This window comes from Lytechinus variegatus, chromosome 15 (genome assembly GCF_018143015.1).
Source record: "Lytechinus variegatus isolate NC3 chromosome 15, Lvar_3.0, whole genome shotgun sequence".
Taxonomy (NCBI): Eukaryota; Metazoa; Echinodermata; class Echinoidea; order Temnopleuroida; family Toxopneustidae; genus Lytechinus; species Lytechinus variegatus.
The window spans coordinates 23,956,043-24,073,283 of NC_054754.1; the positions used below are offsets into that span (position 1 = coordinate 23,956,043).

At 37.3% G+C, this 117,241-nt stretch overlaps 6 protein-coding genes and 1 long non-coding RNA gene across 8 annotated transcripts; 2 read left to right on the forward strand and 5 right to left on the reverse strand.

Moving 5' to 3' along the window:
- Positions 1-4,714: 4,714 nt before the first annotated feature.
- LOC121428470 lies at positions 4,715-12,767 on the reverse strand. Its single transcript, XR_005971796.1, has 2 exons — positions 12,442-12,767; positions 4,715-6,361 (listed from the first exon to the last, which is right to left on the reverse strand). It is a non-coding gene; the product is annotated as an uncharacterized LOC121428470 (long non-coding RNA).
- Positions 12,768-12,803: 36 nt separating this feature from the next.
- LOC121428469 lies at positions 12,804-34,968 on the reverse strand. The gene is made up of 3 exons (XM_041625096.1): positions 24,247-34,968; positions 16,237-16,550; positions 12,804-15,720 (listed from the first exon to the last, which is right to left on the reverse strand). Exons 1-3 carry the CDS (start codon positions 34,795-34,797, stop codon positions 15,045-15,047), a joined length of 11,541 nt encoding a protein of 3,846 aa, XP_041481030.1. The 5' UTR covers positions 34,798-34,968; the 3' UTR covers positions 12,804-15,044.
- Positions 34,969-38,106: 3,138 nt separating this feature from the next.
- LOC121428930 (heme-binding protein 2-like) lies at positions 38,107-42,987 on the reverse strand. Its single transcript, XM_041625821.1, has 5 exons — positions 42,882-42,987; positions 41,497-41,666; positions 40,884-41,013; positions 39,887-40,076; positions 38,107-38,886 (listed from the first exon to the last, which is right to left on the reverse strand). The coding sequence occupies exons 2-5, from the start codon at positions 41,653-41,655 to the stop codon at positions 38,670-38,672; spliced, it is 696 nt and encodes a 231-aa protein (XP_041481755.1). The 5' UTR covers positions 41,656-41,666; positions 42,882-42,987; the 3' UTR covers positions 38,107-38,669.
- A 5,138-nt stretch (positions 42,988-48,125) lies between these two features.
- Positions 48,126-53,919, reverse strand: LOC121429176 (14 kDa phosphohistidine phosphatase-like). Its single transcript, XM_041626111.1, has 3 exons — positions 53,204-53,919; positions 50,754-50,878; positions 48,126-49,400 (listed from the first exon to the last, which is right to left on the reverse strand). Exons 1-3 carry the CDS (start codon positions 53,340-53,342, stop codon positions 49,305-49,307), a joined length of 360 nt encoding a protein of 119 aa, XP_041482045.1. The 5' UTR covers positions 53,343-53,919; the 3' UTR covers positions 48,126-49,304.
- A 187-nt stretch (positions 53,920-54,106) lies between these two features.
- LOC121428588 (sec1 family domain-containing protein 2-like) lies at positions 54,107-76,580 on the forward strand. Of its 2 annotated transcripts, XM_041625316.1 has the most exons (14): positions 54,107-54,456; positions 54,861-55,109; positions 56,886-57,032; positions 57,565-57,642; positions 58,451-58,582; positions 59,596-59,768; positions 60,541-60,640; positions 61,297-61,427; positions 62,261-62,467; positions 63,903-64,063; positions 64,756-64,858; positions 70,857-71,012; positions 71,639-71,771; positions 74,376-76,580. In XM_041625316.1, the coding sequence occupies exons 1-14, from the start codon at positions 54,277-54,279 to the stop codon at positions 74,454-74,456; spliced, it is 2,031 nt and encodes a 676-aa protein (XP_041481250.1). In that variant the 5' UTR covers positions 54,107-54,276; the 3' UTR covers positions 74,457-76,580. The 2 variants fall into 2 exon arrangements, with proteins under 2 accessions (XP_041481250.1, XP_041481251.1); XM_041625317.1 differs by lacking the exon at positions 54,107-54,456 and having other exon boundaries at positions 56,992-57,032.
- Positions 76,581-82,133: 5,553 nt separating this feature from the next.
- On the forward strand, positions 82,134-94,410 carry LOC121429020 (probable maltase). Its single transcript, XM_041625916.1, has 10 exons — positions 82,134-82,666; positions 85,561-85,740; positions 86,153-86,328; positions 86,727-86,852; positions 88,062-88,196; positions 89,451-89,566; positions 90,378-90,576; positions 91,152-91,334; positions 92,113-92,250; positions 92,882-94,410. Exons 1-10 carry the CDS (start codon positions 82,477-82,479, stop codon positions 93,266-93,268), a joined length of 1,830 nt encoding a protein of 609 aa, XP_041481850.1. The 5' UTR covers positions 82,134-82,476; the 3' UTR covers positions 93,269-94,410.
- Positions 94,411-97,116: 2,706 nt separating this feature from the next.
- Positions 97,117-110,907, reverse strand: LOC121428341 (protein SET-like). The gene is made up of 7 exons (XM_041624916.1): positions 110,790-110,907; positions 105,147-105,343; positions 104,056-104,178; positions 103,526-103,639; positions 101,311-101,478; positions 100,359-100,544; positions 97,117-99,930 (listed from the first exon to the last, which is right to left on the reverse strand). Exons 1-7 carry the CDS (start codon positions 110,860-110,862, stop codon positions 99,841-99,843), a joined length of 951 nt encoding a protein of 316 aa, XP_041480850.1. The 5' UTR covers positions 110,863-110,907; the 3' UTR covers positions 97,117-99,840.
- Positions 110,908-117,241: the final 6,334 nt, after the last annotated feature.

The window sequence follows — 117,241 nt, forward strand, 5'->3', positions numbered from 1 at the left end:
GACTGCACACCTTACGATTGGTCTGCGACCCGATTTCAGAATGAAATGTAGTAGAATTCGATGCTAATATTGAGACTTGGAATATCTTAGTGTTTACTGTTTTAAGTCATCGTACGAATACATGTGTTCAAATCTGTGACTGTGCCATCATCCTTCTTAGAATAAAAGTGAATTTAATATCTAGTCGTAATGACGTCATAGCAGTTGTACGATTCCCTACGATTTGAAACTAATTTGGCCTTTACTCTAAAATAAAGGCTTGAATTCTTTCAAAATAGTTATATTAGTATTCTTTCAAATAATTTTAACCTCAAATAAAATGATATGTTCCATGCACTTTTTCAGAAAATGAGCAAAATGAATTTGTTCCAAAATCAGATCATGAACAGTCGTAAGGTGTATGGTGGCCATTATGTATTGCCGCGATTCATTTCCAACCTTTTGTCAAGCATTTCTTGCCATTCCTCTCTTACCATTTCCTTACTGAATTGACAGTATCCCATGTGAGTATATAATGTCGTGTCAGAGTGAGAATCTGGTTCACAGTCTTGTAAGAATAGAATTCCAATCCAAATTCCACCCAAAGGTTTTATTTGTACATAACACAACTAATATTGTATTTGTTTCAGTGCTTTGAATGAAAAAATAGTTTTGTTTGTTTTTATATGCTTACAAATTTACAGCAAAATATATCTATTCCCTCAATCAACCATGATCAGTTATTTTACCCAAGGTAGTATGTTTTCCTTCTATATTCTTTTTTCGAATTTTATATTAAAGGGGCTCAATAAGCCCCCCCCCCCCCCCAGGGGCTACATAGTGTTAAAGAGGACTGAGCTCCTAGGACCTTTAGCACACCAAGAATCTAAGAATCTCAGGCTTACGTCATAGGTCCCATGTGTGTTGATATAGCGTTTGATCCTTTCCTAACACAATGAACTGTGAATGATTGTCAAAGAATATGATAGTTTCCTTTTTGAACCTTTATTTAAAAAAAAAACCATTATAAACATTGTTTTTGTGGCAAATATTGTGGTTTGAAGTTGGAGAGAGTAGCGTAAAGGTATTTATGATTCCAGTGGGTATATATTATCAGACTAGAAGATTAAACTGTGGCAGCCTGAGTAAGGATCCATAGACTATATGATTAGTTCAGGTAATACTGTTCAAAGTGAATATGGTATGTCATTGGATTTCACTGCCTATATCTTTTCGAAAGATGGCGCTATTTTATTGTCCATTTATTTCTAAATTAACTTGCTTACTCTGAGAAGAACAAGAGATTTTTAATTTTATGAGAGGCAAATACAAAGAACGGAATCAATTCTTTTGTAGCCAGGTGATGGGATCAAGTTCAATCATGTTATACTCTACAATGATTGTTAAGAGATCCCTTGTATTTAGATATGTAAACTTTGTCAAGTACTTTATAAAGTCGCTGCTGTTTCGAAAGAGAATTTCATTTCCAAGGAAAAAAAAGACAGTGGATATATGATTTTGTGTGTGCTGCATATTGCATTTACATAATGCCTTTATTTAGATTATAAAAAGCTAGAATCAGTATTTTAATGCTTCAGATACTAAAAATTATTATATTTTTATTATAGAATATTTTGTATGTCCATGTCCTTCTTTTAATGATCCATTTTAGTGCATAATAATTTGATACAACACTTTATTGTTCTTATCAAATCTATCTATTTTGTGGATTACTAGATAGAGTAGAACATAACAAAATATTTTCTTCAATATTGTACTTTGATTTTGACCAGTACTTCCAATATCTTATCCATTTTTTTCATTAACAATTCCAATTTGTTAAGATTGTATTCTTTTAACTTGTTAATAGTGCAAAGCAAAACATTGGGGAGGAAGTTTTGTTGGGGAAATATCTGTTGAGAATGTCACTAAAATAAGGTTACATGATTAAAAGGGATTTTACATGTAATTGGAACATTTTTATCTTTCACTTTTTAAATTTGTCCCAGGAGATTCCATTTTTTTTCTTTTTTCTACTTCCTATCCTCTTTCTCCTCCTCTTCCTTCTTCTTATCCCCCCCCCCCCCACATCTTCCTCCTCCTCTAACCCCCTTCTGTCTCTTATCCGCTTTCTCCTCAGTCTTCTTCTCCTTCACCTTCCCCTCCTCATCCTCTAACCCCCTTCTTTTTCTGTCCCTTATCCCCTTTCTCTTCTCCTTGTTCTCCCTTACATTTTCTCTTTTTTTGTTCCCCTCCTTTAACCCCTTCTGTCTGTTATCCTTTTTTCCTCCCTACCTTATCCTTCTCTAACCCCCTTCTTTTTCTGTCTCTTATCATCTTTCTCCTCTTACTTCTTCTCCTTCCCCTCTTCCTCTATAATCCCCTTCAGTCTCTTATCCCCTTTTTCCAATTGTATCTTTTCTTATAATTCTCCTCTAACCCCCTCTTCTGTTTCTTATCCCCTTTTTCCTCTTCTTTCTTTTCTTCTTCTCCTTCTCCCCTCTTCCTCCTCCTCTAACCCCCTTCTGTCTCTTTTCCCTTTCTCCTCTTCTCATTGTCCTCCTCCCACTGCTTCCTACTCTAACCCCCTTCTTCTAGTCTGTCTCTTATCATATATATTTTTCTTTCACTACTTCTTCACCTCCCTTTCTCTTGTCCAACACCATCTACCTATTTCGTAATTTAAACAAACCACTTCCAGGAAAGCTTGGGGCATATTTCTGATTAATTCCAATCTTTGTCACGTTCGTGTTTTAATCACCTATTCTCCAATTAGAATACAATAATCTGAGCTATTATACAGGCAAGTGAGAAAATTACAAATATATTAATACACAAAAGAAGTGATGAACTGAGTTATACAAAATAAAAACAACCATGTCTATTGCAGTTTAGAACTAAGTAACCTCTGTTTTCTCTATTTCGTTTTTACAAAAATATAGACAATTAAATGATTGAAAGAAAGTGAAATCGTGGAAAGTGCACGAGGTGAGTGGAATTTGATTACATTGTAATTATGTACACCATTCAACATAAATCATTACCTTCAAAATCAATAATTAACAAAATATCTTATAATACATTGTAAGCAATTATTTAAAGTTCATGTTCACGTTATAAATCTTTGTTTTATTTTTATCTATAATGTAAATTACAATACACTATCTTGACACTATGTTGCCGAAAATGTACTTAGGCGTGTAAGATACATGATGTATATGAATTTATCTTTTTGACATTAAAGAAAGTTACCTATAATGTACATGAAAAGCTGCGTATGTAGCAAATCTTATTTTGAATTTTGTGTGAATACAAGTATACTGCCCTCATAGTTCATTCAGAAAATATTGATACATTCAACGGTCCAGGCTGGAAATGTTTATATCAATAGATTGAAAGTGCTGAAATATTTACATCTCAATCAATAGAGTAAAAATGCTGAAAATTTGATCAAAATTGGATAACAAATAACAAAGTAATGAATTTTAGATATTTGCATTATTCCGGTGAAACAGATCTAGTCTTGTCTTTATGAATATTCATTAGGTGGGCTCCTGATGTCACATCCTCACTTGTTCTTTTGTATTTTGTTATAGGAAATTAGGTTTATTCAAAATTTTCTACCAAGAGCTAAAACAATTGGATTGACAAATAATTAAGTGCATTAGTTATTTATTTCATCATGATGGAGACACATCAATCACACATGTATAAAAAGAAATGAAACATTAATGATTTCATGTAATAACATAAGAAAAGGCAAAGTAAGATGTGACATCATCAGCCCACCTAATGAATATGCATAACGATATGCATATAACTGTTCTTACAAAATATTGATAAACTTTAAAATTCAATAACTTCGTTATGTGTTATCCGATTTTGATGAAATTTTCAACATTTTGCTCTGTGAATTTTACTCTATTTATTTAGATAAAATATTTTCAGCCCGGACCACCCCTTTAACGGCACGACTCCAAACCGATTGGCAGTGGGTCAATGGAAATCGGTTTCGTTGGTATGACTAAAGCAAACAAACCATCTCCCTCATAACATGCTCTTTGCTCTGAAGATTGGACACAGTGATTTTAGTCATACCTAGCTCCCACTGTCAAGATTCGCGCTACGATTCAAACGGCGTACTTAAACGTGGAGTAATTGTAGTGATCTTTTCAGGTCGTATCGTATCACATCAGTCGTGGCGATCGTATTGATCGTAGAAAATTTTGAATGGTTCATTTTTTTTCGCGATCAGCTACGAAGTCAATCGTGGATTTCAATAACATAACGGATCGCAGAACAGAAGGAACGGTGCATCACGTAAACAAATTTACAACCGTGGAATTGTTCAAGAGAATACAATCCACAATGCTCGCATGGTAATAGAATGGGAAATCTAGCTAAGGTTTTTTTTTATTACGCTGCTCGTGGTGCAAACTCTGATACGTTTGCCATCATTGTATTATATCAAACTCATCCCATCATAAACCTTCGATGGGCCTATATTATAGTACAAATGAAAGAAAATGTTTTTTGATCCTTTTCAATGAAATAATAGCTTGTATTATTGACAAATGCTCTTTTTTATTTGAATTTGCATTCCCTTTGCGGGAATACCAAAAACCGGGAGAGAATCAGTTAACTTTTAAGACTATGGAGGATTTTCCTCAAACCTTTACTAATATTTATTCTTTTTTTCTGCTATTTAGTTTTAGAATAAACATTTTTGTCAGGGTGAACTTCCCCTTTGAGTTTAACAATGAAATATAAATGTTACAGATTTGAATAACGGACACGTTCTCATTGAATGATATCGAACTCAAAATATTGTACCCCGAACATGATGAAAAGCATAATAATTTCGGCGTAGTTTCAACAAAATGACACGATCAAATTCCAATGTATTTACGTTATATTTCCCATTAGCTGCAGGCATGATCAATTCCTATACCTGCAAATCAATTATTCCTATCGGAATTCAATTACCCCCTCATGGGGTAATCATTGTGAACTATGAATATCATTCACTTTCGCCAATCATGAATTAATCACGTGTTCAATTCATATCACTGATCCCCGTTTGGATCATTACTCATTTATTGTAGATTGTTTTATAAGCAATTCCCCATTATCATAATGGGACGTGTATCAAAGTAATTACCAAAATAACATGAACATGTATGTGAAATCACCTTGACAGACAAATTTTAAAATACCAAATCACAGAGGACTGGGCCGGTATATAGCAGACACATCGTATAATAACGAGTATGGATGAGAACGAGTTTATGTTGATGTGATAACCGTGTATAATCATGATAGAAACGAAGTGGGTTTTAAGCTACGTCACCAACATCAATGGTCACAATATTCAGGAGCTATCAAAATGCATCATGGTCAACGCTGGATACATCCTGGGGGTGGGGATGTATGCTGATAGAACAAGCGTCATACATGCTTTTGGGAGATACGTCAATTGTCTTGATATACATGGACATGCATGCAGCCTCCAAACAGTAAACTACAATGCATATATGTTGACCACAATCACTACTCAATTCAGTAATAATTCATTATTCCACTAGGGGGTATAAGACATCTCATCACCGTCTGTGCGAGAAAGGTATCTCCCACAGCGAGGTTGGTGTACATCAGGGATGCACGTTACCATACCAACCACTAGCTTAGGCTCTAACATCCCTTCCCATCCTTCTTAAAAGATGAATCCTAGATCTGAAGTTGCTTTATAAAGCATATTTAACACTGGTGCATATAACCTAACTCATATTTTCAACAACTGAATGATAAATTGACTCGTTTTCTGAACGACTGAATGTCGGATTTGTGCAAGCGATGCATACAGGCATAAATATTGTGTTATCTTTCTCCATCCATGATCCATTCGGTACGAGTACAATTTTGCTCTTTGGTACCGGACGTTCATAGCAAGCTAATAACAAACTTTGATGGGAGAAATTTCCTACTTCTAGCACAATACAACCCTACTTTCTCAGCATAGAGCACATCAATTATATCCAATCTTGCCGTTCTATTTAAAACTCGTAATTTCTCTTTAAGGATTTATGGAGGCGTTGGGTGTCTTATTACAATAATGACTCATGATATGACACTGAATAGGCTCTAATGAATATACGCAGGATCGATGGATAATGGGTGACTTAAAAGCATATTCCCCGTTTCTTCGCATAATTTCTCTGCTAATTTTGAGTTCATTGTGCCTATGCGCACAAAGCCCTGTGAAGATATCGCATCAGATGATTCAAAATGGCGTCGGTAATGCTTCAGGTCATGAGGATCCTTATTGTTTGACTCGATTACATCTGCTGGGTGATAGGATGAGTAGGATAACATCGCAGGAAATCTGGGTTTAAAATAATAATATAAAAGAAGAGGTGAAAATTAGTTTACAAATATTATTTATACAAGAATTCAACATTATTACGCGGCTATGCAGGGGAGGGTGAAGCGAATGGGATGGGCTTCACACTTCTTTCAATAAACGTGGTCAAAAATCATGAAAATCACCATCTGGTTGTTGTTGATGTTGTTGTTGTTGTTGTTTTGGAGACAACGGTTGTGATGGAGGTGGTGATGGTGCTGATGATGATGATGACGATGATGATGTTAATGATGATGATATGAGGATGGTGATGATGATGATGACGATGATGATGCTGCTGTTGCTGCTGATGATGATGAGGATGACGATGATGATATGATATGCTATGATGCTGGTGGTGATGCTGTATATTCCTGATGGAATAGGTAGTGATATTTGTTTTGGTATAGTGATAAGGATAGTGATGACAACGGCGATTATGGTGGCTGGTGGTCCACAGAGGTGAAAGAATGATTCGAAGCCTATGCAATGAACAGCTCGCAATTCAACAAACCACGGTCAATTTCCAATGCTAATAAAGTAATTACAATAGGCCTTTTCGTTTACGGGAGTCCCCACAAAATTAGATTTTTCAACCAATATTTACCACCGCTATTTTGGGCTAATTTGCATCGTAATCAGAACTATTTAATATCCATGGTGACGGCCTAATAGTGGTCAATATTCACACTATTTGTCAACCTTCTCGTAGGACGGATCTAGTGGGTTTGGTAAACTTCACCTAGCCTCTGTTTAAATAAGTCTTTTAGCATTACAGGAATGACATTTGCACACAAAGCGATGCTCACGGTAATCAAGATCATGGACCCCACATGCCGTGCCGTGCATGGTACAATGTATATCAGATTGGCAGTCTATTTATTGAATAATCGTGATTTAAATTTCGACCTCTCAACTCATTTAATCGTTTGCTTCTGTTAGATAATTGAGACAATTATTGATGTATAATAGTTTTCATCGTAGAGAAAATGCTAGCATACAAGGTAAACTAAGAATAAGATGTAGGCCTAATTTGGGAAGCGTTTCATCAACATTTTTGTCAAGATGTCAGATCTAACAATTTTCCTTGATGTTGATGGGCTAAGAAGCAGTGTTTCATTGGTAACTGTCGGATAAAATGGGACTTGGCGGATAAAACTCCTTTCATGAAACGCTCCCCTGATTTCATTTGTCTGGAAATAGCCTCGTCCGACCAAAGAATGCGGAAGGCTACATCTCAAATAGGATGTAGACTTTACGATCATAGTATATACATATAACTAGACCTGCGGTATTTCTTTGATGGGGTGTTCGTGGGTGGAAACAAAGAAACTGGAACATTGGAGGAGCGTAATACAAAAAATAAGACAAAACGGACAGAAGTTATTCGAGAGAGTGACGAGATGTGAAGCGAGAGAACGAGAGAGAGGGTACACTGTAAAAACTGTGGTGTTGAAACTGACACCAATTGGTGTTAATAGAGGACCACACCCTGAGGTGTTAAAATAACACCCTAGAGATTGAACATAACACCAAAGAGTGAAAATGTAACAACCATAGGTGTTGTAATAACACCTATAGGTGTAAAACTAACACCACCGATTTAACACCGGTGTGAAATAACTGGTGTGGCCCTCTATGTACACCGGTTAACACCACAGTTTTTGCTGTGTATAGTGGCGAAATGATTACAAAAATGTGGGGCAAAATACTACGGGGGATTTATTTATTAAAGTCTCGAATAGCAAAAAATATATATATTTTAAAAAGAAAATCTAACTTCTGTGAGGGATTTCAACATAATAACCAGAAAATGATTTGACATTGTACATTTTACCTTCAATATCCCATCTTTTTCTTCTTCATTTTTTTCTCTCTTTCTAAGTCGTTGATCTTTGGAGTGGGTCAACGATCCCAAGCCTATACAAAATACGCGCAACCAATCCTTTTCTTTAGGAAGAAATATGAATAAGCTATGGAAATGATCCTATCAACGCAACCACAAATATACCAGCGTGATATACCGCTGCCATATCAAAACATAATAAAACAGCTGCCATAATCCTGCACTCGGTGCCGATATAGAAATTGATATGATTCAGAAAATAGCTTGTGGAAGGGTGTCGTACTTTGCTTCAATATTTCAGGGCATTTTTGTTCGCGACAAGAAATCAAATCAGTGTAAGAGTACTGGGAGACTTTTACGTGTTGGCCTAGACAGGTTGAAGTCAGTCGACCCGTTTGACATGTGAACAGAATGGCATTATGAACAATCACATATAATTCGTAAACTAAGATGTAAAATGCAGAGCCTGCATGGATGTTAACAAGTTGAGCTTTTGTATGCTTTCCAGTTTCCATTGAAAAATATCACTCAATGATTTGCACAATGAATTTGTGTGGTATGTTTAATTTTCTTATCGCAGCGGATCTTCAGATTCCTTCTAAAGTTTGAATATGGTAAAAATTGGAAGCACAGGCGCATAAATAGGGGAGGGGGGGGGGCTTGTGTGCCAAAGACTCCCCACGAGTTTTCAAAGAAAGGAGAAAGAGCATGAAGAGAGAAATGGTAAAATGCGATATTATTTTTGTAAACTATGCTAAAATCTATCATAAAATCAGATTTTGGTTATTGAAATATAAGCACATGCTGCTTTTCAAAGGTCCTGGCTCATCTATGTGTGTATGTTTTTTATTTTTTTTTGGGGGGTGAAATGTTTGCTCGCTTGCTTCGCTCGCAACCTTTTAGAAATCTTGCCCAATACTCCATATCTGACCCCATCGAAATTCTTTGTCTTATTACTCCACTGATCGGAAGATGTTGACGATCAAAATGTTACATGCTTCTCTTGGCCTTTGTCCCGGTGGCCAGGTTCTGATCATGTTTTCTTGTATTAAAGAAAAATCCACAGTTCATTTTTGATGTGACCAAATTGAAGACAATATCGCCTCAACTATCATACTATGTGTTTGAGAAGCCGGTTGAAACCGCCAGCCAGGGTACGCTTACTGAATACTTCAGATTAATTATTAACCAGACGGATGAGATAGGTAAATATGAAAATGAATTCTTTATTTGTTTAAAATCGTTCAAAATGCCATCTCAATTACAACCCACAATGAAACGTGTTTCCATACAATCTACATACATGTATATGAATCACTGGCGGATCAAGGGGGGGGGGGGAGACACAACCAGCCCGTGCCCTCCTTTTGAGAGCCATAATCAAATTGTGTAATGTAAATATACCGTTATTACGCAAGTGTGCTCCCCTCCCTCTTGAAAGTGAGGACCTTTGTTTTCTTGCTTGTCAAACTTTTCGCGCAAGAAATGACCTTAAATTTTAGGTGAAAACCTTTTTTGGGGGGAGAAGGCATACTTTTTCGCGGACGAAATGATCCTAGATTTGATGTGAAAACCAATATTTAATCAAAGTTAGGGAGGTGTTTTATAAGCTCAAGTTCTTAACACATTACCAAGATTAATGTTATTCAATAAACGTTCATGTGTAAACAAGGAGTTAGACCAAAAGAGTCCCGTTTCAGACTGGGAAGAAGCATATAGTAAAACGTTAGATCAAAGGTCAAAACAAAATAAATCAATTGGATTGTGATAATTTATGAGTCATGTCACCCATCAAAGGTGATTATGAAACATGGCAAATACGTATGGAATGCACATCTATCCATGTAAATTGCACGTAGCCATTGACACACCATAAGTCTGTATACTCAGGCCTATATAGAACTCAATTATTAATACCAATGTCCAAATAATTGTTGAATGATTGACTTTTTTATTGTACAGTCAGATGTTTTGAACAATTTTCATTTCAAAGTTGCCCTCTTTAGGGCCCATGTCAAATCCTTGTTATTTTTATCTTATTTTATGATCAACCTGTTTTTGATTGTCCGATTTTGGGACGTCAGTTCAAAGTTAATTGCCCTCTTAGGGGTGATATTTTGGGGGCTTCGCTTTTGATTGCGTTGTTATTTGAGTCCCCTTATTTTTGATACCCTACGCCCATGCACCCCTGGTGATACGATATACAGGTACCACAGAAGCTATATGCTATCTCTCAAATTTTGAATTCTTACACTTACAGTAACTTCAACAATCGTACTGCAGCATCAACTTTGCAAAGGCATATATTCAACCATACACAGTCAGATCAGAAACTCGTATACCCAAAAAGGATTGATTAATTATTGATAAATATCAGGGTCCCCATTCAATAAACCTCAACTCTTTGGTAATCCGTCATTGTCACTAAATTTTTTCGACAGGAAATTTGCACAATGTCCTTTGTAAACAAAGAGAAGCACCGAGAATTTTCAAGAAAACAATGAATGCATGAATATGTATACATCATAGAAAATATTTTGAACAAGCATGCATAATAGATGTTACCGTTGCTGGTTTCCCATAGTTGTGGTTGATCTATTGGATCAATCATAACTCTTTGTAAGACAGGGACCATAGTGTACTTCAAGGTACACACTTCCCCCACACCAGCTAGGTCAAAATACGAGAGCACCAGAGTTATGTTACAAAATACCATCCCCGAACATTCGTGTTGTTTTGAACATCACATCCCTTAATTGGCTTAGAGAACGAAAATCCTTCACGTCTGACGATATTTCTTGCCCCCCACAAAATCTGTCACATTTTGACTCCTATCCTAACCTTTCGATATGAACACATAATCTTTTCTCTCAGATATCGAGGCCTAAACATTTGTAACTCATATTGAAAATAATCATATTTCTGAAAGTGGCGCAATGAGCAAAAAATAGTTTGAGGGGGATTGAAATGGCGTATCGCCTTAAAGTCATAAAAGAAGCAAGCGAGCAACAACAAAAAAATCGAAATTTTTCTCACAAAAATCAAATTTGCTATAGATTTCGACATAATATCCAGAAATGATACCATTTTACCATTTATTCTTTTTCTTTCTTTCTCTTTTTTTGTATTTTTTTTGGGGGGGCAAGAGCCTCCCCAAGCTCCCCCCCCCCCATCTGTACTTCACTGATTTCTGATCTGAATATAAAGAGGCAGGAATTCGCCCTTTCATAGAGTAACAGCAAAAAACCTGGACAACTGAATTGCATCACTCGTCATATACCACGTATACTGTAAATACGACCTTCCCAAATGAAAACAACACCGTCTGTCTCTACATCATTTTCCAAAAACCGTAAGGAGCAAAGGACAAGCCCTCTGGAGGACAAGTTGGCACAAACAGAGTTACATTGTAGGAGAATGCCATTTTAGTTTTGAATGTGCATATAACATGTTACTATTCAGTAGGGGGTGGTGAAGACTTTATTTTGTATGCAAACATTGAATTGATACAGAATATAGATACAGACCTGTGTAACCCCACTTCCTGATTGAAGGTGTAATATGTTTAAGAATATAACATAACCAAGGAATATCAAGAATCAGAATGTTAATTAGTTGCCTAAATTTAAGGTACACCAGTAGGTTTGTGCATGCTTGCCATTTTTGGTAGTGGTAGTCGGACAGTATGATCATTAATTCATTATTACTATAAATATTATTATTATTTGTTGTAGTAGTAGTAGTAGTAGCAGCAGTAGTAGTGGTAGTATTAGCATTAGTAGTAGTAGTAGTAGTAGTAGTAGTAGTAGTAGTAGTAGTAGTAGTAGTAGTAGTAGTAGTAGTGGGCCTAGAAGTTTCCCTAGTAGAAGAATACGTAGTAATAGTAGTAGTAGTAGTAGCACTTAGTAATTTTGACACATATTATACAGTAATAAACAAACTAATGCTTTGTTTTTGTTTGCTAACCTTCATTTTTCATCTGTCTTAATAAGTTGTAAGTATTGTAATTTTACCTTGATTGTGCCTTTATTAATTAATAAAACATACAAATAAAACATACATATATATATATACTTTGTTGACAAGAATGACATAAAAAGCAGGTACAGGGTTTCAAAACGTCATTGCCATTTGCATGAAATATCTTTTAAGAATGCGAGATAATTTCAATTAAAAAAATTACTTTGATTTCATAAACAAAAATATTTACACTAACCTCGTAATGTCAAATAAAGTGGACATTCATGCTGAAAAGGACACCCTCAAAGCAAACAGCAGCAGCAGCAGCGTCTTATCATCAGCATCTCATCTGCAATCTCACCGATGGGGATGACGGTCACCATGGCAACAGTGGAGGTGGCATCATCTATGCATCGTCATGATCTCGTATCATCTGGAGCACCGAGTAGAGGGAATGAACTCGACCACATGCTGTGCGTCGATGATGGCGGACAGGGGATGATGACGTATGGCCCAGCAAAGCCATCTCATGGAAAATGCAGATTCTTCATTTATCAAACTCGTACATGAAATAGGGACCGAAGTACAGTGTATAAGACTTGTTTTCGTTGATATGAAGGAATGTTATTCCATGATTGAAATGAAAATAACTTGTTTTCCAGACAGAGGAAGAGGTATGGTAAAATGCAATTAATGTGTTTGTCCAATAAACTTCATTCACCGTTCCGCTATAGATTGTCTCATTCCAAATGTCGTTTTCGTTGTTGTTTTCTTTAAATCGGGTCTCAAGATATTTACGTAGACGGGATTATTCTTTTCGAATATACATGTATTTCTGCAGACTTAATCGTGGAGTTTATTCAAATTCTATTTAACCTGTATCGATGTTACTTTTGGGAAAGGTTATTTCAAAACAAAACTGTCATTTTCTTTTCAAAAATTTCATAATAAAACTTGGTATCCTTTAGACTCAACGACCAGAGGTTTTATTGATTTTATCCCTAATACTGTAAGAAGCTTATCGTCACTTGATCACCACGATTTTTTCCCTCTACTCGAGTAGAATATCCTCTCTGTGGATGTTGGACGACATGTTGTGTGACAACTCTAATGCAAGAACGCATAAAAAGAGACCACTCTATTGTACGACATCATCATACTGAGATTCAAAGTTCAGTCATTCATGACAATAAGAATAAGTACAAATGCGATTGCTCACTCACAATGGCAAATAGGTGAAGGTAGGAACGCTATTCAGCGATGACGATTCTCAAAATTTCCTTTATGACGAGTGAGAATTATAGAATAGCTATGTGAGTTCACAATTCTGTTGAGAGCCAAGTACCTCCTTTCGAAGTATTTGTCGTTCACTCTCTATTCATACAGCGTGGGAAAATATGAATAATTTCGTGATAAAATAGCGAATACACAGTGATCCAAACTGAAGAGGTTTCGCCTTTTTTGTTGACAGTCGAAAAGAAATGGGAATGTTTCCAAATATATGGGGTCTATCTATTCCAGCAGAGCTTAACTACTTTCATCTTATACACGGCAATGTAGTTCCAGGGCATGATGGTTGACTATTGATGACCGATCCAATCAATGTTTCGATAGAGAAAAAAAAACCTATGTATTTCGCGCGTTCCAATGGTCTCGCGAAGTCAGTTTGATGTTTTCATCCAATTTATAAAATTACATCGTGGGCAATAAAGTAGACGCCGCTGGCCGTCAATTGCTTTCCACAATAATACAAATGACTGCATGGTGAAAGTTGATATTTAGAACTGAATATAGAAGTGACGAAAGCGACGTATAATCATCCATGGATCCAATTCACCGAATATACATTTATTCCTAGAGAGGCGTGACACCGGCGTGAAAGAATTAAAAATTATTTCCGCCTTGGTTTGACATTTGAAGAAGAACACTGCATGCCTACATTAATATTCCTGATCGTTGAAATTTTGGTTCACATGACTTCATAGTTTCAATTGATACATCGGCAATAATCATCTAATTTCACACTGTCTAACTGTGCTTGTATTCAACAGGTAACAATAAACTGTAACTGTCGTTCGGGTAGAACATCCTAGGCACATTTATAGGTATCAAAAGGCATGAAGGTCGCACATGAATTCACATCATAACTAATTGCTCCGGGAAAATATATCAAACTTCCCATATATGAACTACGGATGATGCACGCTATATGATAGTAATGGCTTGGCTGTGAAGAAGTATTTACAATCCTATGCCATGCAGATTTATATATACAGAGCCATGCAGAAGTGAAAGACGTAAACACAGAAGCGATCCCGGTGAAAATATCAAATTTTTTCAAGATATACAGTTTGCAAATACAAAATAGAAAACAAAAATATTCATGAATTTGTTCGGTCGAGCTTCAGATTCCAAGAGATACAGCAATATAATTTCCAACTGTGCCATTTTCGAAGATTTCATCAACAGATAACAAACGCATGTCAGTGATGGACCAAACAAAACGTTCATATTATTTTTGATCCAATGTACATGATGTAGTAAGCGTAAACATGATGTAGTAAACGAATTTTGTTGTAAATACCACTGCTTCACACTATTCCATACAAGAAAATCCCCAGTACTTTTTTAGTATTATCCAATATCCATGAAGGAATCAATAGTACTGTTTTAGAAACATCACCTTTCATAAGTCAGTCCAAGGTGTCCTCTGCGTTGACGGATTTATTTCTCTCCTAGAATACTTCGGGTTTGAGGTATACTGATTTATACTTATACAAATGCTCCTTTCAAGACATTTCAGTCGGTTGGATTTCAAGAAAGAACTGTGTGGACATGCAGAGACTAACACGCGTGGGTTCACACTGTCATCTGCAACAACGCGACATTGCTCACGGCTCTTTCGACTTTCTCCATCTCTGCGTCGAGGTCGACGGTCTCGACAGAGTCCATGGTCTCGAGTATCTCGGGGTTTTGAACCCATTCGATGGTGTCCTGATCGGTGTCAGGGACGATGAGACACATGAAGGTCTTCCCTGTGTTTCCATCGCGAGGGTAGATAGTCACCGGCGTGATGTGATGATTCTGCTCCACCCATCTGCACAATTTCTCATAAACGACTGGGAACTGATGCCGAAGACTAACACCCCGTTGACGTAACTGACGCTGGATATGCACGAAGCAAACCTGCCTAGCCTTCATGTCCAGTCCCCCTTCCGACGTCACGCCGGGTGGAGCGGTCAAAATCAACGTCTCTCGGTCGGCGCCGGGGCCGCTGACCCCTCGCCCGAGTCCCTCGTGCAGGCGAACTTTGGCACATTTTCGAAGGATGAGATCAGGTCTCCTTGGCAACGGCTTTGTGGGAGTGTCTTGACTGGCCATGATGGACACATTAAGAACAAACTTGACCTCTGGATCGTATTGGTAGCAGGTCTGCTGGAGGGAGTTGAAACGACCTTCTCCGCATTCATCTACCTCGCGAGCCGAGAGAAATACAGGCGCTGTACTCAGTTGGTCAAGGCCTTTTGTGATGTACCTGACGGCATGTAAACAAAACGAGCTCTTATTAGATATTTTGTTTCTTTATTGGTGTGATACACTGACCCACATCCCCAACAGCGTTGTTATTCAGTTTTATTAACCCATTTTGATTTGCAATATATTCAAACTGAAAGTTCTGGAGTTTGATCTTCATCCATTCACGTTTTAAACGTTATACTCCTATTCTTATATCTCACTTATTTGACACCCCACCCCCCCCTCTCCCTCACTGTCACTCACTTTCTCACAAACCCAATGCCTACCATCTATTAACCATGCCTAATATAATCCTGTTGCCTCTTTCTCCCCCCCCCCCCCCTCCCCTCTCTCTCTCTCTCTATTGGCTTATAACTACCTGCCAATATCCTCAGGTAGATTTTTTCTAAATCCCACTCCTTCAACTGATGTCAATATTTTTCTTACACTTCCTCAGTCTAATTCATCTTAATCACAAGCAATCGCTCTAAATTCCTTTCAACGTGATATCTGAAACAAACAGGTCAACACTCACCTATACGCCTCTTCCACACTGGTGAAAGCAAGCAGCACTGCACCCCTCCCGTGTGCTAGGTAGCCATTCCTGGCAATCTTGGACAACCCTTCTTGTAAGGTCTCGTTGTACCGGCTGTGATAAATGACATGTTTGCAGAGACTGTTGACGCGTCCGTAGAGGCACTTCTTCTTGTGGCGACCCCAGTGAGCCTTCCGGCAGTCCCGTGAGCAGTAGTAGGTGTAGCAGTTGTGACAGGTCTTGTAGGTCTTCCTGGCTTCCCGAAGATCCCTGATCTTGCTGCATCTCTTGTAGCTGCACTTTACCATTATTACCTACACAGGAAAGGGAGATGCAAAATCATAATCGAGTCATCAATTCTTAAGATATTCTTTTGATTCATCATCGTTCCTATATTGGTATTGTTTGGACATCAATAAAGTCCTGCAAAAGCTTCGGGGAGTTTTCTTAGGTCGTTATTTTTCTTTGAAAACTACGTTGTTTTCTTCCTTAGATCCAACGAATGACACGTACTTACATGTCTGCAGAACAATCATTATAAAAATTCGCGAGGTCGTAAAAGTCATATTCGAATCAACATTTTATGTGTTTACTGTCTACTTATATTCTCTCTAGCTTTCAGTCCCAGGTGATGTTCGAAAATTCAATATCGAAGGGGCTAATTAAATTACCCTCGGGTTAATTTCGTGACAACCTATGTGATTGAGATTTCATAAATCATTTGAAATGAGTACATGTGACTTATGAATTTAGTCATAACAAATGTCATTTCACGGCATTCATTCGTCACGTGAGATGATTATGAAACTGCCACGGTAAGTTCTGTGAAAAAATATATTGGTTGATAAAAACATTTGAAAGACGTAATAGTGACATGGCAAAAGGTGAATGTCATTTGAAAGATTTTTTCATTATTATATTTGGAGATTTAAGTTCTGAAAATTATACGTAAATAGTTTAAATTTAAGCATATACTTAATTGAATAATAAAGTTAAAAGCCTGGCAATTGTACAGGTTATATGACGGAGCTTGACATAAATGTTGTCAACGGTCAATGTACTATCAATATTCGAATCATTCATATTACTAGTTATTTATGGCGGGTACAGTCCCATCAATTTTGATGACGAAATGTTTTATCTTCAATTGTTATATTCAGATAATTAATGGTGACTATTTGAATGAAATAAAGCTCCGCTTTTTAGCAGCCTCCTCCATTTCCAATCTGATTTGTAATAATCTTGAATATAATTTTCTGTACAGGAATATTTGAAATATGTTTTGTTATTTATATATGTCAACATGTACAGAAGAAACTGTAATTGTTGAAAATGGAAATAAACGATTGAAATGAAATGAAATTATGGAATTTGATGCAGATGAAAGTGATTTGGCAAAAAAGTGCACTTTCAAATATTCGAATATCAACATGATGCATGTAAGGTGTAATCATTATTCCCTGCTGAATAGAACAGTGTGTGATGTGTTCATAGTGTGGAACACAGTGTGAAATCACATTCACACTGTAAGGCTTAAGTATATTAACACTGTAATTAAATCATAGTTTTTGCATCGTCCACTATGTGAACACACTCTGAACAATCGCAACATAGATGTGTCCAGTGTGAAGTCATCTCCTTGTTTTAGAGTGAGCATTTTCACAGTGTGAATCGCACGTTCACGCGGTCCGCTACGTGAACACACTCGGGATACTCACACTGTCCACAGTGGGAAACTATTTCAGTATTTTCACAGTGTGAATCACATGTTCATATAGTCTATTGTGTGAACACACTGCAAACATTCACACCAAAAAAGATTCCACAGTGTGTCATTGCCTCTGAACTGTCAAATTGAGCATTTCCACAGTTCGAATCACATGTTCACATAGTCCAGTACGTGTCCACACTGTGAACACATTATATGAAACTGTTTTCTTCAGCAGGGTCGTTGCATACAAGTGGTATGGTATACATATTATGCGAATATAAATGAGAAAGTAGACAACATCGTGATCATACAACTGATAGCACGGGACAGTAGAGAAAATCGAAAAATGTGAAATATTTGAAGACATCGAAAGGACATATACAATCGAAATGATTACCATTTATACATTTAGAAAATACAGCCTTACAGCCAGATGAGTTCGAAAGGAGTATCGTACATGTAATTCGAAAAGAAGCGCATAAGAAATGTAATACCGCCTTATATTTTTTTCGAAAGAATGAATAAAGCAAGAAGTTAAAGGGACGTCCACCTTGACATACAGTTGGTTTAAACAAAGGTAGGTACGTTTTTGTTCTTTGATAGACTCTTGTCAAACATCAACTTTATAAGTTTCTATATTTTTTTTATTACCGAACTTTATTGACACCAGTGTGGTCGTCTCCTACAGACATGATAGATAGAGCTGTGGAGTTGATATATTTCCATGTAAGTTTATTCTGGAATCATTTAAAAACAGCAAAATTGTAGCAGAGTGGTGCTCTGTAATGACTGAAATACTGAGGTCAAGTTGTGAACTTGCAAAAAGTATGTATGTAGGGTGCGAGATGCATTGAATACGTGAGAGAAAGGTATGGAAATTCATGTAGTGTGTCCTACCATAAAGTTCTACCATGGACCTACTACTCTGACAGGTAAGTAGGTCCATGGTCCTACATACTTTCTTGTTATTTCTGCAATCTCCATTATTTTGTTAGAATCATGAATGTGATGTTGAAACAATTTTGATCATCATACTAGAGTAGATCATTAATCTTGTGCATTCTCCATACAGTTATATCTGTATATCGTTGAATAGTATGTATTATTACCCGGAGATATCACTAACTCTACAATGGGATAGCAGATACTATTCAAATGATTCATACACAATAGGGTATGTTGTACCAAAGCTCATCATTCCCTTGAAATAGTTTGACAAGACAATGTATTGGTGAGTGGTGGCCCTGAAGAACGAATCACAATAGAAAACATACAAATAAAGAACAAAAGGGCGACATGCATAATTCTATAGCCGGAGTTATATAGGCTCCCAGACGCTATAAAAATATTGAGGAATAGAGTAATAATATACTGGTGCAGAAACTAAGCCAGAGACCAAATATGAATATGGGACTGTACTGCGGTATTTCAATTTCGATATATGGCAAGTAAGAGGAAGTGATGCAAATTAAAAAAAAAATTTGTTCTCTATTTGTCTCCTCTTACTTTTTTAAACTATCAATCTTAAAAATTTACGTCAGAATTAACCTAGAAATGATATCCTTAGGATTCTAAAAAATGAATGTAATATTCGGCTGGTCACTATTTGCAATTGCTCTGGATCGTTGGTTTACCACGACATTGGATTGATTTCGACAAAACGTGTAAAATTCAAAAAAAAAACGGTAAAAGTGTTTGATATTGGGAATCGGGAAACTTTAAGTGAATATGTTATTGTGTAGAATTTGTTTGTTTAGTGGTTGGCCGTGCTTTACCTTTTCGTAGGTGTAAGTGTATTCTGTTTATGGAAATGTCCACCTTTAAGGAGTGAAGAAGGCAGTAATTAGAATTGATATTGTAATTTGGAATAAATTGAATTTTAGAATTCCAAATATCTCGCTACCTTCACTCGAGTACATTTCACAATGCACATGTCTGATTTACAATGATATTGAACGAATAATTACACCAACATCCGACAAGGAACTGAAATATAAATGGAACAAGATAGTTTGAATATTGTGATATGTATAGCAAGTATTGAATGAAAGATGAAAATGTACAAGGCCAAGTCAATAATAATAATAATAATAATTTCACTTTTAGAATGCAAAGAGAGCACAAACATGAGACCAGATTGCCAGAAGATCAGAACAACTAGTTATGGTGTGAATTATTTATAGAGCTGTCATCCACACCTGGTCGTCATTAATTCAACTTGCGTCTGCCAATCTTATCAGGAATCACCATTTTGTAAACAAAAACAAAATAGTTTATTGATACCATGGAATGAGTTCTCTTTCATTTCGTGAATTGGGTTTATATTTTTATATAGGCCCTATCAAGGCTAAAACGACCAGGCGGTGACAGCCCCTACAGAAAGAGAAAATCAAGCGTACCATGGACAAAATGAAACATCGATAGAAAACATCCCAAATGTAAAAACAGAGAGCCGAAATCCACGGACAACCACAAGGGTGTTTAACGACTCAATGTCAAAATGACGATTAAAAACCCTTGTGGATATCAGCAGACGGTGTTTTATGACTGAGGACAAATATTTGACCACGACATCACGTACACAAGGTTTCGTTGCCATGGTAACTTACTCGACCTCGGAGGAACTAAGATTATTGACATCCTAGGAAAGGTCACGTGGCATGCGTGAATATTGTAATGAAAGGTTTATTATTTTATATCATAATATTGTCATAAAACAGAGTAATGTTATCTTAATGTTGTAATGTAGTGTACCGCTTGTTATGAGCTCAGACAAATTACGCTTTGCACATAAACATGCCCCTTAACAAAAGGTGTTAGAATATAAGTTTCACAAAAAATACTGTATACATTATGTAAAATGGTACCATGCACGTATCAAAAATGTTAGGAGATTATTGTACAATAATTGTACAATGAATAAGGGGGCAATGTATGTAAATTCTTAAAATGTAAATAAATTCGATCATTCTATGCGATTTGAATGTTCTTCATATAAATCTTGAGCAAATAAGAATATCTTTCTTGGATAATTGGAGATGGGATGATGAAAGACTTTGTTCTCAATGAGTCATTATTTGAATTGAGAATTAGATTATACACCTCCGCAAATATTTCAGGTTTATCCCTAAAATACAGGAGCTATAAAAAACGCAATATGTGGCTATGGTATTGATTTTTTACACTGCAGAAGACTTATACACACAAGTAGGGAATACCATAGAAAATAAATAGGCCGAGTCATATAGTAAACTATTTCTTAGCATACGCCTACTCTCTGTATTTTGTAGGTAAGGTATCCTGTACAAAAATATGCACCTGTATTCTTTTGTGTGTAGGCCTATATATAATAACATGTGATGAATCTCACTTTTAAGACAAACAGAAATACTGGTCTACAATGAGTAATATCGAGTCATCCATCACAGACGATGGAAAATCAGTAATTCTATGAATATATGATTCAAACATCAATATTTCAGTACTATCCAACAAGTTTACGAAAGCAAATATATATCATGGCATAAATATGTAAAATGTCCAGACATAGTATGCATTGGGAACTTTTTTGTGGGGGGAGTATTTTTTGTATACAAGTATTCAAAATCGTTGCCAATCATCTAATCAACCATACATGTAGGCCTCGGCATTGCGCTTAATTTGACTTAATAATCATGAATTTCATATGGACATATTGCATTAATTTGTTTACTTATACGGAGTAAAATATTTATGCATATTTGCACTGATTGGCAAATTCATGTAAATGGCCTTCTGAATATATTCTACTTTGTCCGGTGTGTTTGCGGCTTGAGTTGAACAACAAAAGAAATTTTCTCCCAGACTAACTGTTAACAATAGATTTGCTTAATCGCATTTGATGCATTAGAATCAAACGAAGGGAATTAGATTTATTGCTGGTGGGGAGCATATTCGAATCTACCGTTAGTTTGCTTTGTGAACTGGACTATATACACTGTGTGTACAAACAAAATGCGGTGCATGTTCAGAAATAAGCAATTTTAGGCGATGTGATGTGATTGAAAAATAACGAAGCTACTTAATTTTAACGTTAGGAAGTGTTATGAAAAATTGGGGATTTGCATATTATCGTCATGAAAGTTATAAGTACGCTCATGATGTCATGTGACCAATTTCATTTTCCTTATTTGATACATAAAATCATAATAACGTCAGATTTCCATGCATTTTAGTGTCAAACTTGTTGCTTGAAACAAATCAACTTACAAACAAGCCCGCAATCGAGTTCAGCATGATTACCTTACACATTGAATTAGTAAGTAACACTATTTTGTATTATTTAGGAGAAATTGTAAATTAACATTTAACATCATGAAATTTAAATAAAAAATATGTGAAAACATAACATCATTAACTCACTAATGGCATAATCCTGCAGGGTCCTTGCATGCCTGCAACGTTTTACTGAAGGAACGCAAAATGTCACAAATTTGTTGTTCCTCGTCTGATTTTTATGAAATTTACAGCACAGAATACCTCAGTTTTTCTTTTTCTGTTTTATGTCCTTAAGTTAAAATTAATGTATCAAATAAATGTAATTAAGGGCGGATCTAGGATTTTCATAAGGGAGGCACATTTTCCTGATGAAATTTTGATAAGCGAAAAAAAAAAGGGTCCCCACTTTCAAAATGGGGAGGGGGCACACTTGTGTAAAAAAGGTATACTTACATTACAAATTTTGATTATGGTTCTTAAAAGGGGGACACGAGCCAGCTGTGCCCCCACCCCGGATCCGCCACTGAATAACGGAACAAGTCCATCTCTTGGCCAAATTGATGCTTATACAAAAGCCCATCTTGTGCGTGATGTTTTACTGAATCTATCAAAACATTGCCCCAAAATGAATGAAATACTGAGGAAAATCTTCATTTGATTGGGCATTAAAATTCCGTTTTCCTTCAATTTAATTGAAATGAGCCATAGTGGACTTGGGTCGTTCTTATGTTCATATTATAGGCCTAGTCATTTTTGTTGGGCTATTCCAGGCTGAAAAATATGATTCGAACATGCGGAAAAAGAAATAACACTAAAACCATGCATATAACAATTTTCACAAAATATTGCTGAAATTTGAAATTCAGTATCTTCATTATTTGTTGTCAAATTTTCAGGAAATTTTCAGCGTTTTGCTCTGTGAATTTTACTCCTTTTGTTCAGATATATTTTCAGCCCGGAGAAACCCATTAAAATAATCCCCCACCTTGTTCCTCGTTTTAGTAACATATATGCATGCCTTGCATATATGTATGAGTGTGTAAGAAGAAATGGAACTGTATATTAGATTCGTCGATCCATTGTAAGCATGTAATACGTGTACGATATTATCCCCCACTTTGATAATTGCATTACCCGCCATGCAATCGATTATTTAATGACTCAGCAAATAAATTGGTAGGGTGTACGAGTATTCATACATCATACATGTACATGCATACAATAAGTTAAGCGTAATCCTGTTTTTTTTTTTAAGTTTCATTTAAGGAACCTGACGGGAAAAATGACGGAAAGACAAAAATACTTGTAAATACTAGGGCGTATTTGATAAAACTTGTTGCCATAATTTGCAATAACAATTCGGAGCTCCTGGAATTATTCAATGTGATTGGCTGATAATAAACTTGTTATAGATATTGTTGTGCATTTATTATTAGAACAAAATTCTATGATACAGGACCAAGTAATCTCGATTTGCTTCGATTCTATGCAATTATGCGAATGCATGTATGTTCGTGGGAAAAAACAATGTGTATTGATAAAGCGATGTACATTATGTCTATCACGTCATGAACCGTTAGTGAATTGAAAGTATCATATTTTGTTTAATCTATGTAATGTCTAGAATTATGAAAGCATGAGAATCATTCATGGAAATCGATTGCGCTGTGTTATAGGCCCTATGATGAGACAGGATAATTAACGAAAATGTCATTAATGATAATGATATAAGAATTTATCAAGTTAAATACAGTGAAATAAGATGGTGTCTGCGGTTATATTGTAAGAATTACCAGTGCAAAAAATGCAACCATCGTAATGCAATGAAGACAATATTTCCAGAGAGTATTAGTCAATAAGAATTTACTTTGTGAAATATTACAAAGAAATATCTGATTCAGACCTTTTGTATTTTTCCGTGAAATTTTCGAAGATATGCTCAAACATGTAAAATACATTTATAATGTTATTTCACTGTCAACATGATTTTATAAAATGATAAAAGTTAAGAATAACAGAAAGGAAATTGCTTGTGGACTCACCTCCTCCGATATATCTGATAGTCCTCCTCTGCTCCTTGTTATGTTCCTTGCCTCATCATCCTGGCCATCATTGATCACGATGGATTTCAGTACCCTCTTTCCTCCCGAGGTCACCCTCTGATTGGCCACCTTCTGTTCCCTCGCCTCGACATCGTCCTGCGAAATCACCGTCTCCAGCGAGCTGTCACTTTCACTCACTGACTGATCCGGTGTGGTGGTCATCGACATCGAGGAGGCGTCCATGTAGGAGGAGTATTCCGTGAATGAATTGCTGGGAGAACGACTGGTGGATAAACCTAGCAGACTATCCACTATCTCTTCCATGGTCACAGAAGGAGGTTGGACGCCCCCGTCGTAGCGGGCATCGTGTAGGCTCCGGAAGCTCGACGACGTCGGACGTTGATCCCATGAAGTGTTAAAGGCCGCATCGTCTAGGTCAACACTGGTATCGGTGACAGCAATGTGGGGTTGGTTGACGAGTGATGCGGTGATTTGGGGGTTCGAACTCCTGATCATCGCCGCGGGCGATGAAGCGAGGTACCGTTCACGATTTGTTGGCGAGTGAGAGATAGGCATATCTCGACTCGAATATTGCAACGTTTGGTTCCATTCATTATTATTGCCATTGTTATTGTAGTAGGAACTGGTGTTTATATTCCTGGGTAAAGTAGATTCATCATCTCCATGGTAACCAGAATAATCATAATGTTGACGACGAGAATTATCAGAGTCTACTGGTCTTTGGTCATGATGATCGGTGGGGGAACTTGCAGAACTTGAAGAGGTAACGGGGTGTGGAGAGCTCCCCCTGATGCATTCTTCGGGGTGGGGAGGTGGTGGAAGGGGAGAGTTGTCTCTGCTGCTATAGAACCCTTCAGGTGGGGGTGGGGGTGGCAGAGGTGAGGTTGGGGCAGCTGAACTGTAGTATTCTTGTGGTGGTGCGGGTGGTGGAGGAGGAGATGGCAGAGGTGGAGAAACACATGCCTCTTGTTGAGTGTTAACTGCGGATATGTAGAACAACGCGGATCCCCCAATTCGCTCATCCCTTTTCACAGCATATTCATACGGATCCTCCTCATCTCCAACTGATCTACTCCTTTCTCTTTTGGTTTCTTCTCTATCAGTAGGTACAGGAAGAATGCTCTCCTCCTTAATTTCCTTCTGAGACTCTTCTACTGGGTCCTCTGCAGAACGAATAGTCTCATCGGGCGAAGCTCGTCTATACATATCTGGGTTCATTGGCAGTGCAAACTCACTTGTCCTAACATCTTTGTGAATTTCGTCACCAATGCTGAAAGATAGATCGTGTCGAAGTGGCTCACTAAAAGCTGCCGAAATCGGCTGGAATCCCGGCGTCGGCTCCGTGGTTTCCAAAGACAATTCAGAAAATGAAAATGATGAGTGTACTGGGGCTGTTGGGGAGACACTGGGGGCAGGTGAGAAACCGGTTCGAAGTCGGGCCTCTCGCGTAAAGGACATCCTTGTCGAGACCGTTGCTTTAGAATAAAAACGATGTCCCGTTGGCGTAGGAGGTCCACTCATAATCTGACGGGGCTTGTGGTTTCGATAAGCTGGTAGACTTCGAATATCTCCACTCATAATTTGCTTGAAATGCGATGATTTCCTGTACCATGTAGGCAGTTCCATGGATTTCAAAGTTTCCCTCATACGAGCGAGTTGCTGGGCTATCACACCGCCAGAGCTTTCTCGCCAATCAGACTGAGATTTCCCAATCTCCTCATCACACTCGATATTTGGTCCTGGAGTGAGAGAGCGTTTTCCCTTTCGTCTTGTTATGTCAAATGGTACAGTAAGTTCTGTTGTTATACTGTCCGTATCAGAATCATGAGCTGTTGTTGAATGTCTAAAATCAGGGCTTCTATTTGTAACCTCCTCTAAAGATCGTGCAACTTTATGATCCTTGGTATTACCGGATGTCTCCTCGTCACCCGGCTCCCCTTGAGAAGTTGCTTGTTTATGTAAACTATCACCAGATCTGCCAGCTATAATATCAGCAATTACATCGAGATTGTCTTTAGCACTAACAGAAAGCCGCAAATTAGGAATAGGAGCTACACGGGAGTCTCTTTTCACTGAAATCGCTTGTTCTGCTGAGCAAACTGACTCTTGTTTATTTTTCTCCTCATTGAATACCTCGGGAGTTAAGTTCTTTTTGTCAGGTTGTTTTGCAAACTGATCACTTCTTTGTTTCGGTCGAATAGTTTGCTCGCTTATAATTTCCTCAGTCTCGACGACGACAAGTGATCTTTCTGACCTCCAATCTTCCAGCGAGGCTTCAATGAACACGTCATCGCTATCCCCTGCTGACCATCGGCGACCTCGAGCACCCACATCAACTGGAGCTTTCACACTAGCCTCCTCACCAGACAATGGATTATCTCTTAGTTGTTGATTCTGCCCTTGTTTGACATCTTCATTATCTTTAGAGCAAGGTTCACTGACGATTAATTTAGGAACCACATCGGTTGGAGACGGCGCATGCGTAGTGGACGTTGAGCTAGTAGAGCTGGGTGTTTTAGTGTCAGAGGGGGACAATGGCATAACCTGGCTGTTCGAAACACGTAATGAAATCTTTGATGAATAACTGGATTTGTTTGGTTTTGGTGGCACAGGCGGGGGTCCGCCACCACTTGAAAATTTCGAGAATTTTGGTTTAGTTGGTGATAATTCCTCACTCTTTTTCCTATCTCTCACAAACTGCTGGTACGAGTTCATGAAGTCTATAGGATCGGGAGATATATCGTGTCCCGAGGACGACGATGATGGTGACGTCGCTGCGTGTTGTACAATTTTCTCCCCGTCATCGTCCAATAGTTCGTCATCACTTTGGACAATTCTAGCTTTCTTGACAAAGCTCTGCTCTCTCTTCAATGGCGAAATAACTTTTTCATCTTCATCTTCGTCGTTAACATCTTCGTCATCATCGTCCTCATCTATTATTTCCCCTTCTTTATCCTCTTCCTCCTCATCCTCGTCACTATCCACCTCACTACTACTGGAAGAATCGTCACTCTCAGACGAAGTGAAATGTTGTTCTATGTCATCAATATCTGGAGGTATATTGGGTTCAAAGTCCAGGTTTGCTCCTAGATTAGGTTCCGGTGTTTGTATTGGCATACTCGTATCAATAATTGGCCTATCCTCAAGACTCTGAAACAAGCTGATATTTTTCTTCACTGGTTCAATATGCTCTGCAACCACTTCTCCGACTTCCTGATTCACTTCTGGGCTTTGGGACGGTGTCGATTTGTACTCTCGTTTCGTCCAATCAAAGGGCGGCTCATTGTCAAATGTGTATGTTGGTTCTTCTTTGTCGGTGACCAAATTATGTGGTTGGTTTTTATGAGAAAGCGTTGCTTGTGGCACAAAGCCTCTGGACTGGATCTGAGAGTTTGGTGTGGTTTGCTGCTCAAAATTTCGGGTGTAATCCTGCTGATATGGCATCGTTTGTTGCTCAAAGTTTTGGGAATAAAATTGGTGATGCCCTTCTGTCCTTTGCTCTGAATCTGAGGTATGATCCTGGCTATACGGTGGTACATCTTGATCAAAATCTTTTAGTTGATCTTGGTTGTATGGCATTACCTGTTCCTCAAAGGTCTGGGTTTTTTCTTGATATGGAGTTTCACGATCCTCAAAATGCTGAGTTTGCTCTTCAAGATTTGACGTCACCTGGTGCCCAATATTTTGCGATGGGTCTTGATAATTTATCGATGGCTGATGCTCAAACTGTTGGGTATTGTTTTGATATAGTGTCTCATGGTGTTGAGACAGATCGTCATTCTGGGATCCGAATGAAGCTGGTTGATGCTCAAAATATTGGCTCTTCTCTGGATAAGAAACCGCGTCATGTTGAGGAATACTTCGAATATGGCCCCTGCGTGACATCGCCTGGTGCTCATATTGCTGAGGGTTGTCTTGATAATAAGATGTACCGTGTTGTGGAATAGTTTGCAAATGCCCTTGCTGTGGATTTGTTTGTAACCGACCTTGATATAAAGTTCCCTGTTGCTCAAACTGTTGAGGCTCATCTTGGTAATATGCTTTCTCCCCTCTTTGAATATTCTCCGACTGGTCTTGCTTATAGGGTTGAACTTGATTCCAATGCACATACTCGTGTTGAGCAGTTGATTGTTGGTGGAGATATTCGTCTTCGATTTTCCTTTGTGAGTCACTAACGGGTTGGCAATCAATGACTTTAACCGGTTCGTTGTCCACTGAAGATACCGGTTCTGAAACTTGTTCCGATTCAAAACCGGATTCCGGTTCAATATTTAACTCCGGCTCCGGCAGGGGGTCATGGTCATCATGTTGGTACACTACAGGGGCGGGATTTGCTTGACGCCCCCAAAGTCCGATTACGAAAGCCCCTCCAGCTGTTCTTGTGACGACGGGAGCATTTTCATCAACTGTAGCAGTATTATCTTCTTCACTTTCAACCTCGTTTTCTTCTCTTTCAATGTAATTGTGCTTTGTAAGCTCATAGAAAGGATCTTCCTTCTTCGCCCGTTCATCTTCACTTCGATTATTTGCGTGAAATTCCTTTGTGTCAACAATTTCGGGCTGTAGACGAGGTACAGAATTCTTTCCATGCATTTCAATTCGACTAGGATTAGGAACATAATTCCTCGTTGATGGCAGCTCAAGTAAATATTCTTTCTCAAAGTGAAGTGGGATGTCCATTTCGTTTGAATACTTGTTAGATATGACGGTTTCGTCGCTACTTCTGACGTCATCGCTTGAAAATTCAGATCGTTCATGATCGCTTCGACTTTGTCCCCAAGTCCTTGGTTCCTGCTCAAGATCAACTATTTCGACCATATTGGTATCATCCTTATCTGACCCTCTGTTCCATATAGTTGACTGGTCATGTTTATCCTCTTCTATCGTAAACGTTCTATCAGCAGGTTCGACTTCTTGATCAGGGTCATACCTGTCATCAATGAGGGTTTCCTTCTTCACTTGGACATTCTCTGTGAAGGCATCCCCACCGGGCCACTGTGCACCAGTCGACATCGTCCTGGACGATGACGTGGGTGTTATAGTATTGCTATAAAACTGCCTGTCGTCAATCGATGATGCTGGTGTTTCACGTTGAGATGGGAAGGTCATATCCTTGAGTTGAGCTTCATGGATGGGTGTGCCAATGTAAGGCATCTCAACAACTTGCACAGCAGGGCTGGTACCAACTTTACTCCCATCCTCAGGTTCTAGTGTTACGTCACTGCTCACATCTTCAAATGATGATGAATTACTGGGGACATAAACACGCACTGCATCTCCTCTATAAGGGTGGATTGAAGAATATGAAGGCATCACATGTATCGTTTCATTATCATCCTCGTTTTCTAACGTTCTTTCTGTTTCAACATCTTCATCATCACTTTCAGTACTATCATCATCGTCATCATCGCTGTCCTCATGTTGGTCTGTAAGACCCCTCTGGTAGTCCTCCCCGTCACTTGTATAAGACAATGTTCCAGTAATAAGACTATGTTCCCTGGAGTAGCCTGCTTCAGATTCCTCCGGAATCGTTTCGAGTGTCGGATAAACCGGAAGTTCATCATCTTCTCTGTAAAAGCCAACATCCAGAGGTTCAGGCATAGCTTGCATCAGCATCACTTCAGGCGGTAGAGGGAACTCTTTGTTATCCATTGGTGCCTTAGCAGGTTCTTCCTCATCCGAATATGATGCAGATTCACTGGCATATTGGGTTTGTGTCTGTGATTGGATGTTCTGGTCGTGTAAATTATACCCATGTATTTCAGTAGGGGACTGGTGGTACACTTCCTCCTCTTTCATTTCATAAGTTGGTGAATTGTAATCCTGGAAAGGATTGTCCGGTCCTGCAGGTTCAGCATCAAAATGAACTCTTGGGCGAGCCATTCCCATGTCAACAAATTTAGCTGTGATCCCTCCAAACCCTATTGTTTGATCATCAAGAGGTATATCAGAAGTCTGGCACTCCGCAGATTCAGTGACAACCTTACGAGGCTCGGGAATCGGTTCCTTCTCAATATCGCCGATTAGATCTTCGGTTTGTATTTCCATTTCCGTGGTTTCAGTTTTTGCTTTTACTGGTTCCACTTCGGATTGGATGGTTTGAATTTCGCTGTCCACAGTCTGGATTTCGGTTTTCATGGCCTGGGTAGGGGGAGGACCAATAATAGCATCGGTCGGTTGTGGGTCATGCAATTCTTCATTTGATGTCTGAATTGAAATAGAGTTTGGTTTAGGTCCTAATGACGTTTCATATAAGATTTGATCAAGATCAACCTGTGAGCTGAAGTCGTGATTCGGTCGAGTTTGAACTGCAGTTGACATCACCTTAGCTGGGAAGTCTTCATAGGTAATTTGGACAGCCAAATTTGATTCGGATTTGGTGTGACTGGTCTGAGCTGTTGATGAAGACAATGGAGGAGGAGAAAGTTCGTCCCTCGGGGAAGGTTGAAAGCTTGAAGTAGATTGTGAGATTTTTCGTGAAAGGTCAGATTCAGATTTTGACTGCGCGACAGTTCGGCAGGTATTGGAGTGATAAAATACTCTGCCAAGTTGTGCATGTTTGGTGAATGCGTCGGCGCTAACTCTTGGTTCTCTTCCAGAAAGGCTCAAATCTGACATCGTGTAAGACACTGCTGGTGACAAGGCAGGCGGGTATTTGATAACTTTAAAGGATGGCTCAGCGAGGGGCAAGGGGTCCTCTTCTTCTACTTCTTCTTCTGAGGAAGGAGTTCGCACTTGCGACCTCCTATTTGTTTGGTTTTGTGTCGGGTCACTGTCTGATTCTGGATCACTTGATTGGAATTCAGATTCGGTTTCATTCGGTTCAGTGTCCGGTTCCGCACCAAAAACAGTCTCCTTGCCGGTTAAATATGCTCTCTTGGTAACCGGCACTTTGACTTGCTGATCTACATGTATCACAATATCAGATGTGCTTTCATTATGACTTCCTCTCGCTGTTCGTACTCGCGGTTCTTTGTCCAAAGCAATGATGGATAACATGCTATTGTCGTCATCAGAATCACGGAAAAAGCTATCATCATCTTCATTTGGTATAGGTGATGGCTCAGCCAAGCTACTAACACTGACCCTCCCAGTCAGGGAGAAGTATGCATGCTGTGGCGGGGGCCTATGACTCTCTTCCTGAACGGTTTGATTTTGAACTTCACGTTGCTGCTCTTGCGGTACTTCTGGAGTTTGATGCTGCTGACTTACTTGTGTTAGTTGCACTTGTTGTTGAAGTTGGGGATCTTGATAGCCTTCTGTTAGCTGAGTCTGTAAGCGCCTTCTCACATTTGGAGCCGGAATGATTTGAAAGGTGTCTACTTCAGGCCTTATCATTTCGATTCTTGGATGTTGATCTTCTTGCCGTGCTACTCCTGGGTCTTGCCTCGCAGGTTCGGGCTGTGGCCTGGTGGGTTCACGCTCCGGCCTTTCCGATTCAGTCTGAGGTCTTCGTCCCAGAGGGGTTTCCTTCAAATCTTTTCGCGGCTGTGGCTTAGGCTGGGGTTGTATGTTTTCTGCTCCTTGTAATTGAATTTTCCCATCATTTGCTAACCTCTGAGCTCTCCGCCCTTTTAGCTTCTTTTCTTTAGCTTCAGTAGCTATTTTTGCTGATTCTTGCCTGATAAATTTTTTGTCACGTTCACGTAGAAGTTCATCAGTCGGTTCCCAATAGAAACATGTTTCCTTCAATTTCATTGGAGGCGGGATGTGACCACTGTCACTGCTTTTAGAGGAGACTGAAACATCCGCGTCTGATTTGTTGTCTACACCAAGAGAGGTACGTTTAGCTGGAATCGGCGGTTGTAGCAACTTTTGGAAAAGTTCTTTTTGTGTTGGTTGTATCTCTTCCACCATTTGTTGAGACTGGTAATTTGGTGGAGTTTGCCTCCCAGATGCCATATTCGGCAAACTATTTGTTTTAGACTCCTGATTCTGAGGACCGGGTGTAGGAGCAACTTCTTGCTGCACTTGACGTTGTAACTGAATCATTTTTTCTTGTTGATTTTTACGGGGTAACATTGGTTGCTTAGCTTCCTTGTGCTGTTGATTATGTTGCTGCTGTTTTTGTTGACTGGGTGGTGGTTGCTGTTGTTGTTGTTGTTGTTGTTCTAGCCTTGGAGGATATGGATGTTGCTGCTTGGTAGGGTGACGGGGCAGTTGGTGTTGCTGGTTTTGGTGATGTTGGATTTGTTGCTGCCTCTGTTGATGCTGTTGAGAAGGAGCAACGTGAGGTTGCTGTCTGTTTGGTTGATGCTCTTTCACATTTCCTACAGCATAGTGTGACTCAAATTGTGAGGGCATGTGACTTTTCTCTGGATTGGTGTGAACCCTCATTCTCCTCCCTCTATGGTCGCGTTCAGGTAAAGGAGGGGGAATGGTGTCTCCAGTCATTAATCTTGCATGTTGTTGAGGATGTTGTTGACGTTGTGGACTCCCAGGGTGTTGTCGCTGCTGATGGCGTCCTGGGGGAACTCCTCTTCCTGGTCCTTGTTGTGGATGTTGTGGGGGACCTTGTATGTGTTTATCTCGCTGCCCTCGTTTATTGTCCATCTGGTGTTTCTGAGGGGCAGCTAAGGTATTCTGTCTCATTTCCCGAGGAATTGTTCCTTCGCGAGGAATTGTTCCTCCTCGAGGAATTGTTCCTTCTCTAGGGAGAGTTCCTTCTCTAGGGAGACTTCCTTCTCTAGGAAGGGTTATTCCTCTAGGAAGGGTAGATGGAGGAGTTCCTTTGGGATTTTCCTTAGGATTACGCATCTGGTGAAGAATGGGGCGATGAGGGACACGAGGAGGTACTTCATTTTGACTATGAAGCGTTGACGTAGATAAAATCGACTGTCCACTTGCAGCAGCATTCATTCCAGGGGGATATAACAGAGGGGGTCCACCTTGCCCCCGTTCCCCTTGTTGCAGGACACCTCTTTCTTCGCGGAGGTTGTAAATCAACTGCTGTTCCTCTGGTGTTAAACCTTGCACTGAAGGTGCTTGTATTGACACTGTGGATGCCAAACTTTGTTGAGATCCAGCAGGGGAGGGGCCATGATGCATCCTTTGTTGATGATGACCGGGATGCAGCCCGCCCCCATTTGGTTGACCCCCTGGATGATGCACGTCAGCATGCCCGACATATTTCCTTGGGTGTTTATAATGCATCTCTTCCTCAATTCCATTTCTATCTCTATACGGATGTTTAACCCCATGTTGTATTTCAGAATAATGGATAGGTGACGGATACCTGGCTTCCACCTCAGTAGTGTTTCCATTATCATAATTCCTCCGAAGCGTTCCTCCTCTACTCACATTAGCATAAATCGGTTGCATACCAGCATTTCCATGGTCACGCATAAAATTAGCATTTTCTTCGAGGGGATATCTGTTGTTTTGATTGTAAAATAATTTATCAATCCTCTCCAAAGATTCTTGTTTTGAAGCAGCTTGTTTACTTTTGTCAGATTTTATGTTTTTCAGAATGCTTTTAGGCACAGGGGCGTTAGGATCATCTTCTACGACGGCAATTTTAACCGCCTTTTTTCTTCTCTTCGTGTCCTTACCTTCCCTTCTTCTTGCATCTGCTTGATCATGTTTTTTCTGTGCCTCAGTTGAGCGAACAATCACCACCCGTTTCTGGGGCTTTGGCCCGAAGAACGTCGACATTCCGCCGGTAGTATTATCACTGCTATTTCCAAAATTTTCCTCACAGGCTATTTCATGTTCCGCTTCACTTAAAATATTCTCCTCCTTCTGATCACAAGAAAAATCCCCAATATATCCATATGGATCCGAGTCAGGCGTTATCACTTCTCGCTCCTCTGTCGAATCATACGAAACATGGCCGTTAATATTCTCAAATGTTATAACGTTCGGTATTGCATCTCTATTGACACAGTTTGTATGAAGCGAATTCGCCTGGCGTGTACTTTGCCCCGTACGACTCAACGACTGTACGGGGTTATTGTTATTGACGGCCGTCACATTGGGCTCGCCTATTGTCAAGGGGGCAGGCAGGCATGACGGCTTCCCAGACGCGATCGCAGGCGTTTCTATATTGTTGTTATCACAATAAATGTACGAGTTATTAGTCACTGGCAAGATTTGGGCGACACCAGGCGGTTCCTTGATCACGATGGAGTACCTTCCGTTTCTTCCTAAAATTGCGAAATACCGGGCGTTGGTGATGATGTGGCTTCGACGCGGCTTCGTCGCACCAGAGATGCTATCATCATCGACAACTAGGTCATCGACAGGAGATGTCGGCTGATGGGGAGGAGGGTGTGAAGGAGGACTTACAGGTTGCAGTCGATGTCGTGTTGAGATGAGAGGTGATGCCTCCCTGCTAGTCGTCAACGGCTCCACCTCCTCGGTGATGCTCTCGAGAAAGAACGGCCATAGTCGAGCTCGTTTCCCGACTCCCACCAACCCTGGAATCGACTTCCCACCCAGTTGCTTGAACAAGTCATCGTCACTGTTTGCACACAGATCCTGATAGTCTTCATGCTCGAGTATTGCGCGATATTCCTTCAAAGCATGCATGCTACAGCTCCTAATTCAGCCATACACCTCATCCCATCGTCACTTCACTCTCTAAATCAAGTGTTGTATTTATGACAACCATTTATGATAAATAATCATATTTGTTTATTACTGTGTAATGGCCACACGCTTGATGCACTATCATCTATGAGTTATTACTACGCCTCGGTTGCAGACTTGCAGATTAAAGCTTTCCATGACCGCCATCTGCCTTGATGGTCGCTCCTGATTGGCCGACAAAAATCTAACTCTCATCATCGATTTCTCCCCATCTCATTAACATAATGGAGCTCATCAATGTGAAAACGGATTCAACGCCTGCAACGGTGGTTGTGATTCCAACATGCTTTCCATTATAACATCACACTTTCTTGCAGGGTTTATTCATGAATATATTCAAGGTTCCATGAGAAATTTAAAAAAAAAACACTCATGCAAACATACCCGGATTATTCTTCGGTATTCGTAGCATATCTTGCGCGGATTAATTGTTTTTACTTCATAATGGCATTGGGTGTAATTAGATAAAATGCATATTGAAAACAACCGTTAGGTGTTAAAAGTGATATTAGATTCAGATTTAGATTTTATTAATTTTCCGTTCACAAAGCACAACAAAATCAAGCAATACATAGTAAAATTTAAAGTACAACATCAATCGAAATAATGTATAAACAATGAGAATTAATGCAAACTAAAGTAACTTTCATTATATTGCTAAGGATGATGTCTGAATTTAGATAACGGCGTAATTCAATGTGCTGCCATGAATAATTGTGTGTCGATTTATTTCAATTTTCCCTAGGGTAAATGAATTACCGTACGGTTGTAGATATCTAACTGACAACCTTATGGATTATGTTTTTCCTCGATATCACTAGGTAAATTATGTTGTTTGTCACTTTGACGTATGTTGTTTTTCATGAGCAGTGGCGGAACCAGGGTGATTTAATAGAGGCAAAACGATATATTTTAATTTCTAAATCGAGTTAAATGAGTATATCGAGTTACACCATACACGACCTCTCTTTGTCCACGCTTTTCTTTTTTTTTCACTCTCCTTTTCCTTTTCTTCCACTCGTCCTTTTATCTCCCTTTATTTCTTTTTTTACTACTTGAAAAAAATCAGAGGCGGTGGTCACCCCTGCCAGCCGCCCCCACCCGTATTGTCATCACCGTTCACGAGGAAAGGGGTATGATTCACAATATAAAAAAAATGAAATACATGTTCTTATAGATGATCAGAATCGTAAAAGGCATGCATGTATACATGTATGGTAGCACAAGATGATTTAAAGTTCCTCTTTTAAACTCAAATTTTGCCCCCCCCCCCCCTTTGTCAACTAAACATGGATATTTATTTTGATGTTTAGAACTCCTTGAATTTCATATAGCGCATAATAGTAAAAAAGAAAAACCGTCTATGCCCTTTACAAAATATATTTAATTACTAAATTATACATAAAACCGTATCTAAATTTTACAATAAACCTAAACCTTAAATATTGAATACAAGTTAGAACAAATTAAATCAATACATAAAAGTTGCATAACTAATAAAATGAAAACTTACTATATTTCACAACATAATATTCATGATATATTGAACATTATAATTCAATTCAATTCAAGGTTTATTAAAAACATGAGTCGCAGCCAAATGGCTGAATTGTTCATGTATACAAAGTAAAAACAATTAAAAGATTCATTACATATTTCAAACATTAAAAAACAGTAACCTTTGTAAATATTATAAATATTATTTTGAGAATAAGTGAGTTTCCAGCATTGATTTAGATATGAGGAAGGATGGTACAGGGGCATATAAAGAAAGTGCTCTCGCCAACTGATAGGGGATTGGATCTATTAAATAACAACAATATGGCATGATGTTCAGATTATCACTCATTGGATAATATTCAAGAGATGGCGCTCGACTGAATTCATTGACGTTGCAGATTGCACAAGCCTGTTCAGACACTTAAAAAAATCCTACCCAATTGTCTACCTAAAACAAACATTTTCCGTTTTATTAGTTTGCAAAAGAAATATTTGTTTATTCATCCTGCCTTTACCTTCTTAAAATACTCCCGTTCTGGTCGTCTCTCTCATTCATAAAATCATTCTTTATATCCGATGAGGCCTATTATGTAGTCTTGTTCCTATTGTGGTTTATATATTTAAACATTTTTATCCCTGCATTTTGTCTACCCTCACCTTTGTCGTTTATGCTTCATCCTCCTCATTCTTACCCCCCCCCCAAGTGGCGTACCTGGGATTTTCCACAGGGGGGCAAAACCGGTCGAAAAGATTGAAAAGCAAAAAAAGGTCTTCAATCAAAAGGCTCTTCAATCGTACCAGAAAAAAATTTGACCAGCAAAAAAACAAAAACAAAAAAACCCCTCTGCCCCCGTAGGTACGCTAGTGCCCCCCCCCCCCATATTCGCATTTTCTTTTACCCATCTCGTTTCTGTATTCCTAATCTTACACCCCCCCTCCACACACACACACACTTATATTTGCATTTTTCCCCCTTTTTCTCATTTCGTTGCTGTATTCATAAATTACTAATCTCTCACAATTTTTTTTAACAATATATAATCTTGAAAGAGACTGTATCTTTAATTCACTTTTATTTTTGGCACCTGGCCTTTCTCAAGTTTATTGCTTTATCATACAAAATGTAAATGGAACAAATAATAAATGGTTGCAAACTTTATCAAACTACTGTAAAGATTTTTTCAAAAGCAAACAAGCAAATGTAGAAAACAAGGTGAAATAAAGTTTTACCTACACAACAGAAAAAGCTTTAAACACGCTTTACGTTTGGTTATTACTTGGATTAATTCAAGCATATATATATATATATATATATATATACATATATATATATATATATATATACATGAATATTCACCCTCTTTTAACCGAAACCGAAAGCGCGGGGTTGAATAAACATTATACATTTCCAATTGTTTGATTTTACTGCAGATATGATATGCGTTTGGAAAACAAATATTGGTAAGATGAAAGAATATATACAGAATTTTCTTATCCAAGTATGGTTGTCAAAATCTAGGTTTTGCACGCGACATTCACTGATCGAATCAAAACTCCTAGCGACGTGCACAGGGAATATCTGGAACTCGAGCTGTTCAGATGTTTTGTATAGATAATCTGCGGAAAAGAGTGTAGATGTAGATAAATGTTTCTTCTTTTTTTCTTTTTATTTTCTTTTTTTTCAAGTCAAGTACACGATCAATTAAAGGGTGATATATCATCTACGATTACTCTGACTGCGTTTGAATATTGATTTTATTCAGTTTATTGCGCATTTAACTTTCATAATAATTAGTGACCATTTGATTGTGCAATTGTAATCACTTCATGGTTATACCAGGGAATTCTCTCACTATAACAATTATCGCCTGGGTAGACATTGGTCTACATATTTACGACATACAATCTATCCACACTGCCATAACTAAATACACAGCAAAAACTGTGGTGTTTAATAACCGGTGTACATAGAGGCCCACACCAGTTATTTTACACCGGTGTTAAATCCGTGGTGTTAGTTTTACACCTATAGGTGTTATTACAAAACCTATGGTTGTTACATTTACACTCTTTGGTGTTGTGTTCAATCTCTAGGGTGTTATTTTAACACCTCAGTGTGTGGTCCTCTATTAACACCAATTGGTGTCAATTTTAACACCACAGTTTTTACAGTGTACGTTCGTATTCTATTTTCCTTCCAAGTTGTGACCAAACGATGTCCACTTCATGCAGCAAGTTGTATCGGTGACTGTATAGTGTTACGTCACGAATACGTCATCAATAAATAACTAATGTTTTTTTTTATTGAGTTCTTACAAAGGCTCTATTACATTCGCATCTCCTGCGTCTTCCGCGTCTTTTGCGAGAAGCCAGACCTCATTATGCCTGTCCCATAATCTGAACGGGCTGTCATAGCCGGCTGTGTAGTACATTGACTCTTCAAAGGTTATTCCCAGTTCGGTCAAGATGTTTCCCAGTTTTGTTTCATTCTCAATCCAGTCGTCGTCCTCGGCCCTTCCTCCAAATTTTCTGCATGAAAACAAAAGTAAAATTACACAACTGCGTTTAAAATATCACTCTAAAATTGTGTATCTGTTGTTGATTCTATCGGGGTATAAATATGGCTTTTCCTTTTAATAATACTTAAGTTAGAAAATTTGCTTTTTCTCAAATTCATTAATGAATTATAATTATTTTTTAATCAATAAACGAGCCTATGTCTTAAGTGCTAATGCCATATATATTTTATTGAAGTTAACTGAGAAAAAACACGATGCTATCAGCCAATCGAAATGACTGGTTTGAGCAGCAAATAAAAGTAGAGTCATTTCTCGGTGATATTAAACGCTGAATATGTATACATATTCTAAGATTCTATTAGGAACTCAATTTCCTTCCTACTGACAAAGAATTTAAAGGGATGTTCCGGGCTGAAAATTTCATCAAAATCGGATAAAAAATAATAAAGTTATTGAAGTTTAAATTTTAGCAATATTTTGTGAAAATAGTTGTCATGAATATTCATAAGGTGAGCTGAAGATGTCACAACTCCACTTTCCGTTATCTTATGTTATTAAAATCATAATTATTTCATTATTTCATACTTGTGTGAATAATATGTCTCCCTTATAATGAAATAAGTTGCAGCAATAAATATCTAATGCACTAAATCAGTTGTCAATCCAATTTTTCTAGTTCTTGGAGGAAAAAATTTGAATAAAACTAATTTCATGTAATAAAATACAAAAGAACAGGTGGGGATGTGACTTCATCAGACCACCTAATGAATATTAATGACAATTGTTCACATAATATTGCTTAACTTTATTAATAACTTTGTTATTTATAATCCAATTTTGATGAAATTTTCGGCATTTGCTCAGTGAATTCTACTCTATTTATTAAGCTATAAATACTTTCAGCCCGGACCATCCCCTCAATACCAAGGCACAATCTCTGCCAGTACTAGCTATACTGTTCATCTATTCACTTATTAGAAATACGCAAATTGGATGCAGAATGTACTTACCCAACATAAACCGTCAATTCTGGGAAGTCAACAATGCTCACATCAGGATTGCTTGGGTTAGGGGGTGGATTGGCGGCTTCTTGGTACTCAAAGGGAACGAAGAAATAGATGGTGAAATTGGTCTCACAAGCTGGACCTTGTCCAGGGATGACCCTTACCGCAACGGGAGCGGTCATCTCAACCTTCTTTTCTGGAAGAAAAAGAAAAGAAATTGAAATGAATAACTTCATTGCTCGTTAACAACTATTTTAGTGCATGCAGGTAACTATTCTAATTCCCGGAAATGATGTGTATTATTTATAATTATGGTGTACGAGATTGTGATGTGCATCCTAGTTTTATCATAATTCATTTTTATCTCAAAACTATGGCTGGCCAAAGGAACTATGGACCTATGATGGAACTATGATAATCATCATTATTAGTCGTTAGAAAAAACTGAAATAAATAACCAGAGATGTGATCAGCCAATCATTTTGATTAAGATAGCACCATTTTAATATGATGCAGACTAATAAATCTGTGGTTTATCACATTCTTGGTAAATAGGAACAAATAAGATTCCAATTCTAGGAAATGTTGCACTACGATTTACCGTTACAGTTACAATTACTTTATCTTCCAATGTTTGACAAGGTATAATAATGGCAAATTTTCCCGTTTTATTTGTAGTTTTTTTTATGAAGCGAGCCCCTATAGTAGGGGTGGCGCCAAAGGGGGCAGCTGTTGACTGCCCCCATGACTTTTTGCTTAGTCATGTAAAGGGAGAAACGAGGAGAAAAGTGATCAAGGAAAGACGAAGGGTATAAAAAGGAGACGTCTTGGTCGTTTATACACACAATACATCTGTATAATTCTGTTTAGAAAAATATGACGTCAACCTTAGGTCGTCTAGCCCCCTGCCCCCTCCCCCACTCCTATCAAATTGTCCTGACGCCAGCCTTGCCCAGGGGTAAAAAGTGTTGTGTACACCGGCATTGCAATATGAAAGACTTACTTTCGTCATTTTCACCCTGTATGTAGTCGAACAGTCTCATGAATCCAGTACCTGTAGCTTCATCATGAGTAAGACCCATTACTGTGGTAGATACCCACTTGGCGGGCTCATAAACTCGCTTCTCGTATTTCTACAAATAGGAGAAAATATATCAGATATTGAATAAATAGCCATTCGTAATTATGACAATATCCAAAGAAGATTTGTAAGAAACTATACGTAGCCCTACAAACTTTCTAAGTGCTGCATATTACCCCGGTTTTATCATAACTGCATATAAGGGGCTTTAAGCATTTCGATGACTACATTCCTACCGCGTATATTAGGCCTCACCTGGGTCGAGTGTGGCAAATTTAGATCAGCACCTTGCCAAAGGACGTTAGTACCGCGGCGGGAATCGCACCCTGAACGTTTTGATCAAAATAAAGTCCGGAGACATAACCGCTATATTATATCCTACTTCTACCTACCTTATCCTAAGTTAAAATCTAAGAGTGATTTCTGATATCTTTGTGTCATGTCATTACATTATGAAAATTATATACAAAAAATGAAATGAATAATGATATTTGACAACAAAAAGCACAGCTGCTCTTACAAGGGAGATTCTTACCTTGGGAACCTCGGTGACGATTCTGTATCTTGGGCACTGCAAACCATGACATTGATCAGGTCCATCGTAGGTAGCACCTCCTCCTAAACTCCTTACACATGCCAGAGTCGCAGGAACAAGCAGCATAAGTAGAAGTATATTCTGGCTTAGATGAGCCATGGTTATACTACCTGAAATGGAAGAAAGATGGTGGGGTTCGAGCGTTGAGTACCTAAATAAATTTAATATTTATAGAATTCCTATATTATCTAGTGTTGCTACTTTATAGAATAGTATATGGGATTTTCCCAATCTGGCTCATTTTCGCATGTACACTTGTAACATTAACAGTGTAGGCCTCGACTATACCCGTTTGCTAAAAGTAATGATACGGTGGTTTGCTATAAACAAAAGTGCCTTTGAAAAATAGCAATTAAAATTTTTGGGCGAGCACATTTTCATCGACTGTCACATGACTGTGACACGCAGTGGCGTAATGAGCCAAAATTATGACGTGATGGCGCATCGGGCAAATTTATATAAAAAAAGTATATGATAATAATAATATCTTATTCTGATATAGCGCTTTTCATGAGATCCATATTAAAAACCGCGAGCAAGTGAAGTGAGTGAGCAAGAATTTCGACATTTTTATATTATTACAAGAATCCAATTTTGTGATGGATTATGACATATATAATATTCAGAAAATGATATACGCTCCTCTCTTTAGTTTTATTTCCTTTAATCTTTTTTTTCATGGTCGCGAAATTTCTTTGGGGGTGAGAAAGCGCCCCATCTGACTGAAAACTAATGTACTCGAAACACTGCTATACTGGTCGAATTCTTTGTTGCAGAACGTCCATGGCCACACGTCTGCAATGCCATATACGCGAAAGCTCAGGCTTATAGGGCACTGCACCCCCCCCCCCCCCCCTCAAGCATCACTATACGTATCGGTACACCTAAACAAAATGTCATAATTTTGCTCGCTCGCTCACGACTTTGCGGGCATAATTATTATGATCCCGGTGCAACGGCATGCCAGGCAGAAATTTTCTGTATACCCCTCTCCTTAAAAACTTCTCATAATCATATCATTTTGGCAGTCATTTTTGTATCCACTTCAGATTTTTCGCTTAAAACTATCGTAGAATATAGACGTGTAAAAGCATAGACGATTTTTTTTTTGTTCAGTATCTGTATCATTCCGTTCACAGATCGATCGGGGTCTCGGTTATAGCTGTTATAGGATCCTGGTTGCCTGAAGATCATTACTAAGATTGGGCGACCAATATTAGATTAACTGTCAACGGTCTTGGTTTATAAAGTAAAACTTTTATTTACTTCAAGATATCACTTAAACTGATAGAAGAACTGCAATGTCTTATATACCCACAACTTACCAGATTTACTTCGGGGAAAATCCGTTATCCGCTCCAGGTACACTCCAAGAAGACCTCTTGCTCAGTGATTCACAACAAAGGAGAGACATGGCCTTTTTATAAGTTTATGTCACGTTTACAGGCACGCATTGAAAACTTGCATAAGCGGTGAAAACAAAGGAAAGAATCAGTGTTTACTTGGCACTTCACCAATGGAATACAAAAAGCAAGTGTTCTCTTGATAAAGTACGTCGGCCTAAATGAATGTTATCAAAACAGTTTAAAATAAAACGGTGTATGAAAAGGCTTGACATCATCAACAATAGTCGAGTTATACAACCTGAGCAAGTACGAATAAAGGTCGTTTGATTGAACCAAAATTTAAAACCCTGAAACTCTGAAAGGATTCCCTCGATCCAGGCGCGTACGCAGGGGGAGGGGGTTATACGGGTTCACCCCCCCCCCCCGCCGCTTTATTTTAAAACTTTATTTTTTGGCTTATCAATTTGTTTTGTTATGAAAAGACCAGATTTTTCTCTCTTTTTGTGGTGGAAACCTTTTTTTATAACTTTTTTTTTGCTTGTCAAATTAATCATTCAAATGAAACCCCACCCCCTTTCAAAAATCCTGCGTACGCTACTGATTACCAATCATAATATAGCAACACTTAAAATAATTCGTTTTTATGTGCTCGTAACTGCAAGGAGCATGCATAAATTGGAATGCCCTATACTAGAAGTATCAGTGTGCATTCCATGGAAGCTTGTATTAACTTTCCCAAAGAGAATTAAAAGACGGACACACCTCTGTTTGAGAGTTCGATCTAATAAAAGACTTCTCCTTGTTTTCAATTATCATGATGTGCGAATATTTAGAGGTCATTTGGATCATTGAGTAGACTGATCTATTGTAGCCTCTGACTGAAGATCTACCGGTATTATTATGCAAGACTATAGAGGAGGGGGCGGGGGTAGGAGTACGTGATAGCCAGTCTGAAACCCGACATATCCTTATAATTTATACTCTATTTTTTTAAATCAAATTTCAATTCCATGCAAGAAGAACACAATTAAAATGTCGCAATCTATGGTGTTATGCAGAATATCCTGTTATCCTCGAGTCATTTGCCTTAATCCGGTTGATTAACTCCTAATCACTGGTAATAATAACGAGATCAACTCAAGGGCGGTGGGTTCGGGGGCATGAGGCACTTCCCCCCCCCCCCACCACCACGGAGAAAAAAATGCCCGTATATAGGGGAAAATACCCTTTTTTCAAAATGAAATATGCTTTCTTTCAAAATGAAATACATTTTAAGTTAGAAAATCACAAATCTTTGGGCTATCGCTTTGCGCTCGCATCAATTATTGTCTCGTAAGTATTCATCCTGTTCAGGGTTACAAAAATGTTTAGAATGTGTAGTTTTCAAGTTGGAATGTCATAAAATTTTGTCTCGCCTTTCGCGCTCTAATCAATTATTGTTTAGTAAGGTAGGCTCATTCTGTTCCTATAAATGCTTAGAACATCAAATTGTCAGGTTTGAATATCACAAATTTTCAGCCCGCGCTTCGCGCTCGCAATATTCGATTGGTGCATGAGATTTGTGTCCTATTCATGAGTCACTAAATTCAGGTTCCCCGTCTTACAAAGAGTTGCGATTGATCCGATGAACCACAACTATGGAATGCTATAGTAATGTCAACATCTAAAACACATATATGTTTGTTTCTAGATATGGGTATGTGTGTATATATCGGATCACTCGTAATTCTTTGTAATGGCATGGTGACACCGCCCAAGCGTTGTTGGAACGGTCGTGGAGTGGAGAGAAAAAAAATCATCACCGCTCGCTACCGTTTACCATTTCCGATTTCGATTGTCGTTTTTTGTTTTCGATTTTTTTCCCCTCTTTCCCTACCGCTCCACGACCGCTCCAACAACGCTCGGGGGGGGGGGGGGGGGGGGGGTGTGACCAGGCCTTAAGACGGGGCCCTGGAGTCCAGTCACTTGCAGTGAGCGTCATCACACCCCTTTCATAAGATCAATCTTGATAGACAGGTAACTTTCGACCAATCAGAATATGTTTCAAAATTAGTCTGCATGCAGGCACATATCCTTGGTTTTCGCATAGAGAGCGTCTGAAACGGTAGACTAGATTCCCTCATGTATCATGTCTACTTGTTTGACAAAGAGGGTTTATCAACTCTGTATGAATTGATCAATGAAACTTTGAGCATTTTTATCTTCTCCAACTATATTTGAAGTGTTAATATGGAAACTTCGCTGAATATATAATGCTTCATGATCGAATCATAAACAAAACTCTCATTTTTTTTCATGTTTACACTTCTCATCTTAATTTTGATCCGTCCCGACATGTTGACTGTAAATTTTGATTTAGTGCAAAAGAAGTCCTATGTATACCACAGCTAGACGTTGGTCCGTGGGGGACAAACCCTTTATCCCCCCTCCCCCCTCTATCTTTCTTCAATATGATAAAGTTTTGTGTTGACATTGCCTTTGTCACGTGTTGTACTTCACTTTAAATTTACCTTTTTTGAAAAAAAAAATCATATGTATTACAAGAAGCGACCCCCTATGAATTTTAAGCATTGAAATTAGAAAAGGGAGCATGGGAGTAAAAAAGGAAGAAAGAAAAGCATAAAGGGAGAGATCTAGGCCAATATTGATATTCTTTTAATTAGATCAATGAAAAATATGACATTAATCTTAGGTCGTTTTGTTCCTCCCCCCCCCCCCCCCCCCTCCTCCCATTGAAATATCCTGGCGCTGCCCCTACGCTTATGTCATTAATAATTCTAATCAATTCTGCCGTAAACTGTCATGTTATTTTCAATCAAAACCACTCACTTCCTCTCTCTTTCTATCACTTTACCCCCCTCCCCCTCTCTCTCTCTCTCTCCCTCTCTCTCATCTTATCCCTCCTGTCAAAGCTTTCATATCTCCTTCAGATTGAGATCTCTCACTTTCCCTTCCGGTGGTGGAGATTCCTGTGTAACCCGCAATCACACAACACTTGGTCTAAACCTGCTTCTTTTACAAACCATTTGGTCTATTGCCATTTTGCCTAATTTCTAGTGACTGAGGATATATCCAATTCGTCTAAAACTATTTAGTGCGTATGAATCAATTTTATTTTTAAAGTAGACAAAAATGCACATTAGACTATCTGGGCATTTGATTCAGTGGGTATTAGACCAAGTGTCATGTAGACCAAACAACAAATTAGATAATAGACCAAATGGGCTTTTCCCATGTGGTACTACACTACATGTACCTGAGATGTAGGCATAGAGTTCAATGGATGTAGGCCAACTGCATACACCAAGTGAAAAAAAACACACACCCTCACAGAACCATTCAAACTGTGTTAATTAACCTGTTGGAAAGAGCAGTGTCTCACAGTGTGTTCAGTATACAACACATTGGGTGATTTCAAGTTCAGTGTTTACACGATTATAACACCAAACATAAACTGAAGATGGTCCCGAAAAGTCACTCACTAGTTGTTGAGATGTCAATAATGTATTCTGGATCAGTTTGACAAACTCTGAATAAGTTTAGGAGCAAGGGGAAGCAATCCAAATTTCAACATCAACACCAAGGCCAATACCAGACTTGAAATCACCCATTGTGAATACTCACTGTGGAGGTGTCCACAGTGGGAAATTAGTTTCACATTATTACATTTAAGAATTTTAACTTTGTGAATCACATAGTCAGAGTGCACTATGTGAACACACCAGTGAAGTATGTGAACACACCAGTGAAGTCTGAACACTCACTGCAGATGTCTCCACAGTGTGAAATTATTTTCACACTGTTACATCGGAGCATTTCAACTGATGTGTGAACCTCACAGTGGCATAGTTCATTTCTATTATGAACACACTGAAAACTCACACTGTGGAAGTGTCCACAGTGTGAAATTCACATTGTTACATTTAAGCATTTTAAATTGGGACTATCACTCACAGAGTGCACTGTGAACGCACTGGCTGGATATGTTCACGGTTTGAAATTATTTTCACAATGTTACATCAGAGCATTTCAGCTTTGCAAATCACATATTCACATCATCCACTATGTGAACACACTGTGAACTATGAACACTCACTGTGGAGGTGTCCACAGTGTTAAATTATTCCCAGATTGTAACCTTACAGCATTTTAACTTTGAGAATCTAATAGTCAGAGCAGTGGTGGACCGTGATCCGGAGGAGACAAAGCATTGGAGGGGCACAGCATTGTTCACAAACAATACAGTGCCCCTCCAATGATTTGTCTCCTCCGGGTTACAGTCCGCTACTGAGTCAGAGTATCACTACATGAACACACAGTGTTCACTCACACTACCAAGGTGTCCACAGTGTGATATTATTCTCACATTGTTAAATTTGAGTATTTTGATATTGTGAATCATATGTTCACAAAGTCCGAGTCCACTTTGTGAACAAACTGTGCAAACACTGCGTAACACTGATCTTTCCAACAGGGACATGATCTGGGGCCCCGTTTCAGATAGAGTTGCGATCAAACGCAACTCAAAAAATCTTGCGCAACTCAAAAAATCTTGCGCAACTTGATTTTCAGCCAATGAAATACCCGTATTTGAGACTTGCTTTTGATATTTTGACTTAAGTTTAAACGCAACTCTTTCTGCAAAAGGCCCCTGGACAAATATATACTGCCATCAACGAGCCAATAAAACATCACAACACTACTTCTTATAAATCATAATTATATCTTCAAGTTAAACAGAAAATACATGTAGGTCGGATATAGCACTCTTAACAGTGCATTAGTTAACACTCAAACACAAATTTGCTCATAACTCACAATAAAAATAACATTTCAGGGGTAGAATGACAATAGAGGTTAAAGATTAAAGTTTCTTACAGATCTGGTTGTGTGTTTCAGTTGTCAAGGGAACTGTTTCACAGTGATTGGGAAAGGTCATTTTGTATTATGTACAGCACCAAGAAATGATGCATGATGTAATATTGGGATCACCAAAAGCTTCACCCAATCCTGTAGGGGGCAATGCAATGAGATAATGTTATGGGACCAAGATTTTGAAAGAAAAATATGCAACACTCCATGAGGCAATAGCAGGGTGCTACATAACTTTTTAAAAGCACTTTCCCTGTCGGCCAAGTAAATTTTTAAATAGTTGAAATATACTTGCCCAATACTCTATTTCCCTTGCAAATTTTGTGAATTTTGCTTGGCCAATTCGGGCAAGTAGTTTTGGTCTTTACTTCAAAACACTTGCCCTACTCTAACTTTTACTTGCCCCAGGCAATCGGGCAAGTGCTTTTGTAGCACCCTGGGCAATAGAGCCAAGTGCGCGGTCACCACCTTTACTCGCATGTGAATGATGCATGGCACAATATTAAACCAAAAGACCACTAGTAAGATGACTACCCATCTTGTTGGCATTGTACTCATAATCCATGCTCCCACCAAATATACACTCTAGCAAAACCATCACACACTAGCCCAGCTAGTTATAACATTCCTGTATACACTGATTCATGCACCAGTGATCATGCAAATACTGAGAACACTGAAGTAGATTTTTTGTTTCAAATTCGACTATCTCATTGTTTTCATGTGCAAAATTGGAAAGCACAATAAATCCCCCCACCCCCATAAAAAAATATTAAAAATTGGCCAAAAGAGCAACAAAGGATGGATTCATGTGAAATTTTAAGAAAATCCAGATTAAACTTTATTTCTAGATGATGCCTCTTGATAAGGGATACCTGGTCAACTACTGATGTCACTATCAGCATTTACTAGTCCTCTTGTTATCATTTAATAGAGAGGTGTTTAATAGAAGAGGTATTGCGGTTCAGTGGATAAGTCTCTGGACTTTGAACCACAAAGTCTGGGGTTCAAATTCCACTGCAGCACTTGTGTGTCACTTTAACTAGGTGTTTATCCATATTTGCCACTCTCCACCCAAGTGTTGTAAATGGTTACCCAGAAGGAAGAAATTGCTTACATACTCAAGCACCTAATAAGAGGAGCTGTAATGACGGGGTAATAGTATACAGTGCTTAGAAACCAGAAACATTGTAGTGAGGCAATAAAAATTTTGCATATTATCATTACTATTTAATGTTGATTCATAACCATCATTGATTTTTGCATGTATTTGTAGGTTAATATTTATTGCCAAAAACTCATGTCAAATCTTTCTCTCCTGGCAAATAGTCAGATGAACTACACAAATATCTTGAGTTTAGACCTGCCCTAGTTCATCATTATGACTTAATATGCATAGACCTCCTAAAAGTTACGCAAAATCATTCCTTTCCAGTACATGGTAAGATGAAATTGACAATGGATATCTTTAGTCCAAATTGGCAGTGTTCACCAAATGTGAATGCAACCATCTTGAACCTTATTTATACATCAATAGCCCTCGTTGTTGAATGTAATACTGGTATAGCTTGGGTACTTCTTCTTCAGGATCTTCACTGCTATGCTGTGGTCAGCCTGTCCAAACCCCTGTACAGAAAATGAATAAAAAAAATCAGAAGGGGGATGGAGGGAGAAAGTACAAGAAAGAAATGATTATATACAAGGGAGAGGAAAAGATTATGGTGAGAAACTTGAATTTCAGGTTGGGAGAAAATCTTATCAAAACTTTAGCTTAAGTTAATCTCAAATAAATCTAGGCAAAATATTGAAACAATTGATCAGACAACTATATATAATGATAAAATATATAATATAAATATGATATCACAGAACTCAAACCACTTACAAAATAAAAAGCAAGCACATACATAATTACAAACTACAAAGTATGAAAGAGATTATGAAAACAAAGAAAAATTCTTATCAAGAAATAGATTTTTGGGGGCTACTTTTCATAACTTCTTCAACATTGGATAAGCTTTAACATTGCAATGAATGGGGATTTTCCAGGGCTCTTTTGTGCATTTTTTTTTTTGGGGGGTAATCTCCCCCAGTCCCCGTGTAATTTTTTCCCTGGTTTTTAAGAATTTCTTGAATTGATCTCTAGAGTTTGGTAATTTAAAAAAAGCCGGGATTATGTTCCCTTCTTTGGATGCGGTTATAGTTAAAGTGTGATCACCAATATACAGTGCGTACAAATCTTTGGAAGTGCGAGATAAATGGGCCTATGAATATAACACTGCACTAAGTTATACAAAAGAAATAATATCGAATTTCATCGGTAATATAGAATTTTGTGTAATTAATTTGCCTTTGACATTGTATGACTCTGCATAAATTATCACCCACTCTCCACTTAGGTGTAAATAGGTTCCAGCATTAAAGGTAAATGCTAGTTTTGGTAACGATATCAAAATGAGTTCATACAGAATCCAATGGAATGACCACCAAAGTGTCTGTTTGTATAAATAAAACGTATGTGCCAAAGGATTCTGGAAGAAATTGTGTAATTGCTGAGAAATCAGCAAATAAGCACAGGATTCGGGTAGAGCGTCGGGCCCGACATTCGAAGCAATAATAATACACTGTCCCACGCCACGTGCACTTATCTGTGTTGGGTATCTTCAGTCTGAAGATTTTCAGCGTAGATTTCAAGATTTCACAAATTCAGTTTATGTAACTGTACCAGATCTAGATCCTCAATGATATACTGACAATTAAGCCTTGTTTTACAGACTTTCTCATGAAATCAGTGTTTACTGAGACTACTGGAATTTCTCTTTAAAGCTAAACTAATCTATTTGCAGTAAACACTAACTTCATGAGAGTCACAAAGTTTAATTGTCACCATATCTTCATGGATCTCCATTACCAACAATTTTGAAATCATGAAATTTAACTTCTGAAGCTCATTCAATGACACTGACTTTTATCACTTACCATGGAGTATCCATATACCAGAATTGTCTTGGCATTCTTGTCATGCTCGATTCTTCCCCCTCCTGGACAGTCACATTGAATACCTTGCTTCTCAAGCGCAGGAGTTACCTCGTCATAGATATCCGCTGCAGGGTTTATACAACACAAACATGATGCTTAAATAAATGTACAAACAAAAATACAATTTTTATATCAAATCATTATTCTGATTCGGAAACTATAAATCATTTTGCAAATACTTAGGCTTAATGAGTGATAAAAATATATAAAATGAAATATTGTCTATTTATATTCTATTAATTTACAATTACAAAACAAGAAATGAATACATATTTTATATCAATAAGTAGCCTACTTGTAAATTCTGCCTCCACCATCATCCCTCCCCCAACTGAAAAGGTCTTTAGGTCCTCAATATCAGCAACAAAAGCTCCCATATTACTCTGTCCTTTTTGCATTTATCAGTAAGTCAATTGCACAAGAGAGATTTAAACGCAGAGGCCCCGTATTCTTAAGTCGGGTTTAACTTAGACCACAGTCTAACTCTTTGCTAAAGTTATGGGGAGCCAAAAGTTCAACAAGTGGAATGCCTCTGGCCGTCTCACCTGCATCACGCGGTTCAATATAGCAGCAGTGCTGACTTTGCATACTACTCTAACTCGCACAAGATGTTCAGTGATACATAGTTACTCTTATGTCCTCTTTTTAAGAACTAGACCAATAAACTTACAGAGATATGATGGTTATTCAACAAAAAACCCCAACATGGCCAAAGTTCATTGACCTTACATGACCTTTGACCTTGATCATGTGACCTGAAACTGGAACAGGATGTTCAGTGATACTTGATTACTCTTATGTACAAGTTTCATGAATCAGATCCATACACTTTCAAAGTTATAATGGTAATTCAACAGATACACCCAATTCGGCTAAAGTTCATTGACCTTTGACCTTGGACATGTGACCTGAAACACGCACAGGATGTTCAGTGATACTTGGTTACTCTAATGTCCAAGTTTAACGAACTAGACCAATAAACTTTCAAAGTTATGATGGTAATTCAACAGATACCCCCGATTCGGCCAAAGTTCATTGACCCTAAATGACCTTTGACCTTAATCATGAGACCTGAAACTTGCACAAAATGTTCAGTGATGCTTGATTACTATTATGTCCAAGTTTCATGAATCAGATCCATAAACTTTCAAAGTTATGATGGGAATTCAACAGATATCCCCAATTCGGCCAAAGTTCATTGACCCTAAATGACCTTTGACCTTGATCATGTGACCTGAAACTTGCACAAAATGTTCAGTGATGCTTGATTACTATTATGTCCAAGTTTCATGAATCAGATCCATAAACTTTCAAAGTTATGATGGGAATTCAACAGATATCCCCAATTCGTCCAAAGTTCATTGACCCTAAATGACCTTTGACCTTGGTCATGTGACGTGAAACTCATGCAGGATGTTCATTGATACTTGATTAACCTTATGTCCAAGTTTCATGAACTAGGCCCATATATTTTCTAAGTTATGATGACATTTCAAAAACTTAACCTCAGGTTAAGATTTCGATGTTGATTCCTCCAACATGGTCTAAGTTCAATGACCCTAAATGACCTTTGACCTTGGTCATGTGACATGAAACTCTAATAGGATGTTCAGTAATACTTGATTAACCTTATGGCCAAGTTTTATTAACTAGGTCAATATACTTTCTAAGTTATGATGTCATTTCAAAAACTTAACCTCAGGTTAAGATTTGATGTTGACGCCGCCGCCGCCGTCGCCGTCGCCGTCGGAAAAGCGGCGCCTATAGTCTCACTTTGCTTCGCAGGTGAGACAAAAATTATGTTTATATTGTATATTTCTTATGTTTACCATTTTGTTTCATTTTGCTTTCATAATGAGGAATAATACTTCAAAATACTTCAGTTATCATTCCAGAAATGAGTTAATGAATTGGATGTGTATTGTTATGGATCTGTGCCCCAATTAGCTATCCATAGTTAAACCACAACTTTAAACCAGGGTTTAGTTTTAACCAGAGTTCAGAATACGGGGCTGAATAAATAACAAGAAAAGTGTCATCAATTTCAGCAGTGACACATGAACATAAGAAAAGTTTGAGTTGAGGGAATACATTGTAAAATTCAAAGCAAGATTATTGAAATTGTAAGTTTTTAATTTTTCCTGTTCATAACAGCCTTGAAATGTAGTATCAGGTATCTTTTTATTTTTGCTGTTTTGCTTATAACTTCGCTATTAAAGGGCCTAGTTATTTTCTGCAATAATAGAAGTGTGCATTGTTCACATCACAGCAATTGCATATGATTTGTCTGTATTCTGTAAAAAGGGAGACAAAAAACCTCTGAATATTAGGCCCAATACTATTAAATGACACTGTGAAAGAGAAATTTCCATGTTTAGAATGATTTTTACCGTGATATCCACACCGCCTGTAACCTCTGACAATATACTTTGATTGGTCTCCAACTGATAGTTTAATCAGTATATACTTGAATCGCCCTGATCCATCAATGTCCACTTCATCAACTCTTTGCAAGGCTTCCAATGCCATCGTTCACTTCAAGTTGCCTCGATCTCAAAGAGTTTAAACTGGTGGTACTGGTACTACTGGTATAGATCTTGACTTGATAGGAATTGACTTGTACTTGTGACTTGTCAGAGGCTGATCACAGCAATATTTGAGTCAAGTTCTCTGCAACCAATCACATTCACAGCAGTAGTGAGTTGGCCTGGTCTAAATTTTCTTTTGGTTGAACAATTTATTTACGATAACTTAAAGCATCCCATTCATCCTCTTACAAAAGGCCTCAATATGTACAGTTCTCCCCCTCCAAACCAGGCTCCAGCCAAAATTTAAAATATGATCGTCCCAAGACTTGAGAGTAACTTCTGCTCAGCTCTGCACTGCACTACCGTACGCACTTTCTGCAGTGACAATGAATCTATGACTATGTCTATGATTGACGATTCACACACTGACTTTCAGATTCTATTTTGGAAAAAAAAATAAACCAAGAACTTGAAGAAGTAGATGCAAACGAGGTCCTGACTCTGTTCCTAATCCTGATCCTGGCCTGCCTGGTCCAGTGAGCTGTGAGCTGTGTAAGATAGAACTTTCCAATTTTCGTGTACAGCGATGATGTATTACGTAATCGACACTACTGGCCTCTCATCTCATCAAACAATGCTAGGCAATATATATGTTTTTAGATCAATTTACCCGTATTTGATGTTTAAAAACTACATATCACTTTATAAGAATATTTCCGTAAATTAAAAATTTATTTAAAGTCAATTTTTACAAGTTAATTTTCAAAAATAAAAGAATACTTTAGAAAAGCTTGATAATTTTCCAAGATGTCAGCCCCCTGTTCTCAATTTTGTCTACGTGGTTGAGATTATTTACTTTGCATTCCCCATTATATCGAGTCGTAAATACACAATATTTGACCTCATATTTATTGGAAAATAACAATAAAATCACAATGTCGAGTAAGAATTTTGTGAAAAGTTGTCAGGACAACTGGAGAACAGTCATTCCATATGTTCCGCGGTCTGTGGTTTTCCTGGACGGTCCCGCCGCCGAAGCGCTCCACTGGACCTCCGGAGTCGCGACGTTGTTTCAAGCAGGCTGTCAGAACGTGAAAGAATTCTCATCGTTCGAGGTATCTAGGCCCTAGGTGTTTTTAAACTATAACGGTTGGAATTCTATTATTCGGCTGGGTCAGGGGAAATAAGCCATTACCATAATAAACTTGAATTGATTAAGGGAAAATTCACCATGAGAAGAATAATTAGGCTGAGTGCCCTGAGACTGTCTTATTAATCTTTTTAAATAAAATATATTTATTTTCTACTATTTTCACCAAAAATGCTGAAGAAAAGTTTGTTGTAAAAATAGCAGAAAAATATTGTTTAACTAAGCCTAGATCTAGGCCTAGAGGAAGTTCACACTGACAAATGTAAAAATTGCACTGACTTAGCAGAAAAAAAATGATTAATAGGGCCTAAAATAATAATTGTTGTTATTCATAACGAGACCCAATCTGTCACCCTTTCTTTCTTCTAGAGTTGTTCCGAAGATGAAGTGAAGGCAGTATTCATCATCAGTGACCAGATCACTACCACCACACAAGAGATCCTAGAGGACATCATATGTGCCAGTCACTTCCAGTACTGTGTCCTGATCTCAACTCTGCCAGAATCCCTGCACCAGCATCTATCAGGCAGTGCACAGTCAGGTGGTGGAGAAGGGAGTGGTCACAAGTCTCTCTTTCAAGAGCTGGAGGAGAAAATGAGGGGATGGATGAGACACAAAGTAATATTTTATTATTATTTGTATTATTTTTCTTCCTCCAATTTTCTCTTCTTCATCATCTACAGGAGGAGATGATGAAGAAGACATCTTGCACTTGTTTTATTTCTCCTCTTTATCTATCTCCATTATATCCCCATCCTTCATTTTCTTCCTCCTATTCATTAAAGGACAAGTCCACCCCAACAAAAACTTGATTTGAATAAAAAGAGAAAAATTCAACAAGCATAACAATGAAAATTTCATCAAAATGGGATGTAAAATAACAAATTAAGTTAAGGTATAAATTTCGCTTATTTTCAACAAAATAGTTATATAAACGAGCCAGTTACATCCAAATGAGAGAGTTGATGACATCACTCACTCACTATTTCTTTTGTATTTTATTATATGAAATATGAAATATTCTTATTTTCTCGTCATTGTCATGTGAAATGAAGTTTCATTCCTCCCTGAACACGTGGAATTCCATTATTTTAACATTTTGTGCTTCAGGCAATGAGGTCCTAATCATCAAATTCGTAAAAATTGAAATATTGTATAATTCGAACAATAAAAAACAAAAGAAATAGTGAGTGAGTGACGTCATCGACTCTCTCATTTGGATGTAACTGGCTCGTTCATAGAACTATTTTGTTGAAAATAAGCGAAACTTTGAAATGTCATAACTTTCTTATTTTACATCCGATTTTGATGAAATTTTCAGCATTGTGCTTGTCTGATTTTTCTCTATTGATTTAAATCAACATTTTTCTGAGGTGGACTTGACCTTTAAGTAGGCCTATACCTGTAGTTTTTAAATGCCATAGCATCTCTCATTACTGAATACAATATTTTGTCAGTTGATTAAATTAATGATGTAAAGGTTTTCAAATTTTCAAATATTCATTTCTTGTCTACCAATTGATCAGTCTTAAAATGAAATGCTTGTTTCGATTTTGATGTAATGCCATGAGCCTTATTTCATGAACTACCATATATGTAACAAAAGAAAAGAGAAGTGTGTGTGGCAGTTTTGTTTATTGTCCTGGAAAGTGACATAGCTTGTTGAAAGCAGTTCCTAAATCTATATGATGGTGGGCCCCAAGTCTGCGCACCTAACAATTTGAGTTAAGATTTAACATGAATTTCTTCTTATTTCACGAAATCTTTCAGTTAATAATGTTCCTTATATTATTATGAGTAAGTGTACCAAATTTCTCATTAAAAAATGAAAGAAAATGTAGGATTTTCTTGAAAAAGCCTCGGGCAGTCATTTTCAGATTGAAAAAAAATTGGTACCCCATGTCTGCGCACTCATTCACTTTGCACACGATTCGGGGATTTTGTTGAGAAAGGCCGCATTTTGAGGCCGTCACATGAAATGCCCTGAATTCATTATTTTTCCATCATTTTGAGTCGGATTTTTTTATGAATACCTGTCTTTGTATTGCATGGTAAAGTTCGTGCTTGTTGCGTATCTTCTTTTACTAGAATCGCGCAGATACGCGGGTGCGCAGACTTGGGAGACCGCGCAGACATGGGGGAACTGACCATACTTTACTATTACTTCCAAACTTAAAGAGAGTTACTTTCCATTGAAGGATTAACTCATAATTTTAATGCTTAGTTTGTAGATTTCATTTTTTCAATTACATTCATTGTTTTATAGCAATCCTTGTAGATTATATGATGATATTTTATTCATTTTTTGGAAATTTGCTTGTAAACTTTATTAAATATTGGGATGAATATCATACCAATGCATTGATATTCACTTATCTCTTTTTTTTTTGTCAGACGACAGTATATGAAGCTGATGTGGTACACATTCCCCTTTCAGTGGCTTGTGTGTCATCAAACTTGTTCTTCTTGCCATCACTCACCAGTTTCTTTCCTCTCTTAGACATTGATCTGGTACCCATAAGGAATTACATGCAAGCCAATGTGAGTTTAATGAGTATTTACTCTTCAAATAGGCAACCTTTATTTCATTTTTTTTATTTTTTAACTATTGAAAATTTTGCAGATTCTTTCATTTATCATTTTTCTTAAAAGGATTGACTATAGACCTACATAAATGTTGTGATTGAACGTGAAGTTTGAAATTCCTGTTTTGATTTTGTTGAAAAGACAATACTTTAATTTAAAATTTTCAACTGAGGTTATGAATAAATCATCACAGTCCTGTTATCATCTGATGCACATGTAATTGATTGTAATAGGTAGAATGTGTTTTCTGATGTAGAATAGTTCATTATTGTTATCAGACCTTTTTTCTTTGACCCCCCCCTAAATTGATCATCTTCCCATTTTGTTTTATAGTTATCCGTGTGTTGATTGACTAAAACGTAAGAAGAAAATACTAGATTTTATTTCTTGTTAAAAGCAGTTACTTTTCATATCAAGGGGTTTGTATCATGTTTGGTATCTTCATTTTTATAACTCACTTTATTATTTGTTTATACTTGACTGAAAGGTTGAGAGGAAGCCTCCTGAGAGCCTATCTGATGTTGATATCAGTATGCTACCTGATGAATTACAACATGACATCAAGGCAAGTAAAAGAGCTGTCACAACTGGGACATGACTCACAAAACTTGTTATAATAACTAATTTGCAATAACACTTATAGCTACTGAAATCATTTAATTTGACTGGCTGGTAGTAAACTTGTTATAGATATTGTGCATTTGTTCAAATATAAAGTCTTTCTTAATGTGACCCTGGACCTTAGGCAACATATACTTAAGGCAATCTATTTTATTAATTAATCTTTTTTTTGTGGTATCAAGATTTCAATTTTCAGTATGAAAATAGATTTTTTTGCCAATAGATGGGACTAAATGTAAAACAGCTTGGTATACTTTGACATATACGCTGGCTAAAATATGCAGGTGTGAAAGTTCAAGAGCAAATCATTCCCTTTGTATTTCAAAATTCAAATACTTGGGTTGCTAAACATAATTGAAGGGGTATCATACTGTCCATTTGTTGATTCAAGGTTTATAATAAATTCAGTAATTAAAAACTTGTTATGAAACCACATTGTATTATCTTTGAATAATATGTATATTTTCTACATGTAGTGATATTGAAATGTTCCAATTCAATTTTCCACTTTTCATAAAAATCTCAAATATATTGAAATAAACATAATCATACATAAAGACTATGATGACAATAATATCAATACACGTTGTACAAAACAACAAAAAACATACCAAAACAAATAAGTATTGCAAAATTTGTTATGTGGCAGACATGATGCACAGACAGAAAGCCATTGACCTATGAAGGTCTGTCCCTCCAAATTTGTAAATGAAAAAAATATCATATCAAGGAGTATGTTGTTGACATTCCAGATGGTTGTGTCCACCCTGAGTTGCCTATGTGAGACTCTTGATGTGAATGAGGATATCTATTGTCTGGGACCAACTAGTCAACTGATTGCAGGAGAGTTAGCTCAGCTTATTTCCGCCAGAGCCAGAAGAAAAGTAAGAATCTGGAAGAGAGATTTGTTGTGCATGCACCATTTCTTTCTTTATTTGTAATTTAAGAACCAAGAGTATTTGATTTCATCCTGACCCAGAAGTTGAGATTCTGATGTATATTTAAGTGGTATTCATAAAAAGAAAATTGCATGTCACCTGAAACAGCTGAATCCATACTTATCTTGAATTATACTCTTATACTGAGGATTATTTGCATAATACCATTTATAAGGCCTACCTCTTTCATTTAATGCTATTCACTATTCATAGTAAAAGTGGAGGAAACAGATTTGATTTTGTTTTAATGTATTGAATTGTATGAAAATGTTTATTGGGTTCAAGAAGGGATGAATCAGGCAATTTGTTGTCCCAAGTGTCTTGTATATACTGATCAGAGCTGCCAAGTAGTACTGATTTTCAGTATTTAGTACTGAAAAATGAGAAGAATCCCGATGGTTTCATGCAAAATACTGATTTCTGAAGTTCCAGTTTTATGTAGTGTTCTATGGTATTTCTCGAAAAATACTGATTTCCTCACCAAAATACTGATTATCAGCTTTTATGATACTGAAATGATCATATTCAGGTTGGCAGCTCTGACTGATTACCTACTGAGCTCTATTCATTTTTGTGCAGTTGTGGATGATTCAGAGCTACCAAGTCTCACGCATTGTACGTCAGACTCAAGCATTTTGGACTCTTGTTCATCCCCTCAAATCTCTGTCTTATGCAACTATCACAGCCTATCCCCATATACATTGTACACAATGTCTATGATCTCACTCAGATTCACAGAAAATCTCACGCATAGCTGGTCTTTGAACTTGGCATCTCTGATGATAACATGTACATGATGACAATCAGCATTTGTCAGCTTTTGACCTCATTATATATTTTTAAGTCTTGACTTCCTGTATCTGTATTTTCTGTATCCTCTGTCTCGAAAAACAATAAATTTTTGATCATTTGAGATTCATAAAAATTTTATTGCAAATCATATATTCTTTTATCACTAGGCAGCAAAGAGTCGAGCCAGTATTCTCTTTGTCGACAGAACACTAGACATGGTAGCACCCTCAACACATGGCAGAGATTCCTTCGCTGATAGGATCATGTCTGCTCTGACCCCTCTTGAAGGCCATTCTTGTGACGTCGCTGTGGACATGTCTGCCCTGTGCTCTGCTGGAAGGTAGAATATTAGTGTATATTCAGTAAATGCTAGGGATTAAAGTACAATTGATAATGATGTGGTTGTAGGCCAGTGGATAATATAAGTTCCATAATGCAGGTCAAGATACAGGGTTCAAATCCCACCAGAGCAAGTTATTTCAAATTGGTGTTGGACACAGCACCAACCTTGAATAAAAGACTGATGCTGGATCTGACATTAGGTATTCATCTATCAGTTATGTGATTGGAATCATATGTAAGATAAATGCTCAAAAATTACCTTTTGAAAGGAAATAAAATTTGCTGTGAGAAGTTGCTTATAATATCTAGAAAATGACCTTTCAAAATTTTACAAAGAATCGATGGTTCTATGAGTTTGGCAAGTAAGAGGATACTTGGGTATATTCTGCAATAGTGACCCTTTACCAAAGCTTTATAGAGAGTTTTCGCAATTGCAATGGGGGCAGATTCTACAGCAGATCAAATCTATTGAAAATCCCAGTCAAATCACAATGAACAGCTGAGAGGTCTTTGTCGAAAATTGGTAAACCGGGACAGTAGATCGTCCTAAGTTTCAGAGCTGACAAAAAATTTCAAATTTGTTGTTTGTCTAGAGCCACAGACTAGACTTCTGTTTTGATATACCAATTCGTGACAAAGACTGCTTGTTCATGAATGGCTTTTAACAATAGATTCTCTATGTTCCAGGAAGTGTCTGGGTATTGGTTTTGAAAACTCGCTAATGAAGGCTACAAGGTTCCTTATTGATTTGTTTTCATCTCTCTCTGTAGTCAATACAATCCTAGCGTTCTGCTGCCTGGTTGCTTGGCACACCCAGCCGATCAACAGTCACAGGATCTACTCCAGACTCTCATCACATCAAAACAAAAGGTCATTATTTTTAAAAACTTTGTTCTGCACTTTTTTGGGGATTTGAGGGTTTGTTAAGTGACCCACTATCACACTATTATCAGTACCCATGTTATGGTGTGTAGTTGAAAATTCAGTAATAAATAATAGTTCATGTGAGACCGATGAAACAAACAAAGTGCTAACAGAATTCCATTACAAGGGTGGGTACTTCACCCTTAATTGCAATTTGTATAATGTATTATGGTTTTATTGGTTTTATTGCTGTTTAAATATGAAAGTAGTATGCAAATGATGCACAGCTGTAAGTGCTAGTCTCTAACCACTGTTAGATACATATAGTAAACTACACCTTAATGTAGGTCTTCTTACAGTTCCAAAATGTAAAACAAAGTGGTGGGAAAGGGCATTCATCTATGTGGGTCCCTTGCTATGGAATTCCCACCCACGAGAGATCTAGGATAGCAAGTGTGTCTAAACATTTAAGATTAAGCTAAAAACTGACCTCTATAACTCATTTTAGCAATGATTTTTAGCTATTTGTTTAATTTGTTATTTTATTTCCTTAATTTCTCCCCCTTCACTTGTGCGCTTTGAGCATCTCTTACGAGATGGATATGGCGCCAAATAAATTGGATTTACTATCATTATTATTATCATGTGTTTATTTTATGTAGGAGGGTCTGATGGATGTGAATCGACGAGTCGTAGAGACGATAACGAGAGAGAAGCTTCCCTTTGATCCCTCAGCTGCCAAGATTGGACGCATCAATGCTGATTCACTCCAATCTCATCTCAATCATTTCAAGTATGGACAACTATAGCAAATAGGAACATAATAAATCTTAGCAGTGCTTCCTTTTTCATTGTCAGTTTTTGTCTTTATCTGAGATCCGTCTGCTTGAAAAGAAACATGAGAACTTTCAAGTTAAAAAGATGAAAAATAGCACTTTGTTGAAGCAATTTGGATGAAGTATTATTAATAGTTGAATGACAAGTTGTTATTTCAATGTGAAGTGGATATCACCTGCTATTTTGCACTACGTTTTCAAACAGTGATATTCAGTCATCCATTGGTATGCACACACAATCAAGATATTCATTCAAATGTCAATTATTTTTTCTTTTAAGATAAATATTCTGATGTCAATGGTTTGATGTTGTTGTTTTCTAATATATATGAAATTTACTTTTATTTTGTGCCCTGTATAAATGACCATCATAATTTTCATTAAACACCCTGTAGAAATGACTATTATTGTTATTATTACCACTATTATTATTATTATTATTAATCATCATCATCATCATTATTATTATTATAATTATTATCTTCATCATCATCATCACTATAGTTATTTTTATTAGTCGTAGTAGTAGTAGTCATCGTAGTGGTGGTAGTGTTAGTTGTAATGTAGTTGCAGTAGTAGTAGTAGTAGCAGCAGCAGCAGCAGCAGTAGTAGAAGTAGTAGTAGTAGTAGTAGTAGTAGTAGTAGTAGTAGTTGTAGTAGTAGTAGCAGTAGTAGTAGTAGTAGTAGTAGTAGTAGTAGTAGTAGTAATAGTAGCAGTAGTAGTAGTAGTGACACTATGTCAAAATGACCATTATCATTATTATGATTATCATTATTACACTCACTACAGGAACAATCCCACAGCCTTCCGCAATGCTTGCCCTCTGCTTCAAGTAGCCTCTGCCTGTGTACAAACACTCACCAGTCCGATCCTTTCTCATTGGGATGATTTACAAACTGCAGAGAAAATGCTCTTACAGAATGCTGGAGAAGGGAACGGCCCTTCAGTCACCAGTCTTATCTTGGATCTTTTACAGAACCAAGTGAAACAGGGCAGGTAAATCGAAATTCTTTATAACATTGTAAAATAGTAGAGGGCATACTTTTCATGTAGCAAGTGCACTTTGGCTGCTTCTTCTTTCATATTAGGCCTATTGTTTTTGTTTTGTTGTTGTTTTGTGTGTTTTATATATAAAATTTATTCAGATTGCTGTATTCTTTATTTTCTAAGAACAAACATAGAAATTTTATTTTTTTTGTAGTCATACCGTCTAACAAACATGACATGTGAAGATTTTTTTTTAAACAATGGTATAACCTTCTCTCTACATCTCTCTGTTAAAAAGAATTATTTCATAAATCAATTTTTATTATCAGTTTGAAACTTAAAAAAAAGGTCTTGTTTTGGAATGGTTTACATCATATAGTAAAATACGAGTGAATGTAACTGCTTTGGGTTATGATTATTTTTTGTTCGAAACATTATGTCACAATGTATATTATATTCTTTTATTACATGGCTGTATACTTCATTTTGTAAAAGTACTTAGTTACTATGTATGAGAAAATGTAATATTATATCAATATAGGCTAAAAAGCTTTGAAAAAAAAACTTCTATGAGGATGGGAAGACAATCTTCTTTGTTCTTTTGAGAATGTCCACCCTGATTACCTTTGGAGCATTTCATGTAACAATTAGTGATTTCACTGACTGTTTGTTAAAAGCTACTGAAATCCTTCCATACAATTGGCTCAGATAAAAATTAATCAGTTGAGATGATCAACTATTTCTTTCATATACTCCCTAGATCCCACATTTGATTTAAAATATCAGTATTCCTAAGTTCTTATAATTTAAGCAATCCATATTTACAAATATTTAAATCTTTGTCTAAATGGCTTAACTATGGGTGGCCAAAGTATGATGTCATCTATTCAGACTGCTGTTATATTTTCTGTCATATTACTGCTGTTTTTTTATTACTGGAATTTAGATTCCATGCTATATTTTTCAAAATTATCTAGGATTGCTTAAACAACATGTATGTTAGATTTTCTTACGATGATATGATAATCATCTTTATTGTAAAAGGATTTTTTTTCCTGAAATCATTGCTCACTGCGACTTCTTGAAGTGGGCTTAAGCTGTGTGAAACTTTCCCCGGGATGTTTTACTAATAGTTTTATCTGACTTAAAGCTATGCTTAAGGGCCCAAACGAGACATGTCATTCTACATGAAATCTCATTTGTATGCTTAAGCTCTGTGAAACTTTCCCCAGGGGATGTTTTACAAATAGTTTTGTCTGACTGAAAGCTATGCTTAAGGGCCCTAATGAGACATGTTATTCTACATGAAATCTCATTTATATGCAGTAGAGCATGCCTCATGTACTTGGTCTGCATAATGCAGTGATAGATTATATACCACGATGGAATAGAAATTTAAGTGTAATTTTCAGTCATTCTTTAGTATTTGTGAAACACTCCCCAGGTCTTACTCACTGGAAGAAGTTGTGAAATTGATGGTGTATGGCTACTCACTGATGGGGGACGAAGCAGGGGCAAGCTTTGATGAAGAGCGCCAGCTACAGAAACATATCAGTCAACTCATAACGCAAGCACCATCTGATTCACAAGTTGTGAGGTTATTGGGTAAGCTATGTCATTACTATAAAATAATTTCTGAGAGTAGAGTAAATCGCATGCTACCTCTGCAAATTATGGGGTACCAACTTTTGTCCCCAATTAGCTGACATCAAGATGATATCAGTACAATCATTTTCCTCTCCTAATTCATTGTAATTATAAATATTTGATGCATGCCTGCTCCCCCCCCACCTCACCTTGGAAACTTTTTGTATACTGCAGTGTATTACTAATGAGAATTTTTAGAAGAAGTTCATAGTTTATATTATCTTTAGTGACTATTTGATCAATTTCTGGAGGATACTTTCTTACATCAATTATGGGCTTGTTACAGAGCAGGCTATCTGGCTTCTAATCCCTTCTTGCAGAACTGCACAAAGTCTTGCGTGATAATGATCATAAAAATCATTTAAGGTATGCCTTCTGTCTTCTTACCTGTCCAGAGGCACAAAGGGGCCAAAGTATAATTTGAAACATAACAAGAACAAATGTATTTTGAAAATGGACTTGAATAAATCTGCGGAAACGGAAGGCTTTTTTCCAAAACAGTGTACAAAAACGTAAAAATGACCATTTGATTATGATTTTTTTGCATGGTCAGCCCCCCCCCCCCACCACCACCACTTTCGAAACCGTTCTGCGGCCCCTGTTAATGGTATTTTGCATAAAAATTTTACCTTTCTTCTTGTGTTTGATAGTAAAAGATGAGAGATCTGAAGCAACAGCACAAAATGTAGCCAAGGAGATAATGTCTAGAGTAAAGTCCATAGCGAGATCAAGGAATTCACTACAAAGATTCATGTGAGTATCAAATAGATTTCTTAGAAGCAATGTCATGATTTGAAAAAACTCTGGGCAGCTGTGCTATTTGACCTGAGGTAAAGGGGTCATGTATGTGCGATACACTTTTATTTTGGGGGCATCATGGTCTAGTGGTACTGACCCTCATCTTTTAATTTAGAGGGTCAAAGGTTCAAATCATACCCATGACTTGTTTTCCTTCAGCAAGAAATTTGCTTACACTGTGCTGCACTCAACCCAGGTGAAGTGAATGGGTACCCAACAAGATTAATTTCTTGAATGCACAATGCTGAAAATGGCAGCTCGAGCTAAATCTGGCCTAATAATGACAGTGCGCCTCTGATAGATAATTTTTTTTTTTCTTTTAAACTTTTTATTGATCAAACAATCGGTATGTACAACAATAATCATGATATCAATCATATTTACAATGGTATAGGATTATACACTCACAAACAAAACGATACAAAAACATACATCACAGTTGTACATGAAAAGTGGGTAACAAATAACATTATCTGTATATCAATGGTATAATCAAAAGATTTTTTCAACAGGGGTCCATTTTTTATAGTGCAATCCTTCAATATGCCTCTGTTTTGCAATGTTAAGTTCAATCAGTTTAATATTAGAAATAAAAGATATTAGCCCTCTTATACATGGTTGTGTGTTTTTACACTTTTCTACATATACATATCTTTTGAACATTAGTACCAAATGGTTTAGTAGCATTTTGTGGGGGCCTTTCCAGTCCATAATGAATCCAAATATCATTCTTTTCTTAGTAAAATCTTCAAACTTAGTATTAAAGCTCTTGCCAATCTTATAGATAAATTCCCGTCGAAGATTATAAATAACATCACAGTCATAAAACAAATGAACAGGTGTCTCTAAATTTGAGTGACAGAACGTGCAAGTTTCTGAGTCGACCACTTTCATCTTAAACAATCTATGATTAGTATACAGTATATTATGAATTAATTTGAATTGAAAAACTCTCATTTTTGCTTCTATTGTGCACTTGAACGGAAGGGTGTAGATTTGAGACCAGTCATCATCTTGAATATTAAAGGTTGTAGAAAATAATTGTTCACTAACTGGTCTGGTTATCAACCCAGATAAAAGGTTCTTGTAGATTGCTTTGGATTTCACATTACATAATGCAGAAGTCACTTTTTCTTGTTGTAACTGATATTCATTATTTTTATCCCAAAACATTTGTAATATTAGGGGATGGAATTCACATTTCCATTCTTTCTTCACTGACTCGATAATTGCCATGTATTGTAGAAAATAATTATTTTTAACACCTTTTCCATTCCAATACTCAAAATGTAAAAAATTTCCATCACTGTTAAATAATTGATAAATATTAGATAGCCCTGCTTCATGAAGGGCACTGCAGTACATTGACTTGTTATTTATCAATATGCATTTGTTATTCCATACACCTTGTCTCAGTATGCTAACCTGGCTTGTATCATTAGTAACCAAGTCCAAATAGATATCCGTCTTTAACCACGCTTTTAATAAAGCAATATAAAATGGAGGGATATCCTTAGTTTTTGGTAGTTTCTCCATTGCATAATTACTGACAAATATAAATTTTCCACCATATGACTTTACAAAATATTCACACAAGGTTATCCAACTATGATTTGATCTAAAGAAATATCGCTGGACCCATTTCACTAGCTGAGTGTTGATCATACATTGAATGTTTGGGAATTTTAGTCCCCCTTCTGCATAATCAGCAAACATAGTAGTACGTGCGATTTTATCTGGGCCATTCCACAAAAATGAAAACATGAGCTTCTCAACTTCTTTAACAAAAGCAATGGGTAATGAGATGTTGGATAATAAATAAATTACTTTGGACATTATAAAAGTTTTCAATATCTGTGTTTTGCCAATCAAGGTAAGTCCTCTGTTTTTCCATTTATTTAGTACAATTCTCATCTCTTTAACTCTGGTTTCAAAATTCCTTTTCCTTGCTTCTTCTGTATCATATGAAAAGAAGATGCCTAAAACTTTAATTCCTTTCTCTGGCCATAAGATAACACTGTCCTTTTCACCTAGATGACGATTCTTACCAATCCACATGCCTTCAGTTTTTGATTTATTGATACATAAACCAGATATTTTAGAAAATTCCTCAAACTCTAAAAATACATGTTGTAGGGAGTGACGGTCTTTACAGAAACATGTTATGTCATCTGCATAAGCAGTATATTTTATTACCGTTCCTTCCACTTCAAAACCCTTTATACTGTCATTATTTCTAACTCTATTCAAATAAACCTCTAATCCCAAAATAAATAATAAGGGCGCAAGAGGGTCCCCTTGTCTTACTCCTCTACTTACTTTGAAATAGCCTGTAGTAAATCCATTTACGAGAACAGAGCTATTGATATCATTATAAACAGTTTTTACCCATTGGATAATCGAAGGCCCAAAATTATAAGCTTCCAGACATTGAAAAATAAATGAGTGGCTTAATGAGTCAAATGCCTTGGTAAGATCTAACGCCATAATTATGCCTTGAAAGTCTTCATTTTCTGCATAAAACATTAAGTCTGATATTAATCGAATTCCTTCACCAATGTTTCTACCTTTTATAAATGCTGTCTGTTGACAGTTAATCAGGTTTCCTATTACTTTAGAAATTCTTTTGGCTAAGCATTTGGAAAGGATTTTTGCATCAACATTTATCAAAGTAATTGGTCTCCAGTTACTCAATAAGGATCTTTCTTTATTGGGCTTTGGGATCAATTTTATCACCCTTGTCTTTGTGAAACTGACATAGACTGGTCTTTGTAAGCTGCATTGAAAGAGTCTATCATATATTTTGAGACCAGGGGCCAGAATGTTTCATAAAACTCCACTGTTAGGCCATCATTTCCCGGTGTTTTATTTTTAGCCATTTTAACCAGTTCTTCTTTTGCTTCATTACATGAGATTAAACCTTCACATGAAACCTTTTCTGATTCTGTTATTTTCTCCAGATTACTATGACAAATATAATTGTTAGAGATCTCTTCATCTACTATATCTCTGTTTTTAAAAAAATCAGTGAAATATTCCTTGATAAATCTTTGAATGTCTGGTTGTTTTCTGAAAGTCCCTTCATTCGTATCTAATACATCAATAGATGTATTTTCAGCCTGGCTTTTCTCCAATGAAAGAAAATATTTGTTGCTTTTTTCCCCCTTCTCATACCAATTGCATCTCGATCTCAAAATTGCCCCTTCTGCAAAATAATCATACAATTTATGTAATTCCTCTTCAATGTATTTCTTTCTATCTACAACTTCTTCATCTAAGCCATTTCCTTCCATTTCAATACTTTCACATATATTTTTTCAATTCCTCCTCTAGTTCTTGTCTTTGTTTTTCCTTTTCACCTTTTTTCTTCTTTGAGTATGGGATGGTAAATTTTCTAATTCTGTATTTCAGCCAATCCCACAACATTTTCTTATCATGTTTTTGTTCACATTCATCAACCCAAGATGGGAGGCTGTCACTGAGCGCTGTAACAAATTCCTCATTCCTTAGTAAGCTGTTGTTAAATTTCCAATATGAGGGTCCCATTTTTTGTTTTTCAATATGGAGTTGCAAGGTTACATAATCATGATCAGATAAGACACATGGGTACATATCATTTTCTACGACAACAGACCGCAGAGCGTCTGTGACCAACCAGAAGTCCAGTCTTGACTGAATATATGGATTAAGTCTCCTCCATGTAAACCTCTTTGTTGTTTGGTTTCTTGTTCTCCAAATATCAATAAGACAAAAGCATTCTTTCAGTTTTTCTATTGTTGTACATGAACGTTTCCACACTGTTCTCATACTACCACCTTCTCTATCCATATCCAAGTCCTGTATAAAGTTAAAGTCTCCTCCTATTATGCATTTGTGTCCTTCATCATTAAATTCTTGTAATTTCAAATAAAAATCAGTAAAATATTCCACATGTTCCTTTTCATTATTGGGTGCATATACATTAACAATGATATATATTTCCTTTCGTACTTCAACTTTGATGCATAAAAAGCGACCTACTTTATCTTTAATCGAGTCGAGAAGTTTAATATCAGGTGTTCTCCTCAAAATCATACAAACTCCTCTGCTCATTGATGTACCATGACTAAATAATATGTCTGATCTAATTTGATTCCTCCACCATATCTCATCCTTTTCTGTGGAATGTGTTTCTTGTAGCAAAATTATGTCCTTTTTTAATTTCGATAAGAAATTGTTGAAGTATCGTTTTCTAGTCTTGAAATCCCCTAATCCATTTACATTATGCGTCATTAATTTTAAATCCATTGTTTGAAAAAATCAGACGATGGTCCCACTAAAAAACACAAACAATTACAATATAACGGCAAACAAAAAAACAGAATGATTGCGGCTTTCCCAACCACTTGCTTCATGCTTGGAGTGACTCTTTGCGTGGTGAACAAAATGATCTTATAAGCCTTGTTTATACTCTTCTTCCTTCTGTGTTTGTTTGTCCCGATAAAACAGCCTAGCCGGATACTTGAAGTAGGCCTTTCCATGCTCTTTCTTCAGCTTCTGTCGGGTATGCGACATCTTCTTTCGCTGGTCTCTTATCTCCTTCGGCAGCATTTCATCAATGAATATGGGGTTCCCCTTCCCCTCGTAGACGAATGGCTTGTCTTTTAGTAGTTTTCGAGCACTTGCAAGTACAGAGCTTCTTGTGGTATACCTATTGAATGCCACCATAATCGGGCGGGGTGCCCCTCTTTCAGATCGCTGACCTGAACGGTGTGCCCTCTCTATGCATAAATCCTGCCCTCGTAGATCCAAATGAGACTCTCCAAAGGCCTGAATCAGCTTCTCACAATTGCCTTTCTCACAGCCTTCAGGAAAGCCAAAGAATACAGCAGTGCATCTCATTTCTCTGGCTGCAAGATCAACAAATTGACCCTTCATTCTTGCATTCTCTTTCTCAAGCTCTCTAACTCTGTCCTTCATTTCCTTCAGCTCAAAATCAGTGTGTTGTTCCTTTTCTTTCAGTTTGTCAATGTCTTTTCTATTTTCATTAATTTTCTGAAGGGCCAGATCTAAGTTCACATTCATCTTGTCAACTTTATTATTGGTACAATCTACTTTGGTGATGATCGTAAGAAGCATTTCTTTCATATCAATCGGGTTACCTGCCTCGCTGTCATGCCCGTTCGTTCGACGTTTTTTCTCAACATGTCCATCCTCCGGCGGAGCGCCGGACTCTCTCCCCGGTCCGCGCCTCAGGCTCGGCTCCTCGCGGGTGTCTAGTTCTTCAGCACGCGACCCGGCATGGTCGACAACGGGCTCTGTTTCCATATTTTGTTGTCCTTCTTTGTTTTTTACTTCTTTTATGGCTTCTGATTCATCTTCAATCTTTTCCAGATACTTATATATATTTTGATTTTTTAAGATCCTCTTCATCTCGTTAAAATTCCTCGGTCTTTTTCACCAGTTGCAAATTACGTTATGTGCTTCACAGCGCCATCTTCCGTCCTCCCTCTGATAGATAATTTCTAGATAGATAGTATTATAATTATGATTGTTGGTATGGTTGTGTGGGCTCATGGCTGTTTAATTGATGTGGCTTGTGCTTTTTCTCCCAAGCTGGAAACAGATTGAAGTTCAAATGCATTTCAAAGCAGCTTTGCATTTATCTGTCGTCCAAGCACATTTCTGGCTAAAGTGATTTTTGTACCAAAAAATGTGCCCTGAAACGCAATTTGAAGCTTTACTTCTACCCAGAAAAGAGATGATATACTCACCCCAAGTCCTTGATAGCACCTTTTACAAAGCAGGTGATTTTCACTAATTTGCTTTCAGCCAATCGGATGCAAGGATTTTCAATAGCTTGTAACAGTTTCAGTGATGATCACAGACAAATATCTTCATGAAATGTTGTCCAATGTCATGTTAGACCTGAAATGATAACCTTCCGATTTGATTTTTTTTCTACTTTCTGCAGGGATATATTCACTCATGGTACTGCTACGCATCCGTCGAGCTACTCGCCTCTCGTCAAACAAATCATGAAGAGTGTGTTCGATTCCTCCAAACCTGACCTGGTTGATATTGAATACAAGTCAAGTGGATTCAGAGACCTCCTCAAAACAGGATTTAGGTAAAACTTTTGTTTCTAGATTACTCCAATTTAATAGGATTATTGGGATTGTTCTGAATTATGTAAGTTTAAGCCCCTTTCACAATTGGTGATGCGACTGCTTACAACCGTTGTGATTCTGTGCAACATATATTGTGACCAAGTGGTCGCAAACAGTTGCACAAGCAATTGTGAAAGCCCTCTTAGATAAAGGATTCTTATCATGGTTTGATTTGATAGAAAAAAATATATACTCATGCTGATTGATTATGCAGTGTTTGTGTATTATACTTCTGATATCAAATATTGTAATATCCAAAGGATGCTTAAGTAAGGTCGGTATTGATGGATGAAATCTTGGATGAAGGAAGGTGACATGTTTGTTGGATTGATGATGGTGTAGCTCTTTAGTTATGTTTTACCCATCATGCAATTAAATGCTAGAAATATGTCAAGGTATCATTTGAACATAGTCATCATGTTGGGAGAGATCACATATTTTCTCATATTGTGTATTATCGTGTATTCTATTTTTGTTTCCAGATTGTTAATGAATGTTGGTAAACCCCACTCTAGCAATTTCCAATCATCCTTGGGTTACATTTAAATGTTTTGTAATCATGTTCATATCTCTGTCTTGTTTTCAGATTATTTATGAATGTTGGTAAGCCCCGCCCTAGCGACCATCCTCTCTTCATCGTCTTCATGGTGGGAGGGGTCACATGTTCAGAGGTCAAACACATCAAAGAGACGGTAGCATCCTTGTCACCAAACACTCAGGTAAGAAATGATTATGTTCGATGTTAAATTTCAAGCGCTTGTTTATGAAAGCTTATCAAGGGCTTCCTTATACAATGGTTTCATCTTGAGTCCACAGTGCTGATGTCAAGTATGGTATATAGGACATTGATATTATTCTCACTTAAATGAAATTGCTCCCCCAAAAATATGATGAAGATGAAGATTGATATGTTGAAGTTTAGAGGGGCGGTTTAGGATAAAGTCAAACTTACATTAGGAGTGGGCTATACATGGGTCAAAAATACTTTTTTTGGAATTTCAATATGAGAACAGTTTTTTTTAATTCCTTGTAATGTATCTCAACATGAAATGACAATATTTCTTGTCTCGGGTCCGAGAAAAAAGTGTGCCGGACCAAAATCCAAAATGGCCGCCAAAACCCCCCAAAATCACAGTTTTGGCCACAACTTCTTTATTTGGTGGTCTTTTTCTTTGGTTTTGGTATCTATTCATATGTGTTTGTGGGCAGACAATGTGTTTTTCCTATTTTTAGTACTTTTAAACCATTATTTGTAGAGTTAAAAGGTAATTATACCTAAATTCTCAAATTTTTATAGCCTTTTTTCAGCCAAAATGTAGGTTTTTTCCTCCCGGGATTCTTGGATATTAGATGATATGAGGTCAACAATAGCAAGCAGCTTCATAGCGATATATTGCTTTTATTCCTCTACTATGGGTTTTACGGATATTTGTGAAATATATCTTATAAGAACAATAAAATATGTTAATTATCCATAGAGTATATACAGTATACAATGTACATACTGTTACTGTACATACTGCGCTGCATTAATGCATTGGCCACCATGACAAGGCCTGTATAAACTATAGTGTTATACATGTAGAAATGAGCTGTTAGGTTTAGAATTAGATGCCCAGAAATCGAAGATATGTTTTGTCTCAGACACTGAGGACATGTTTTGTCAATGCTACATGTAATTCAGGGGGACTCGAGGAGAAAGGTAATTAACCCCACATCATGGCATTTACACTGTAGCTTATTATGGGCCCTGTTGCGTAAAATTTACCATTATGTTAACTTAACTTAATGGTAACTTGCATGGAATCCTTGGTTCTGATTGGCTGTTGATCAACGTTATCATGATAGTTACCTGACCCCACAAACATAGGACAGTTACTTAGACACCACAACCAGGTAAAAAAAATCCAAATGAAGAAGATATGGCTACATGTATATATGTGATGTACGTATATGATATGTGATATTTTTATGAGCAATTTACGTTGCTGGTTTAATCATGTACATCAGCTGACAAGCAATCAAATTCAAAATTCACAATCTAATTTTAAACCTTAGGAGCTTATTTCTATTACACTATAGTTTATATACAGGCCTTGTCATACATGTATGTCATGGTGGTCAATGCATGGATATATGCAGTGTAGTACTAGTATGTACAGTAATAGTACATTGTATACTGTATAGCCCGTATGGAAAATTAACATTTTTTTATTCAATAAGATATATTTCACAAATATCCATAAAACCCATAGTAGAGGAATAAAAGCAATATAGCTCTACGAAGCTGCTTGCTATTGTGACTTTGAACCATGTAATATCCAAGAACCCCAGGACGATAAAACCTACTTTTTGGCTGAAAAAAGGCTATAAAAATTGGAAAATTTAGGTATAATTACCTTTTAACTCTACAAATAATGGTTTAAAAGTACTAATTATAGGAAAAACAAATTGCCTGCCCCAAAACACATATGAATAGACACCAAAACCAAAGAAAAAGACCACCAAATAAAGAAGTTGTGGCCAAAACTGTGATTTTGGGGGGTTTTGGCGGCCATTTTGGATTTTGGCCCGGCACACTTTTTTCTCGGACCTGAGACAAAAAATATTGTCATTTCATGTTGAGATAAGGTAAAAGGAACACAAAAAAACTGTTCCCACAGTAAAACCAAAAATCACCCATTTATAGCCCACTCCTACTTTAATATATGAAAATCTTCATAGTTTATATTTTTCCGTATATTGTGTTTATATTTACGTGATCTACAAGCAGTTGGTCTTCTCAAATTATCTAATACAATGTATATATATATATATATATATATATATATATATATATATGCTAAACCCATTGTAACTACTATTAATTAGGTCTCATTATTGTTAAATCAACACTCGGATACCCACTGTCATTTAGTTTTTAATAATGCACAGTTGGTCTTATTTCCACTATATCTAGTAATTATTTTGCAAATAAAAATTTGATTCATCTGCAATTTGTCTCGTCGAATGGACTAATTGATGTTAACCAAGTGGATTTTAGGGGCATAGCATAGCAAGGAGATCAGTGATAATAACTTGAAACAACACAACATGGTTAATGAGCTTAATGGCAATTAGACAAAATGGTCAGTAGACGGATTGGTTATAGACGAACTAGACTAAATCATAATAGAGCCGGGTTATTTATTCAAAGCCAAATTCCAACTCCACCACCGGCATTTTAGTCTTGAACCATGTGGTATGAGTCTAATCAGAAAGAAGACTAAATGAGAATTTACCATCATTCATACTGAATCCCTATAATTTCATCTCTCTTTCAGGTGGTTGTTGGGTCGACAAGGATATTACGAGAGTCTGATGTTTTGGACCATGTCTTTGGACAGAAGCCACTTTCGTACTGAAACGGCCAAAGATGCAGAGGGTTTGGCTCAACTTAGAATCATGAAAATCAGTGCACGTATATGAGACTGCACCATTGGATTATGTCACTGGTACCTGTGAACCATATCATCCTGTCTGTTCAGGATCCCGTTGCAGAAAGATTTGCATTCGTAGAGTGTTGTGGCCCTGTGGATTAATCTTTGAGATAACTGAATAATAATTCCCATTACAGTGAAGAATTGATCAGAAGATCTAGAATGAGATGCTAGGAGAACTGCAACGTTTGAATGAGGTATCTAATCACTTTGGTTTCTCTATGAAGTAATAACATGGTGATAAATGCATGGTGGTTCTCAAACTGTTGTCGACCAATATCTCAGTATTCAACATCGAGTGACTTCACAAAATAGGATGCATTGTTCTATGAAATGAATGAGTTCCAAACCTGTTTTATTTTGAGTGTCATAAGGCATCTGGATCATGATGAATCCCCAGTGCCATTAGATGAATTAAGATAGATGGGTCAAATCAAAGAGTTTTGATGAGACGGAGTAACATAAGACACATTCACTTTGAAGCCACTACATTTGATGCCGCAGTGAAAAGATATGTCAGACATATTCTTCATTGAATTTTTCTTGCCGATTGTAGACAAAAGATTCCTACCTGACTATAAACCTAGTGGCCAGTTCCAAAGGCAAATATATGCTTTTGTAATAATAATTACTCTTTGCTACCTCTAATTGGAGAATGTGAGCAGACACACTGGGTATTTTTAAAGGGCAAGCAAAAATAAATGTGGCATTATTCCTTGAGGTATGATTTAAAATTACTTATAACAGCTGTAAGCTCTGACACAAATATTCCAACAACTTCATTTTCAATTATATATGTTGGAGTGCTGTGTAAGTCTGAAATTATTAAATTCAAATTTTCAAGCCATGCGCACTCTACACGATCCATTGCGACACGATTTTCAAAGAAATTGTAATAGCATGTGATATGAACATGCCAATCTATAACATCTTAGCCATCAAGTTCCAAATAGTTGAATAAAATACTGAAATCGAAATTCCAGTCTGCATGTACTTCAAGCCACCCTGCAGAAATAAAAGCAAATTCGATTCCAAATCGTAATAATGTCATCTTCAAGATAGGCTGCAGAGCCCTTTGAAGATTACAGCAGATAATGATGATGATGTCGCCTTGTGCTGCGACTCTAAGCTGATTTTGACTTTAATACGGACACAAGGTTTGCAGCAAAGAAGAATTCTGATTTTAGTATTCAATGCATTGTGCTGAACTTCAAATGACGCAGTTTTACCTCTTGGAACTTATTTTAATTCAAAATGCAATTTGTTCAGAAATGGTGTTATATCAGATTGAGAAGTGTGCAGAGGGCTTTAAGGTCTTTTCTAACAGTAAATCTGATTCAGGTCACCATGTCCCAATTAATGTACATGTATATTAAAACTGTTTTGTTTAGAATTTGGATTTCCATTTTTTAACCTAGACATATGGAAGTTGTTTGGTATTAACAGTCCTTTTACAATTTAAAAAACAAACAATTTACTATACCCCTGCCATACAAAGTTTTAATGTGGCTGGGTGTGTACTGTGTAGGAATTTTGTATGGTTGGATGGATAGTTGAGCAGTCCAGCGGGATGATCAGTTGCAAATATTCAGGACCAAACTACTTCCTCAAGTTTTGCCCAATGCTTGTGAGATGATACATATATTTCGTTGCCAAATCCACGAAGTGGATAGACCATGACCAGAGAATACTAAAACTGAAAGAAACTAAAAATTGACTTTTCACATTATTTTGGGACGTTGTGCCACTTCATGGATTCAGCGACGATTTGTCAAGGAGTAAAGGCTTGCAAGACACATTATTGAATGTGTCAAAACTGTGTTGAAATGGTAATGGTATGTAATGGCAATAAGGCTGTTTTCATGGGGTGGGGTACATGCTAGTATGAGAAATTAATCACCTTCAGGCTTCAGTAATATTTCTAGCTCCCTCTCTTTTTTTATCAATCATGTAAGGAAATGATCCTTTTCTGTGGTCCAGGGGCCCATTGCAGAAAGAGTTGCAATCAAACGCAACTTTAAAAATCATGCGCAACTTGATTTTCAACCAATCAACAGCGCGCATTTGGGATTTGCGATTGATATTTTGACTTGGGGTTAAACGCAACTCTTTCTGCAGCAGACCCCAGATGATGTTCAGTGCAGGGGCCGCGGGGTAGGGGGGGCTGGGGGCTTCAGCTCCCCCTCCCCACTTTTTTTCAAAACTGTACGATTTCGTAAAAATGACATTATGTTTGTGATTTTTTGCATGGTCAGCCCCCCCCCCACTTTTGACTCAGCCCCCCAACTTTGAAAACTGTTCCGCGGTCCCTGCAGTGTGTATGGGCCTTGGGTTATCAGTATTGATTTATGCCATTGCTAAGGGCATTGTATGACTAGGATGGGTAACAACATATTGTGAATGAATTATGTTGTACAAAAATAATATATTGTGTGCATATGATGTGAATAAATGACAAAATGAATATATAGTAATGGCACTTGATCTTTCCTGGTTATTATTACAGGTATCATGGTTAGCATGCACAGTAAGTTTTGACTGATGTTTTGGAGTTGATGCAAATTTTGTGCTCATGTGAAGGCAAGCAAACTTTACAAACTATTGTCTTTGTCTTGCCTGCATTGCACAAGCGAGACATGGTCACTGCATTTCTGATGGTGGGCATGTCAACATCAAATGTAACCAAGCTTAGGATTTTGAACTGTCTTAACTTTGAAAGTATGAGAACCTATTTCATGGAACTTAAGCATAAGGGTATTCATGTTTCACTGATCATTTGCCTTGGATTTTAGGTCACATGACTAAGGTCAAAGATCATTTTGGAGTCAATGATTTTAAGCCATGTAATGGTACCATATCTCTATTAAAAACTTAACCAAACATGAATAATTCTAATTTTAAAGGTAACCTTGAATATAGAAATTCCTTTTCAGAAAACTTAGGTATGTGAAGTAACTTCAGGTCAACAGCCCAAGGTCAAAGGTCATTAAGGGTTAATAAACTTTGTTGTTGCTGTAGTATTAACATAACAGAACTATCTAGAAGTTTGTTTTGCAGCAACAATGCATCTATTCTAGAGATCATTATGTCTAATTATTACTTCTCCAATACCCCCTCCCCCTTTACACCTATTGTAACATTTTTTTTATTAATGACCTGTTACAGAAGATACAACAAATTTGTTATATTAAAGGAAACCAAAATACATGAAGAGAATCAAGCTTATCAGAAAGAATAATATGAGAGGTCCAACCTAAAACTTGTTTCATCAAAATTAGTAATAAAATAAGTGACTTATGAGAGTTTGAAAAGTCTTGTATTTTCTATTGGGATCCTCGAATGAGCAAACATGTTTCAAAATGGCTGAGACAACTCTCCAATTGTTTTGTACACAAATTTTCGAATTTTCCCTTTTATTTTACATATTTCACATTATCCCCTCCTGACAATTGTCATATGTGGTGTGAAGGATATTTTCCCATGATATATATTCTGCTCATCAGAAGGAAAGATGCAATTTGAAAGATAATAGGGAAAATTGAATTTGTGTCCAAAACAAATGGAGAGTTGGAGAGTTGTCCACAAAATCTGCTATTCTGAAGCTGTTGGCCAATTTTAGGAACCCCATATGAAGAAGCAGACTTTTTAAACGACTCAGTCACTGCATTACGTAAAATGGCCATTATACATTGATCAATCATGACAAGTGGGTAATTGTCCCAGTAATGATGAGGGCAAATACAAATTAGACCAAATATCCCATATTCAAAAGTCTGGTTTAATTCAAGTCATGGTCTAATTCTGTGCATTAAACCAGAAATGAGAATTTTTGTTTACATGTACATGTCCATTGGACGTTCTTATTATGCTGTGATGAGGAAAAATACATCTTAGTTAGATCTATTAGTCCCGGAAAGTTATTGATATCTAGATCGTCAAATATGCTGAAATTTGAATCTGCACCTTGACTGGGCTATTTCAGACCAGGACTTTGCTGTGTGCCTGCCCGCCCCTTCGGTTGCCGATCACGTGATTTTGGACTGACATGTTGTAACGGTCTGTCCGATTTTCGTAAATGGTCCGAAAAAATGCTGCAAGAATTGAAGATAAAACGTCTGCAAGTAGGGCAGTCAAAAAAAATTGCCGCGGCGGGGTCACAAAAGTTGTCAGCAATGAGTTAAGGTTTATTGTAACTGGACTTTTTCAAACCACATACCCCATTTGATTTAGGCTCTATCTAGAATAAAAAAAAACCTTGGTTCAGAATATGGGCTAATTTGCAAAAGTGGTATCGGACAATCTCTACTTTAATAAAACATTAATTTCTTATACTTTTCATGATTCATCTGAATATTTTTGTTACATCTTTTGTGCTTTCCATCACCCCCTCCCCCATTTTCCCTCTCTCTCTCTCTATCTTTTCTTCTCTTTATGTCATCTTTCCTTATTTTATCCTCATATCATCCTGCTTGTCTCGTCTCATTATATCTCCTCTATTTTGTCCATTTAGTTCTGTCACCTCATTTTTTTCTCGGCTTGATCAAATGGTATCAAATATTTACGAGTGTATTACTCAATGGATATGTGTCGCATGCTTTGGTTTCTTGGTGTCAAAGTTCCAAAGCATGCAATATTTCAAAGACAAATGATGAATTTATAATGTGCCCGATGTGAGCAGGATTAATAATTGATAATGGATCATTACGGTTGGCAATATCAACAGATGTTGGACCTCTAGGAAGAACAGAACCATTATACCAATGGCTCTGAATAGAGTGACCAAACCGAATATCTTTTTAAGTGTTTATATATTTATTCACGATATTTTGTACAATGTATATTGTTGTGATTTTTATACAGTAAATAGTACCAGACCAAAAATAAAATCATCCTTGTAATTACGGGCGATAAACTCAGTTGTTGACATTGTGTCTGTCTGAGCTATTGTCTTTCCAAGATAAAAAAAAAAGAAAATAGATAAATAAAAGGAGGGCCGAAGAATAAATATTGGACCTGCTGCTTGTATGTATGAAATACATCGGATAGTGGAAATACTACTTAATTTACCTATCACTGAGATTGAGGAGTGTAAAGTGTACAATTCGCTTTTTGATGACACGATGAATTTGCTATTACCTTAAAAATATCGAATTCTTCACAAATTTTCAGAGACAAAAATCCATTATCGAGACCGAGACCGAGTTTTGTCTGCATTCTACATTCATTTTGACCATTGTTTCTGCCTTCTTTTTTCTGGAGGATGGGTTTGCTTGTTTTTCTTTTCCACGGTGCAGTTATATTCAGATCGATTCTACTGAAATTCACATCGAGTAATTTTCTTTTTGTGTTAATTATCTCCTCTTTTCCATGGTGTTCTCTGTGTCTCTTTTTTTCATCTTCTCTTTTCTTCTCTCTTTGCCTTCTGTCCCGTAATTTTTTTTTACCGTTATTCTTCACAATTTCACCCTCTTTTCTTCTTGTTCGTCTTCTTCTTCTTTTCTTCCTCTTTTTTTTCTTCTTCACCATCTTCCTCTTCACCTTCTTCTTTTCTTCTTTTTTTCTTCTCCATCTTCGTCTTCCTCTTCTTCTACTTCTTCTTCTCTTTCCCTGGAAATTTGAAATTCCTAGGAAAATTCATGATTGTTACAAGATTTCCGCCAGTGAATTCAATATCTTCATGGATTATGTGTTATTTGTGTTATTGAAGTGTAGTGTATCTAGAAAGATGTATTCATATTTTATCAGCCTGAGCAGCATGCGTTATTCAAATTGAATCTGAAGATTTAAAACAAACAAAGATCATATAAATATTGTTTCAAGCGATTGCGAACTACAGTCCGGTCTATTTACTTATGACACTGCAGGATAACCTGGGGGAAAACGAGAAGTAAGAGGAAAAATAGAAGGATGTCGGGGAGGAGGAAGGAGATGAAGAAAGAAGGAAAGAAAGAAAGAAAGAAAAAGAACGAAGAAATTAAGAAGAAGAAGGAGAGGAGAAGGAAGAAGGGAAGAAGAAGAATAAATGTACCCGGTCCTTGGTCTAATCCTTTCTTTTCACTACACGGGTCCTTTCTAAATCGTTGAAAAAGTATAGGAATTATTCAAGGCCACTCTTATCAATACTCTCCTTGTCTCGGGCCTCCCCTGATATAATTAACTTATGTAAAAACTTCATCTGCCCCTTGAGAGGGCGTTCGATCGGCCAGCCAACCCACCTCACCCCCCCTCCCCTCCTCCTCCCCGTGGCGTGACTGTAGATCACGATCAATGATCATGCACCATCAAGAGCAGCAGTGAACCTGCTTGTGCAAAGGTGACGCGTAATGTATTATCTTCCCGACCTGACTAACTAGTATCAGGAGATAGGTCAATGGCGTAGCATTTGGAAATATTAAGGGGCGTCTACCCTCCTTACGATTTTTAGGGGTGAGGAAAGTCCATGGCAATTATGTAGCTTTTCGGTTGAGCACAACAATGCTAGCTACTTGATTAATTGTTAGCTTGAAAATAATTCGTGTCTGGATGCACTATTACATATCATTCCGTTTGTTGACTATGCCACTTTTTGAATGAATGAATGAATGAATGAATGGATGGATGGATGGATGGATGGATGGATGAATGAATGGATGGATGGATGGATGGATGGATGGATGGATGAATGGATGGATGGATGGATGGTTGGATGAATGAATGAATGAATAAAAATGAATGAAATTAATTAATTGAATTCCATTTCTTTCAGTATAAAATAATATTTGAAAACATTTTCATCAACTGGACTGATTCATGTATCTGTGCCATCCCTGTTAAATAGCAAATACTTCGTTCTCACACCATTATCATATTCAAAACCAAGCAAATTTTATCAATTTTAATTAGCCGATCTGAAAAGTAAATCTTTATTGTTAGACATGATATCTTATTCGTTCATGATAATAGAGAAGTCATAAGATACATAAATCATCACCTCCTGCCCCTCATCAATCTGCAAGTCAGTCCTTTCATCAAGGTGATGATCATTTTTTCAGAAAATTCAAAGGGGTACTCTGGGCTGAAAATATTTATATCTCAATAAAATATAGTAAAATTCACAAAGCAAAATGCTAAAAATTTCATCAAAATCGGACAACAAATAACAAAGTTATTGAATTTTTCATTTTAGCAATATTTTGTGAAAAGTGAAAACAGTTATAAACACGTCGTCATGAATAGGCTTTTGATGTCATGTCAACACTTTCGTTTTGCTTGTCAGTGTCAGAACTCCTCTGCCTCAGCGGGAGGGTGCACGTGCACCCCTCCCAGCCTACGCCCTTGTATAGAAGAGTGAGAAGTGGTATTATTTTCTGAATATTAATTTAAATCTATCACAAAATTTGATTTTTGTAATTAAAATGTCGACATTTTTGTTCGTACGCCATATGTAGCCCCCGCAAACTTTCTTGCTCATTACGCCACTGCAATATCATATTTCGCCCAGGGGCCAAAATGTTTTTAACACACCCGGCTGGATCCTCGCCTGACCCCTTTTGGTCCTCAACCAACTTACCATTTCGATTTTCCCAATGAACAATAAACACGCAATTTTCTTTTGAATGTGTGTTCATATTCCAAGTCACGCATCGTAAGCCCGGTGAATTAATATTTGACAACTGGGTAAATGTTTGAAGATTTCGAACCAACTATTGTTCGCAACCCTCGATACATGAAGCAAGGCATCGAGCCAATACACGTTCGCTCATTCCCGTCACGCCGTGAAGGGTTTCAGTCCGAATTCATGTAGTGAAGTTAGAAAAAAGATTGTACCATATTGTGTGAACATTTTGTCTATATATACACCTGATAGCCAACAGTGTTCGAGGTACACTTCTCATATGGCCCTGACCATAATACCACTACCAATATAGGCCCACATTATTTTGAACGTATCATAACTTTTTGAGAAATGGCGCGAAATTTCCTCCTGGTTGTCGTCTGCTTGCTCGCTGTTGGCGATCTCCGTACGAGTAACATTGGGATGATGTCGGAAGCTCGTCAGTTCGGCTGGAAGGAATGGTGGAAGAACACGATTATTTATCAGATCTACCCAAGATCTTTCATGGACTCCGATGGCGATGGTGTTGGTGACCTTAAAGGTTCGTTTCAATATTCGTATACCTACTATTTGCTGTTTTGTGAAACCTATCTGTGTTTCCGTCATACACTGCTAAAAACAGAAGATTTTACGATAAACAAAGAAAATAGAAGATTTACAGATACAAATAATAGAATCATTCTTTAAAATGTTATATTAGTACATTTTCTGCAATTTATCAGGAAGAAGGGAATTAAACGTTTATTACATGAAAATTGTAAGGTGAATTCACTACCACGTGTTTGAAAGTTTACAAAATGTATGTAAGATTTCCCAGTACGGAAAGATTACGGGTGTTCTTGAGACTCTGCTGCAGGAAAAATAGTAAGATACACATATCATGCATATTAACTATACCCTAAAGTGAATGTACATTACACTACATGAAACTCGTATTACTCTAATCATGATCAATGTATTCATTTATCAACTACTGGTGTCATTGTAATCACAATAATCATCGCCACCACCCGACAATTACAAATATCGTCATCATTACATCATCTTAGTTATCATCGTCATCATCGTCGTCATCATCTTTATAGTCGCCGGCTTCCATCATAAACAGAACTTATGAACTAAAATACTTAGCTGCACGTGTTACAGAAGAGCTACACGTATATAGTATCGCCCTTTATGCTTGTAGATCTTTGATCCCACTAAAACTTTATCACCCTAATTGTTTTATTCAGCGTTATTACAAAGTATTCTTAGATGAATTTCTTGCAGCACTCGTGCCTGACCAGTAATAGGCAATCAAGGATCGTAGATTGTTTGTCAAATGTTTCTCGAATTCGAATTTTCAACAATGAGTTGGACTTTGCACATCGAGCCTCATTATGACCCAATGGCGGATCTAGGGGTAGGGTGCATGTTTGACCCCCCCCCCCGGTTTGGCTGCCAAAATAATAATGTCCTACATCGGGGCAGCCCCAAATTACCTTCGTTTAAGAGTGAACCCTTTTATTTTTCTTTTTTTTAGCTTGTCAAATTTCTCGGTCAAACCCCTCCTTGGAAAAAAAAGAAGAAGCTAGATCCGCCCCTGTGACTGAATGTTTCGATGTCAGAACTACAATTTCGTCTACTGCCATTTTGTCTAAAAATCATTGGTCTAATTGCCATTCAGCTCATTTACTATTTTGTGTAAATTCCATTTAGGCTACATCCATTTCGTCTAATATCCACTTGGTCTAGCACCACTATAGACGAACTGCTTCATGTAGTTCCGAATGTTTTATGAATCAAATTTTCTGTTGACAAAGTACAGAATAATGAGACGAAGTGCAAGTTGCATATTACACAGACTAAACTTCATACCGAGTGGATATTAGTGTCAGGCGCGTACGCAAGGGGGGGGGTTAGGGGGTTCCCCCCCCCCCCTTTTTTTTTTTTTTTTTTGCTTGTCTCCCCAGAGGTCGGTCTGGTCAAGGAGTTATCGGGCAAGCGCCTGATAACTCCTTGGTCTGGTTACGGACAGTTCCCCTACCCAATAATGTATATGACAGCAATAATGAACAGAATCTCATGTTTCCGACGAAAAACACAGAAAAAATTTCCGCTCGCTTCGCTCGCTCCATTTTATTATATCTTTTATTTCCGCATGTCGCCGACATGATCACGGTATCGCCATTAACAAGGCCATACATGATTATCATGATGTATACTTATGAATACAAGTGAACCAAGACAAAGACATACGTTTTCTTACAAAATATGTTTTACCAATATGAAAACAAAAATGACGGAAAACGCTAAAATGTCGGTTAGCTCGCTCCGCTCGCTCGTAATAATTTATGAAATTCCATAAGTATCTAGTCTCCTGTTCAAGGCCGTATTATGAGTGTTACGAATAGAAGGACATGTAGCATCGACTAATACTTGATTTACTAACAAACTATCGACAATAAATGTATGTTTTGACGAGAAAACGCGAAAATTTCGGCTCGCTAACTCCGCTCGCTCGTAATCATTCATGAAATTTCTTAAGTTTCTAGTCTCTTGATCAAGGCCATATCATGAGACTTACGAGCAGAAGGACATGTATCATCAACTAATATGTAATCATTACCAACAAGCTATTGAGAAGAATTGTATGTTTTGACGGAAAAACGCAAACAATTCGGCTCGCTCGCTCCGCTCGCTCGTAATTATTCATGACATTTCTCAAGTTTCTAGTGTTCTGATCAAGGCCATATCATGAGTGCTACGATCCGAAGGACATGTAGCATCGACTATGATACCAACAAACTATTGACAAAAAGGTTATGTTTTCAACGCAAAAACGAGAACATTTCTGCTCGCTCGCGGGTCATGACCGCACTGTTACATACCCCATCCCCACTTAAATGTTATTGTCTTATTTGCAGCGCTGAAAAAAAAAGAAAAAAAAATCATCACCTCCCCCCCCCCCCCCCCCCCGCTCATCACTTTTTAGAGACTGGGCGGGAGATTTAACAAAAAAAAAATCAGCTCGAAACCCCCCCCCCCCTTTCAAAAATCCTGCGTACGCGCCTGATTAGTGTAGCATACAATTAGACTAAAATGATAGTAGATAGTCGGTAGAAAAATGGTTTGGCCCATGTGATACCAGACAGACTTAGTAAAATAGACCAATGCATATAGACCAAGTAAAATTAAACCAATATAACTCACCGATGTCATGAAAAGTATATTTCAAATGTAGAATCTCGATTGCTATTATGTTTACAAATTATGATATTCGCTCGGAAAAAAAATACTCATTAATGTGACTGAAGTCTACTCATTTGTACAAATTATACTATATTGTCTCCCCACCCCTCTCTCCCCTCTCTCTCTCTCCCCCTCTACCCCCCCCCCCCCCCCCCCTTCTCACTTCCCCTCTCTCCTTCTCCGTCTCTTTCTCTCTAAATACAGGAATAACAAGCCGCCTCCAATATTTCGTCGACATCGATGTAGGAGCGATATGGATCAGTCCCTTCTTCCGGTCCCCTTTCGCCGACTTCGGATATGATATATCCGATTTCAAGGACATCGATCCGGTCTTTGGAACCCTCGATGACTACGACGAATTGATTAAGGAAGCACATCGATTAGGTGAATTCCTATCACTTAACAGACACATATTATTTTGTCATCTCTATCTTTATTTGCGACCAATTTTATTGTTTTACCGGAATTAATGTATTTTCTCACCTTTTTCAATTTCTATTTTTCATTCTGTTTCTCCGATTGTTGTTTTCATTTTTCTTTGTCTTTTTCTATGTCTATTTTACCCTGTCTCACATGGAAAACTGGTACATTTATAAGCATTAATACCACAAGTTAAGTTGTAGTCTGAAATCTGAAAATTTGTGTTGTCTTTGTCTTTTTTGTTCTTAAGGCCTTTGTACTTGTATTAAATTGAACCATTTGGGTTATCAAGCCGTCTATTTATTGACGCCCAAGTCCTTATAAAAAAAGTAATCGATTTTCTTTTGTCCTGATTCTAACACATCTGGCTTCACAGGAATCAAAGTGATCTTGGATTTCGTACCAAACCACTCGAGCGACCAGCATCCTTGGTTTCTAGAAAGCAGAAAGAGTCGGGACTACCGGAACCCATATCGGGACTACTACATTTGGAAAGACCCGAAGGCTGGTTGTACTTCTGATGACCCTCGGGAATGTTTGCCTAACAACTGGGTAAGTCAACCTGATATCCATCTCTACTGGCATAGTGGGATGGAGGCACCCCCCAACAAGAAAAAAAGGGAGAGAGAGAAAGAAAGAAAGAAAGAAAGAAAGAAGGAAGGAAGGAAGGAAAAAAGAAAGAAAGAAAGAAAGAAAGGAAGGAAGGAAGGAAGGAAAGAAAGTGGGAAACATTATTTCATTACAATTTTTTCTATTCAGTTTCCTTAAACAAGTTTGAACAGGATTTTATTTTTTATGCATTATAAATACTGTTTTATTTCTCTTAATGTGTTCCAATTAGTAGTTAGTTACACACGTAAGAGAGAGAGAGGGGAAATTGGGATTGGTGATCTTAGAAAATATTTTCATATGCATGTAATTCAACTGTGTTTTTTTTTCAATGAATTTAGGTCAGTGTTTTCGGAGGCTCAGTATGGGAGTGGGTTGAGGAAAGACAACAATTTTATATGCATGCCTTCCTGAAAGAACAACCTGATCTAAACTATATTGATGGTGTGGTCAGAGATGAAATGAAGGTAATTTGATATGATGTTTGAATTGGAAAAAAAAGTGTTATTTAAGGAAAACGAAACCCTTAGAACAATTAGCTTGAATGAAAACGGAAAATTAAAGAAGAAGATCAATTACAATTTTCTTGATAAAAACTGGGAAAAAAGGAAACGGTTATTAGCATTTGAATGTCTAGATCATGGTGTGGAAGTGCTTCCCATGCAAGATGTGTGGTGTAACGCATTTTGAACTCTCCCTTTGGCTCTGATGAGCATAAAATACCACTAAACATCTTACTTTCATCATTCTAATGATATACATTATCTTCGTTCACCATTTCGTACAACATGTATTATCTAAAGCATTGCTTGTTTACTTATAACAGCAGATTACTTAGTGTTGCTTTGTCCTTTCATTTAAAAAAGAACGCCTGATCTCAGTACCGGCAAATTTGAAAAAATGAAGCAGTTCAAAGCGCCCAAAGTATCCATATCTCTTGATAAACCATACCCCTTTATAGTAGCATTAAAAGAAGTAGCAGCCATATAGTGCCTCAAACATGTCAAATTTGATTGAAGGACAAATCCATCCCAAAAAGAAGTTGATTTGAATCAAAATAGAAAAATCCAACAAACAAAACACTGAAAATTTCATCAAAATCGGATGTGAAATCAGAAAGTTATGACATTGTAAAGAGTTGCTTAATTCACAAAACAGTTATATGCACATCCTGGTGTGTATGCAAATGAGGAGACTGATGACGTCATCCACTCACTATTTCTTTTGTATTTTATCATTATGAGATAGGGAATATTCTATTTTTCTCCTCATTGTCAAGCGAAACAACAATTAATTCCTCCCTGAACATGTGGAATGAGCATTGTTTAATACTATGTGATTCAGTCAAGTTGGTCCCTATTTTCAAATCTATCAAAAGAAATATTGTATAATTCAAACAATAAAAATCAAAAGTAATAGTGAGGGACATCATCAACCTTTTCATTTGAGTTGTGCTTATCACTGTTTTGTGAAAACTAAGCAAAACTTTAAAGTGTCATAACGTCCTTATTTTACATCCGATTTTGATGAAATTTTCAGCATTCTGCTAGTTTGATTTTTCTCTATTTATTCAAATCGACATTTTTCTGGGGTGGACTTGACCTTTAAACCCGCATTAATATAGCACATTATAGTAATATATATATATAGCACATTCATCAATTTGGATATTAAAGGATGTAGTTCGTTTCTGGATGGAGAGAGGTGCAGACGGTCTCCGAGTCGATGCTGTAGCCCAACTCATTGAAGATCATTACAATAGGGATGAACCGCCTAATCCAGCATATGAACCAACTGGCAAAGAAACCAGGGTAAGAATTAGTGTTGAAGGAATCAGTAATGAATACTCTACCTGGCTAATAAGCCAGTTCGTAGTTCCTTTCTGCATGCGCATGGTCAAAAGATTCTACGCATGATCAGAGGAAGGTTATTTTTGTACTAAACTGACATGGTGGTTTAAAATCTAATGAGATAAGCACCAACTTTGATGTCTTGATTATTCATATATTCTTTTGAACTGTGGTTTTCATTTACATCCACAAAAACAACAATGCGTCCACGATGACCGTATTTCACAGTTTGCCAAGTACATTATGCAACATGCTATGATATGCATTCAAAGTAGAAATGCAACAAATACCTTCATAAAGTGTTCATTGGTGTGTTATTATAGTCACCTCGTCTATTAAATTTCTTCATCCTGCTATGTAAGGCAAGCTTACGTAATATCTTGCTTTGAAATCTGCCTATCATAATGAAAGAAATGAAAGGTCATTTGACCAAATTTGTCCATGAAGTAACTACGAACTGGTCTATTTTCTCGACGTAAAATACAGCCTAATGTATGGAGGCGCGATAGCTCAGTCGGTAGAGCGGGGGATTCGTATTCCGGTGACCCGGGTTCGATTCCCACTTGGTGCTCTAGTGCCCTTTGGTAAGGCATTAATCCTCAGTACCAGGTCCTTCGGAGGGGACCTTAAGCCGTCGGTCCTCTGGTTGCTTGCTTACAAGCATTCATGCTTTCTTAGCAATCAGGTAATAAATCACCAATCATGTATGACATCTGGGGCCCGTAACACAATGCTTAGCTCAATGATCGTTGAACATATATGATTGATTCCATTGACTAGAGTGTACAATCAAATAAAGCGTACGATTAATCTTTAACCTTTGTGTTACGGGACCAGGTCTATATTCCATTCAAAATCTTGCCTTACAGCGAAACCGAATATTCACAAAAAATAATTTATGAAAGATGTAATGAACTGCCAAAATACCACTATTTCGTCACCTTGTCACATATCTGATAAACGCTTTTTAAAATTTATTTAGGTGTACCCCCCCTCCCCCGCCCCCTTCTTCGTTGCAATCACCAATGTCAGGCATGCATAGTAGTTAAACGTAAAATTTATACACATAGCTTTGTTCCTTGTATAGTGCCCTTAAATTATAACTCCAAAATCTAAAAACAAATTACTTTTAAAAGATAGCATGTTAAGTAAACAATTTTAATGGATCTTTTTCCTGAATTCTCAATTTATAATGGTGATCATTTCACCGAATAGCCTCAATGGGATAGCCTCCTACACAACTACACGTTTAATCACCCCGAGCACCACATCGCTATCAAGTCCTGGAGATCTGACGTCATGGATAAATACAGCACCGAACCTAATTACAGGTATTATATGCAACCACCAATAGGTGTACAACGCTTATACCGTATTACAGTCACACCAACGAAACCAAATCCAAAGCGATCGATCGTATGTCATTGGGAATAACGTAATAGCTTTGATCGGTCTTGGCTCAGTTTAGAGGGTGTGACTGTAGCCGATAATCAATAGGGAGTTTTCGCACCGCGACGCAGAACGGAATCAAAAACATAGAAAATATATTGTCAATTGTCCGTCATGACAAAGGACAACCAAGAAGTCTTTGTATAAAACTGTTGAATCAAATTAAAAGAGCAGTTTCGCCCTGGGCAAACGACATTTATTTGCAATTTTCGTCAGCTTCGATACCCTGGATGAAACTGCTGTTTCGGTTCACTAATTTTCGACCTCCCAGCTGTTCTCCCAACTAATTGTTAGAACTATAGATTATATGTAAAACGTATCACTTTTTAATCACCTAACTGTTGACAAATTTGATGAAATTATGATTTTTTCTTTACTGTTTTCAATTGTTAGTCAGGCTATTGCCATACTAGGAAACACATACACATTCATTTTATCCCTATCTTTAAAAATCAAACTTATTAAGAACTAACACAAGGAACAAGACAGATTAGTTCGATCGTAGGTATATTTGCCTCATAATTACACTACCCGTCAGATCAGGTATATATAGGGGAACATAATTATCAAAACTATCCGTAGGCCGTAGTTCGGCGTATTCAAAACAAATGGTTAAAGGAATTTGTGAGTTTTGATTAATTTGAAAACAATCTTCTGTAATTAACCTTATCTTTGGGTTTTTTTCTCAATAAGATTCATGATGACCGAAACTTACGATGACCCTGCTAACCTTCTCGACTACTACGGCACCGAGGACGAACCGGAGGCCGACTTCCCTTTCAACTTCCAGCTGATCAGTCTGAACGCAGACAACCTCTCAGGAAACAAGGTCTTTCAGCTGGTATATGACTGGATGAAGGTCACCACTGGGGACAAGTGGCCCAACTGGGTGGTAGGTGTCCATGGGATTTTCATTCAAACTGGGAGGTTTCCATTGAGAAAGTGGGACAACTGGATGGTAGGTCCTATGGGATTTCTATTCAAACTGAGTTCCCAGTAGACATGTGGATAATTAAGTAGCCCAACTGTATGGTAGGTATCATTTGGGATTTCTACTGAAACTGGGAAGTTCAGTGCCGAAAAGGGACAAGTGGCCAAACTGGGTGTTAGGTGTCCATGCATGGGATTTATATTCAAAGTGGGTAGTTCCCAGTGAACAAGTAGGACGAAAGATAAGTGACCCAATTGGATGGTGTCTTTAAGTTTCAGATCTGTGTGACACTCAATTTAAAAAAGAATTATCAACCTCGCACAGCTACAGGGAAAATAGGTGAAATAAAAGTCTTTAGGGAGGTATTAGTTTTACCACGAATGGTATCATTCTATGATATCCGCGTCCGATTGGGATTCCTGTGATTTCTTTATGTGAACTATTTTATGCATCTGCAAAGGCATTAGCTACATTCTAACCAGACCAACTAATTAGTAACATATTTGCCTTCATGAATATTCTTAATATACCACCAGATCGGCAACCACGATAATTTCCGAGCAGGGCACCGACTGGGCAAGCAGTTCGCCCGTGCTGCCAATGTACTGAACCTTCTGCTACCAGGTACACCAACCTCTTACTACGGTGAGGAGCTGGGTATGGAACACATCAGTGTCACCTTCGAAGAGACACAGGATCCTTGGGGCAAAAACAACCCGGTAAGACGCAAGATCCCTTCTTGGTTTTATTTTTTTTAATGAATGAATACGAAAATCCGCTTGGACATGTTATGGTGAGCCGTCGGGAACACGGGGATCGTTTCGTCAACATTTTTGGTCTGACAAGTTGTCAGCCCTGACAAATTTTCCTGGATTTTGGTTGGCTGAGAAGCACAACTCCTCTGACAACCGTTGGATACGACGCATTAAAATTTCCGACAGAAAAAAATTCCGACAGATTAAATTTCCAACAAGACGACTCTTTCATGAAACGCGCCCCAGATTTCCATCCGTGATTCTGTACAAATTCAGCAAACATCGTATGCGTGAAGGGAAGAGTGTATAAGACTGCCCCCACCCCTACAAGCGGAATGACGAAATGAGTAGAAGAATGGATTGATCGTAAAAATGGGGGGGGGGGGTCTCCCGCCTCCACGACTCTTTACACAGTTACGACAATGGCGGACTTTGGTGGTGTAATTCCTATATTTCTCTATGTTTCAGTACTCAATTCTTGACAGGTATCCATCCTTTGTTTATTTCCACGGTATTTCAAGAGGATCGCATTTCTCAAGACGTTGTCGAGATCGAACCATCACTCTTCAACTCATCAATGAAAATAATGTTGAACTAAACCATTTTAGAACTTAATAGGGTTTCTTGCATGCAGAATGCAGAAGTAAAATGCCAAATAGAATATCCGCTCCTTCGCTAAAATGTTCACTTCTGGCAAGTATTTATAGAACCCTAACAAAACATCAATGATAATTATTTACAGTGTTGCTGGGAGACCTACTCACGTGACCCTGAGCGTTCGCCTATGCAGTGGAATACGGAGAAGAATGCTGGTTTCAGTATTGCAGAGAAGACTTGGCTGCCGGTCCATCAAAATTACTTGACTGGAATGAACGTAGAGGTATTAGGCCGAAATATTATTTGACTTAATTCTTAGTTGATAGGTTTGATGTTTTGTGTTTTCTTTTTTGTTGTTGGTTCGTAAATAGTTTCGTGTTTTCCGTTTTGATTGATCGCTTGATTGATGGGTGGATTACTCGTTTGTTGCTTCGGTATAGGTGGGTAAAAAGTTGAATATCGATATAGTATATATTTGCAAGGGCGCGTCGTGAGGGCAATGTGGTATGTGTCTGTAGCGCAATTTTTAGACCTTTTTAGGGGGTGCAAAATGGGGAAAAATAAGCGGAGAAGGGAAAGAAACAAACTATGAAATTTAAATCTGATGAACTACTGACTCAAATGAGTACCGACCCTCCGCCGTTTGACGGCGGGGCTCATATGAGTTAATGAACTACCAAATAAGTCGATACTAAATATTGGAGGACTGCGATTTCAGTAGCCCCCCCCCCCCCCCCCGTGTTACATGTGACCCCGGGGATGTGACCATGGGCGAACGGTTAGTGCTAGCCCTTGGTGCCAATTTTTTGACTAGGATAGTAAGGTAAGGCAGGCCTACAGGTATTTTGTAGGTTGGTTGCATGATATTTTGTGTTATTGTACCGTTTTTATCTCTAATTGCTTTTCAACAATAGTCGCAACTCAAGGACCCGAAATCGATGCTAAATCTCTACAAGACCCTCGCGAAAATCCGCAAGGTCCGCCCAGCCTTCCACACCAACACTCTCCAGTATTCCGTTGTCAACGAGAACATCTTCTCTTTCCTGCGGGCACCAGCCGCCGACGAATCGCAGTACCCGTCTTATCTGGTGGCCATAAACTTCGGCAAGAGCGGCCCCGTGATTGGTGATTACGCTGGAGCACTTCGGACCAATGGCGTGACGCTAGCGGCCAATGTGGGCGTGGTGGAAATAAGCTCGAACGTGGATAGGGATGGAGATAAAGTGTTATTGAACTCTATTGAGCTTCGATCTGGTGAAGCACTGGTTGTTCGTATTGGAGAAGAAAGGGATGAATTATAAAATACACGTCGATTCTCATCAACTAAATGAAATTATTGAAAACAAATGAAATGTGCCAGGTGCAAAAAGAAATATGTATATATAGGTTTTATGTAAATGAAGCATTGATATTATATTCTGCTTACAAATTCAGTTACATGTATATGAATTTTAACAGCGGACTGGGGCTGGTAAAGGTTTCAAGAAGAATGAAAACCTCGGGGGAAAACTAGATTTCAATGAAAAGAATGAATAGAGAAAATCAATATACAGTAGTACCATCAAAATAAAGGTTGAAAGTGTAAAGTCATTGTCTATGGCGACCTTCAAATTGGCAAATTTACTTCAAAATGACAGGTTTAGTGTATGTTTTTTTTTAAACACAAATTCCTTATTTCCTCTATTATTAATCAAGGTGCAGCTTGTATCCTTCGTAACTAAAAGACAGTGGACAATCTTTATAGAAAGCATCTGATTTTATGTACACGCCATCATTGCAAATTGTATCACTTGTTGGAACATTGCCAATTTGAGGATCAGCATAGTATGACTGAAGATTTTTCATACTTTAATTTCTGTTCTCAAATGATGATACTGAAAATTTATCTTTTATTATTTTTTTTTGCAAAGCATTTTTTTAGGGGGAGGGTGGTTTGTTTTCGCTCTCTCTCTCTCTCTCTCTTCATCAATATCGATATTTTCCAAATGCCACATTCTTATCTGAGGCACACATATGATTTGATGATTAGCGTAATCCTATTCTTGATTTACCATGGAGAAATTTGATGAAAAAAAATATATTAGGATAGGTATACAGGTACTTCAAGATTAACTTTTATCTAGCGCCATCTTGTGATCATGATATACAAGGAAATACACCGTATTTTGATTCCATTTCAATTTCTGAAATATCTTTTATTTTTTATTGATATATTGCACTAAACTATAAGCCTATCTATGCAGGTGATCTTTAATATTAAAAATGAAGTTGTGCAATGTTTAGAAATCGATTTGACTGTGAAACTTCTTAATTTATTGTGTCCAGTCTTTGTCACAAAATTTGATGACGTTTTATTTGATACGTTTCCATGGACGCTGGGGCATTCCATTGTTTTTTTTTGCCGTGCATGTTCCTCTTTTTAAAGCAACGGGGGGTGGGGGGGTTGTGGTCACCACTGACATTCTGGCCCTCCAAAACTATATCAACCGAGCATCTGAAACATATTAGCAACATCAGGAGCACAATTGGTTGAATATTCACTTAGTCTACTTCTCGCGACCACATTGGCTCCACCCGTTTAATTGCCGTTCACTGATCTGTATACGGATCAGTGTCTGCACTGCACTTCATCAAGGCCCACTTCATCCAAATCAATTAACGTGATGCCCGGATAGTTGAATTCCCACTTTATAGTAAATTTTGCACTTTGGTGAAAGAGGATTTTATTCGACAATATTTCACCAAATCATTTACACTGAGTGATGTTCGACCAGATGAAATGGGTATAGTTAGCCTAACTGGAAATTAGACAAAATGGACTTACTGGCAATTACACCAGTTGATTAGAAAATGAAAAAGTTGCAGATGAACTACGATCAGATCATGGAGCTACTGTTAGTAGCTCCATGATCCGACTATATTGGATGAGTCTCATGAGACCAAATGGAAAGTAGACAGAGTGTAGACCGAGTGGCGATTTCCTGCTCAATTTTTTTATTTCTCTCTCTCCATCTTCCTGGGATACGTTTCATAAAACTCGTTATACCGAAATAATAAATTTGCAATAACAGTTAAAAGCTACTGAAATTCTTCAAACTGATTGGCTGATAGTAATGTTTTTATAACAAGTCTTTATAAATCGGGACCAAGGTCTACAGCACTGCTAGATCAAATGCCAAATTTAATGGTCAAATTGCCAGGTTTGCAATACTGGATAAGCTTTCTTAATCTGTTTTCCCGCTGAAGCCAGCCTCAAGGTCACATTGACGTCCTTGAACCTATGTCTTAATCCAAGTCGGGTGTCCATGACATGGGGCCCCTAACACACAGCTTAGCAATGATCGTACATTTTCTACGATTGATTGCATTGAATACAATGTACAACCAATCATGAAAATTGAGCGCATGATTAATCGCCAACCTTTGTGTTACGGGACCCTGGTGACTCGGAACTCCGTCTTTGATCCATCCTTACCATCAACCCCCTCCTCTTTCCTCTCACGTCTTCTCAAAGTATCCTCTCTATCTTCTCTGTTGCATGCACTTGAGCAACAGATGACAAGACATTTGCTCTGGTGGCAATTGTTTTTGGCTTTATAGGGTCAGGGTTAGGTTTGCAATAGGGTTTTATGTCAGGGTCGGACAGAGTATAGTGTTATATCCAGGGTTGAAGTTGGTCATTCCATGTAATTTTTCTCTTATTTCCTTTTCGCAGCGCCTTAAGCACATAATCAATGTGGATTTGGCGCTTTAGAAATACTCTATATTATTATTTTTATTATTCCATTAGTGTGTTGAATTTAGAGTGGAGCAATCGTCGCCGGAGCAAATGTCGTGGAACCGAGCTAGCACCCTTGTGCTAGAAAGACAAAGACGTCATCACTTGGATAATCTAACTCCAAGTAAAAATCCCCACCTCATTCAGTCATACACTCTGGAAAACAATGCATCACAGTATGAAGACATAGGTCCATATTCTGAAGTCAGGTTTAAAGTTGTAGTTTTAGTATGGGAAGCCAAAAGTACAAAAAAATTTATCAAGTTGTAGGTAACTTGTGTTTGTGCTCTTTCATGATTCATCGATGGTGAAGACAATCATCTATTTATACTTCCTAGATAATCATGAATGATTTGAAAGCCAAGTGAGCTGAAGTATGATATTTCTACTGTTAGTGATTTATGTAACAATTGGCTATCCATACTTAAACCACAACGTTAAAACTGAGTGTAAGATAACACTAAAAAGACTGGGGGGTGATTTAGCCCCCCCCCCTCGGCATTTTTCGCGAGAAGTCCGCCGCACGAAATTTTTTGACCGCGTCGCTCGCTGACTTTTTACTTTCAAATCTCGCGCAACTTTTGAGACCAAAATTGTGACCCCAGGTACGCGGTTCCAAAATTACGCAACATTTTGTAAGTGCATGCAGACCCAAAATTACTCAAAAACTTGAATTTGTGTACAAATCCAATGCAAATAGTGTTTTTAGCCAAAATTCATAAATGTATAATTTTTCCTTTTACTGCTTAAAATCAATTAATTTTATCTTTTTTATGGTCAAAATGAAGTCCCCAACAATTTCCATTGAAAAAACAATAAAAAACAAAAAGTCGAAAAACAAAGAAATACATAAGAAATTTAGAAAACAATGATACATACGAAAATAAATGTGATGTTGAAATTTTTTTAAATAAATTTGATCAGATGCCTATATAGAGTATGTGAAACAAAAATTAGCATTTCAGGGGCATTATTTTATTAATCAGAGGAAACTATGACTTTACGCATAAATTAGCATAATTAATGAGATTTTTTGCAGAATTTGATGTTATAGTTTTGTAGATAATGCCATGGGTAACGCGTTGCCAATTTTCATCGCAATCGCGCCATTGATGGCCAAGATCATAAGGGGGGGGGCTGATTCAGCCCCCCCAGTCTTCTTAGGCGTCGAAATAGCCCAGTCTATTTAGGGTTAAACCTGCTATCAGAATACGGGCAATAGTCACAATGTAAAATACTCTAATCTAACAAAGCAACTGTGTTTAGTTCATACCATCTAACACTGTGTTAAATCCACTAGGGATATGAATATTGTCCAATAAGTATGCAAAGAGACAAGAATAACAAACTACAATCAGTGAATACCCTGCATTGTTGGATGGAATCTAAGTGAAGTTTTAATTTTGAAACAATCAAGATTTGTGGGGGGGTTAAATTGTCCAAAGTGAACTCTTCACATCTGTATCCTCTGAAACCAAACATTACCCTTCTGACAAGATGTAGAGTAATGCACACAATCATGTCGTTTTACAGAATTTTGTACACGATTTCTTCCCATTAAATAAGAAACATTATGTGCATGTGTGTTTTTGTCATTTTCACAGAACAGCTGCGGTATTTTTAAATATGCAGAAGCGATAAAAACAAATTCAACGGGTAATCTAAAAAAAAACAGTTGTAAATGACACAAGATCCTTACACTTAAGACAATTCAAAATTTTCCGGGCTAACCAACAAAAATTCATTTTCATTCCTATATTATCCTAACATAGGTTTATCCTTTTTTTCTGCTGATTGATTTATATATTTACAATCCTCTTCATTGTACAGCGCACAGCTACAAAGCAAGACAAGCTCAAAAAGCACACTCTAAGAAAGGCCAACAGCGAAGCTTGACCTTTCTCATAACATGCTTTCCTCTATAAAAAAATCTGAAATCGTGAATTCTCATACAAATACATGTACATTGAAAAAGTGATAGTTGAGACATGTAGTTCAAATATCTTGAAGTCTTGTAAATCCCAAATTTTTCATCTCTTATCCAACTACTTTTTACACATTTTGAGTCTGTACAATTTTTTTTCAGCTATGAGGGAAAGAGATAAACTATGAATACCGAACCAACTATTCAACAAATATTATCACAATTTACTCAAGTGCATCTGAACAATAAATTTAATCTTACATGTGGTCCATTTGCAACAAATTCCGATTCATATCAGGGTATTCTCATTTGTCTCTTCCGTAAGAGAAAATTGATTGAACAGAAATCATTAATATACAGGACTTATAATAGGTAGCATATATGGAGATTAAAAAAGCAACACAATTAAAATAACAGTACAAAAAAGAACTATATTAGGCTATCTGTACGCTCGTATTACTATCATACAAGAATTTCTTTTGTACTTCCACAGAAATTCTGAACAACACATTACGGTGCAAGATTTGTACAAATGTTTACTCTGTTTTCTTCTTTCTTTCAAGACTGAAGAGAAAATGTCACCGACAACATAACGGAAATGAGGAAATAAAAAATATTGGATATGCATAATAGATTCTTGGCACGGCAATGCACGATGAGAAAGTATTTTAATCAAGTTAGGTTATTTTCAACGCCTTATGTCGAGGGACAAGCACCAAATTTATTCACTCCCTTTTTAAACACCCTTCAACAAATGTACATCTCCTCAAACTGGGTTCAAAATCTTGTAGCATCCTTTGTAGCCGCTACACTGAATTGGGATATATGTGACTGAAGCTCCCAGAAAATCCCACTGCATCTTGTGATCAACTGATATTTCCAAACTACATATTGCATCCGTCCATTTTTTTGTTTGTTTTTCTAGAAAAAAAATTGTCTCTCAGATTTACCAAATAAAAAAAAAACGTTCTGTTCTACCCATTGACAATTCTTCAAACGCAGCTACAAAAACAATCTATACAATGAAACATGTGGTACTCGAAATACTTAAATATCACATTATTTTGTCATAATAAAACAGTTTTCATGATGGTTCCCCCCCCTAACATTGGTTAACCTGAATTTCAGAACACAACGATAGTTGAATTGATATGGTAGTCCTAATCTTTCACATACGCTTTATAGTCCTGATCCACTCAAACTTATGCTACAGTTATATACCAACAAATAGACTCAGAACTGACCAATGGCAAGTTATCTCAAATAACCTACTAGATTTGGTCGGTATCGAGTCGACTTCGTTGTTGGTGACTGTGGCATAAATGCAGGAGTATACTAACCATTATTTAAACGGATTGGTATAAAATCCTTGCAAAACAAATTGTTGTGTCGGTGCAAGAACGCCCTTAACACCACACCTTCGTGCACCACTTGCGCACAAAAACGCCCTTGGCAGCATGCACAAGTGCAGTGCTTAAGGGAATTTTGCAAAAATGTTTTGCTGAGGGCGCTCTTGCACTGACACAATGAAATGTGCTATATATACCGCATGTGCAGCTCGAAAACTACATCAAAGAACACAACACGCTATATGCATATACATGTATTAGAACTGCATATGCTAGTGAAGGTTAATTGCCTCAAAAGCGGCCTGGATCGTTTGTCCTGCAACTGAAGCACCTGGTCAACTGAAAAACAAAAATTTGTTGCAAACATCGCAAATTGCCAAGGTATACCAAAACATCGCACAACGCAAAAACATCATGAAGAATTCAATAAATTCACAAAGAGATGGCAGACATCTAACTTCGGAAAGTCCCTTCTTGCAAAAAATTTGGTTTTTCAATAGTCAGATACTCGCCACACTGAAAGTAAGACCAGACTTGAATAAAATTATGCTATTTTCAATTTACAGGGAATGATTGAATGGCAGCATATGAAATGCTACATAAATCATTTTTTTTTCTTCCTCATATCATATTCTAAGAACGCTGCACAAAGTCCAGACTTTGCCCACTGAATATATATATTAAAAAGAAAAAAAATAGGAAATAATAAACAGGACGCATGAAGACCAAATGCATGGAAACATGTAGAGAAAATCTTTATACAATACAGTTCTTGTGTAGCATGAACTATGAACAGAGTTTGTTTGTTTTTTGACAAAAGCATTAGTCCCCACCATCATCGCCTCCATCATCGTCCTCACCCTCTACCTCCTCAACGATGTCACCTTCGCCATCATCATCATCATCTTCATCCTGCAAAACAGATAGGATTAAATGCACTATTTAGCTTATACTGTAATATAGTATTTGGCATCAAGGAACTCACTGTCTTCATACTGAAAACAACCAAAATTAAAATTGAAAATAAGTAGAAAATAATCCTTAAAAATACTGTCAATTCAGTCAGGATTATAATGTGTGGGTTTAAAAGAAGTCAACATCTTAACAAGCCAATTCAAAAGGACTAATGTACAAAAAAAATATATATGACAGCATAACACAGTCAAAAATATACTTATTTCAATAGAAAATCATTCAAAATGTTTGCTTTATCTTTTTTTCCCATTTGGTACATGTCACTTTCACACAATGCCAAAAATATTTAGTACATGGCAATTGCATGAATGAATCATAGTTAAGGAGGGTTATGGATATCCAACATAAATATAAGCACAACTTACGTCCTCATCATCCTCCTCTCCTTCGATGTCATCGTCTTCACCCCCGCTACCATCTAAGTCATCTTCTCCATCAAGGTCATCATCATCGAGGTCATCGTCATCCTCTCCCTCGTCGTACTCATCCAGGGCTTCCAGCTCTCCGCTGTCCATGATGTCACTCGTTCCCTCATCCTCAGCAGGAGGCACCTATAAGTTGGAGACGATCATTTATTTAACACACGCATACCCACAAAGAACATAAGGCCCATATTACACAATGAATATCAAATCTATTGACAGACCCCCCCCCTCCATCCTGACCACACTGCCATTACCTAGTCTGCTGGGCAAACCCTTTGCTCGAGTTAAGGGTCTGAATGTGCAGCCTACTGATGCCTTGTGTACTGAAGGCTCTCTTGCGAATTGGAACAGCAAGTTTTGTATGTGCTAGTCATTGCGTGGAGGCACACTTGTTGATCAAAGTTCCAATGAGGGTCTGTGCCTGCAGACAAGTCATTATCATTCCACGATCATCACAATACTACCACCATAATAATAATAATAATAATGATAATAATAGTCATTTCTATAGCGCCATCTATCTAGAAATATTATATTCCGAGGCGTGTTGTTATTATCATTACCCCGGCTTGCCCGAGCTGCCTTTCAGCGCTCATGCATTCAAGGAATTAATGCTGCCGGGTACCCATTCACCTTGCCTGGATCGAGTGCAGCACAATGTAGATAAATTTCTTGCTGAAGGAAATTACGCCATGGCTCCCATCACTATCCCCCCACCCTTTAGTATCACCATACACCATCACCACCACCACCTGTCATCTCCACTCCACGACCAACCCATTACCACATCCCACTTCAGGAACACCAAACCTGCCACTATCCACTACTACCACCCTTACCCTACTATCACTGTTATCTCTACCATTACTACAGCTAAATCACGTTTGCTCACCAAGAAGAATTGTAATGGGTTGGGCCAGATGTCGTCTTTGAGCACCTCTCCGAGCTCGTCTGCCCCTGCTTCTGATTGCTCTGTGAACCAACAGAAGAAGCTTTCATTGTCTGTGTGTGTCCTCTTGCGACCATCCTTGAGGGTACCCAGATTTCTCTTTGTCAGATCCTGCAAAAAGACAGATATTATTTTATAAGATGATAATCAACAAGTAGGAACTCGATGCAATCCAACCAGAAGTAGTCTTCAGAATTGGGCAGAATTAGAATTTGCTCCCAACTGTCACTAACAAAGTTGATTTCCAAAGTATAATAAGAAATCCAAAGTGCCCTTGCAACCTGCTACGCTACAGCAAAAACAAATGTGCATCAAGAAAAGGACCACCACTCATCCCGTCAAAGAAATCCAGAAATATGACATGCAAATCATGCTTCCATATTTACATGTTATTGATATAAAGTTTTGATTTGAATGTCAATATTGTGAAAAGACAAGATAAACTGAATACAAAATATTTTTTCTCTGTTAGAAATATGAATAATGCTACTGTCACTTGTTTCATCAGGATACTGGAATAAGGAAAATGTTACATGAATGTGATCACATCAGATATATTCCAGTATTACTACAAAGACCTATGAATATCTTCAAAGGCCCAAGCAAATCATTCAAGCACACTGGAATCTGTCTAACACGATCAGACTCCAACAACACTTTTCCCCACTCTAGAGTTCCAACAACAAATGCCAGACGAACAATCAATGCAAATGAATTTCTGAGAAAATATCCAAGTATTCTTTTTTTATTTTAACCATTTCACAATGATTTAAAGGATTGGAATGTCGTATTTCTTCAGTTTTCTTGTCCAGGTTCCATGATTATGGTAATGACCAATTCAATGATGCCAATCAGTTCAGCCCAGCAGACCAAAGCAATCTCCATGTCCTTGATTGTGATGCGACATGCACATTTGAAACTGCAAACTGCCCAGAGGTGATAAGTGCATGATATAGTAAAATTCCTTGCAGAAGTTGTATAATATATCAGCAAGTGCACCGGAAGCAGACCTGGATATGGGGAGGCAAAGATCCAAGGGACCAAACCTTTTTCTTGGGGGGGGGGGCTCCGTCAAAATTTTCAACGGTTATTAGTTCCGTATTGGTAAATTTTCCAGATGGTGTAGGAAATGCACAAATTTGGTCAAAACAACCTTGAAAGCAAGAAAGCGACATGATCAAGCTTTTTATTGAGGGTACTTTCGCATCTTCGATGGTGAAATTGAAGGATTTGGTACACAAGATTGATGAATTCAAAACTTCTAGAAAAAATTGTCACAACTCTTTTTTTTTAGGTGGGGCTGGAAAGGGAAATTACCGCCTGCCCCATCAATGCTGAGTATGGCCATAGAGGTGACCCATATATTACATGCATTTTTTTCAAATACATACCCAATTTTGTAGAATTCCCTCCCCCCTCCCCAACTGAGATTCAAGTTGTTGTTTTTTCTGGAGTAAGCGCCCCTCAAATTGCAAGCGGCTATGCTATGAACTTACAAGCAAAAGTAAGGCTTAGGAGCTGCAACTCTGCAGAGCGCTGCATGCGGAATACCTATATACCAGTTTTTTTCCTCCTCCTCATCTTTCTTTTCCTTCTAATCCTCCTCTTCCCCATCTTCCTCTTCATCCTCGTCCTCCTCCTTGAAAAAACAGATAAATTAAGCGCTATATACCATAGTTTCTTCCAGAATCTCACTTTTTTCAGAGAGAGAAGGGGTAGGCTTGGTAGCAAATGACTTTCTACCGATGTGAAAGACAGGATGAGTGACATGCTAATTCAGATGAAGATTATGTTGATGGGGATCAACAATGTTCAATACATGTGATACAAAGACATCTAGCTGTTGGGAACTTGAACCAAGTATGGCAACCCCATAAAATGAAGGAATAGGGGATTTTGGATGTAAAAATAGTATTTTTCACATTTCTCTCAAAGACATGTGTATAATACAATTTTATAAAAAAAGCTGCAATAGTTTTACATAAAAAAAAGGATTAAAAAAAATGAAAAAGAGGAAGCATTTGCATCTCTGATAAGCAAACATGATTTTTTTTAATTATCATTATTTCAAGATCCCAACATCCATTAACTGGAATGCCAAATTCCATCTGCTGGCATGACTCAGGCCTAAACTCCATCTTGTTTTGAAAGGACTTACCTTGTTTGGTTTCCACCTGATGGGCGTTGCCTTTGATTTGGGATCTCCTGTCTCATTTAAGTGGAACTCTTTGCTTATAACATCATTCTCAAAGTAAGGGTTGGGTGTGAAGAACTGTGGAAAAGGGTAGAAAAAGAAAAGAAAAAAAAAGAAAATTGATAGAGGGTACACACATTGTACAGTATGTACGTATTTTCAAATTCCCCTATCGCTCTCAATGGCAGAAAAATACTTTTATGGCCAATTGACATTGAATAAAGGGCTTACACACAAAAATTACAGCTTAATCATCATCAAATTGAAAAGATGTCAAACATTATAGTCAAAATTCCATGACTTTTCAAGAAGATTTCAAAAACTTCTTGACATTTCTTGAGTTTCTGCTTCGGAAAGAATTTCACTTTCCAGAATGGATAAAATAAACAGTAACAAATGTCAGCATACGGGATACTATTCAATCAAAATTGTAAATGTCTTATTATTTGTGATACTCTCCTTATAAATGAAGCAAGTTAAATGGCCATACTTACAAAATTAATTCTGTAACCTGATTTGATGTCGTCAAATTCTTTGACCTCGACCTTTGAAAGGTACTGTAGTGCATCTTCGTCTCCTTCGTCTAACAACATTGATAATTGAGGGTGATGTGTGAACTGAGGTAAAATGATAGGTTAAGGAGAATTCACGGAAGATGCAAAAAAATCCATTTTAATTTACATACAGCAACATTTCCGGTCTACACCAATAAAATATTATATCTAATCAGAAATCTTGTTAGAGGTTCATAGTATACATACATGCAAAAGCTCAGTGAAAGAACTCCCTGTGGCAAAGGGGCACAAAATATGCAAAGCTGTCATGGAGTTCTTGATATTGCACTTAAGTTTTTCATAACCCAAAAATACCAGATCAGGGGTTTATGAATGAGCTAATAATAAAATTTTGTCAAATTATGTTGCCTTATTCATCTAACCTGTTGCCATCATGTTTTCAATTATGGTAACATTGATTATCAACTGTCATAAAAACATTGACTTTCTTTGGGTCCTATAACCATAATGGGAATGTCACCTTTAAAGAAACATGCCTCCAAAGAAAAATTCTCCAGACATGTGTTTGATTGGCAAAAGTAGCAGTAATTTGGTCTGTTTATCATCTCATTGAGGTATTAAAAAAAACTTTAAAGAAATAACCTAACATGAAGCAAGACAAACTCTGTGCTGCAAACAAGTTAAAATGCTACTGACCGAGTACCGACCTTGTTTTACCTGTGGAGCATAATTGTTGCTAAAAGATTTTTGATGGCACCACAAGTTATTAGCATGTAGCGCATGAAGAGCGTAATAAAGATAGATGCCACCCAAGGTATAAAAAAATATCTAACACAAGTTACATGTACATGAATCATAGCACTTTCCAGAATACCTATAAACTAAAACAGCTTTACAACCACAGCAAAGGTAAAACACACTCGGAATACTAACCCCAAATGACTTTACCCCTGGCCGCCAAAATTTTGTCTGTTACCAATTATTACTCATTTACACATCTAAGTAGTATGGAATATTTACAATTTGAACTTCATTATCATCCTATCACGCTCAGATATCAGAAAGGATACAGTGGTAGCCCAGAAGTGAGGTATCTTGTCGATAAGTTTTGCTCTGTTCTCGAAGTACGGTTGCCTCAGTGCATTGTACTTCTGTTCCACCTTCAAGATCTCCTCACTCGCCATCTCATTCAGGTTATCAATTTCATTCTGGACATTGTCGATCTCTTCGATCGCCTGCTGGTGCTCTTTGTCTGGATATAAATCACCTGAAAAACAAAATTCAGTTAAAGTTATGAACGTACATGTATGGTCATAAATGAACTTGTTTACATTACATGTACATGCATTATAGAAGCAGCTTACAGTTCAACATGTGGTTAGTCCTGAAGAGGATAATCCTGACTTTTCGCATTTACTATAGGGAAATTATCTACAACGCACCAATTCCTTAAAAAATGCAAGTTGAATCATGATGGAGAGCTGAGAGGCTTTTGTCGATAGTTGGTGGAACGGGACAGTATCGGAATCACTTGACTCTGATCAACGAAATACTTGCACTTGTTCGTCCAGTGCAAAACTTCAGATGATCTGCTGTCCCAGTCCATTAACTTTCGACAAAGGCCTCTCAGCTCTCCACTGTGATATTTATAACGTTTTCAAAGGAATTGACGCATTGTAGGGAGTTTTCCCGTAGAAAATGCGAAAACTCTCTATAAGTGGATTGAGAGGGGTCAAAATTTAGAAGAGGAAAAGAGAAAGATGAGAGTGAGAACTATCTTTGTAAGATAAGTTGAATCCTTACAAAAACTGTAAAGCAGATGAGATACGATAACAGAATATCTCTCTCATCTTCATCTTTCTTGACTTTAAATTTCCATTTCTTCCATTCCACCATCCATCTATAGAACAGTGATCTTCCGCGATCGCGGAAAACGGACAGAATTCCTGAAAAAGGGCCTTTTGAAACGGAAAGTGGCATTTCAAACGGAAAATCATGGAAAACATATTTTTCCTCAAAATACACAGAACAGCAACAGAAATTACTCCAAAATCTCAACAAAATATGAATATTAGATGGCCACAAACCCCCAGAAAACACGATCTCACTTCGCTACAATCATGACAATTCACACATCGTGACTGCATTCGACTTCATCACACTCGACCCCTCACCCTTACTGCATAGATCCGATTACACGTAGAACGGATTCTATTGCGTTGTTGGTAGGCCTACAGTGGTAGAGACAAATTTTGACCAGCGTGAGTGTTGTGATATTGCTCTTCGATGGGTCAATAGAATTGTCACATTTTCATGTACACAAAGTCTATGGGGAAACAGATTTTCAGTTTTCTGACAGGCTGAAATGGAATTTAAGATTTTCTGAAACTAAAAAGGCTATTTTTTTAAACGGAAAATCATTGTCCCTACATCTATTATTTTAACAACTAACAATATGGTGAACAGTATGCCTCTCATTTGTTCCACTGTGCAAACTTTAAAAAGATGTTTCTACTGGCATAGACACAGGCAGTATGCCTCATGTTCCATTGCAGGACAGAATGCTCAGGTCAAGGAATGTCTCTGATCATGGAATGTGCCTCCTTTATAGTTATTTCGACTTCAATCTTTATTTCATCATTCAAACAGGAACAGTGATTATCCGTGATCGTGGAATACAGACAGAATTCACGGAATCGGCCTTTTGAAACAGAAATTGGCTTCCCAAATGGAAAACATATTTTTCCTCCAATTGCAGATAGGGACAGTGATTTTTGTGACAATTCTGTTTATCCATTGAATAGCAATATAACACTCGCGCTGGTCAAAATTTGTATCTACCACTGTACCAACAATGCAATAGAATCCGTTCTAATCGGATCTATGCGGGTACACAAAATATTTTGACAACCACACTTCACATGAATATATCCTCACCTTTCACATTATATGCATTATTTCACGGTTAAATAAAATTTCATCCATAATTTGGGGGGGGTTTATATCGTTATCCGCAGTCAACGACTTTCGCCATTCCGCCAGTTTGAATTTTAAGACCTTGATATGTTGTTGTTGTTGTTGAATATGATGGCGCTCTTCAATCTCTCCAGATTATACGCGCCAGTCGCTTTCGTAAGTAGGACGTCGTCGGCAAAGGCGATCCATACGGCGTCAAACCATTGGTGACGATTATATCACATATTAATATAGATTAGTCACCCTTCCACCTATTATATTAGTAAGTCCTACCAAATTAAACTTCTTCGAGGAATAAACATTTTAATACAAATAGAGAAATTAAATATCGCGCGTGCTAAATGATTGTTTGTGAAAAAGGGCACAACAGCTAACCATGCTGTTACATCTTCGAACATAGAGGGCAGCAACACAAGACCATATTGTTCTAAGGATGTGTGCATATAGCCCAACCCGGCATCTGCCCGGCCGGCCAGATACTGGAGCGGGGTACGATTGAGTGTGGTGATATCGAGTGCAGTCACGATGTGTGCATTGTCATGATTATAGTGAAGTGAGATCGTTTTCTGGGGTTTTGTGGCCATTTAATATTCATATTTTGTTGAGATTTTGGAGTAATTTCTGTTCCTGTTATGTGTATTTTTTTAGAAAAATGTTTTCCGTGACTTTCCGTTTGAAATGCCACTTTCCGTTTAAAAAAGCCATTTCCGTGAATTCCGTCTGTTTTCCGCGATCGTGGAAAATCACTGTCCCTACACAGAATAGCAACAGAAATTAGTCCAATATCCTCAACAAAATACAAATTATCAACTGGCCAAACAACACGCTCTCACTTCGCTACAATTAAGCATGATAATCCACACATCATGACTGCACTCAAGCATATAAAGGCAGAAACACAGCTGTGTATTGCTGCATTCGGTCATAACATCATGATCGCGGTACTCCTCGCATCCAAAATGGCGGATAGGGTAAAGTCATCGACTGCTCAAAACGATGTCCAAAAAGTCCCCAAATTATCGATAAAATCTTATTCAACCCCAAAATAATGCTAATAATGTGAAAGGTGAGGATGTATTCAAGTTTATTATGTTTCTTTAAAGGTCAAGTCTACCCCAGAAAAATATAGATTTGAATCAATACAAAAAAATCAAACAAGCATAGTGCTGACAATTTCACTGAAATCTGATGTAAAATAAAGTTATATTTTAAAATTTCACTTATTTTTCACAAAACAGTTATATGCACAACTCAGTGACATGCAAATGAGAGAGTCGATGAAGTCCATCACTCACTATTTCTTTGTTTTTTTTAATGTTTGAATTATACAATATTAACTGAACCATAAAATGTTGTAACAATGGTAATACCACATGTTCAGGGAGAAAAATAACTTCGGGGGTTCCCCATGCCAGGAAATTTGACACCTTTCCAAATATCACTTGTTCACTGTAGGCCCGGTTTGAAAGTCCATTTTTGATGCACGTGTACACGGCGTGTTTTTCGATCGTGTACACGTGTACACGTTGTAAACACTGAGTGAGAGTGAGTTACGGTATTTTTTCAGTGTTTCCTACATGTAGCCTAAGTCACGGTTTTAAAGCTTACCTGAGAAGTTAGAAGTATCAATCCACAAAAATTGGTGCAATTAAAAAGTTTACTCAGCTTAGCAGCGCATTAAATTAATAAAGAATGCAAAAGTAAATCAGTGCAGGGCCCTAGTTAGCGCCGACGCTCGTTGGATGCGCATTTTGCATACTGTACCGTACATGCATGCACAGATCACTGCAGAATTAAGTGTAACTGAAGTTATCGATTGATTTTCATTATTTTATTGCCAATTTGAGGAGCGTGTGTTTGTAGGCTTGTAGCACATGTTTATGAGCGTATAACACGTAACTGGAGCAATGATCGGTGTCGCAATTGGTGATTCTCAGATTGACCCTAAAAGTGATTGAAATTGTGCATGCATGTACGGTACAGTATGCAAAATGCGCATCCAACGAACGTCGGCGCTAACTAGGGCCCTGCACTGACCGGAGCATACCCATTTCGTGTGGTACAAAAACTTGAGTTTCCAGAATATATGTGGATTAAATCGGCGATTTTGGAAGTAAACTCACTCTAGGTTAATTGAAATATATTGACATATTAGTGATTAAAACATGTGCAGTGTCTGAGAACTAAGAATTAATGTGAGGCTGTGAGCTTGTTCACTGACTTTACAGTCCCACGCAAGCTTTATGCAGATGCTACCGTGTACACGGTGATGGAATTTAGTACACGTGCACTGACTTGACCGTGCGTGTACACGTGTACCCGTGTACCCGAAACGGGCCTACTTCACTGCTACCAACCTGCCTGTGGTGAATCTACAGGTAGGACTATGGTATGCCGATGTTGTACAGAGCACACACTTTAAAAAATCATTAAAATATCACTTTTGTGACCAAAATTACTAATTTCCATACAGTTGCAATTTATTTTTCAATAGTAACTTGGGAATAATTTTTGTATTCACCAGAGTGCTCAAAAACTTGAATTTTAGGCATATTTTTGTGTACGCCCTCTATTGGTGGAAAGTAATATGGCAAGAAAAATTTTCATTTTTTGATCTCTATTTTTAATTAAGAAAAAAATGATTTAAAGAATCAAATTTAAATAAGAGCCAAGTTGTATGAATAATAGGTGTAATGGAAACTGTCAGTGTAAAAAAATCAAGCATTTACCCCAAAGAAAAAGAGAAAATAAGCCAAACATTGCCACCCTTATTTTGCAACACATGGATATATAACTGAGAACAAGGTTATATCATAACCTTGTTCATTGAATGAGTGCCAAATATGGCACTCTTCCAAACATCGAACATAGAGGCCGATTGAATTGGAAATGTACATTGTATGCTGTTGACGCACGCTTGTTTTCAGGGAGAAGTCGCACACAGCTGAGCAAAGACATCCGATGTTGCAAGCTGAAAGAGGTCGGTTTGGTAAGTAAATTATTATTTACCGATTTCTGTATCAAAATCATTGATAGTAATAAAAATCGCCATTTGCGCAGCAGTTATTTTCTCAACAATCAAGCAATAATTTTGGTGTTTTGAGCGCGATTTAAATCACCAAAACAATTTTCTTTTTTAATATACCAACCATATTTTTTTTCAATTCTAGTCCATTTTTTAAATTTATGACATTAATATTCAACATTTGTACTATGGATACACATATGATTTTTATTTGATTCAATGATTGTATTTTCGTTTGGTCCAATTGTGCTTAAAGTGTCCAATAGGCAATAATATTTTGGGCACATTCTACTCAATAAATTTGATATCAAAATATCATTCATAAACAGTCTGAAATGTCTTTGGTCTTTGCCTTTGGAGAAAATAATGGTTTGACTTAATAAGCAGAGTGTTTTCATAGCTTAATTTACTCATTCAGAAACGTTATTCACAGCACAGGCGACCCACTCTACACAGCCACAACCATCGACACCTTATATACGCACATAACTCCATACAGACTGCAATACAGACGCCCGCCATAGACCCACGTACACATCATACGTACAAACGCCATAACACATGCATCAGTGTGCACAACAATAGGGAACCATGCTTCGAGGACGACATGAGAACGGATCAAGGTGTCCCCTAACTTATCAAGATGGCCAAAACATTTTTCAACGGTCATAGTGATTGATAGAAGTGTAAAGAATCATGTGGTTATACTCACTTTCTGATTCCTGGGCATTTTGCCCATTTTTCGTGACTTCTTCTTTCCTAACTTTAGCTGGTGGAGACGACATTTTGTCTTCACGAGGTTACGCTCAAGGGTGAATGCGCATGCGTAATCGGCTCGCAAGACGGCAAAATTATTTGCTGGGACAAGGGATGGCAAATTTCGACTTCGAATTTGATGGGTTGAAAACTGAATGGAGAGGCAGCGAAAACGCTGAACTACATTTTGCATGCACCGCGTGCAAATGATGATATACTGACAAAGACATCTCATTGAACATACGCGGGAATTATAGCGTTATTTCAGTCATTTACATTTAATTATTAGATTTATTTGAAAAAAATCAGTACATAATTGATTGAGTTACATAAACAGCATATTTAAATCCCTACTGAAACAAATTGAATTCCCAAAAGTACTCAGGTAATTCATTTTGCTATTTTAAGAAACATTTATCACGAGCAAAACATATTTTAAAGACTAACTATCAGGGTTCACGATTTTCGCAGTCTTGCGTAGGTCCTCAGAGTTGGGTTCAAAATTAATGTAACCTAGAAAAACGCATTTTGCCTCTACGAATCATTCAAAGATTGATTCAAATGCTCCTGATTCATTCAAGTACATATGATTGTTTAATGAATCAATGCCGAGTTACATCAAGTGAGTGGAGGAGCCTGCATATGCCCCCCCGGGCCGCCCTAGCTCCCCGATTTTCGCAGGGAATTCAGGGGTAAGAGATCATTATGAAGCTCCGTCGCAAAAACATTTTCCGGTGATTAATATGTTAGGGTAAACTGTTTCCATATTCATTTTCATTATAGCGGCCCAATTAATATCTACCACCCCAGAAAATGTTGATTTTGAATCAATAGAGAAAAATCAAAGTAGCATAACGCTGAAAATTTCATCAAAATCGAAAGTAAGATAGAATTAAAGTTACATGACATTTACAAATTTTGCTTAATTTCGCAAAATAGTTATATGCACAACTCAGCGATATGTGAATGAGAGTTGATGATGTTGAGTCACTATTTCTTTTACTTTTATTGAAGTTTTTTTTATCATACAATATTCATATTCTACAGATTTGACAATCGTGACTTGACCGAAGAACAGAACCACAAAATGTTAAAACAATGGTAGGCCTACATCCGGGGCCTACATGTTCAGGGAGGAGTAAATCTTTGTTTCTAATGAGGCGAAAATTCATATGAAATACAAAATAGTGAGTGCATGGGTGACGTCATGCACTCCCATCATTTGCATACCAACCAAGATATGCAAACCACTGTTTTGTGAAATTAACGAAACTTTCAAATGTCATAACTTTTATTTTGCATCTGATTATGATGAAATTTTCAGTTTTATACTTGTTGGATTTTTTTCTTGTTATTTAAATCAACATTTTCCGGGGTGGACTTGCCCTTTTTAGGGAATTTATTTGCAATTTATTTGCAATTATTGTCATTATATTTTAGCCCCTAAAAATAATGTTGTAACTCAGGGGCGGGTCCGGAATTTTTCAAAAAGGGGGGGGGCACATTTTCCCGAGGAAAATTAGACAAGCCAGAAAAATAAGTTTTTCACCAAAAGTTTTTCACCAAAGGTCATTTCATCCACGTAAAATTTGACAAGCAAAACAGAAAGAGAAAAAGTTGAGTACAAACGACATATTTCCATTCCAGGTATATGCTGTGACTTTCAAAGGGGGGCACACTAACCATGCTAACGGCATATTCACATTAACAATTTTTTATCATGGCTCTCAAGGGGCAGGGGGCACAGGCAGGCCGGCCGGACGTGACTGCGGGATATGTGCCCCCTGGCAGATAATAGTAAACCTAATTCTAATTATCATGATACCCCCCCCCTCTCTCTCTCTCTCTCTCTCTCTCTCAACTCATGTTGGATTTTGTTTTTGTATTTTTTGTAAAAATTACCAAATGTTAATAAAAAAATAAAAAAAATTATATTCTCTCTTTCTTCATTTTCTTCGCATTCTCGTCTCTCCCTTTTTTTATACTTACTGTAGATTATGTTTTGGGCAGCTCTTCTTGAGTTAGAGTGGGACTCCTTTTGAAATAATTGTGTCTACAATAATAGGGGCGAACAGGACACAGAAAAATATAGCGATTTGGTTTTAATACCGTCGAACTGTGTTACCCCCCCCCCCCCCCTCTCTCTCTCTCTCTCTCCGGCTCTCTGCCAAGCGCAAAAATATTGTGAAAACGGAATCCCATAATTATTCGTGGGATTTTTAAAAACATATTTTACTGCATTGCCGTTACTTTCTAAAAAAAAAAACAATAATATGGGGTGTATTCATTTTTCACAAAAATTTGTATGGATATCAAGTCCGACTCACAGAAATACAATTCGTTGGTCCGACTGAATAAAAGTTTACGCAAAGAGTGCCCTCACTTGGTAGAAATCAGGTAGCTTCAAGCAGTTTTTTCTATCAACTGCAATTTTGCAAGCAATGGCAGAGAAATTCTCTCCTTATAGAGTTTATCCTGCCTTGGAGTCTGTTTGTGAAGGACTACCCCCCCCCCTTCCACTCATCGATGCTACAAATGGAGAATATGCCCCTTATATTGAGAGCAAATACATTACGTCCACATTGACTGAGTTAATAGGACACATTAAGGATAAGGATTATGACACCCCCCTCCCCTTCCCACCCACCATACACACAAAATACACAAACCCACAAACATACTTTTTGCTCCAAAAGCTGACATTTGAATGTCTTCATCCCACCGCTTCCACAGGGGGGGGGGTATGTAGGGGCAACCTGTCACATTTATGATTTTTTTTCAAGTGAAAAAGGGAAAAGAGGGGGGGGGGTGAGGGAGAAAAGGGAAGAAAAAGAATTCAAGATTAAAAAATGATATACAGTTAGGGTATAGGTCTGGACAATGTAACATCCTTATAACTTAACTGAGAAACAATATAACATATAGGCCTACCTTTAGGTTGTCTTGCCTGCTTACACCACCCCCCCCCCAAAAAAAAAAGAATATCCTTTCCCTGCCCCTGCATGTATTTTTATCATAAACTGTGATCACACAAAACGAAATGAAAGTCTTGTTACAATGGTACAAGCTCTCGCAGTCATTATACCTATCAAAATGTTTAAAAAATGAAGTTATTTTAATGATTAAGGATTAATTATGATAACCATGGTTTAGTATGAACTGTTCAAAGACAAAGGTGGTTGGGTCTGGTCATTTCTATACATGTACTCACTTCTGAAGATACTCATGACTATCTCTATATTTTGTTGAATTTTCAATTGCTTAACACATCGTGATCTTTTGTTCATAGACCATCATCTTTATATACAGTGCGTCCCAAAAAAACTATACACTTTTGAAATGGCTGCCAAAATAAAAAATGTAGCACTTTGGGGGAAAAGACTAATAGATATGGAAAGCCTATAAAGTAAACTTTCAAATGACACCAAAACGTTGGAAAACTATTCATGCTTGAGCGAGCACTGCCCACTCAATCAAAGGGTATGAAAATTAGGGTGGGCCGGAAATAGCCTTCCAATTTCTTTCAAGTTTTTTTGTTTGGTATTTGCAAAGTTGAGGGTTTTTTGTGAATTAAAGATCAGATGTGATCAGTTTGTTGTTTGTGAAAATTTAATGCGTTATTAAATTGAAATTTAATGCACGAGTGACCGTGAATAGCAATTTTTAGTGCAGCATTTTGTCTTCATTTATCATGTGGATCTCAACAATGTGTTCATGAAAGTCAGGAGAAGAAGGGGGTAATATGACTTTATAGGTAGGTGAAGTACGTTCATAGGATAAAGGTCAATAGAACATTTAGCAACCCCTCCCTCCATCTCTGCCCCCCTCCCCCACTTTTCTCCTCCTGAGAGACTAAGCTTGGCTAGGCTGGACAGGAATTACCCTTACAGTGTTTAAATTTAGAGGTAAGTCCTTTGGAACTTGCAAAGCTAAGGGTGTTATGCTATTTATGAGTGAGATAAGTTATGGTTCCTTAGGAAAATTTCATGAGTTATTAAATTGAACAGGAATACTAATTTCAGTGTAGCATATTCATCTTGTGGACCTCAGAAGTGTGTTCGTGCAAGGAGCTTGTTGGAAGCTCCTTGGTTTGTGAGAGTCAGAGTAATGTGATGGTACCTGTTACAAGCAAGAGGGCGAGATATACTAAGACTTGGTTAAAAGGGCATTCCCTTTCTTTTTGTCCTTATACAAATTAAAAGTCATGTACCCTCCCCTCTCCACCTCCATTTCCCAGCCCCCTCTCTCTATCCGTCTCACTTCCTGGATTGTAGCCTATTCAAAACTTAAATGCCAAGCGACCGGTGGCTGATGGTCATTTTTTTTATTCAATGATTACCAAGAGATTTAATGATTATGATGATTAATGAAGTAATTTATTGAATAGAAAATGAATGTTTGATTGATCACATTGCACATTGAATTAGTTGATGATTGATAGTATAGTTAATGCCCAAATTCAAAATTAATCATTAAATCAACATTCTGCCCTGGACTTCACGCGTACATGACAATAGTCATCAGTTTCTTAACAGGAGGGGAGGGCGGGAAAGAGGGAGGGCCGGGGCGGGGGTTGAATGTTCTGTTGACCCTTATTCCATCAACCTACTTCTCCCACTTAAGTCCTATCTCACCCCCTATTCTCTCGAATCCCATGAACACATTGCTGAGATCCACATGATAAAGTTTAAATGCCTCCCAAAAAGAGATCCAAATTATAAAGTTGAAATGCTGCCCAAAAGTGTAATTTATGTTCACTCATGCGTTTAAGTTCAATTCAATAATTAAAAAAAAATGTTTAAGCAACCAAAACTGGTCACGGTTGATCACTGATTTATCACAATGCCCTTAACTTTGCAAGTTCGACTTTGCCTCTCAAAAACTGACATAAATTGTAAGGCTAATTCCAGCCCACCCTAATTTTCATACCCTTTGTTTCAGTGGGCAGTGCTCGCTCAAGCATGAATAGTTTTCTAACTTTTGGATGTCATTTAAAAGTTGACTTTATTGGCTTTTCATATATGTAAGTATTTTTCCCCGAAGGGCTACATTTTTTTATTTGGCAGCCATTTCAAAAGTGTATAGTTTTTTGGGGCCGCACTGTACATAGTGAAGTCTTGACTCTAAATTCTCTGTGTGTGAAACAGCCACTGTACATGGGCGAATCTAGGCTATTTCAGACACTGTGCAGGAAGTGAAAACCAAGTGCATGTGCCAGTAGACTAGGTAAGCATTGCGAAATTTTTTTGCTAAATATCTGGTTTAAAAAGAGTTTTAGTCACATATTCTCAACTCCAGATCGGAGGGTCTGAAGTTGTGGCATAGATATGCCAATAGCAAAGCCACTTTATAAACAGCGCCATCTCGAGACCAAACTACCTCATAACAAACTTACATCCTTATTCAGATTTCAGGATCGAAGTGTTTCCACAGATCATTAACAAATTTCCCGAAACTGAATCTCAAATTTCCCTAAATTCATATACATTTCCAGGAATTACCAAGCTTGATTTTTAACAAAAATCTGTAAATAATACAGCAAGCCTAAATTTGGTCCAAGTGACCAAAATCAAGAATTTAACATTTTTTGAGTTCACGCAATTTTAAAAAATATTATAGAAATTATGAAATGCGAGCGCGAACAGAAAATTGTTTTTTATCGAGGAAACAATTCTTTAAATATAACATGAATATTAAAAGTTGCTACTTTAATTGTGTTAATTGTAATTCTCTAATTTCCTGGATTTTTTTTCATTACCCGAAAACTACCTAAAAATGATTTGGATTTCCCGGAATTGGGGTAATTTCCTTCAAAGTGGAAACACTGGGATCCAAGATTGTGATAACAATATTGAATAATAAGTATGCTTCCTGTTAGATAATCTTTTGAAACAAAAATGTTGCCATAGATTTCCATTTGTTTGATGAAAGAGTATGTCTCAATAGTTTCATAATGTACATCCATGTACAAGGAGTACAAATGACAAAGATCTGTTCTGTTAAGCAATACTTTATTGAAATTCACATCCAGCATAATTGTACACTATAAAACCAGCAAATATACATCAAATTCATTTCTATGATTTAAGCTTTAATCCCACCACCACAATACCATCATAAAATTGTGATTTGCAACAGAAGTGAATACAAATGAAAAATCTATATCTATGTACAAAATGTAACTGAAAAACTGACATTGTGCAAAAAATAGCTTTCTCTTTCTCTCTCTCTCTCCACAATATTTGGTCAACAAAAAAGACCAACTTTCCTTATACAATAAAGCAAGATAACTAGGTATAACATAATACTAGTAATTTTCGAATACATTTCTCATTATTTCCCATTTTATCAACCATCATGTTATCAATAGGAGGGATTCATTTTGCTTGGGTGTTTCACAACTATTTA

What these genes read in the sequence shown, in the direction of transcription:
- LOC121428469 (XM_041625096.1), bottom strand. Translation starts at nt 34,797, where the DNA reads ATGCATGCTTTGAAGGAATATCGCGCAATACTCGAGCATGAAGACTAT. An exon ending in TATCAGATATATCGGAGGAG is followed by an intron (nt 16,551 to 24,246) that starts GTGAGTCCACAA and finishes TTTCCTGTGTAG; the next exon opens with GTAATAATGGTAAAGTGCAG. An exon ending in AGTGTGGAAGAGGCGTATAG is followed by an intron (nt 15,721 to 16,236) that starts GTGAGTGTTGAC and finishes ACATGCCGTCAG; the next exon opens with GTACATCACAAAAGGCCTTG.
- LOC121428930 (XM_041625821.1), bottom strand. Translation starts at nt 41,655, where the DNA reads ATGGCTCATCTAAGCCAGAATATACTTCTACTTATGCTGCTTGTTCCT. An exon ending in TCGTCACCGAGGTTCCCAAG is followed by an intron (nt 41,014 to 41,496) that starts GTAAGAATCTCC and finishes TCCTATTTGTAG; the next exon opens with AAATACGAGAAGCGAGTTTA. An exon ending in ACAGGGTGAAAATGACGAAA is followed by an intron (nt 40,077 to 40,883) that starts GTAAGTCTTTCA and finishes TTTTTCTTCCAG; the next exon opens with AAAAGAAGGTTGAGATGACC.
- LOC121429176 (XM_041626111.1), bottom strand. Translation starts at nt 53,342, where the DNA reads ATGGCATTGGAAGCCTTGCAAAGAGTTGATGAAGTGGACATTGATGGA. An exon ending in CAGGCGGTGTGGATATCACG is followed by an intron (nt 50,879 to 53,203) that starts GTAAAAATCATT and finishes TAAACCCTGCAG; the next exon opens with CGGATATCTATGACGAGGTA. An exon ending in TGGTATATGGATACTCCATG is followed by an intron (nt 49,401 to 50,753) that starts GTAAGTGATAAA and finishes TTTTCTGTACAG; the next exon opens with GGGTTTGGACAGGCTGACCA.
- LOC121428588 (XM_041625316.1), top strand. Translation starts at nt 54,277, where the DNA reads ATGTCGAGTAAGAATTTTGTGAAAAGTTGTCAGGACAACTGGAGAACA. An exon ending in GGAATTACATGCAAGCCAAT is followed by an intron (nt 57,033 to 57,564) that starts GTGAGTTTAATG and finishes CTTGACTGAAAG; the next exon opens with GTTGAGAGGAAGCCTCCTGA. An exon ending in CTCCTCAAAACAGGATTTAG is followed by an intron (nt 71,013 to 71,638) that starts GTAAAACTTTTG and finishes TCTTGTTTTCAG; the next exon opens with ATTATTTATGAATGTTGGTA.
- LOC121429020 (XM_041625916.1), top strand. Translation starts at nt 82,477, where the DNA reads ATGGCGCGAAATTTCCTCCTGGTTGTCGTCTGCTTGCTCGCTGTTGGC. An exon ending in TGGTCAGAGATGAAATGAAG is followed by an intron (nt 86,853 to 88,061) that starts GTAATTTGATAT and finishes TGGATATTAAAG; the next exon opens with GATGTAGTTCGTTTCTGGAT. An exon ending in ACAAGTGGCCCAACTGGGTG is followed by an intron (nt 90,577 to 91,151) that starts GTAGGTGTCCAT and finishes ATATACCACCAG; the next exon opens with ATCGGCAACCACGATAATTT.
- LOC121428341 (XM_041624916.1), bottom strand. Translation starts at nt 110,862, where the DNA reads ATGTCGTCTCCACCAGCTAAAGTTAGGAAAGAAGAAGTCACGAAAAAT. An exon ending in CTCACTTCTGGGCTACCACT is followed by an intron (nt 104,179 to 105,146) that starts GTATCCTTTCTG and finishes ATTTTACCTCAG; the next exon opens with TTCACACATCACCCTCAATT. An exon ending in TCAGGTGGAAACCAAACAAG is followed by an intron (nt 101,479 to 103,525) that starts GTAAGTCCTTTC and finishes GTCTTTTTGCAG; the next exon opens with GATCTGACAAAGAGAAATCT.